Here is a 138,811-nt window from a genome sequence, read left to right as displayed (position 1 = left end):
AAAGTTAGGGGGATTGCTGGAGCCCCAACCCCTGCCTCAAGGCCTCTTTGGCATCCTGCTGAGTGTCGAGAACCAGAACTGGGGTCCTACCATCATTTGGGAATAATAATGTTGATAGGGACCCCTTTTCTTTGGTGCAGTTTCTTCTGAACCTCAGGCTAAGTGAGGCTCCATTCTCTTAGCTATTGTGCCCTCTCCCATCATGTGGGGATCTCCAGTTGGACCCACGGCTGGTAGCTCCCAGTGGTCTATGACTCCCCCTGCCCCCAGCTCCTGGGGTTGCTGTCTCACCTTATGTCCATACTCACCCCTCTCAGGCTGGGGCTGTGGGGCTCTAAGCAGCCCTGCCACCCGTTGTGGCGACACAGAGGCCAGGGTCTAAGTGAGTGGCTGTGGGACTTCTCCAGGATGAGCAGACAGGTAAGGAAGCCTGCCCTCCGCCCCCCACATCCTTGCTTGCTAACGAGGCCAGGTGGTCAGGCTCCTCTGTCCTCTGACTGAAGCCAGAGTCCCCAGGGCCTGGAGAAAGAGTCAGAAGGCTCAGGCTGTGTCAGGCCCTCAGCTTGTAGAAAATGCTATACAGTCCTAGGCATTTGCCCAGGAGCTTCACACATCACCATATCATGTGTACATACATGCACGCATGCACACACATGCACACACATGCACACACACACACACACACACACACACCAGCCTTACCAGGAGCTACTAGCCCCTTTCCCCAAGGAAAAATCCCAGTCTGGATCACGTTGAGAAGAAAGCTTTCCCATTTTTAACTCCCTGGAGATCTACTAGGGCCTGGAAAATTCCTCTCTGCCTTGGGGGAGTTTCACATACACTCTGCATGCATTTGAATCTGTGTTTTACATAGAAGCCAGAGTCCAAACCCAAGCCAAACCGTGGAAGATAGCTGCTAAATTTACGCAGGCTCCTCCACCCCTCAGACAGGCCTCCTAACAGACGCCCTCTTCCTGTGTGCTTCGGGGTGAGGGGAGCTGAGCCCTCACAGCCAAAGGAGAAGCTTCTGGGGAACTGAGGCGGATGGAGGCCCACAGAGGTGGTGGCCCCAGGAGCTGTGGGCCAGGAGGGTTCCGTCCTACTGTAACTTTTTACATTCTTAACAAACAAAAAGCACAATTCCACACACACTGTCTGGAAAGCATAGCCAGACAGACTGCTTCGGGTCCTTCTGAGTCCAGAAGAGACACAGGGGCTTCTGGGTTGCAGGGCTGCAGCTGGAGGCTGCAGTCTCTGTGGGCTGGGGTGGGGGAAGGGTTGCCAAAACCATTCCTGAGCCAGGGCACACTCCTTGGCACGGACTCGGGGCCTGGACTTGTGCCCCCTTCCTAGGAGCAGCCCTGGCACCTTCAGGCGCCTTCTTAAGTGCTGAGAAGTGATGAGATTTCTGTACTCACAGGGCCTGAGACCCTCCTCTCCTTTCCTTCAGCCTCTTCCTCCTCTCTCCTCTCCCCAGGGAAGTTCCCCCTTGCTTTACAAATCATTTTCTATGCTACTGTGTTCTCTCAGGAGGGGGGTTAGAGCATGTGGGGCAAGCCTGCAGGGTTTCTTAAACAATACATTTATTTTTCTGAGCAGTACTCCAAGAGAGGAGTTGAAGGGTGTTGAAATTAACGATGAATAAAATGCAGCCTGCCACCCCTTTAAGCTGTTTGCTGTCTGTCTGTCAGAGCCTCCTGTCTCCCCACATCCCTGATCACACCTCCTCTCAGGGGGCCCCAGGAGACCTGAGCTCCTTGAATTGGGCCTCAGCAGCAGCTCCCTGGGGAAGTTACTCAGCAAAACAACAGTGACATCCATCTGAGCTGGTAGGCACCAATGTACCTTGCAGGCAGCTTGGCTGAATTGGGGCTGGGCCAGTTTCTAATAGCTGGGCCTGAGAGAGAAGATGAACACAGAGGAAACTGGCCCCATGGTGGCAGCGGTTTCCAATCCTGGTCCTGCACTAGAGTCTCCTGAGGCAACTTGAGAAAATACTGATGCCCCGCCCATCCCCCACCGGCCCCCCACCAGCCAACCTCCTTCCCCAATGTCCAGCCCCTGTGGAGATTCTGATTTCAGTGGTCCTAGGAGGAGCTCAGCCAGACATTGGAATTTTGTGGGCGGTGCCCAGGTACTCCCAATGGGTAGCCAGTGTCTTGAACCCACACTCTAAACACAGAGCACTCTCGTCATGGTGTGGAAAGCAGGTTCACTTAGAAGTTAGTTCCGCATCTGGCAGTCACCCTGCTGGCTCAGATCCTCAGTTTTCTCATCTCTGAAGTGGGATAATGATATCATGGACACCTCATCTCTCCCCTCACCCCAGGAGTCTTATGAAAAGTAAATGAGAGGCTGACAGCAGAAAAGTGTCAGATTTCCACAAATGCCAAGGGTCACCCTGAGAGGAACCAGGCAGCCCTGAAGCTTCTGCAGTGCCAACCGGGGAAGAAGGTTCCATCCAAATGATTGCTTCTGCCGGTGGGGCCATGATAATACTGCAAACTCCACAGCCCGTCCCCGGGTCACCCATCTCCCTTGGGGTGCCCTCCCTCCAGCTGAGAAGTAGTTTATGGGTCCCTCAAGTATGGCCCCGGCCACCTCAATCCACAGAATCACCCTCTCACCCCCAGCCCCAGAGGTTTCATAGGACTGTAGTGACAGGCAGCATCTTATTTTCTGTTCTCTTTTGTTTTAATGCTGGTCAAAGCTGTTAAATTGATTTCCTGATGAATCACACCCAGCAGTTTGAAAAATGCCAGCCTGCAGTGGAATGAAAGTGTCCTCTTACCCTGCTTCCAGCTAAGGCCTATTTGCCAGCTGTGGCATCGGAGGGGCCCGACTTCTGGTGCCCCTCAACCCTCTTCTCTCTGTGGGCCCTGGGCCCCAGCTGTGTGATCCGCTCAGGCGGGGCAGTCACCTGCACAAAGGGCTCCTTACCTTCTTTTCAAATGGGAGGTCTATGAGTCCTCTGCCAGTTTAGATACACTGCCAGCCAAGCCGATGGGCTGCCGACCCTCTCCCTTCTATGGTCAGTTCCCCTTCTGTTTTTCTGAAGGAGAAGATAAGAAAAAAGAACTTACATTTACCAAGCCAGGCCCTCAGACAAGAGTTTGCATATTGATCTCACTGTCTCTTACCTACCCTAGGAATTTGGTGCTTTCCCCCATTTTGTCCTGGGTCAGAGGGGTAAGTAACCTGTCCAATTTAGGGCCAGCCACCCCCCTCTTGTTAGGGATGGTCCCAGAATTTTTTTTTTTAAAGATTTCATTTATTTATTTGAGAGAGAGAGAAAGAGCAAGCATATGAACATAAGTAGGGGGAAGGGGTAGAGGGAGAGGGAGAAGCAGGCTCCCAGCTAAGCAGGGAGCCTGATGTGGAGCTCCATCCCAGGACCCCGGGATTGTGACCTGAGCCAAAGGCAGGCATGTAACTGACTGAGCTACCCAGGCATCCCGGGAGCTAGAGAGACATGGGTGAGAAAGACAGCATAGCCCTCACCATCCCTGAGCTCCAGGCTCATGAGATGGGACACCACAATAGGCAGGACAGATGCCTCCGATCCATGGGAAAGCCTGGACTGTGGGGGGACCCAGGGGAGGCAGCCAAGGCCGCCACCCACCCTCAGGGATGGCCCTCAGAGGTAGGCTGTCCAAACTGAGCGTGCTGATGAGGAGAAGGAAGTGTCCCAGGCAGGAGCAGTGGCAAGTGAAAAGACCAGAGAGGGGAAGTATAGTGGAGTGCTCTACTGGCTGAAAGAACTGGAGTCTAGGCCATCCCTCGACAGAAGAATGGATAAAGAAGATGTGGTATATAGATAAGGGAATACTATTCAGCCATCAAAAAACTGAAATCTTGCCATTTGCAACAACGCAGATGGAACTAGAGGGTATTATGCTGAGCAACATAAGTCAATCAGAGAGAGACAATTATCATATGATCTCACTCATATGTGGGATTTAAGAAACAAAACAGAGGATCATAGGGGAAGAGAAGGAAAATAAAACAAGATAGAATCAGAGAGGGAGACAAACCATAAGAGACTCTTACTCTTAGGAAACAAACTGAGGGTTGCTGGAGGGGAGGGGGCTGAGGGGATGGGGTAACTGGGTGCTGGACATTAAGGAGGGAGGGCACGTGACATCGTGAGCACTGGGTGTGATATAAGACTGATGAGTCATAGACCTCTACCTCTGAAACCAATAATATACTATATGCTAATTAATTGAATTTAAATCTAAAAAATAAATAAGTAAAGAAAGAACTGAAGTCTGGCAAAGCAAATTATATCCATGGCCTCTTGCTGCTCCATTTGGAGGGAAATGTTCACAGAAGGGATGTTGATGGAATCACTAAAGAAAGGCTTAACCAGAGGCCATGAGGGCTCCCTTCTGCCCTGTGACTGCTGCTCTTGCTGGCAGCCAGCAGGCTTCTCTCCCTCCCTGGGCTCCTTCTCTCTGTCAGGCCTGGGAGGGCCAGGCCTTTGGGCTCTGTCACTCTGGGGCTCAGGAGGAGAGAGGGTAGGGAAGAAATGAAAGAGTCCACGGGGCTGCCTTCAAGAACCAAGCTCCACAAACACCTGCCAAGTGCCTAACCCAACATGGACCATTTGTACCCCATCTTTCTCCCTGGACTGCACTGAGCAGGACCGGCCATCTGGACACAGGATGGAAGGAAGCGTGCCTGCGGTGGGCTGGCCAGCTTCCTGCTGAAAGCTGCAGCTTCTGCACACATTCCCAAGCCTGTGGGAACCTCTGTGAGCTCCAGGCCTTTGTCTTTCTGTGTCCCTGCTTCCTCCAGGACCTGTCAAGGACCATGCTGGATCCCGTCTGGTGCAGCACCCACCAGCCACACCCAGCTATTTACATTCAAATGAATTTAAGTTACCAATTAATTACCAATTCAGCTCTTTGGTTGCAGAAACCACATTTTAAGTGTTGAACACTCACATGTGACTAACGGCTACTACTACCGTATTGGACAGCACAGATAAAACCTATGTTGCTACAGCAATGCCCATTCCATAAGCTCTGGGGTCAGAGAGCTCCAACTCCAGGGCAGCCACGGGGCTGGGGGGTGGGGGTGGGTATTTATCAAATCACCCAATGAACACGGGAGTTTATAGACCTCTTCTACCCAACCCCCAACCTCTCTGTTCCTCCCCCATCAGATGGTTCCAGATCAGGTTCTGACAGTCCTTCTCCTCTTAATCAGGTCCCAGTTCTGCTGGCTTTCACTGAGGAGGCACAAACCACAGTAGTCCGTCATACCCACAGTTAGGGTAATACAGCCTGCAGAGGAGGGATTAGGGGTTGTTGATAAAGGCCCATCAAAGTACCTGTGGAGCCTTTGCCTTCATCAGTCTAGGACGCTCTCCTGTTCCCTTTGTCTAGGAACAATATCCCTGTCCTGTCCTATTGAAAAACTACCCCATCTCCCTGTGGTCTAGCAAACCTGTCAATCCCAGGATGCCTCCTGTGTTAGTTAGGAATGTGTTAAGCTGCAAGTAACAGAAAATCCAATAGAGAGGAGCTTAAAGAAGCAGAAAAAGGGGATGGTTTGATTCAAATAACCAGAGTCTGGTGGCAGATGCTGCCATAAGACAGGGAGGCCAGCTCTTCCTCTCTTCCCACTTGCCATGTGTAGCGTGTTGTCTCTGGTTCTCATGCTGGTCACCTCGGTGGCGAGGTGGGAGACCTCCCAGTCTTCCATCTGTGTTACCAGCAGCAGGCAGTAGGAAGGGAGCCTTCCTGGGAAGTGGCTTTCCCAGGCCTCCCTGGGGCCATTCTGCTGACGTCTCATTGACCAGAACAGTGTCACACAATCACCATCCCCTGCAATAGTTCCTCTAAAGGAGGATGCAGGGAGTGAGACCACCTCTGTACAGGACCTGGCACCCTCCCTCTAGGCCAGATCACCCATGGTTCCACAGCCTCAGACATGGTTACTGGTCTAAGGGAGGGCACATGGCCAGGCCAGGGGAGCACCTCCTTGGCATTCCAAGGATCGGGGTGATTGAGTGTCCCTTTCCCTTTGTAGGTTACGAGCTAAGCCCAGTGCACCAATCAGGGCCAAGTTAACACAATAGAATCCAGTTCAGCTGGTTTAAGCAGATGCGATTTATGACAGGGATGAACTCTGACCTGGCCACCAAGGTCACTGACACTGATAGCCTGGCTGAGTTTTCGGGGCACTGGTGCAGTAGCCCCCGGGGAGACTCACCTGGACCCATAATCCTGAGATGGGCATCTCCAGCACCCAGTAGGCCCCTTCCAGTCCCGCATGCTTAGACAACTGACAGATCAGTCAGCATCACTACGAGACTTGGCTTTCCTGCTCTGGGACACAGAATTTGCAGTCTTTCGATTTTAAAAGATGTTACCCATTTCTCCTCCTTAAACCTCATCTGAACAGCCTTCCCAGACCCTGTCCCGGATCGTTTCCTGCTTGGCTGTACCGTGTTGTCACTCTTTTTCTGGTCTAATGGCCTTTACTCCTTTTAACCTGGGCTATCAAATGGCCTGTGTGTCACAAGGAAAGCCGAAAAGACTGGGTGATGCTCTCAGGACTGACTCTTGGGAAAGACATACCGAGACAGCCAGGTCTCTGAGAGGGTTGCTCTCTCTCCTACAATCAGGAAGCAGCCATTTGTGTAAAGGCCACCCTGGTAAAGAAGTCACTCCAGAAAAATCAGACATACCCCCTTGTCAGCAGCCGACAGCAGGGGCACAGGCTCTCCCTTCCATCTGCTTTTCACATCTTTTTTTTTTTTTTTTAAGATTTTATTTATTTATTTGACAGAGAGAGATCACAAGTAGACGGAGAGGCAGGCAGAGAGAGAGGGAGAGGGAAGCAGGCTCCCTGCTGAGCAGAGAGCCCGATTCGGGACTCAATCCCAGGACCCTGAGATCATGACCTGAGCCGAAGGCAGCGGCTTAACCTACTGAGCCACCCAGGCGCCCTGCTTTTCACATCTTGTTCAGGTGCATCTAACATGCAGAATCAAAATCTCAGCCAGATCGGTAGCTGCAAGAGAGTCTGGGGAATGTAGTTTTCAGCCTCCTAGTCTCTGCGGTACAGGACAGCCCTCTAAAAAAGAGTGTGGAATGGATGCTGAGTGCCTGTCCACCACATCCTGCCTGCAAGGGCTTTGGGGCAGGGACTATCCTCCCTCCTGGGCCACAGGGAGCCTCAGCATGCAAGAAGGGAGTAGGAAACCACTCTGCAAAGGGAAGTGGAGGCAGGCCCGCCTTAGCCCAGCGGTGCCCTCTGAGCCTGGCGCCTGCATTTCCTTCCCCAAATCCTCAGCTTTCTTCCCACCAGTACGAGCCAGTAATTTCCCCCTTGGTCTATGAACTGAGTTAGGTCACCCTGCAACAGAAAAATGTGAACTAACATTGTCCTTACCCAGGATAACTCCTTCCCTGCTCTTGGAAGGCTGGAATGTCTTTTGTAGCAATAGCAACTTTCATGGGAAAATACAGTCTTGGAATGCAGACATCCAGGGAGAGAGAGTACAATGACATATTCTCACTAAAGTGTAAATGACTGTCAGTGGAGTCTCTTCCAAGACCAGGTTCTGATGGAGCAGAAGGAAGCGGAAGCCTAGGCTCCCAGCATATGGAGATGGGAACCCTACTAATCAGTTAAAGGTCACAGAAAAGGCCATTCTAGGGCATCACTGATTCACCTTGCTGACTTCGGGCTTCAGAGGACTGAAGCTGAATGTAAGCCCTAACACTCCTTCCTTTAAAAGACAAATTCCTGGAGCACCTGGGTGGCTCAGTTGGTTAAGCCCGGTCTAATGGGCTTTACTTTGTATTTAACCTGACTTTTGATTTTGGCTCAGATCATGATCTCAGGGCCGTGAAATGAGCCCTGTGTCAGGCTCCGCACTGGGCATGAAGCCTGCTTGAGATTCTCTGTCTCTCCTTTTCCCTCTGCCCCTTCCCCTCCTATCTCTCTCTCTCAAAAAAAAAAAAAAAAAACAAAAAAAAACCCCACAAATTTCCAGCCATCTCCTGTTACATTTCTAACGAATACTGTCTCCAGTGTTGACTTAGTATTTAAGGAACAGGGTCTCTGTCAGTCCAGCTTCTGATACTATTAACCAAAGACCCCAAAATTCACAAGAATCTCTCAATCTTTCTCCTTCTTCCATGTTCCAACTTCCCTAGATTCTCTTCTGAGCATCCAGAGCTTGGGGCAAGAGGGCAGGAGGGAGGTTTCTACCAGCTAGAGAGTCTCTCTGTTTCAGAAACTGAGAACATCCGCCCCTCCACAGCCCAGTTATCCTCACCTCACCCTCCCCAGGAGGGGATTTCCCTTTCCACTGGTTAAAAATCAAAATAATAGGGGCGCCTGGGTGGCTCAGTGGGTTAAGCCGCTGCCTTCGGCTCAGGTCATGATCTCAGGGTCCTGGGATTGAGTCCCGCATCAGGTTCTCTGCTCAGCAGGGAACCTGCTTCCCTCTCTCTCTCTCTCTCTCTCTCTGCCTGCCTCTCCATCTACTTGTGATCTCTCTCTGTCAAATAAATAAATAAATAAAATCTTTAAAACAAAATCAAAATAATAAAAGTGGGGGAAAATTATGATTATGGCTATTTTATTCATCCTAAACAAGTTATCGAGAATAATGCAAAAGCCCTGGGGGCGGGCTCGAGCTTTCTGGCCAGGAGACGTCTTAGGGCACAGCCTTCTCTTGGACGTTGCAGTTCCTCACCCCTTCTCTGAAGGTATCAAGCCCCTCGCGGCCTGCAGTCTTCCCGCAGTGAGCACCCTAGTCCTCTGTGGGGCCCAAGTGTGGACTCCAGGCTGGGCTCACGCCCCGCTGCTCCACCACCAATGCCACTGGGAAGCTTTGCTCCTGCTGCTCCAGACAGATCTGCCACCAGAGCCCAGTGCCCTCTTCAGGGCAGTGGGAATGCAAGCCAAGCACTGCTGGCTTCCCTCCAGCTCACCAGCTCACCAGGGAGACCAGGGAGACTGGGGACACAGGGAAGGAGCTGCCGCTCCCCACTCCCCCAGCTCCAGAGCCTGTGCTAGCCACCCTTCGCCAGGGTTTAGCCTGCCCTCCTGTGTTACAGTTGAGGAGCCTGGGGAGGGGAAGGGAATTGATCTGCTCTCCTGGTTGTATTTGGGAAAAGCCTAGAACAGAAGCAGATCTGCCTCTGAGGTGAGATTTCCAGGCATTTCCTCCCTCTTTCACTTAAAGAAAAATAACTAACACTCCCTACCAGCTCCTGGTGCTGAATGCCCGTGAAACCACCTCCTATAGGGCCTTTGAAATAAACATGGGACTCAGGTCCTGGCACGTTTTGTTGAGGTCCTCAAGACTACCCTTAGGTTCGATGAAGGACTCATAGAACTCAGAAAAGCTATGCTACCCACAGTTGAGGCTGATCACAGAGGAAGGGTAGAGATTGAGATCAGCAAAGGAGAAAAGCACAGACTGCTGACTCCCGGAGAAACCAGCTGCAAGCACCCAGTGGTCCTCTCCTGGTAGGATCCTGGGGTTGTGCCAGAAAGAGGCTAGTGGCCACAGTGGCAAAAACAGTGGAAGCCACAGACACCCTCCCAGCAAAACAAACCCAGACCCCAGCCCCAAAGACCCTCTTTCCTGCAACAGGGATCTGAGGGGCTGACATGTTCTTTTTTGGTGTCCATTACAGTGGTCCTGCTCTGGCCATCTGTGGTGGCCTTTATGGCCCTGTGGAAGCCTCACTATGCCTTGTCCCTTCTCCTCCCTGATGCCACACAGTGAGATGCGGGGGGGGGGGGGGGGAATGACACACTTCTCTCCCGCAGCCACAGCTGACAACCCCTCACTTTGTCACTTTCACACACATCTTGTTTTCCACTTTTTGGAGAGTTAGGATTTCTCTCCCAACCAACGTTACAGTTTCTAAGAGTGTCTCCAAAGGGGCCTGGCTGTCTCTTCTTCTTCTAGTTCTCTTGCTCGAGGAGCCAGGGATAACGAGGGTCAAAGGGCACTCATAGGGCACCACACAGACAGCTTCCCAAAAGTGCATCTCCCCACAGAGCTAAAAGGTCCAGCACGAGTGCCTTCAGCCTCTGCCACCTCATGGGGACTTCCTCCTCTACCTCATCAACTCCCTGGTGGAGGAGAGGGGGCAACTTCTTCATCTATTTTGGGGTTGTGTCCCAGGAACCAAGCACCCACTCCAAAGGACACAAGGACTCCTGAGGTCTCTGTACAGATATGCGCCAATATAGCCTGGGCCTGCCAGAGTGTTCAGGCGGGCAAATAGGTCCCCCACAGAGATGCAAATAAAGTGGGGTTATAATCACTCCAAAAGACAATATATGTGAAAAAATAATGTCTACCACTGAAGGCCATATGACTAGAAATGAGAATTAGTATTCTCTGACAAACTTTATTCTCCTTCAGATGACTTGAAGTGTAAATAACCAGGAAGAATGAGTAGGCTGCACTGGTACCTCAAGGGTAGGGAGAGGGGTTTGTGGGGAGTTTACAAAAGCTGGGTAGCTTTACAGTTTGTCAGAAACTCAGAAGCCCCCTGCCAAAGAGGACAGAGCAATTGTGGCAGCTTGTCGTCGGGGTGGGCCTGCTAACAGAAGCCCTTCCCCCACCCCACGAAACAGCATCTGTGAGGGACAGGCCCACCAGGGCTGGTTGGGATAGACTCTGGAACCAGGATGCTCCTGCACAACAGACAGCCATCATGCGGGCAAGTTACATAAAGGATTTGATCTCCAGAACCAAATCCATAGTCTGGGCTCCCAAACCCTGCTGCCCGATGACTCCCAGCCCTGTCTCCTTGGATGGTGACATCAGCTTGAGGCCAGGCCTGACAAACGCTGTTCCAGGCAGCCCCCAGCTGGCAGAACTCGGCCTCCGCTCTCCCCTCCTCTTAGGGCTGCCATTCAGGTAACTCTCGCTCTTAGCCTTTACCCTCTTCAGTAGGCACTGAGAAGGGTACAGTTGTTTGCGGCGGGGAAAGGGCTGGGTGACATGGGAGGGGAGAAGGCCACCCCTGGTGGCACACAGCACCTTTTTTTCCCCCCAAAGATTTTATTTATTTATTTGACAGAGATCACAAGTAGGCACAGAGGCAGGCAGAGAGAAGCAGGCTCCTCGCGGAGCAGAGAGCCCGATGTGGGGCTCGATCCCAGGACCCCGGGATCATGACCGAGCCAAAGGCAGAGGCTTTAACCCAGTGAGCCACCCAGGCGCCCCACCATTTTTTTTTTTTTTTTTTAAGATTTGTATTTATTGATTTGAGAGGGAGAGTGTGTGTACGTGAACAGGAGGGACAGGGGAGAGAATGTGAAGCTGACTCCATGACAGAGCCCGAAGTAGGACTGGAACCCATGACCACAAAATACTGACCTGAAGTGAAACCAAGAATCAACACTTAGCTGACTGAGCCCCCAGGCTCCCCCTCCCCAGCACACAGCATTCTAGGACAGGTATGCTGAGGGCATGGCCACACCTCTCCTGACTCCTCTGGAACCACCGAGGGCAGCCAGTCTTCCTGGGCTGATACTTCAGTCACCCAGGCCTTGGGGAGGCCGGATCCTCCCTCACTCCCATAGCACACCCTCATTCATGCCCAAACCGGCTCCACCAATCTGCATCCACAGATTTTTGGGGTCAGTGGGTAAATCACTGGGTTTACGACTGGATAAACCACATCGTAAAAGCCAACTCTTGGTGCCCAGTTGGTGCTGGGTTGACTTTTAGAGTGTGGTGGGTTTTCTATTCAGACCAGTCTAGACGAGGGCCCTATTAAGCGAATTCCCTAGCCCTTGGGGCATTAAACACCTTGAAATGAGAAAACAAACCCACCTGACTGCACTGGTGTAGTGATTACCGAAATGGTTATAAAGTGCCAAACATAGTGCATAGCAAGGACATTCAATGAATATCATCTCCCCTTCTCACCTCCCCTCCTGAATCAGCAAGTTCTACTCTTCTCTTCTCGTGCTAACCTGCCTATCAGGGACCATCCATCCAACCAGCTGTCCATCCATCATGTGCTTACATTATTCATTGAGCACCTTCCATGCATACAAACCACAGCAAATTGTCCACAGAAGTAGATATAGGGACATACCATCTAGAAGCAAAAATTAAACACTAAGACCAGACACAAATAACTTGGCAGAAAGTAAAGAGTGTCGTAAAGGAGGTACAGAGAAAGTGCTGGGAGATGGAACATTCCCAGGCCTCTCTTCAAGCTCCAATAGAAAGCAATTGCCAGGATTACATACGATTTAATAAAACATTTCTTTCTCTAATGGAGACCACCAGGATAGTGGTTTTCCCCTTCCTTTTATAGAAGGAAGAAGCCTCAAATTCTAATTATCCTAACCTGAGCAATGGCTTTGTCCCGCTTTTCATTTTACTCTTTTCAGCTCTTAGTTGGTCCACTGAGGACAATGTACAGAGACCAGATTCCTTCCAAGACTTTAATTGGACTCTCCATGAGGGATTGTGAAACCAGCAAAATGAGCTAAATGAGAAAATGATGGATATGTTGAAGACAACTGCCTGGGGCCAGACTGTCCCTGGACAGCGGCACTCAGGTGAGCCGGTGAAAGGAGGCTCAGTGGCCTCAGCACGAACCTCCACCTCTTACACACCTCTACTCAGCACGTGGGTCTGGCCCATACTTCAGTCAACCAAAGGAGGAATTAGAGAGACAGTATCTTGCTATAAAAGTGTCTGATAAACAGCATGGAGATGCATCTCTCAACATGAAGGAGGAAAATCTGATAAATTTTGTTGCCATATTGAGAAAGGACTCACCAACATGAGAAAGGAACACTGAAATCTCTGCAGACCACGCAGACCACGATTCACCCCCACAGGAGGAATTTAACTGCAAGATTCCTACGAAGACGTCGTGGAGCTAATGCGGCCCCCGATCCTGCCCCCACCATCCCAGTGAGTTTGGGCAAGGTCCTCCAGTCCTCTGAGTCTCCGTGTCCTGGTCGGTGCATGGTGAGTGCTCTCTCGGTGAGCACTTCATGGGGGTAGGGATGAGGGGGAGCAGGAGGCATGCAGGGCAGCCGTCCCTCCATCATTCAACTCAGTGACCTAGGGCAAGTGACTTCCCTTTTCCCAGCCTCCATTTTGGTGTCCCCACAGATGGCAGGTCTGTGTGTGGATTAAATGAGATTATGTGTGCAGAACGTATGGTGCAGACTGGGTGCTCCATGGCTTTCGTTCCCTTCTCCTAAACTTCTGCTGTCCATGTTCAGCTCCCCTTGGCCCAGGACAGGGTCTCCCTGAGGCCCCAAGCTACTCCTTGACTAATGAAGGCTTAGTAGCTCTTGGCCTCTAGAAAGAGATTTTCCAAAACGCTTCCTCATTTCACTCTAGCCACAAATTCATGCTCCCATTCAGCATTCCTTTACAAGACTTTAGATTCATTTTTCCAGCGCTGGCCTTTGTGAGTTCAGGGATTTTAGCTCTTTGTGCCTCAACACAAAGACATCTTTTTCTTCCAAGAGGCCACTGCTGCTCATACAGGGTCTTTGTGGGAATGAGAAGGAGGTGGCCCTTGGAGCAGACAAAGCCTGGCCCAGAGCACACAGGGGACACGGTGGAGCCGGGCTGGCATACAGCCAACTCGGCCACCAGCTGTCGGCCCTCATGAAAGGCTCAGAGCACAGCACAGCCCTCCTCCTGTCCTCTCCATTTCCCCCTCTTTTCACCCCTTCTCCTCCCCCTGCCCCACCCACCCAGAGCAGCAGCTGACTCTTTCAGAAGGCTTTGAAGTCACAGACACTGCTCACCCTTCCCCTGTTGTATCTCTTCGAATGTTCACCTCCTGCGAGGCAGTACGTGGACATGCTGTTCTCAGCCCTTTACCCCTTCTTCACTCCTTTGGGTCATGATGCTCCCCATTTCCTCTAGGGAACCTGTCCTCCCCAACGCAGGGGAAGGGGTGAAGCTGGACAGCAGGAGGCAGCCCCAGCAAAGCAGAGGGCAGGAAGTAGCTGGGCTGGGGTGCAATGGGAAGATCCAGTTGCTTGTGGTCAGGAGGACTGGCCTCAGCATTCGAAGCGGTGAGAGTGCTCGGTCCTTCAGCTGCCTGGGCTAGTAGGGAGCATCTGGGGCTGGAAAGGCAGAGATCTGGAACCTCTAGCAAAGGAACCAGAGGCGGTAGGGGCTACATGTGGACGGGAAGCAACTCAGCTTCAGGCCAAGGAGGTTGGGACTTGTTTTCTTTGGCCCTTGGGCTGCTAGGGCCCAGGTGGGATATACAAGAGAATGTCTTAAAGCTAATCAGAAGCTAAGCCCCCAGAGCTCCCAGGGGGCAGTGTAGGAGCCGGTCTCTGAGCTACCACCTGGGACCTCTCTGGCTGACCACAGTCCCTCACAGGAGTCACCATGGGACTAGCTCCAGGGGGCCATGTGCTGCCTCTGTAAGGCTCACCAGTGCTCCCAGCCCCGAGGATGGAACTGCTCACTAGCCCGAGACTCAGAGGGCTGGCTGCCTTCGAAACCACAAGGCCAGCAGAGGACAAACAGGAGACCACTTTATGTAAGAAGGAACCAAGAGACAGGAATGGATTAATTTCAAGCAGTCTGAAGGATAATATCATTAAGCAAGCCACAAATACCTGAAAAAAGCCAGAAGAAAGCAGAAATGGCCTCAAAAAACCAAAAACAAAACAAAGAAACCCCTATGAGGTGACCCCGGGCCTCTGTCAGCGAGATTCTGGGAAGGCAGGAATTCGGCCATTGACTGTGTAATTGTCTGTGTAAGTCCCGAACTGGCCATTCTTCCCCTGGAATGTGTTCTCCGGTGAGGTGTCCTTGAAGCACGATTCCTTCCCCGAGGGGAGGACGGTATTTACAGCGCTGCCCTTTAGAAATATGACACAACTCCTAGAAAAAAGAAACTGTTCTTTCTTCCAGCTCATTTATTTTCTGGCTCCTCAGTTCTCAACACTAAGGGAAAAAAAAAAAAAAAAGAAACAAAACTGGTGGGAAGTGGGGGAGAGAAAAGGATCCTCTTAATAAGTATTACAGTCTTTGGAAGTCTATAAACAAGGTATAAGAACAATAATTACCATTTAGACCTGGTGCTCAAAAAATCACTTCAGGTCCATTATTTCCAGCTAAGCTAATCAATCCTAAGAGGAGGGGAGGAGAGGAACAATTTCCGAATACATAAGAATTTATTATCCATTTCTGTTTTCTTAATGATGCTGTGTGATGAGGCTTTGCCTTGAAATCAGTGTCCGACTGAGCTCTGTGGTCTGAAGAGGTGCCTGAGTGTTGGGAGGCCCACCCACCATCCAGACAGCTCTGCCACCAACCAGCCATGAGACTCAAGGCCCGTCTCCACATCTCTGCATTTTGGCTTCAGCACTCTCCCAGTCTGTTCTGTGGAAGGTCATTTTGTTCTAGCCATGCCCACATCTGAGGGCTTCACACCCTTCATGACAGCCGAGAGGGAGAGGTATACATGGGGCACCCTGGAGTCCATGCTCAAAGGGGCTGATATGCTGGGTTCCCCTGGAGCTTACACTCTCCACACAGGTATGTCCTGAGAACCTACTATGCCTACTATGCTCAGGACTGTGGGCAAAACTGACAAGTTCCTGAATTTGGAGCTTAGTTGGATTCAGTGGAAACAGGATTACAGAACAGAGTATAATCTGAAGAAGTTATTACACAGGAAGGAGAACAGAACCTTTGGTTAAAGGACACTTTGAGAGGAAATAAATATTAAAGAAAAGGAGGGGCAGTTTAGAAGATGGTGCAAGAAGAGGAAATAGCATTATCCCAAAGCATTTACCAAGCACCAAATTAAAAATCCCCTGCCATTCCTAAAACACACTTTTCAAAACGAGTTTTGCTCAAGTGCCCCAATGAGGAAGGGCAAACAGCTAAAGACGGTGTTCCCCACCTCCCTCAGCACAGGCATGTGACTTGATTCTGGCCAAGAAGATGCAAGTGGAAGCAATGTGTACCACTTCTCCATTTCCTTAAAGTTAGCAAGAACATCCTCCTAAGCACCTCCTTCCTGCTGTTTGAAGTGTGGGTGCATTGGCTGGAGCCCTGGTGGTCGTATTGCGCCATGAGGGCCTTGAGAAGAGATGTCACACACAGTACAGAAACGAGCTCAAAGAATCCAGGGTCCCTGATGTTCATGGAACCACAGTACAGTACTGAGATTTTCTACCTCCAGATTTTTTACATGAAAGAAAAAGAGGGTTTTCAGAAATGAAATTGTATTATGAGATTCATAATGAAAACGGCAGTCCCCCCTCTCAGTGCTGCTGTCCTGCTCACTGTCCAGAGGGGGCTGCTTTCAGCTCTTAGAATCCTCTGGCATTTGTCTCCATGCTTTTTGTAACATGCTCATACTGCTATTTCTTTATTTTGCAATTTGAGACATTACCTTACAGAAAGAATGTCAGATTTCCTCTCTTACACCCTTCCTTATCCCAAATATATGTATTTTTAAAAATTATTTTTCTTAAATTACTTGTTGGTGTTTTAATTATTATGATTAACTTAATAAAATAAAACAGAGCGGAAATTAGTGAAATGGAAATGGACAAATGATAGGAAAAATCAAGGAAACCAAAAGCTGATTCTTTCAAAAGTTAAATAAAATTGACATAATGAGCACTGAGTAATGCATAGAATTGCTGAATCACTCTATTGTACACCTGAAACTAACAGGACACTGTTAGACTGGAAGTTAAAAACTTAATAAATTAGTATGACTAAATGAGCAAGATTCATAGTTGAAACAGGCAATATATATTTACTTTTTTTTTAAAACGAAATTTTGATATTCCCAGAGTTAATAATCCCACCCACCTTTCTTCCCAATCACTTTTTCTTTGTAGCTATTATTCATTGAACCCCAAACTCCTCCACTACATGCAGACCCAGGAGGCTAGCTTTTTAGGGATTCCTGTCCTCCACCTGGTCGCTGTCTGAATTTGCTGAATTTGAAGTTTACTTAAGTCAGAGCGAATTCCGAAGGTCACAGCCTGCTCTATGTCCTCACCCTCACTCTCCCCAAAACCTGGACTTAAACTCATGGAGATTGGAAGTGCTGCTTTGATCCAACCACCTAGCCTTTCCTTTGTCAGGTAACCAGAGGTCCTTCCCCATTCTACATCCTTGGAATTCACTAGGTCTTTTTTTCTCCATGTCCCATTCTAGGGAAGGAACCACCAAAAGAGTTTCAGGGAAAAGCATTATTAATGAGTATTTCTACACCTCGACATACTTGGGTGCTAAGATCACAGCTGATAATAGAAAATAAAGCAGCCAAGTGTGCTGTTCCTGATGAGAGAATTACCAGCTGGATCAGAAGCCTGGTACTTGAAGAGGGAGCAAGGAGGACGGGACCCCATGGGGGTAGCAACTGGGGTACCGGCGTAGACTACAACAGAGGCTTGAGCCCCTTTTCAGCAAGTGTGCAACATCCATTTCATATAATCAGAAACTATTAGACCACTCCAATGGACACACACTGGCGGTCCTTGGACAAAATTAAAAGCAAAGACATATTCTCTTGGTCAGCAGCATGTCTAAACTTTTGAATGCCTTTAGGTTGGCATTAGCCTTCACCCCACTACCCTCTGTACCCCGTACCTGCCTGGCCCTGGGGATGTGGCATTGGAGAACTCTAATAATCCAGTCCCTTTAAATTACAGAAGATGGGGGGAGAGCTATCTGAGGAGGGCCAGCTTCAAGTCACGCTGCTAAGCGGCGAAGCAAGGACGAAGCAACTGCAACAGCCGCCCGGATATGCCACTTGGCCGCTCTCACTCAGCCGCGTGTCCTGGCCTGTGCAGGCTGAGTCATCAGTTTACTCACTAGGAACGGATTAAGAGCAGACTGGCTGAGAGTCGCTCGGGCTATTCCCCAGAGGCTGGATCAAACATTCCCAGCTCAAGAAAGGACACCTATAACCTGCAAGTCAAGTGATCAGAACGTCTGAGTGCACCGGCTTCACTGTCCTGCTAGCAAGGCCACTGACTTCTTATTTTATTCCCCCATTTTGCAGGCTTCTGGCCAACTCTCTCATTTCCGCCTAACCTTTTGTCCAGAGTACTGTGCAATCACTTGATTAGATGGCAGCATTTGGTGATGGGTAAGCATCTGAAAGAATGTAGGAGCTTCTTAGCTGCCCAGTGTCCCCAGGCTAATAAGCCCTAGATGGCGGCCGATGGGCAGCCGGGCCTTCGCAGATGGAGCCCTCTTGCTGTGTCCCCAGCTGCCACGAGAAGCCTTCCACAGGAGTGCCGGCTTCCACCCCAGATTTAGAAATGCCTCACATCTGCAGCACACCTCCCTCGATTTTCCTTAACTCCTGTTCCTTTGCCTACACCACTCATTTTGACACTAAATAATATTTAGAAAGATTAAATTTATCACCAGTGTGCCTTTCAGATCCCTAACTATATTTTAAGTATCTAAATGGAAAGGGAAAAAAAAAGCACAGATTTTGGAACACGCTCCTGCAGCGCAAATCCTCGCTCTGCCACTTCCTGGCTGTGTGACCCGGCCGAGTCCCTGAACCTCCGAAGCCAGGTGTCCTTGTCTGTGGAGCACAGACGGAAGTGCCTACCTCTATGAGCTTTTGGTAGAACCAGCACAGGACCCTGTCCTTTCAGATACCCACCAAGTATTTAATGTTGCCAAATTCTTCCTCCAGGTTAAAATACTCAGGATTCATTGTGGAAAGTCATTTTCATGATGTGGCTGAGCCACACAATGTTTAATAATAAAATATCACATTAAAATTGGTACTAAATAGGAAGTCCTGATCATTATGTGAAGAAAATAAAAATACATCTTGCTGGATGGACAACGCATACTGAAATTTCAGATTGGTGGCTGAACTGAAAATAGTTACACTGTCCTAGATTTAACTACGCTTAATTTGGCTTTAAGCTATTTCCATTCAAGATTATTTGTAAAATTAAACTGACTGCTAGTTATAAGTGTCACCAAGATTCTAGGAAATAAACACAATAGTAATAATGGGATGATATAGGTTGACTGCTATGGTTAAACGTACTGGTTGGTTCCAAACACCAAGGGATTCATAGCTATTGTTCTTTTGTTAGAGCTAATGAATTGTCCACTGACAGAATTTTCCTCTCCTCCTCAATTTAACTGTTTAAGGGAGTTTATAATTTCTTTTTACCTCTTTGAAGTGAATCGAAGGCAACAGCAGTGTGGTCTTCTGTTCACCAAGTCTAGAAATAAGATCAGGATGGTCCAGTGACAGCAGCCCAACATCCCATATTGTTCGAGCCATTGCTGAACTTCCCACAGAGCTGGATGAAAGATGTGTGTGGGCACTTCTGTTGGACAAACCACAAGCCAAAGCAAAAATATGCTAACATACATTGAATTTGGACCATGTTCTGAATGTTGTCTGACACCATGAAACATTGCTTCCAGGGAAGCAGGGAAGCTGCTGTGTCAAAGGCAAGGCAAGGTCTCCCCATTTCCCTCTGCAGAGGGAGGAAGGCATTGCTACCAGCGATGAGACGTTTCCTATAAGGGACTACTTTCTCTGTGACGGTGAGCACAGCCGCACAGCGTCCACCAACAGCTGAAGGACACATGGATAAATCCGATGCAGAATTAAGAGAAAGCTGCAGCTCTATCAAGGGAAGTAGAGTGGGGAGAGTATCAGGCAGAAAACTATTACTTTAATTTAGGCTCCACTTCCAGTTTTAGCCTCAAACTGTGTGCATCACTCTGGGCATTTTCACATTGGCCACACCCAATACCTTCCCCACCCCCCACCCAAAGACACTGAACCGGGGAAGGCAGTGTTAGACTTCCTTACAAAATCCCTTTTACTCATTTGTTCCTCTTCAGAAGCTGATTAACAGTGTTTAATTTATTTCAGACCAGGAACCAGTTTTTCTTCTGACTGTTCGGCGTACCATTTTGATCAACAGAATGTAACTAACAAGCTTAAAGAGCCACTCAATACTGAATCAGCAGCTCATACCATATGCTGTGGGTAAAAACATACTTCCCAAAAAAGCTAAATGCAGAAAGACCAAGGATAGAAGATACATTTAATACTTAAGAAGTCTAACAGGATGTGCTTAGTATGTGGAACACTGAGATTTTAAGGGGAAAAAGTTATTCTTTAAATATATCTATCCTAAAACATCTTTCTTCTGTTCTGTTACAATTTTTATACTCAAAACAGTATTTTAAGGGAAGAAATAAAATTAATTACAAAAACAACTGCATCTTGGATGGATCCTTAGTGCTAACTTTTAAAAAAATGCAAAAACCATGTATTTTCTCAGAAACGTGGTTATGTGGCCCACAGACTTCATGGTAACAGTATGGTTAAGTTCTAAATCTTGGAAAGTATCTATTTGACTTTACTCTGGTAATATCCAAGTTCATGTCTAAGGGAAGAAAACCCAAACCACATTATAATTAAAATTTTTAAATGCAACGGTCTTTTGCTTTATATTCACCATTCCAAAAGGAAGGAGACTCATTGAAGGCCCGGTTGCTTCATTAGCATATTCATGTAATAAGCCTAGCTTAGGTCTGAAATATCTTGAAGGGCTCCATTATGTGTTTTTCATTTTCAAAAACATCTTACAACTAAACACTAAATCTCTCTGAGAGAAATGAAAGCCGCCTGATTCATCAGAGCTTGATAGATTACGTTTTCTTAGCATCAACACCCCCTCCCCGTTTCTTGTAGGGCTAACAACTAAAACTGTGGGCTGATTTCCGTTTTATGCAGGCTTTTGTGTAGCAATCTAAAAACACTCTTCCCCGGCTAAGTAGGGGATGAAATATTTCACTGGAATTTTAAAATTGCTTTTTGAATGATATGACAGTCTTCCACTTGGAAGTGACTAAATGATTTTGTCACCAATAAAAATTTCCATATTTAATTTTTTTCTAAGTTTACATTCTTCCCAAGCTTTTGGTATCCAGAAAAGAAATGATATAGAATTCAGCCTAAACTGTTGATAATGAAAAAGAGCACAGTAAATTATTCATTTTTATTAAAGGGCCCATTGGGTCTTAAATTTTCATTTGCTCTCCTAACAAACATAATGGCAGTTTAACAGTAACTATAAAATAGCACCTGCACAACTACCACCCTGGTAGGAAGACAGAATGCTGTAGCACTCTGGAACTCTCCTTAGGGGCCGCCTCCCCCTCAGCACCCCAGTCTCCAGAGACAACCACTCTGGTGACTTCCATATTCCATGTTCTTTAGTCTCATCCCCTATGAATGCACCACCAAACAGTATTTACCTACTATTCAACTACGAATGAGTGGGGAGAAAACTATTATTCCTCTCTCTCATTCCTTTTGCTTATTGTTGTTAAGATTCCATCCAGGATGTTTTGTATAGCTGTAGTTCATTTCCATAGCTGGGTTGTTTCCAGCTAGGGTCTATCACAAACATTCTTGCATGCTCATCGTAGTACAACACATCCAAGCATTTCTAGAGCACAGACCTAGGAGAAACTGCTTGGTCCTATGCGTGTTTTCACCATACTAGATATTCCCACCAGCAGTGTTGTCATGTCACATCCTCACCAACAGTTGGCACTGTCGCACTTTAAATGACTGTCCGTCTGGAGGGGAGGGTGGGGTAACCTAGCCTAGTTTTCATTTTCATTTTTCTAAATGGTGATCAAAGACCTTTTCATGTGTATGGACCATTTAGATTTCTCTTGGATAAAGTCCCTAACTTTTTTTGAACCAAGTTTTATGGAGATATAATTCATACAATGCACCCACTTCAAGTGTACAACTCAATGGCTTCTGGTATACTCAGGGTGCAACCATCACCAGTTTTAGAACATTTTCATTTCAAAAAGAAACTTCAGCTATCATATCACCACCCTAGCCACCCATTTTCTGCACACCAGCCATGTGGAACTGCTAAACTACTCTTCTTATATTCCGGACTCTCATATTAACGGAATCATATAATACATAAACTCTTATACCTGGCTTCATCACTCATGTCCATCCACGCTCATCCAAGTTGTAGCATGTAGTAGTCTTTCATTTCTTTTGTGGCAAAATAATATTCAACTGTATAGGTATCCCGCATTTTGTATGTTCCTTAATTCATCCACTGGCCTTGGCCAATTGGGGTGCTTCCACTTTTTGGTTATTATGAATAATCCTATGAATTTTTGTGCGCAAGTTTTTATGTGGATAAATCTCTCTTGGATATATACCTAAGGGATGGAAATGCTGAGTCATATGGTAACTCTGAGAAAATGCCAGGCTATTTTCCAAACTGACTATACCAACTACATTTCTCAGTGTATGCGCACTTAAATTCCTCCACATCCTCATCAGTACTTGTTATCCAACTTTTGATTTTAGGTGTTCTAATGGGTGTGAAGTGGTAGCTCACTGTGGTTTTCATTTGCATCTCCTGATGGTATCCCGTATCCTTTCATGTGCTTACTGGCCATGTGTACATCTTCCTTGGAAAAGGATCTCTTCAGATCCTCTTTTAAATGAATTGTCTTTTTGTTACTGAAATGTATTTACTAAGACTCTTAAAGATGACTTTCTTTGTAACTGTATAGTAGTTCTTTATATATCCTGGTAATAAATCCTTTGATATCTTATGTATTACCAATATATTCTCCCATCACAGATCTAGTCTTTTCACTTTGTGGTGCCTTTTAATGAAAAGAAACACTTAGTTTCAATATAGCTGAGTGGATGGTGCTGTGACCCAGCACATCCTTTCCAAAGCCAAGGCTATCATTAAAATATATTTCCCTGTATTATTTTCTTTAGAACTACAGAACTAAACATTAAAAGCTTTGCAGTTTCGCTTATACATTTAGGTCAAAAATTCACTGGAGTTCATTTTTATATATGGAGCAGGGCTCCAATTTCATTTTGTTCTCATCTGGATACCTCATCATCCCATCACTATTTAATGGAAAGATGGTCCTCCCCACCCATATTCAGCAGGGTTAGCCACTCTTAACCATTCCAACTCTTTCCTGTAAAATAAGAGAAGTAGACTAAATCATCATTCCCAATCTGAAAGGTTTTATTAGAATGCAGAGTTCTAAGTGTTCCCACAGAGAGATGTGGGAGAATGGCACACAGGGTGGAGGATCACACACACTCCAGGTTTATAATAAATTCCTTGGCTAATGTGTATCCAGTCAACCTGGCTCCTGTAGAGACCAATGGAAATTATTTCCACGGTTCCTTCTAGCTTTAGGAAGCTTTAGTTTTGCAAAGTCTTTGGGTGTAACTTGCTTTTTCCATACCATTTTGCAAGAAACATGTATACAAGTTCTATTACAAAGAAATACAACGCATTTCAAATTCCACAAACTACATGACTTTATTTATAAAATTCAACACACTGCCTACTGCCCATGTCCATTTAAGTATCCCTCAGCTACAGCTCTCATTCTTCAAAAATAAAGATCCTTGACAATGTACTCAAAGTATTACTAAATATTTTATTAAGTTGATATCCCATGGGTATCAAATTGCCAGCACTATGAAAACAGGGTTAGTATAAAACAATACAAAAGTGTTCTAGACAACAGCTTATCAGTATTCTCTTTACTCCTTTGTGGGATTTTCTCATGTAGTAACTTTGATTCGTGAAATGATTTCATTTACAAAACTATTATTCTTTGCTATTACCTCAGCTTTCAGCTGTTTTAACTTCATTGTGATGTTTTCTTCCGACATTTCAGTAAAAGGCACTTGCTTCACCTTGGATAAAAACTCCTGAATAATTTTTTCACCTTGCTGAAAGATATATGAATGCTCCATTAGTCTTTAAAATGTCTTTTTTAAAAAGTCAGAATAAATCGTGATGAATTGTTTCATTAAATTTCAACCTGTAACACACCACCCAATAGTCAAAGAACATTCTTTAAATTATGTGAACTATCCAATATATAGAAAGCCCTTATTTGACTGTATTTCTCCAAAGCAAGTCATTAAAGGATATTTATAAATACATTTTCAGCTGCTAATGAAAAGGGGCTCAATATTTTAGTAGTCCCCCAATCCCTCACCTTTCATTATTGATATATAAACTTAATCTTCTGGGAAAAAAAGAATTCAAGGTTTATAAATACTATAAGGCATAAACAGTCACTGAAAATTCAGTACTCAAATATGGACAGAATTTTTAAATTACTATTTTACTGGCCAATCACTGGCATTCTAAAGAGCATGGCCATTACCTGCCATGTGACCATGGGGAAATTCCTTAACCCACATTCCTCATTCATAACAAGGGGATGATAGTATTATCAACATCACAGGGCTACTGGGAAAACGGGAGAGTGCTTGGAAGTGCATAGGACAGTGCCTGGCAAAGGGTAAGTACTATGTAAATGTTTATCATCATGTATGAAGCAGAACTAAAAGCCTGCTTTTCATACCGGGAGCTAGTTGCTAGTAAGTACCTTAAGGGTTGACAGGTAGATATCCAAATGGTAAGGTAAAGAAGATATATTTCTCTATTAAATAACAAGTGCACTCTTTTTCAAATAAAGACAGAATCCAGATTGAACATCGAGTTATACATCTCCTTTAAAGTTTTTTTCAAAAAACTTCAGAATTTATTTAGTATTTTTTTTGTACAATGTAATTAATGTTATCAAAAGTAGATGGTTTCTGCTCTATTTAGAAATTAGGGATTACATAAAAGAGCCTACCTAACCCAGACCACCAATAGCTGTGGTGCTGATAATAAGAGCACTCTATAGCAACCTCCCTAACTTAAACTAGTAACAAGATATAACACATTCCTCCTGCTTATCTAGGGACAAAAGACAAAACTATACCTTTTAGCTTAAAAATCATACATGATCATCTATAATGATCAAGAATTATCTATCCTTCAAGTAAAAAACTCACTGGTAAAAGCTAAAATCATGACAAGAAGTAAATGCTGCTGGGACCCAGCAGTGAATTAATTTTATTTTCATTATTGCAGAGAATTACCCTCTACTTTAAAAAAAATATGTTGAGCATAAGCTGTACCTTTCTGTACATCTAAATTTCACTCATCACTCAGAGAAGACCTAACTTAAGATATACTTTTCCCATGAGAAGTGAAACAGCCTGCCCAAAAAGAGCTGTCCAGAGTAAACATGTCATATACTGCATGACTCTCCTTGACAAGTTCAGTAATATCTTCCCAACCAGATTCTAGACAAATGGAAGGCAGGAACTGTTTCTTTCTTATTCCCTTAACTAAGCAATTAACTGAGTAAATATACCACTAACCGACTTGACCTATTTGTTTATAAAGTAATCAAAAAAGTGCCTGGACACCTGTAACTCCTTTGAATTACTTTAAACCTAGACTAACATTCCTGTCCTCCTACTTTTTTTTTTTTTCTTTAAAAATTTTATTTATTTGACAGAGAGAGATCACAAGTGGGCAGAGAGGCAGGCAGAGGCAGAGAGAGAGGAGGAAGCAGGCTCCCCGCAGAGCAGAGAGCCCGATGTGGGACTCGATCCCAGGACCCTGAGATCGTGACCCGAGCCGAAGGCAGAGGCTTAAGCACTGAGCCACCCAGGTGCCCCCTCCTCCTACGTTTTAAATGTGACTTTACTGTCCTACTGACTTGCTCTCTTTTGGTCAGAAATCAAAATGATACAGATGAAGTCTTTGCCATGCAAAGAAATCAAAGTGAAAGGCAACAATGAATGATCAAGTAAGTATTAGCATCATATGGGACCTGATGGATCTAACACAGGGTTAAATAATTACAAACACAATATTACAAACCTCTCTTTCCAGATAGCACCTCTTTGCAGTTGGTTCCATATCATCGTATCCTTGTGATTCTCCAATATTCTGAAACTCCTCTAGTTCCAGAGCTTTCTGTCTAGCACACTCTATTACATGCCTAGGGAAATTTGCAAGCTCTGCAACGTGAATCCCAAAACTTTGATCACAGACACCTACAAGAAATTTGGGGGTTGTGAGGAGCAGGCAGAAAGAGAAAACAACTGATGTAAATAGAACTTATCCATCTCACTTTGTCATTTGGAAACTTAATTTGTATTTCAAATACATTAGCCAAATGTTTCAGAGTAACTTAGATGAAGGAATTTTAATTAAGCCTTTAGTGGAAAGTAATGCACACAGTGTTTTATCTTATCCTTGACAAATGCAGTGGGAAAAATAAAAATATCCCCAAAAAAAGCTTGATAGTGATTCCTCAGAGGTCTGGACAAATATCAGAATCTGAAGAAAAATTAACTCAATTATCCCTCTGACGTTTTCCCATTTCATAAGGGAGGAATTAAATAAAGTATGAAGAAAAAAACAAGATAAATGTGTGTCACTAATAAAGAGCATTTAACTCAAAATATACGGCTTATTACTGAACGGTCCATTCTCTAGATCTGCCTACATCATTTTCTAGATAGACTTCAGGAAACTGGCTTGCTAAATAAATTTACAATACTGGTCTTAGAAAAGTTACTTACCATTCTTACGTAACCTTTTTTTAAAATATTTTATTTATGACAGAGAGAGCAAGAAGAAACACAAGCACAGAGGAACTGGAGAGGGAGAAGCAGGCTCCCCGCTGAGCAGGGAGCCCAATATGGGGCTCAATCCCAGGACCCTGGGATCATGACCTGAGCCGAAGGCAGATGCTTAACAACTGAGCCACCCAGGCACCCCCCATTCTTACATAATCTTATTCTGATTCTGAACTACTGCAAACACATGACAATGTAATTTTGGACCCAAATTATTAGTAAATTTTATAGACTAGGTAGCTTATCTTCATCCCTGTTTGCAGAAAATAAACGGAATTATAACATTCCTTCCAGATGTTTAATGCAAGTGATGCTCACAGAGTTATCATGGAGCTTCCACTTTTGCCTCAACTATGTATCAACTGTAAAAATTTTTTTGGCCTAGTTATATAGCCCATGCATTCTGGGGCTGGATACTCCATACAACTAAGAGAAACAAACAAAAACAAAACAGAAGCAAACGTCTGATAAACACCCATAGTGATGCATAGACATATCACTATCTTCTCCTCAGGTTATCTGGTCTTTCAAAACTCTGAACCCAGGGGAGCCTGGCTGGCTCAGCGGGTGAAGAGTCTGACTTGCTCAAGTCATGATCCCAGGGTCCTGGATCGAGCCCCTCATTGGGCTCCCTGCTCATTGAGGAGTCTGCTTCTCCCTCTCCCTGCTGCTTGTGCTCTCACTCCCTCTGTGCCAAATTAAAAATAAAATTTTGAACCCACTTCTTAGGGGACCTGGGTGGCTCAGTTGGTTAAGCATCCAACCCTTGGTTTTGGCTCAGGTCATGATGGGGCAGGTGGGGCCATGAGGTGGAGCCTCACAGCATGCTTCAGGCTCAGGGGAGAGTCTGCCTGAAGATTCTCTCCCTCTGCCCCTCCCCACCCTCTTGCATGCTCATGCTCGGTCTCTCTAATAAATAAATCAAATTCTGAACCCATTTATCATACAAAACACAAAACAAAAAGCAAAACTTCAATTTCATGCTAAATGCCAGGTCCAACTAAAAGTATCTGTATCTTATTTTATTTTTTATTATTTTATTTATTTGACAGAGAGAGAATAGGAAAGCTCAAGCAGGGTGAGCGGCCCTAAAAGTTTCTATATTTAAATCAACAATAATGTAAACAGAGTAAGTCAAAAGGATTCCCACTGAAGCATAAGAACAAAGGATCAAAGAACCAAAAATATTTTTGTACTTATATCAACCAACTGATGCAATAAAATGTGTTCTTGGAAAATCAGATAGCGATCTGAAAAAGCTATTCCAATGACTGGTGAAATGCTTAGGCAGCAAAAACTTGACAGCACATTAGTCTCATCAACTTGGTAAAATCTCATTAGCTGCCAGACCCACAAAATGACACTTTTTGGAAAGGACAGAATGCCAACAAGTCATTCCCTATGTGAGAACTACTAACAATTTCAGGATCTGTGGAAACCCTATCTTTAAATGAACCTGTTTGTGGGGCGACTGGGCAGCTCAGTGGGTTAAGGCCTCTGCCTTCGGCTCAGGTCATGATCTCAGGGTCCTGGGACTGAGCCCAGCATCGGGTTCTCACTCAGCTTGGAGCCTGCTGTCCCATCTTTGCCTGCTGCTCTGCCTACTTGGGATCTCTCTCCCTGTCAAATAAATACATAAAACCTTTAAAAAAATAAATAAATGAACCTGTTTGTGTAATACACCGTTAAAATTCCAATGAAGTAATTATAATAAATGGTTTCTTAAACAGTAACAATGCCCTAGAACTTCAAAGCTTATTATTGTTACTATCTACTTTGACAAGGAATCAGGCTGCCATGGAAGTACAAAACCTTCTGTGGTAATGTTGAAGAGTATGGGTTATTCTTTCTATAACTGTCGTTCTACTGTGAGACACAGAAATATAATGCACCTTGTCCTTGTACCCAGATTATGAATTAAGGACGCCTGGGAGTGGGTTAAGCCCCTGCCTTTGGCTCAGGTCATGATCTCAGGGTCCTGGGATCGAGGCCCTCATCGGGCTCTCTGCTCAGCGGGGAGCCTGCCCCCCCCACCCCACCGTCTGTCTTTCTGCCTACTTGTGATCTCTGTCAAATGAGTAAAATCAATCTTAGAAAAAAAATTTTTTAATTAAAAAAAAAGTAAATGTGTTCTGACAAACATGAATAATTCACTCAGAATAAGGCAATGATTCATGATGTCATGGGTGGAAGTTTCCCACTGCCACACCTGAATTTACAGTATACCAGTGGTATACACTCACCTTTCTTCACCTGATAAAGCATAGTTAAGGTTTCTTCAGTAGTTAGTGCTGTGACATGTAGATTATTAACAGTTGGTATGTGATTGGCCAAGGCAGTAAGTTCATGAAAATGTGTTGCAAACATGCAAAAAGCACCAATCTTTGTCGCAATGTACTCTGATATAGCCCACGCTAATCCAAATCCATCATATGTAGAGGTTCCTCTTCCCAATTCATCTATGATTATTAAAGAATCTTTGGTTGCAGACCTGAAACACACAAATACATGAAAATCGCCCGTGATATAATATGTGACAATGAAAAAAAAAAAACGAAATTAAGACAATACAATGGGAAAGATGTGCCACAAAACCCAGATTATCTTCATATATAAAAAATTCAATAGTCAATTAAAAGAAGAAAATGGGCATGGTCATAAACAAGTGATGGAGAAGTATTTCTTGTAAAAATTACCAATTTCACAAATAGTAATCAAAGAATTTTGAATTATCTATCATTCACTTATTGCCAATCAAACCAGCCCAGACTTTACGAATACCGCATGAAGGTGGGTCAAGGGTGTCACGTTATGGACATGCAGCTGGTGGTCATGTAAACTAGCATGCTGGCTGCAGCCCTACCAATCAGATATTAGCATTCTTCCTTTTCTCTTCTTTAAGCAAATGTAAGGAGGGGAATTTTTTTTTTCTCAATCAGAGAATGCAATAGTATTTTTTTTTTTTTAAAGTGGCTCCACACCCAGCATGGAGCCTAGCAGGGGGCTTGAACTCATGACTGTGAAGTCAAGACATGAGCTGAGATCAAGAGTTGCATGTTTATCTAACTGAGCCATCCAGGAGCCCTAAGAATTTAACAGTTCTTCATGTGCATATCATTCATTTATTTTCCTGTGAATTTCCACTGACACCTTTTGCTTATTTAAGTTATGAATATTAGCTTGCTGACCAATTACTATACTGACTCTTTGTACTGTTTCTGTAATTCCCCACAAACAAGTAATGAGCAGTAATTTACTAGGGATATGTGATATGCTTTAGAAGACACCAAGAAATGGAAGGCATAGCTTCTCTGCCTTTAAAGAAGCGCCTTAAAAATAAAATAAGGAAAAGAGATTTCAGTAACCTCTAAAATAAAAAACCAAATATATTACAGGCATGTCAGAGTTCAAAGAAATACCCATGACCTGAGGCTTAATTGACAAGGGAAGTCAGAGAAGTAGAATTTCTGTCACTAAGGCCTTTAAAGATTGGAAAGGACATGGGTAAACATTCCAGATATTGTGAACAGTTTAAGCAAGAGCATGGTAGTGGTGGCGGTTATAAGGTGAAAAACTACCAGAAACCTTAAGACAAATTAAAAATCAAAGTTTTCCTCAACTATTATGAATTACCCTTTTAGGACAATATGAAGTGTATAAAGTTCATAAGAAAACTATTAAACTGGATCTGGAACTATTAAACTGATGTTTTATAGATGAATCTGCAAATGTACTTCACAGGACAGGGACATTCATTTCCATTTTGAGGAGTCTGGGAAAATCACTCACCTGAGAATAGAAGCAGTTTCTAGCATTTCAGCCATGAATGTGGAGACTCCTTTCAACTGACTGTCGCCAGCCCCTACGCGGGCCAGGATGCAGTCCACAATGGACACTTCCGCTGACTCACACGGCACAAAACACCCAATCTGGGCCATGAGAACTACCACCCCAGTTTGGCGAATATAAGTGGATTTACCTCCCATATTGGGGCCTTTAAAATAAATTACATCAAAAAGCAAGATTATTAATTTATTTCTGCCACTAATCGCACATTTGTGACTAATCACCTGGTTGCATGGATATGGCATAGAAGCAGCAGAACCATCAACTGCCAGAGTAATGCTCTTTTTCCTTCACACAAACTTACACTGCACTCTTCACTGAGAGGACTATGAAAAATTTACCTTACCTGTAATTTGCCTAAAAGAACTACAGATTTTCCCACAGTTCATACAGTTGCCAGCACGGTAATTTTATGTCATCCAGAAAAAACAGTACACACCTAACTGATTAACTAAACACTGTAATTCATTAATAAATGAGGCTATTAGTGAATGAGTTAGTATGGTCTAATCCTTCAAATCACTTCAACTCCATACTAAAGCCCTAAGACACAACCTTACTTAACGCTGCTATGAACAACTTGAAAATCCATTTGGGGAACTAGAATATTATCACTGTTTCCCAAATACATTTGCCCAAAGAGTACCCCCTCCACTTTTGTTTTCTAGAATCTGGTTAACATCTAAAAATACTTCAGCTTGAGACATGCTGCATTAGTCTATGAGCAAACTTTTTTCAAATTTCACAGAAATACAGTCCCATGTCTTTAAAAGAATTGCTACCCCCAAGCTGAGGTCATTCCAGCAATCAGTTTTGCTTCACCTTCAATGACCTCACTATTGAAAGGTCTGGCTCAAAGGTAGGCTTTGAGGTTGAAGGGATGTTCATTTTTAAACGCATGAAACCTTTGAAACAGAAGTTTCATATAAAGATGACATTTGCTCCTTAAGGCTTCCCCCTCCTTCCAAATCTTCCCTCTAACCCAAAAGTGAACATATCACTAACTAGGATGAATAACATGTTCTTTTTCTAACATCAAGAACTAGGATTTTATCAGTTTTAAATAATTCCACTCCAACATAAAAAGATGGAATCATTACCCCCCCCAAAAGCCCATAAATTAGGTGTTCTTTTTTTTTTTTTTTTTTTTACCAGTAATGATGTGGAACATCTGTTTAGCTTTTTCAAAATGAACATCATTAGGAATAAATGCAACTTCATCTTGAACTTCAACACAAGCATGTCTGGACGCTTTCAGTGTAATTCTTCCTTGTCCTTTCTCCAAAATGACCGGACGTACATAGGGAACAGGTGCTCCATTTGACACATGAGCAAAGCTGACAACAGCATCTAGCTGAGCTAACACATCATTGAGTGTCTGCATTGGTTCTACGTATCCTGTATAAAAACAGAAAATGTGCCAAGGAATACTGAACAAAGAAAATACATATAAGCAGTTATAGAAATAAATTTAACTTCCCTATTTGGGAATTTAAAATCCATTTTCTAATTTATTACTTTTCAAAAAATTAACAGAAGTTTGCCATAACCAAACTTGAAAGGAACATCTAAAGCCTTACCACAAGGTTAAAATGTATTACTACATCTTCCTCTACTATGAATAGATTTCAAAAATAGAAAGAGTATGATGTCCTCTCTTACCAGAATTCATTAAAACAGAAAACACACAGCTGCTTATCAGAAGATACATGCAAACACCAGGTTGTAATAAAATAATGTCACTGTCAAGGCCTGTGCCTGTATAAACCTGACCATACGATTTGTTTACTTGAGCATTTTTTCCCCAATCAGTACCACATGCAAAATTTAAATGCATAATTGTCACTTAAAATACTTCCAGTGAGATTCTACTCTTCTAGAACATTAAAACTAAAAGCTATTATGTACACTAAAAAGCCCGATATGTGGCAGGCAATTCAGTCCAAATAATAAAAATGATCAAAATTTATAGAATAGAGTCTAAAATTTTAATAGCTTGGAGGGTTTAGTGAAACATCCCATATGTTATGTAGAACTATCACACAGGCATCAATGTGTCAAAAGCTTCAAAGGACATTCATGAGAATACTGCATTATTTTAGAAAAAAAAGTTAAGAGTTTAATCAAATGGCAGCAAGTAGGATTCATCTTTGATTCCCCTGCTCCCCATAAAAGTGATACAATGTTTTACAAATAAAAATTAACTTATGAATGGCTGAATGCAAGTAATTCTCTTACTGTTTCACCACTTCCAATTTATGCCTGTTTTATCTAACAGGTATTCTTTAAAAAAAAAAAAAAAAAAAAAGGAAAAGAATGGTTCACACCACCCTTTCATGTAGGAACAAGAATCTGCAAGAATTACTTAAACACTGGGGTGCCTGGGTGGCTCAGTGGGTTAAAGCCTCTGCCTTCAGCTCAGGTCATGATCCCAGAGTCCTGGGATGGAGCCCCACGTCCGGCTCTCTGCTCAGCCGGGAGCCTGCTTCCTCCTCTCTCTCTGTCTGCCTCTCTGCCTACTTGTGATCTCTATCTGTCAAATGAATAAATAAAATCTAAAAAAAAAAAAAAAAAAATTACTTAAACATTAATGGAGTACTTACTGTAACTACTTTAAAAAAGGAAAACTGAAACCTCTTAAGGTATTTCATATCACCTGGCTCTTAACAGCATCACCTATTCTGATTTAATAGCAAGATAAAGAACCACAGAAATGACCCATTATATTTTTAAATACAGATAATGTGTATATTAGACCAAGAAAAGGTTTCATTTAAATTCAAGGTAACTCTAGGGGCACCTGGGTGGCTCAGTCGGTTATGTTATGCTCAGGTCATCGGGCTCAGGTCATGATCCTGGGGTCCTGGGATAGAGCCCCACACTGGGCTCCCTGTTCAGTGGGGAGTCTGCTCCCTCTCTCTCTGCCCCTCTCCCCTGCTCGTGCTCTATTATTCTTGCTCCAAATAAACAAATAAAACTAAAACAAATAAATAAACGAATAAATTCAAGGTAACTCTAAATACAAAACACCCTCCATTTAAATGTTTGAAGCTAGCACCTTTTTTAACCTAGAAGGTGCTTGATGAATCTGAGTTGATACTATTTCTTTTTGAGGAAGATTCCCAGTTTGAATATATAGTATTTACAGGGTCCTTAAAAATGCATCTAGGCATTTTCAACTATAGTTGTTTGATACCACCAAAAAAAACCCAGAATATTTACAAAACTCATTCACCTCAACACCAATACATAAAGTGTATTAAAACCCTTCTGGGGTGCCTGAGTGGCTCAGCCGAGCATCAGTTGAGCGTCTGCCTTTGGCTTGGGTCAAGATCTCAGGGTCCTGGGATGGAGCCCCCCATCAGGCTCCCTGCTCAGTGGGGAGTCTGCTTCTCCCTCTCCCTATCCCACCCACATTCTCACAAATAAATAAAATTAAAAAACAAAACAAAACACCAACCTTTAAGTTTTGTGTTTATTTTACTATAAAATTCATAATAGTAAAATAATTAATTCACAGAATTATACAAGCACATAGTTTTTAAATGCATGAATACCTTGGAAATGAGGACATCCTCTTACTTACTCACAATACACACCCCAAGAAATAGGATACCAATATCATGTTATGTCTTATCAAACTTCACCAATTTGTCCTGAGTGTCCCTGATAGCTCTTCCCCACCCCCAACTCCTAGACCTGGATCCATTCAGGACCATCTGCTGATCCGCTCGTTGTGTCTCCTTAAGTCTCCTATAATCTAGAACAGATCGTGGCCATTCCATTTTTGCTACCATGACACAGACATTTTTAAAGAGTACAAGCCTTAAAAAGAATGTCCCACAATCTAAATTTATCTCCCTTTCCCTTCTTGTTAACAATCAGGTTAAACATTTTTGTCAAGAATACCACATGGACAATACTGTGCTCTTCCCTCTACATCACATCAAGATGCACATAAAAGTCATTTGTTCAATTACTGATTATGCCAACTTTGATCACTTGGTTGAAGTAGTTCGTTGGTGTATTTTTGGAAGGCACAATAAAAGTTATAGTCAATATACATGTGATGACAGGCAAAACCTTCCAGTTTAACACATCAGCCCCACCTTGTGCTAAACATACATTCATTCTGTGTCAAGGGCAACACCACAGTATTAAGCGATGCAATCTTCTCAAACAGTGTCCTCCAGAAGGAAGTCTGAAAATCTACAAAATGGCATATAGAACTCGAAAAGGCTTGCTTCATGTATCATTTCCTGTTTGTTTTTTAGCGATATTTATTTCTAAAACTTAGAACATGAGCCCAAAAATAATCTAAAATTATTAGTGCCTTCAGTCCTTGGTGTTTCTTTTCCTTGTTACAACTACAATAAATTTTGTGCTTTTATACGGGTCTGTTTCTCAGGGTATTCCCACTCCTTAGCCTGCACTAGCTTATCTTTCTATGTAAGAGTTATTTCCAGTTACTCTTCCCACCACAATACCGCACACATTATTTTATAGGTAGCCTAACATAATAAACAGTGTGTTAACATCTTTTTTTAAAAAAATCACTCTTGAAACATACCGGTATCTTTTCTATTACTAAAAACCAGGTTATATTATTGGTTCTGTTAAATTTACCTGAAGAAATATTGACAATTTCTTTAACAATGGCATCCTGGGCTTCCTCATACTCAGTTTTATTTTTGGTATACTCTTCATTGAGAGAAGTCAGTTTACTGCAAGTCAAGATAATCACGTTATTAAAAATATCAAAACATCTACTGAAGTAATATGTTCTACATAAAATATATCCAGAGCATCTATCCTATAAAGCACCAAAACAATAATTAAAATGAAAATGTGAGTAGAAAATGGGCAACTCATTAGGGGCAGATGTGGATGGAATTCAGTGTATTAACATTTATGCTGTTTGAAAGAGCCTATTGGCACAATTCTTGCTGTAACATTTATGCCCGAGTATTGATCTGACCTTTTCTAAAATATTTAAATGGAATTAAGTCTTCATCCTCATTTCAGATAAAGGCCATCTACCCACCCCCCTTTTTAAAAGATTTTATTTGTTTGTAAGAAAGACAGAGACAGAGAACAAGCAGAGGGAACGGCAGGCAGAGGGAGAAGCAGGCTCCCTGCTGAGCAGGGAGTCCAATGGAGGGCCCAATCCCAGGACCCTGGGATCATGACCCAAGCCAAAGGCAGATACTTAACCCACTGAGCCACCCAGGGATCCCCATCCCCCCTTTCCAAATTTATACACACACCACACAGTTTCTCTCGTTACTGTAGTATATAGCTGCTTTTGATACTGAAGGTTGTCGAAGTAAGAAAATATTTTGAAAACCAAATCTTACTGAGTAAAGAAAAAAATGAAAACTATAGGTTGAAATAAAAAATGAGGAAGGGGGCACCTGGGTGGCTCAGTGGGTTGGGCCTCTACCTTTGGCTTGGGTCATGATCTCAGGGTCCTGGGATCGAGTTGAGGCCCGCATCGGGCTTCTCTGCTCAGTGGGGAGCTTGCTTCCCCCCTCTCTCTGCCTGCCTCTCTACCTACTTGTGATCTCTCTCTGTCAAATAAATAAATAAAATCTTTAAAAAAAAATGAGGAAGGACAAGAATAAAGTAAAGGAAAAATATTCATGGATGCCAAAGGAAGGGAATGAAATAAAAAATAAAAAGACAAGATGGGGGCACAGAGAAGAGACGCATTCTCTATATGGAGGAAGGCACTGACCAAAGCAACAACTGTAAAGTTAATGGATTGGCTGATGGCATAACACATATATTACAGCTCAGGAACAGTGCATGGGCAAGCAGCAGCAGTAGCGACGACTACTAGCAAACAGGCAAACAGAAGGAATTAAAGGAAGTCAAGCAAGAGGCAAAGACATTGTAAAAATGAGACCACAGTGTGAAGAAAGAGCAAACAAGAGATGAAAGTGGATGGGGAGGGGACCAGACCCTGCAGGTTACAATAAAGACTGCAGACTTTTCTGGATGACAGACACCACCAGTTTTAAAGAAGGAAAATTATATGATCAAAGAATCAGATACACAGCAAGGATTCAATTTGCAGACAAAAATGAATAAATGAATCTTCTTCAACTTTTAGATTAAATGCGGTCATTCAGCTCAATCTCATTTACTTATAACTAACCCATGGTGATTCAAAGATGGTTATAATACCCTAAAAGTTCTGTCTCAGCTAAGCCATTACTGAATATAGTTTGGACCAGGGATATAGTTTGCTAGAAAGACAACTACTACTAAGTTGGGCAATAGGAGATCTAGCTATGAGTATCAAATGTTACTAGTCATCTAATCCTGGGGAATGGGGAGTTTCAGCCTCTTCATCTAAATAACGAGAAATAGGGACGCCTGGGTGGCTCAGTTGGTTAAGCAGCTGCCTTCGGCTCAGGTCATGATCCCAGTGTCCTGGGATCGAGTCCCACATCGGGCTCCTTGCTCGTCAGGGAGCCTGCTTCTCCCTCTGCCTCTGCCTGCCATTCTGTCTGCCTGTGCTCGCTCTCTCTCTGACAAATAAATAAATAAAATCTTTAAAAAAAAAAAAAAATAAAATAAATAACGAGAAATAAACCTATTTATATCAGAATTGTTACGAAAAACAAACCAAACATTGTTTTCATTCCTGGGGTGTCTGAACACCTAGAAATTAAAGACTGCACATAATAAACAAAATACTTGCTGAATAAATGGATAAAAGGGGATCATATACACAAAACTACCGGTAAAGTACTGGGTATATTCAGGATGGGTGGATGTAAGGCCTCCCATAAATTCTAATAGAGTACAGAAGGAAAAAGATTAATGTCCCCACCCCACATCATAGAACATTATTTCAAAATAATTCTTCTTTCACCTATAAATAATTTAAGAAACTTTCTAACATCAGTAAAGAAAAAGAAAAACTTGTAAAATCTTTTTCAACATAAAACAGGATTTTGAAAAAGCAATAATCTAGTAAGTGGCCTCACTAAAGCTGGTAGGCATCTCCCTATCCTAATTTATATATCCAACTGATATACCAGAATTTTTAAAATTGATAAATGGTATCAAAACCTTCTTAGAAAAAGCAAATGTGAAAATAAATATAAACCAGAGATATGATGGGGAACTAATGTTAATAGATATGGAAGTGTAATATAAACTAACACAATCTCATATTGACAAAACAATGGTGAGACAGATATGTGAAAGAACAATCTTTTTAAAAAAATTTTTAAAGGATTTTATTTATATTTGATAGAGAGAGAGCACACACAAGCAGGGGGAGTGGCAGGCAGAGGGAGAAGCAGGCTCCCCACTAAACAAAGAGCTCGATGCAGGACTTGATCCCAGCACCCTGGGATCATGACCTGAGCCGAATGCAGACACTTAACCAACTGGGCCACCCAGGTGCCCAAGAACAATCTTTCTTTTTAATTTTTTTAAAAATATATTTGAGAGAGTGAGTGGGGAGGGGAAGAGGAGGGGAGAGAGAGAGAATATCAAGCAGACTCCCTGCTGAGTGGGAATCGTGACTGGGGGGCTTGATCTCATGACCCTGGGATCATGATCTAAGCCAAAATCAAGAGGCAGATACTCACCCCCTGAGTCACTCAGGCACCCCGTGAAAGAACAGTTTTTTGTTTTTTTAAGATTTTCCTTATTTGAGAGACAGTAAGTAGGAAAAGCACAAGCTGGAGAAGGGGCAGAGAGAGAGGCAGAAGCAGACTCCCTGCTGAGCAGAGAGCCTGACTCAATCCCAGGATCCCGTGATCATGAAATGAATGGAAGGCAGCTGCTTAACCGATTGAGCCACCCACGTGCCCCATGAAAGAACAATCTTTTTTTTTTTTTAAGATTTTATTTATTTATTTGACAGACAGAGATCACAGGCAGGCAGAGAGGCAGGCAGAGAGAGGAAGGGAAGCAGGCTCCCTGCTGAGCAGAGAGCCTGATGTGGGGCTCGATCCCAGGACCCTGGGATCATGACCTGAGCTGAAGGCAGAGGCTTTAACCCGCTGAGCCACCCAGGCACCCATGAAAGAACAATCTTAAAAACAGACTGAAAGGGGGCACCTGGATGGCTCAGTCTGTTAAGCATCTGCCTTCAGGTCAGGTCATGATCCCAGGATCCTGGGATCAAGGTCCCGTGTCAGGGTCCCTGCTTGGTGGGGAGCCTGCTTCTTCCTCTCCACACTCACCCCGCTGTTTGTGCTCTCAAATGAATAAAATCTATAAAGATAAAACAAACAAACAAACAAAAAAAGACCCAAACTGTCCCTTCAGTCAATGACGAAAAGAGGAGTTATTTATAACAAGGTGTGTTGGAACACGTGATAAGGTTCTGGGGCGCCTGGGTGGCTCAGTGGGTTAAGCCTCTGCCTTTGGCTCAGGTCATGGTCTCAGGGTCCTGGGATCGAGCCCCGCATCGGGCTCTCTGCTCGGCAGGGAGCCTGCTTCCTCCCTCTCTCTCTGCCTGCTTCTCTGCCTACTTGTGATCTTTGTCTGTCAAATGAATGAATAAAATCTTAAAAAAAAAAAAAAAAAAAAAAAAAAAGAAAAGGTTCTTAGAAGAAAATAAAGCTTCATTCTCACCTGATACCTCCTATCAATAAGTAAGGTAAAACTTCTTTAACATAAAACATTCATGTCTCATCAAAGAATAATTTAGTTCCATGGACCTACTGAAGGCTTAACAAAATAATGTAGGCATACAAACCTGTTGGTAAATTTAACACCATTCTTCTGAATGTCCACCGTACTGAAGTTTTTATTGTTACGAAGGACTTTTTCTTCCTTACATGTTACGCGAAAGTAATAACCAAACTGTGCATTGGAATCCAGTTTAATCTGTTTGCCAGGATCCAAACCTTCATGATATGGAAATAAAGACAAAGCATGTCATGGATGCCTACAGCCATCTTTCAATGTAAATGTTTAAAATAATTAACTCTTACTACAAGACAGCACAGTGGAAATTACTATGATGACCTAACCGGGAACTATTCAAACTTTACTTCACTTAAAAAACTATAAATAAATGAAGGCTATCTATAAAATCCTTGAACTCTGTATTAATGGTAGCTTCTGACGTGCAAGTGCTTTCTGGATACAGCCATCCCAAGGCTACAGAGCACCACAGTAGGCTATGTCCAGAGGGTTCACACCATACGGCCCCTGACCCTGAGAAGCTCTGCACCCCGGTTCTTTACTTCACTGAAGCATTTCTCTGGAACTAACACAGAGTAGGATTAAAATAAACACACTTTCCAAACAAAAACTTACGTCTCTCACAATGAAACTCTATAAAACAAGGACACACAGTTTCTGTTAAATGTAGGAAATTTCACAAAATGAGCAATGATCGATCACCTGGATTATATTTACCTAAGATTTTTGAGTTTTTCTAAGTCTGTCCCCACCCTCTCATTCATCAATGTGATCTTTAGAGTACAAATCAGAAGAGAGAGACCATATTTACAAATTTAATTGCTAAAGCATGGCTATCAAATATTAGTAGTAGCCAACAACTAAAGACAGACTTCACTGGGCTAGGGAGGGAAGAGATCATAGAAAGAACGTGAAAGGGCTATGAAATGAGAAGAGTAAAGAAAGGCAAAGATTTTTTTTTTTTTTAAAGATTTTATTTATTTATTTGACAGAGAGAGATCACAAGTAGATGGAGAGGCAGGCAGAGAGAGAGAGAGAGAGAGGGAAGCAGGCTCCCCGCCAAGCAGAGAGCCCGATGCGGGACTCGATCCCAGGACCCTGAGATCATGACCTGAGCCGAAGGCAGTGGCTTAACCCACTGAGCCACCCAGGTGCCCTGAAAGGCAAAGATTCTTTACCTGGTTAGTCCATATATGGATTCTTCATGGTAACTATCTGCAAAATTTTTTGTATATGTAGGTATGGACATATTTCTGGGAAGAGGATTCATCAGATTCTCCAGAAATTTATTAAGAATTATTGCCTGAGGGTTCTACTAATATGCTAAGCTATATTTTTATTCATTCAACATACACATGAGAGATGTTCAAACAAAAAGGTTCATAAATTCAGAACAAATTAGTGTGAATAATATGAGACTAATTGGGGAATTAATAATCTAGTATGGGGGACTTGGGCTGCTCAGTTGGTTAAGCAACAGACTCTGGATTTTGGCTCAAGTCATGATCTCAGGGTCCTGAGATCAAGCCCCAAGCTAGGCTCTACACTGGGTGAGAAGGAGCCTGCTTAAGATTTTCTCTCTCCTGGGGCACCTGGGTGGCTCAGTGGGTTAAGGCCTCTGCCTTCGGCTCGGGTCGTGGTCCCGGGGTCCTGGGATCGAGCCCCACATCGGGCTCTTTGCTCGGCAGGGAGCCTGCTTCCCCCTCTCTCTGCCTACTTGTGATCTCTCTCTCTCTGTTAAATAAATAAATAAAATATTAAAAAAAAAATTTTTCGGTCGCCTGGGTGGCTCAGTGGGTTAAGCCGCTGCCTTCGGCTCAGGTCATGATCTCAGGGTCCTGGGATCGAGTACCGCATCGGGCTCTCTGCTCAGCAGGGAGCCTGCTTCCCTCTCTCTCTCTCTCTCTCTCTCTCTCTGCCCGCCTCTCTGTCTACTTGTGGTCTCTCTCTGTCAAATAAATAAATAAAATCTTAAAAAAAAAAATAAAAAAATTTTTTTTCTCTCTCCTTCTCCCTCTTTCCCTCCCCGAAGTTCCACATGTGTTCTCTCTCTCAAAACAAAACAAAAATCAGTATGGAAGGCAGACATTTAAAAAAAGCTGATGTTACTGACATGCCTGCGAATACCAAAGCCAAATCAATGAACTAGTAGAATGCCGCTGACAGAAGAGGTGATGTTTAATACAGATCCTATTTCAAGGAAATGATGCAAGGGCCTCTTGGTTGATTTGTCTGGCAGGAATGTGGGATTATCCTGGGGTTGGAAAGTTAGTGAGAGACAAATCTGGAAGAGGGTGAGGCTCCAAATGCAAAGCATCCTATATCTCAACTTGGAAGTATCTATAATTTTATTCTGTTGAAGAAAGGCCTGGCACTTTAAGCAAGAAGTGGCATGATCCACTATGTCTTCTAGGCAAGTAATTCTGGCACAAGTGGGAACACTATATAGACAAAAGAATTATTCAAACCACCAATGAGGCCTTCTTACCTAGATCTCTCGCCGCACTTACTAATGTTGACTGCATCTTCTTTTCTAAGTCATCCATTATTTCTCTTAATTCACTCAGATTGGGATCAAATGAAGGTTTCACAAGGAATTCATGGTTTTCCACCTACAGACAGAACAAAGAATAGCTAAATTTTACAAATGATGGGTAAAGATGGAAATAACATTGTGTTTTCTTTTTTTTTTTTAAGATTTTATTTATTTATTTGACAGACAGAGTTCACAAGTAGGCAGAGAGGCAGGCAGAGAGAGAGAGAGGGAAACAGGCTCCCTGCTGAGCAGAGAGCCCGACGCGGGACTCGATCCCAGGACCCTGAGATCATGACCTGAGCCAAAGGCAGCGGCTTAACCCACTGAGCCACCCAGGCACCCTAACATTGTGTTTTCTTTTCCTTCATTTAAATTTCACTTGTATTTTGAGTTAAACTTATGTTTTAACTTACTCTGCCATTAAGGAGTTCCCATTTATTAGATGTAAAATTCTGTCTATAAGGAGCTTAGAGCTCTAGATACCCAAAAATTACTTAGATGAAAAAGATGCAGAGCTTATGTCACTAGTAGTATTCAATATTTTTATTTACACTTCCCCCTAAACAATGTTTAATATGTTCTTCCTGAACATTACTGAAGAATGTTCAATGTTCATAGCCTATAAAAGAATGTGTAGTTTTTACCTAAACCAAGGATCCATCTTAGGAACCTCAAAATTAAAAATAAGTAAATAAATAATAAAAAAGCTACAGAATTTCATTTATTCAAACTGAAAGTTGATCAAAATCTTTCAGGGTGGTGGTGGGGGGCGCCTGGGTAGTTCAGTCATTTGAGTGTCTGACTCCTGATTTCAGCTCAGGTCACGATCGCAGGATCCTGGGATCAAGCCTGGCATCATGCTCTGTGCTCACAATGAAGTCTGCTTGGGACTCTCTCCCCCTCCGTCTGCCCCTCCTCCTGCTCTCTGGCTTCTTCTAAAATAAATAAAATCTTAAAAAATAATCTCTCTTAAAGGCTTTATTTCCCTAAATTCTTACTAAGAGTCATCAAAAAAATCATAATGAAAGATTTCATTTACAATGGCAAATGTACACACAAAATATTTAGAAACAAAGTCTTACTTTTTTTTTTTTTTAAGATTTCTTTATTTGAGAGAGAGAGACACACACACAGAGCTTGAGCAGGGGAGAGGAGGCAGAGGAAGAGGGAGAGGGAGAGGCAGACTCCCTGCTCAGCGGGGATCCTAATGCGGGGATCCAGAACCCTGGGTTCATGGGTTCAATCAGGTCATGATTCCAGAACCCTGGGATCATGACCTGAGCCGAAAGCAGAAGCTTAACTGACTGAGCCATCCAGATGCCCCTAGAAACAAAGTCTTAACTATTTAGGACTTTGTTTTTTAAAGATAGATTATTTATTCATTTGACAGAGAGAGAGAGAGAGAGAGAGATAGCGCATGTGCAAGTGCACAGGCAGGCAGAGTAGCAGACAGAGGGAGAGGGAGAAGCAGGCTCCCTGCTGAACAAGGAATCTGGTGTGGAACTCGATCCCAGGACCCCAGGATCATGACCTGAGCCGAAGGCAGACACTTAATCGACTGAGTCATCCAGGTACCCCAACTACTTAGGACTTTTATTAAAAATAACTGCTTATTGCAATATTGAAAACAACTGGTAAGTAAAAAGGTAAACTATGAAAAGAGAAAACCAAACCAAATATTAACATCTACTCATTCCTAAGAGATGGTCCAATAGGAATCCCCTTTTTGAAATAGAACAATTAAAACTTAGACAAAATTAGGAAAGAATACCTTTTAAAAAAGAATGAGGCATATCCTTACAGACACTAAGAACTATTAAAAAGAATTACGGGGGAAAAAACAAATAAAAATTTAAAAAAAAAAAAAAAAAAAAAAGAATTAGGGGAGGGAAGCCCGAATGTCCCAAAGCAAGCAACTCTTATCTCAGGGATTAAGTTAAAGCCCCACGTTGGGTGTGGAGCCCATTTGAAAACAGAACAAAATAAAACAAACAAACAAACAAAAACCTACTAAAAATAATTATGTAGAAAAGCACAATATAGGAGAGTCAGTTTTCTAATACAGGGAGATTTTTAAAAAACTTTATAAATGGGATTAATAAGATCTCTTGCCAATTACTCCCCACTTATTCAGAGCACACCTTCTTCACATACCAAACACAAGAATAAAGAATTAAAATTACAAAAAGTTAGCAAGAAAAAAAAAAGAATAAAACATTTATCAAATAACTTTCTAAATTTAAACCGACAAGAGATTTCATCATACTGAAATACAAATTTTTGAATAAACCTAATTGAAAAAAATACAAAAAGATCTGTAAAAATAGCTATACAAAATGTAAAAATGGAAAGATCAACTTTTTCTTTATAAAGGAACTTGGTTTGCAAGTATCTGAAAAATATCAAGGTTGTTAAATAGACCAATATAAAAACACACAATTCACAGAAGAGAAAGTAAGTAGTAAACTAACCCACAGGAAAATGTTAAAGCTCAACAATAAAAGATATGAATATTTAAGTAACTTAAGATACTGTGCTACAGCAATTTTTTTTTTTTAAAGGAAAAGAAATCCTACCACCAGATACTAATGAGGCTACAGTGAAATTAGTATGCTCATTCACTTCTGGTGAGAATCTAAGTTGTCATAACCTTAAAAAAAAAGGCGGTATGAGACAAGATTCAGAGATATTTGTTATACTCTTTGACACAGCAATTCTACTCCCAGGAATTCAACCTCAGGAATAATGCAACAGATGCAAAACAACAGAGGGATGAGTAAGATCTCTGCAGATTTATCTGTTACAGCAAAACCCATAAATGATAAACATTTGCACAATGATACATCATTAATATTACACATTTGATTCAAACAGATAGTGAAGATGATGTAGAAAAAACAACTAAGACTTACAATAATTTCAAGGAAAAATAATGCTACACTGGTGGGCTAACACTGCTGAAGAATTTGCCTCTTCCAGTGAACTTAAGAGGCAGAGCCATGTCAAGCTCCTAGCCTTGCCCCATCTTCCAGAAGTCTTCTGGTGAACCAACAAAACCCTGAGAATACTCACTAATAATCTAAATCTGGAGAAGAAAGCAGAACTGGTATCCTTCCATTTTCCATTCTCAGGAGGGGGAATGACCTCTAGTTGTCTGTCCAACAACATCACCCACCTATCACCAGAAACACACACACACTCATTACATCAGACTACACACCGGAGATGAAGAAAAAGAAATCCAGGCCTGGAACTCCAAAATGGGATAATGAAATTAAGAAACAAGGTAAAAGAACAAAAAAAGGAAATTAGGTCATTTAAATAAGAATAAACACAATACACCAAAGAAGAGAAAAGATACAGCTGGATCAAATTACCTGTAGTACAAATACTAAATATTATAAGCAGTTTTTTCAAATAAATGCACAGTTGAGTTAAAAAAAAACTAGTGGTCAGAGCCCCTGCAAAGTAAAGGGTTGCCAGCATAAAGCCAGGTTACAAGGACCATTTTTAATAGCCATCTGTAGGGGGCACATGGATGGTTCAGTAGGTTAAGCATCTGACTCCTGGTTTTGGGTCCAGGTCAAGATTGCTATCTGGGCCCCATGCTGTGGGGCTCCATGCTCAGCAGGGAGTCTACTTCTCTCCCTCCCTCTGCCCTTTCCTGCCCCGTGCTTGTATCCATTCTCTCAAATAAGTAAATAAATAAATAAACCTTTTAAAAAAATAATCCTCTATCAGGCTGAGCCCCTAAGAAAGGGAAGAAAAAGATGAAATTTCCTCCCTGACAAAAAGTTGGCTTTCACTGGGGTTGGGATTTCAAATGTCTATTTTTGTTGGCAGTGGAAAAGCCTGCTGATTGTTGCTATTTCTACTATCCTCTCCTTCTACAGATCGATCTGACCACTTCTCACAGGATACGTAACTACTAAGAACAAAGACTCCATCTCCAGCTTCCCTTGCAGCTTGTGTGGGGACAGGACTAAATTCTGGCCAAGAGAACAATGAGCAGAAATGCTGTGTACCATTTCTATAAAGTGCCCTCCTCTTTCCCTTTTGTCTTCTCCTGCTTGCTGCAATAAAGACAAGGTAGCAAGCTGATGTGTACCTTGTCAGGCAATACCCTAAGGGTTCTGTTCTGGAGCAAAAGAGGAGGAGGCAGATGACAGAGACAGCAGGGCTATCCTGACAGCCTCCGCCGCTTTGCTCACACTGTCCTGACAGAAAAGTAAGCCCATATTCTTGCTTATGCCACCATTATTTTATTTGGGGCTTCTTTTTTAGCAGCTAAATCTCTGCCCCAACAAATCAAAAAAGCTCCAGGCTGAGAAATTAAAAGTGTTCCTGGCTTATGAGGTGCTGAGGTGGCTCAGTCAGCTCAGGTCATGATCTCGAACCCTGCATCTGGCTTCATGCTCATCTCTCTCCCTCTGCCGCTCCCCCTGTCCACATACTCTCTTGCTTTTTCTCTCTACATAAATACACAAAATTTTAAAAAAACAAACAAACAAAAAACAACAAAAACAAAAGCGTTCCTGGCTTACATTGCAGGATATATGGCAAGGGCAAATTTTATCTGAGGGAGGGGGAGGACGTAAGATTTGCACAGACAGAACCGAGATAGATGCAAATTCATAATCTAAATATACATAACAGACAAGGAAAGGAGCCACCAACAATAACAGTCCAAAAAAAAAAAAAAGACTCAGCAGAAACAAGGGGTTGATTTAAACCAAGAAATTTTAGATATGGAATATTAAGTATATTAAAATATTTGAAGTAATAGAGAATGGAACACATGAGCAAAGAACAAAATGCTACTTAAAAATAAAAAGACTAGACAGAGTTAGAAATGAACAAAATAACTTTTATAAATAAAAAATACAGTCATTGAAAAAAAACCCTAAGGACTGGTTAAACATATCAGCACTGAAGAGACACTCAGTGAATTGGAACATCTCAAGTAATCACAAAGAGAGCAGCACAGACGCATGGCAGAAAAAGAATGTGAAAGTCTAACATATGTCCGATCACAATTCTAGAAGAGAATGAAGAACACAACATTTAAAGATAATGATTGATAATTTTCCACAACAGATAAAAGACACGAATTCTCTGATTAAGAAAACATAGCAAATCCAAATAGAAAAAAGAAGTCCACTTCTGGACTCAAGAGCAATAAAAGGAATCAATATCTGGAACCAAGACTTCCCAACAATAATAATTCAAGCCAAAAGACAGCACAATACAATCTTACAGGTACTAAGAAAAATAACTATCTGGAATCAAGAGCATATCTTGATTCCAGATAGTTAAAATCTCCTTCAAGAGCATATAGACCTTTTCAAACAAACAAAACCTAACTAAACAGACTGCCAATAAAAGAACTCCTGAAGAATATTCAGGAAGAAGAAACGAATAGAGAAGAAATTGGTAAGCATATGGGCAAATCTAAACTTAACACTGACTATATAGAATGGAAATCTAAAGGGGTAAAAAACACAGAACTAAAATACCAGCCCATAATGAAGAAATGTAATCTGATCTCAGATATCCTAAGATCCTATTATTTTGGGAGCTAAGTGAGAAGACACTGACAGACTTGATTTTGATAAGACATGTATACACATTTTGTAAAAATTTGCGAATAATTTCCAAACCAGTGGAGGTATGACAGGATGGGGAGAATAGGAAAGGGAAAATGGAATTTTAAAAATCCAATCAATATGTAAGAAAGACAGAATGAGTAAGGGGAACCAGAAAGAATAGGAATCACATAGTAATATTATAGAAATAAATCCAAATTGTCACTTAAAAAAAGATTATCAAAATTTAAAATAAATAAAATCCAGCTATAAGCTGTTACTATAAAGACTCACAAAGGATGGAAAAATACACACCATGTAAAAAACTAAAAAGGAGTCTGGGATAGCCCTCTTACTATCAGACCAAAAAAACAAACAAAAACAAAACACAACAACAACTACGGCAAAAAGCATCACTAAGGACACTGTCTCTAAAGAATGATGAAGCCTCAGTTCACCACAAAGAAAAATACAGCTGTGTGTTGAGAAACGTATAAAGCAATAATGGACTGAACCATAGAAAGAAATCCAAACTTCTCTCAATAACTCAGTAGATCAACAATTAGGAAGCATACAGACAATGTGAACAGAACTAAAGCTTTATCTAATCTAATGGACACAAAGAAAATTCTGCAACCAAAATTAGGGAGCACGTTTGATCCTCAAGTACACGGAGAACATTTATGAAACTGGGATATACCAAGCTTAGAAATTAAATACACACACACACACACACACATATTTCTAAACAAATGGTAACAGCAGGGGCGCCTGGGTGGCTCAGTGGGTTAAAGCCTCTGCCTTCGGCTCAGGTCATGATCTCAGAGTCCTGGGATCGAGCCTCACATCGGGCTCTCTGCTCAGCAGGGAGCCTGCTTCCTCCTCTCTCTCTGCCTGCCTCTCTGTCTACTTGTAATCTCTGTCAAATAAATAAAATCTTAAAAAAAACAAAAAACAAAAAACAAAAACAAATGGTAACAGGAATAAAATTCTGACAAGTGAGTAAGAGATTGTACCTTTAAAAACTTACAAGATACATTCAGCTAAAGCAACACAGAAAGAAAAGTATAATCTTAAATGCTTACTGAAAAAGAAAAGGCTGGAAAAATAGTGAGCACTCAATTGAAGAGGTAAAAAAAAAAACAAAAATAGGTAGATAAATATACATAAGAACTGAAATTGATGAAATAAAAAGCAAAGATACAAAAGAGGATTTAAAAAGTCACAAACTGAGTATCTAAAAAAATACAAACTATGGAAAGGAGGCACAAATTATATTAAAAATAAGCAGGAACGGGTGCCTGGGTGGCTCAGTGGGTTAACCCTCTGCCTTAGGCTCAGGTCATGATCTCAGGGTCCTGGGATCGAGCCCCAGAGCCCCACATTGGAGCCTGCTTCCCCCACCTCTGCCTACTTGTAATGGATCTCTCTCTCTCTCTCTCTCAAATAAATAAATAAATAAATAAATAAATAAATAAATAAATAAATAAATCTTAAAGGGGGGGGCAGGGAATATATCAGCAAATACAGCAGTGTTTTTTAAAAATAATAAACATTACTATGAACAACATGAGGCAAGTGGAAAATGTGAAGTACGAGTTTCTCAGAACAAGGGTCTAGTATCCAAAATATATACAGAACTCTTAGAACTCATCAACAAAGACAACCCAACTGTAAAATGAGCAAAGAATCTGGATAGAAATTTCTCCAAAGACAGATGAATAAATGGCCATCAAACATAGGAAAACATGCCCAACATCATTAGCCACCAGGGTAATGTAAATCAAAACCATAATGAAATACCACTTCACATCCACCAGACTGGCTATCAAGACAATGCCCAAAAAACAAATATGGTGGCTCATCAGCTGGTTAAGCAGCCGACTCTTGACTTCCGCTCAGGTCATCATCTCTGGGTCCTAGGATCGAGCCCTTTGTTGGGTTCTGCGCTCAGGATTTCTCTCCCCCTCCCTCTGCCTGCAAGTCCCCACAAGTGCCACCTCTCTCACTTTCTCTCTAAAATAAATAAATCTTGGGACGCCTGGGTGGCTCAGTTGGTTAAGCAGCTGCCTTCAGCTCAGGTCATGATCCCAGCGTCCTGGGATCGAGTCCCACATCGGGCTCCTTGCTCATCAGGGAGCCTGTTTCTCCCTCTGCCTCTGCCTGCCATTCTGTCTGCCTGTGCTTGCTCTCTCTCCCTCTCTCTCTCTGACAAATAAATAAATAAAATCTTTAAAAAAAAATAAAAATAAAATAAAATAAATCTTAAAAAAAAAAGAATAATTATTAGTAACAATGTGAAGAAACTGGAAACCTCCTATATTGCTTGTGGGAATGTTAAATGGTGCAGACACTTAGAAAAACAATCTGGTAATTCCTCAAAAAGTTAAACATAAAATTACCATATGACACAGCAATTCTATTCCTAAATAAATACCTAAAAGAAATGGAAACAGGTACTCAAATACTTGTATATCACTGTTCATAAAAGCCCCAATCATAATAGCCAAGAGTCAGAAACAACCTAAAGGTCCACCAACAAACAAAAGCCGAAACAGACCCATAAATACAGAACTGGTAACTGCCAGAAGGCAGGGGGATGGGAGGACGGGCAAGACCAGCAGGGGGAGTGGGAGGTACCGGCTTTCCATTATGGAATGAATAAGTTGCAGGGATGAAACATGCAGCTCAGGGAATATAGTCAATGGTACCGTAGGAGCATTGTGCATTGAGCACATAGCATTACATGTTGACTTCTCCACGTCGTACACTGAAACTAATATTAACATAGTATGCCAACTACACTTCAATCAAAAAACAAAAAATAAATAAAAAATAGGAAACAAGGACAACTATAAGCAAAAATGTCAACATGTATTTAGAGATAATTCTAGGTGGGAGAATATGAATACTTCCTTTTTTGATATTTCTTTTTCATTTCCAAGAACAAAAACACTGAAGCATTTATATACTACAGTACCTTTACAGCTTACATACACTCACACGATGATATAGTTGTATTAAGATCATGCAACTGTGGCTTTTTAAAAACTATTTCAATTTTTGGTACCAGTATTGTCAGTAAAGATTTATCTAACATTACTTCTTTTCCAGTAATAGAGGAAATGTCAGTTAATAAGTGTATATGAAAACTAATATTAAAAGGTAAAGTGCTCAAATATGGTATAGAAAGATTTTTAAAAATTTAATGTATCTCACTGAATCACCCAATCTAACTGAAACTATTTTTTGGTGAAAATTCATAGCCTTTTTGAACCTTGTCCTGGGGCAGCACAGATCTACATTTCTATTTACTTCAGAAATAGAAAATTTTTCCATAAGATTTATGGAAAGCAGACACAAAAGCACCTGTAGCATTACATACAAAGCTAAGCCTAGGAAAAAAGGCAAATTAACCCAACCATGCATGTAAATTACTGCTCCCTTCATCACTTAAGCTCCTAAGTGCACAGCTGGAAAACATGAGTAAAGCTTTCAGAAATCATACATGAAATGATTGCTATCCTCTGAGGTCTGTTCAAAGTAGTTCTGAGTCATATAATTTAAATGTGTAAATTCATTAAAAATATCTACAATGACAGTGAAGGGTTGAATTCACTTTATAACCCAAGGTAAGTTTAAAGGTTTATAACAGAATAAAGAAGATACTGTATTAGGCTGATTCCCTAGAGAATCTAGAGCAGGTTATAACTAGGAATTAGAGTTATTTAAGATAACCTCACACAATAAAACATGAAAACCTTTCGTTACAGGACAGTATCTTAGTAGACATGGCTGATTGTCTACACCACAGTTATTCCCCTTCTTCCCCCTTTCCAGTAGTGCTCTCTCATTTGTCTATCTCCAACAGAGGGATACCAACCACCCACTAGTTGTCTTAGGCCCACATCATTCTATATCCCTGGCCACAATCACGGCTTAAATGGCCCCATCAAGGCAACTTGCAGGACTCTTGCTTGGATGTTGCATGAATTGCTACTGATAGGCAGCCAACCTAGGACCAAAGAGGAACCAGGAAGAGTTAAGCTGAAATTCAAATTACAAAGATAGAAAAGATCGAGAAATTAGGTCCTCTGGATGGTGTCACTGAGCTGCTGGATTAAGCAACTCTAAATTAAAGCTAACCCTATTTCTAGACTTCTAATTTCATATACCAGGGTATACTGAAGTTCAAGTTATGTGCAAAATAAACAGTCCTAACTGATACTGAGTTTGACCTCAAACAGTCTAGTGGGGGTGGGGTGGGATCCACAACTCATATCTTATTGACACAGTAGTTAATGTTGATGAGGGGTCCAGAATATGTCATAGTGGCATAAAAATTACTCCAAGATGAAAGCATCCGAGAAAAGACTTTGTTTTTGAACTCTCTTATCTCCCTAAACGCAGAAACTCCCCCAAAGAACTGTTGTTGTAAATCCCCTCAGGGAGTTTCACAACCAAGGAAGTCAAAATTATCATAAATCACTCCTAAAAGTCATTTGTTTTCCCCTAAGTGCTCTTTTTCCTCCTCTCCTATTCCCCAAGCAACAGTATATAAGCCCCAAATTCTAACAGCCTCTTGAATCACATTTTTCTGTGAACTCAAAAATCTGTCCTCTTGCTAATCTATCAGTTTAATTAGCAGAGCTCCAAACAATGAACAGAAGAGGACAGAAAAAAAGTTTTTCTTCCCCTACAAAGAACTTAATGTTTTACTTTCAGATTAAGAAATCAAGGTTTGGGGCACCTGGGTGGCTCAGTGGGTTAAAGCCTCTGCCTTCGGCTCAGGGTCCTGGGATCGAGCCCCCCGCACTGGGCTCTCTGCTCTGCAGGGAGCCTGCTTCCCTCTCTCTCTCTGCCTACCTGCCTGCCTCTCTGCCTACTTGTGATCTGTCTGTCAAATAAATAAATAAAATCTTAAAAAAAAAAAAGAAAGAAAGAAAGAAAGAAATCAAGGTTTGTTAAAATTTTAAGTGACAGCAATGAAATTAGGACAAATAACCTCTTCTTTTCCAGTCTATATCCATATAATTGCACTGCCTGCCTTCCTGAAATCCACTCTTCCCAGACACAAAATCTTACAACACTCTAATTCTATAGCGTTGAGAATTAACACTACTATTTTACGGTCACAGTATAGTTTAGTTTAACAGATATGTGTCAAGTATTTCAGATCAAAGTAAAAAATCTTAACCCACAACAAGGAAAGTTAGTATAATGGAGCTGGAGGAAGCAGACCAGACTGCCAACATTGTTCATCTGAAGAGGGAAGAATGGTCAAACTTTTGCCTCTATACTTCTTCGTATCATTTTGTTTCACTTGTACCAATAGTAGGTGTTAACCTTTACAAGCAGAAAAGCTTCAAATAAAGAAAACACTTTAAGATTCAATTCTGGCATTTTGGTACATCATCATTTTGGCTTATCTGCTGCCAGTATGTATCCCAAGGGCTGGATGTATGCAGTCAAAATACTGCAGGACGGGAGGGAAGGGAGGCCAGAAGGTGGGGAAGGAGTAAATCAAAATGCATAATATGAAGCGAAAGTATCCAACCTTTTATCATCCTGCTACTTTTTGTAATTCTCATAGTAGCGGCTAATATCTTAGGTATAATGCAAACAATCTGCTTACTGCAGAGGACAGCTTTTCATGTCCCAGAGCAGGAGAGGGAGAAGACAGGTCCTATTAGGAGGGTCTCCGCATCTATTGGGCAGGCTATGAATGTGATGACCCAGATAAAAAGGCAGATGCATGGGGTCTTCAACAGAAGATCTGTACATTTACATAGGGGCTATAAATTTTTTTTTTTTTTTTAAGATTCTATTTATCCATTTGACAGACAAAGATCGCCAAGTAGGCAGAGAGGCAGGCAGAGAGAAAGAGGAGGAAGCAGGCTCCCTGCCGAGCAGAGAGCCCGATGTGGGACTCGATCCCAGGACGGGGCTATAAATTTTAAGAAACTCTTCAACATTCTCAATTTATACACACCAACCTCTGGCCAGATAATGCCCAGTGACTGCCCAAGACCGCAGCACTTGCAGCAGCCTGCAAATTGGTAAAAAGAAATCACAAGCTCATTCTCACTTTGAAAAATGATTGCATTTCTAATTTATTAGGAGTAATTTATTTTATAAATTCTCAAAGTGTGGTTGCCAGACAAGCAGCAGCATCTGGGTACATGTGAGAAATGCAAATTCTCTAGCCTCACCCCAGACTGAACGATTCTCACTCTAGGAATGGAGCTCAGCAATCTGTTTTAGGAAGCCCACCAGGTGGTTCTGATACATGTTTATATTTGAGACCCACAATATTAAAGCATGGCAACTTTTAGAAGAATAAAGTTGGCCACAAAAGGCAAAATCAACTGCAGCATTTCAGGAAAGTTAAGCTGTGGAGACAATGGAACGCTCTGATTCTTGCCTTCCCACCTCCCTATTTTAGACAGTTTTTATTAACCACCAAGAACTATACCTTTACATGCTTTCACTTAAAGAATGTTTACAGAAGCATCTGGGTAGCTCAGTCAGTTAAGCATCTGCCTCCTGGTTTCAGCTCAGGGTCCTCAGTGAGGAGTGTGCTTGTCCCTTCCCCCCAAATAAATAAATAAAAACTTGAAAAAATAAAGACCATTTATAAATATCCAACTCTGCCCCATCACAGGTAACATCACATCCTCAGCTCCTGATGGCAGTGGTGGTTCCAGTATCACATGTCTGCGAGCATCATTTCTGCCCCCCACTTATCTGAAAGTTGTATACCTAAAATCATTCCATTAATAGGAACATGACAGAGGTAACAATAGCTAAAATGCAAGTTTTCCCAAATGAGAGTTGAACAATGCAAGTTTTTTGGCTGCTTGGAGCTATCACTGACAAAACAGTACCAGGAGAGTAAAGGATCCATACTTACATATACACATGCATGGACTTCTAAATCCAAAGAGCACACAATAAATGAGGCTTAACTGTTTTAACCCTGGGGTAACGATCCAGTGAAACCAAAATAAATCGACGTACCATAGGGCAAACTAACTCAAATCCAGTTATTAAGAATGCAAAGAATCTAACAATTAGCAAACCAAACTATTACCTTAATACAAATAATGTGAGAGCCCATATTCTCTGCATGATCATTTCTGACAGAAAATTTAGTGTAGAAAATTTTAAAGATATTATTTTTAAAGTCACAAAATTGAAAAACATTACATTTAATGGTCCCATATTAAATTTGTTCTATAAACAAACCTTTGACAGTAAAATTTACCATTCCATAAACTTCACTTTCAAATTAACTTTCATACAAGGATATTTTTAGCTATTTCAGAAACTATTCCCATTTTGTATTTATATATAAAATTACTGCTTAACATTGTTAAAAACCTGAGGCTATAGATCGCTTCTTACACCCTAAATGCTCTTCTCACCTAACAAGAAATTTGGAACTAAACAGTATTTAGAGAATGGTTAACTTTTTAGTTATATCAGCAACTTTAAGGAAATACACACATATTCTAACCTCTTCCCCCAAAGACTTTCCTACATGAAAAATAAACAAAGGAGAAGTTGCATTCTCATGTGTTCCACATTTACCTTTATCTTCGTCTCTTTTCCAGTGACTACAATTTTCCTTCTCTTTTGAAATTAAAACAGAACTCAGCTTGCATATGTGGAATCTTTTACTTGTGAGATTTCCTTTAACCAGGGCAGTCATTTCCTATTAATCTTTATTCATCCACTAAAACTGTTATTTTTAAAAAAGCAACAAACTCGTCCCATCACTTAATCTTACGACCATGGTCTCAAAGGTGCCTCACAAAAATACCAAAATCAAATACTAAAGAAAAAAAAAAACTGAAAAGTTTTCTGACACTCTTTTCAAAAATACTTTGCTACTTGAATTCAAGAGTAGATTACATACCTGATCCATATCTAAAGTTGTTTCTATCATTTCCTGAAATTTGGAGAAATCAGAACGAAGATCAATAAGAGGAGTGACAAAAATGGCCAACAATAAACTCTGGTGTTTTCCTAAAAGAGAGCAAAAAATAGTAAATAAAATTCATCTCAGATAACAAACAGCATTTGATCCAAAAAAAAGTGCAGCCGGTCTCCAAAGTTACTATTTACTCCTGTATTTTAATTGAAACGCGTTTAATGTTTATTTTATAGGAAGGGAGATCGTCTGGCACGCAATGCTTCCTAATAAAACAATGCCTCCCCTGCCTGTCTGTAATCTCCTTCATAAGGAGCACTAGAGCTGCAGAAACATGAAATTAATTACAACTAAATGAACTGTATTTCTCTGCAGATTTAATAACCCAAAGTCAAAGTCATTAAAATAAAATGCCTCTAACTTACCCTATCCCTAATTTCCACTAATAATACAGTGTTGGAATTAACAGAGGTTAAATCAAGCCAAGTATTTACACTGGCACTTTACTTGAAGTTATTTAAGAGCACATGCTGCGGAATTATATGAAAACGAGTAAGTGAAGCAACAGAGTCTATAGTGTGAAAGGCATGAGGTACAGACCTGGGTGCCAACCCCAACTCTGCTACTACTGGCTCTGTGATCTGGAGCACGTTACTCTGAGCCCCTTTCCCTTGTCAACAGGAGTAAAGACAACAGCGACCCAGAAGAGGAATAAATGAGATAACTCTACATTAACGCTTAATATAATATGCTTGACAATTAACAGGAGCTCAACTATGGTTACCATGTATTGTTACTGGTTACATTGCAAGGATTTTTTTTTTCTGACCTCCAATAAATTCTTTTACAAGAATTCTGCAAGTGATCTCTAGCCTACTGCATTTTGCTCCAAAGCAAGAGTTTCTTATCTTTTCTAGAAGTAGCAATAGCTCTTGATTGAGAAAACGATGAAAAGCTACTATGAAGTCAGCAATATTACTGCAAGAATTCATCTTTTATTAATCACAACAGCATCTACACATATTTAGAAAATAGTACATATGTGTGAAACGTTATTTAGACAGTCTCTAAACAACACTTTGCCCACATAGTGTCTGTTGTGCTTCAACGGCTGGTTCTTTATTCTGAATTAACTAGCTCATACATTATTGGTAAATAGGAGAATGATGGAAGCAAGGTGAGGAGGTGGCTCTGGTTCACAAATAATTTTTTCCTAGCCCACTAATGTTTTTAAGTGATCAAGGGCAAGCTTTCAGAGTAAACTTAGCCATATACGAAGACCTCGGAGTAATTGGCCCAATGGCCAGTGTACTTACCACTATGCTAAGATACCAAGAAAAGCAGAGTATAGATGAAAAGAACAAAACATCTGCTGGTGTTTAAAAGAATTTTTTTTTTTTTAAACTAAATTCTGTACCCTGGTTCAGATGTTTAACTTTCATGAAACTGACCTTTTTTAGAAGCAAACAGCCTAACAAGGCATCTCAAAGGAGGAACAAGAACTCAAGACTTTAAGGCTGCATGCAAAGACTCACCTGATGCTCATGCTAGGTACAAAGCAATGGAAATGTATGCAGGCTACTGTTCTATTAAAATGTGCTAATGCTTTTGCTAGTAATCATTTCAAAATTTTCATGTATTTTGAGGTCTACCTAAACTCTCCTTTTTTTTTCTGTAAGTTCTGTTATGTTTTCCAGCATACAACATTGAAGAAAGTTAAGTTTGCTAAGAATAAACACGTGGTATTATTACAGAAATACCTGTACAACCTTCAAAACCTGTCATCCTCAGAGTTAATAGGCCCCTTCTGAGTTCACCTACTCCTTATCCTGCAAACCCTCACTAAAATCTAGAGTTCCTTCCCCTACCTATCATTTGTACTGAGCCCCAGCTGCCAATATCCAATTGGGTTTTTCCCCCCAAATGGTTATGGTTTTTTAAATTAAAAATAATAGAGATGTAATTCACATACCAAACAACTCTCCATTTTAAAGTGTACAATCCAATGGTTTTTAATTTATTGACAGATTTGTGAAACAACCACCACAATCAATTTTCAAACACTCACTGCTCCTGAAGAGAAAGGGAACCCTGGACCCATCAGCAGTAACTTACCATTACCCTCCAACCTTCTGCCACTCCTCCAAGTCCAGGCAACCTATAACCCACTCTCTGTATTATAGATTTGCCTATTCGCATATTCCACGTAAACGGATCTTTTACTTAGCATAATGTTTTCAAGGTTCATCCTTGTGGCACCATGCATCAGTACTCCATTCCCTTTTATTGATGAATATATTGCATTATACAGATACAGCACATTTTATTTATCCATTCATCAAGTGAGGGACACCAACTGGTTTTTTATAAACTCCATTTTTTCCCTAGTTATCACAGCCTAGAAAGCCCTACACAGTCTTTACTAGTGTCTTCACACAAGGACTACAGACCCTTAAATTCAAAGTACTACATAAACATAGAAAAGAAACAAATTCTACCTTCATTTTCTCTAACCTCTAACCAGAATGTGACATCTCCTTCCATTATTAATGTGTGCAATAAACTACAGTGGTATTCCCAGTACCTACGTCTATGTCATCGAACAAAATCCCAGATATATTTTCATATCATATTACAGTTTTGGAGATGATTTTAAGTATCATTTAAACTCATTATTAGTTTGAAACTTAAGACCTTAGTAGAACTTTACTCAGAATCATGTTATTTAATGCATTAATAAAGAGGATGTATTTATCAAGTTTATTTTATATTTTGGTAAGTGTGTTTCAATATACTGGGCTGCCTCTACGAGTCTGTATTATTTTATGCATTTAAAAACACTATTCTGAAGAGGGGTTCATAGGATTTTTAGGGTCCACAGCACACAGAAAGTTAAAAACCTCAAACAGGCCTTACCTCTCTGGTCTCTATTCCTAACATGGCCCTTATTCTCTATCTCTGTGCTTGATCACTCTAGCCTTCCCTTGCTCCTTCAACAAGTCAAGCCTTAAGCACTTGCACTAGCTGGTTCCACTAGCTTCCCCCCAGATCTTAAACAGCTGGCTCCTTATCATCATTCAAGCTGTGGAACTCAGACAGTGATTCCAGAAAGACCATCCCTGACCAACAGTTCGAGTGTCTCCCTGGCCCCAGCCAAGTCACTCTATCATATCAATATATGTACTTATCACTTACATATACTGTACTTATCACTACTTGAAAGTCTTGTTCACCGATGTTTATTGTCTGTCTCCCCCTATCCTTCCAGTATTGCTGACCCTCCATAAAAACAGGGACATTATCTGTCACATCTACTGTTGTACCTCCTAGAACAATGCCCGGAACAAACGAACTAGCTGTTGAATGAATGACTTATTGAAGGAGGCAATCACGGGACTGGTGAAGCAATCACTGGTCATTAGTTTTGATACACATAACGCTCACGTAGCAAGCATACCAAACATGACACAAGGAAATAACTGTTAGCTGCTTAGGTGCATCAAAATATGAAATGTCCAAGTAATCAAATAATTAAAATTTCTGTAGGAATGCCATTCACTGCCAAGCACTAAAAGATATATAACTTCTCGGGGCGCCTGGGTGGCTCAGTGGGTTAAGCCTCTGCTTTCAGCTCGGGTCATGATCCCAGAGTCCTGGGATCGAGCCCCGCATCGGGCTCTCTGCTCAGCAGGGAGCCTGCTTCCTCCTCTCTCTCTCTGCCTGCCTCTCTGCCTACTTGTGATCTCTCGCTCTGTCAAATAAATAAATCTTTAAAAAAAAAAAAAAGATATATAACTTCTCGAAATTGCTGACAGCATACACAAAAATAAACTTGAAATGGATTAAAGACCTAACTGTGAAACATGAAACCATAAAACTCCTAGAAGAAAACATAGGCAGTAATTTTTGACATTGGCTGTAGCAACTTTTTTCTAGCCATGTCTCCTAAGGCAAGGGAAACAAAAGAGAAAGTCAACTGGGACTATACCAAAATAAAAAGCTTTGAAGTGAAGGAAACCATCAACAAAACAAAATGATGGGTGCCTGGGTGGCTCAGGTTGGTGAAGTGACTGCCTTCGGCTGAGGTCATGATCCTGGAGTCCCAATCAAGTCCCATTATCGGCACCCTGCTCAGCAGGGAGTCTGCTTCTCCCTCTGACCCTCCACCCCCCATATTCTTTCATTCTCCCCCCCACACACAAAAAAGAGGGGGGGCAACCTACTCAAGGATGAAGATATTTGCAAGTAATGTTACCATTAAGAGGTTAATATCTAAAATATATAATAAGAACCTCTACAACTCAAGACCAAAAAAACAAAAACTCCAATTAAAAATGGGTAGAACAGGGACGCCTGGGTGGCTCAGTTGGTTAAGCAGCTGCCTTCGGCTCAGGTCATGATCCCAGCGTCCTGGGATCGAGTCCCGCATCGGGCTCCTTGCTTGGCAGGGAGCCTGCTTCTCCCTCTGCCTCTGCCTGCCATTCTGTCTGCCTGCACTCGCTCTCTCTCCCTCTCTCTCTGACAAATAAATAAAATCTTAAAAAAAAAAAATGGGTAGAGCATTTGTGACGATGTGGATGGAACTAGAGGGTATTAGCTTAGCGAAATAAGTCAATCGGAGAAAGACAACTATCATATGATCTCCCTGAAATGAGGAAGTGGAGATGCAATGTGGGGGGGTTTGGGGGAGATGCAATTGGGGGGAAAAGAATAAATGAAACAAGACGGGATTGGGAAGGAGACAAACCATAAGAGACTCTCAATCTCACAAAACAAACTGAGGGTTGCCGGGAGGAGGGGGGTCGGGAGAGGGTGGTGGGGTTATGGACATTGGGGACGGTATGTGCTATGGTGAGTGCTGTGAAGTATGTAAACCTGGTGATTCACAGACCTGTACCCCTGGGGATAATAATACATTGTATGTTAATTAAAAAAAAAAAGGGCAGAGCGTCAAAAGAAATGAAATCTTGCCATTTGCAACAACGCGGATGCAACTAGAGGGTATTATACTGACCGAAATATGTCATCAGAGAAAGACAATTATCATATGATCTCTCTGATATAAGGAATTTGAGAGGCAGTGCGGGGCGTCGTGGGGGGTAGGGAAGGAAAAAATGAAACAAGATGGGATTGGGAGGGAGACAAACCATTAAGAGACTCTTAATCTCACAAAACAAACTGAGGGTTGCTGGGGGGTGGGGAAGTAGGGAGAGGGTGGTTGGGTTATGGACATTGGGGAGGGTATGTGCTATGGTGAGTGCTATGAAATGTGTAAGCCTGATGATTCACAGACCTGTACTCCTGGGGCAAATAATACATTTTATGTTAATAAAAGTAATTTTTAAAAAATGGGCAGAGGACCTAAATAGACACTTTTACAAAGAAGACATAGAAATGGCCAACCAGACACATGAAAAAATGCTCAGTATCATTAATCATCAGGGAAATGCAAATCAAAACCACAGTGAAATATCACCTTACACCCAAAAAATGGCTAGAATAAATAACACAAGAAATAATGAATGTTAGTGAGGATATGGAGGAAAAGGTACCTTTACACTCTGTTGGTGGGAATGTAAACTGGTGCAGCCACTGTGGAAAACAGTATGGAGGCTCCTCAAAAAATTAAAAACAGAAATACTACATGATCCAGTAATTCCACTACTGGGTATTTTTTTACCCAAAGAAAACAAAAATACTAATTTGAAAAAGATACACGTACCTTTCCATTTACTACATTATTTACAATAACCAAGATATGGAAGCAACCTAAGTGTCCACTGACAGATGAATGAGTAAAGAAGAGGTGGTATATACACATACACATACACACTGATTATATCATTCAGTCATTGATCCTGCTATTTGTGACAACATGGATGGATTGAGAGGGTATTATGCTAACTGAAGTAAGTCAGACTGAGAAAAACAAGTATCATATGATTTCACTCATATATGGAATCTAAAAAACAAAAGAATAAACAAGCAAAAAGCAGAAAAAGACCCATAAATACTGAGAACAAGCTGATGGTTGCCAGAGGGGTGGAAAGTGGGGAGATGGGTAAAGGGGAGCAGGAGATACAGGTGTCCAGTTACAGAATGCGTAAGTCACAGGGATGAAACATACAGTATAGGGAATCTAGTCAATGGTACTGTCATAGGGTTCAGGGTGAAAGACTGTGGCTCTACTGTGAGCACAGCCTAACAGCAAACAGAGTTGCTGAGTTACTATACTGTATCCTTAAAACTAATGTATCATTGTGTGTCAACTATACTGATATTAAAAAAAAATTTAACTTAAAAAAAAAAAAACCACTCTGTGACTGCTAATTAAGTTAGATGAGCAAGTAACACTAAAATCAAAACAAACTCTAGTCTAGTTCTGGAGAGCAGATAGAAGTGCCTCCTTAGCCATGCCCCACTGACACTAACCTCAGAGTCGAGGCCTGGCACTAGTCACAAGTCTGCTACATCAGAATGTTCAAATAGTCCATGACTACGAAAATCAACCTGAAGTCTAAATTAATTACACAGTTGGCATTAACATTTTATTCTATTAAGTATTTTGGTAAATGGTAATAAAAAGACATCAGTTTCAATTAACAAAGATTTAAACATATATTCTATGCCTACATTTCCTTGACTAATTTTACATAAATTCTTTGTATTATTAATTTCAATCTTGAAGATTGACTAAGCACTATTAAACTTCACCTGACCCCTTTAATGTATTTATGATATGTATTTAAAAGTCCAGGTCAGGGGCACCTGGGTGGCTCAGTCAGTGAGGCATCTACCTTCGGCTCTGGTCATGGTCCCTGAGTCCTGGGACTGAGCCCCATATCAGGCTCCCTGCTCAGCGGGGAGTCTCCTTCTCCTTCTCCCTCTCCCCTTCCCCCTGCTCATGCTCACTCTCTCTCAAATAAATAAATAAAATCTTTTAAAAAATTAAAAAAAAAAAGTCCAGGTAAGTGGAAAAGATGAGGGTAAGATACTCCTAATGAAAGTTTAAGTGTTCACACAAATATGAGGCTGGAGCCAACAAATTCCCAAATTAAACGAAGAAGCAAGAGAAGCAGAAGTGCAGGTGAATCATGGTAAAATGGCTAAGTAATTAAACCACTCTGAATGATGACCCTGGGCACAAGGCCATCTCTGCTCTTCTTTCCCTGATGTCAGCCACTCTGCAGTATGGGCCTCTCGTGCTTCCTCATGGCCCCCGCCACTTCCTTCACTCATCCTCTCTTGTCTGTTTCTCCAGCCACGTCATCCCTTTTGTTAAGCACAGCCAGTTGTCTCAGTTCCCCCACTTGCAAGTAGTACTTTCTCTGACACCACCCCTCATTTTCCTTTATTACTACTGTCATTTTGACAAAATAGTACTTTTCTTTCCTACAATGATTTTTTCTTTGGATTCCACTGATATTTGAGTATCATTTTACATTTGTGCTAGCAGTCCCTGTGAGATAATAGAAAATATACTCATCATGCAGGCACAGAACTCCTATAAACCCTTGTAATTTCCTAAGTATTAAGAACACTAGGGCGCCTGGGTGGCTCAGTGGGTTAAGCCGCTGCCTTCGGCTCAGGTCATGATCTCAGGGTCCTGGGATCGAGTCCCGAATCGGGCTCTCTGCTCAGCAGGGAGCCTGCTTCCCTCTCTCTCTCTCTCTGCCTGCCTCTCTGTCTACTTGTGATCTCTGTCAAATAAATAAATAAAATCTTAAAAAAAAAACACTAGGAGCATCTCTTATTCAAAAAGGGTGATTTCTAAGGGCTCCTGCCTGGCTATCAGTAAAGCAAGCAACTCTTGATCATGGGGCTATGAATTTGGGCCCAACATTGGGGCAGAGTTTACCTAAAATAAAAGGGGTGACTTCTAGAACTTTTGCTCTACCCCTTCATTCTCCAGGGACAGGAGAGGGACTAGAAATGGAGGTAACAATTGAGCATGCCTGAGGAAGCCCCATAAAATATCAGCAACAGGGAGTTCAGAGAGGTTCGAAGTTGAGCAAACACAACCCAAACCAAGGACAGTATCTTCTGCCCCTCCCAGACCTGGTCCTATGTATCTCTTCATCTGGCTGTTCATCTGTATCCTTTAATGAAACTGGTGAATTTGTTTCCCTGACTTCTGTGAGCTGCTCTAACAAATTAATCAAATCCAAGGAGTGGGTATCAGAGGAACCTTTGATCTATAGCCAGTTGGGTCAAAAGAACAGGTGACAACCCCAGCTTGTAACAGGTAACTTGTGGAACTATGCCCTTAACCTGTGGGACGTGGTGCGATCTCCAGGTAGATAACGTCAGAGCTAAGTTACATTGCAGAATACCCAGCTGGTGTCTCAAAACATTGGTATGGAGGGAAAAGTTCCACACACCTAGAGATTGAAGCACAGGGCTCTGTGTGACAACAAAGGAGAGACACAGGAGAAAGACTCACAGGAGGAAAAGACAGGAATAAACTGAGTTTTCCTTTACTGTCCCAATTTCATAAGATTATTTTTACTTTCTCTCACCCATCACTTATAGCAATTTTCTAATTCTTTTTCTTTTGGTATATATTCTTGGACCAATAGACTGCATCTTGGACTGTATCTCTGTCCTTCCATCCAAATGATCTTACACCCAGCTCCCACTAAACATTTCCAACAAGATATACTAACCACTAAAACATACTAACTAACCACCACAATAAAAAGCAAATAGTGCTTGTGAGCGTATAAGATTTTCTCATTAATCTTATGACTGGAGGGGCGCCTGGGTGGCTCAGTCAGGTAAGTATCTGACTTCGGCTCAGGTCATGATCCCAGGATCCTGGGATGGAGCCCCACGTCGGGCTCCCTGCTCAGCAGGGAGTCTGCTTCTTCCTCTTGCGCTGCCTGCTGCTCCCCCTCCTTGTGCTCTTATATCAAATGAATGGATAAAATCTCAAAAAACAAACAAACAAAACAACCCTGTGACTAGAACTGTAAATGAGCATAACCTTCTTGTTAAAGAAATTTGTCAGTAAATAATTACTTGCTGTTAAAATTCAGACCAGACCCCTCTGGTCCTACAGGTCAGAGGAAGCAATTACTGTGTTCTGAACTGAAAGGGAAGAAATGACACAATCAGATGGGAAACATTACTATGGGTTCACTGAGTAGGATGCACAAACCATAGGAAAGGAGCAAATATGAGTTTTTTAAGAAGTAATTAAACAGAAACATGATTAATTGGATATGGGAAGAGAAAAAGTTATGCGCCTCAGTGTGATGGCTGTTAGAATAAAACTTATCAATAAAATAATCTCGATATTTAGAGTTGTTTTAAGCACTATCAGAGATTTCCCTAAATGCACAACACCATTATTTTAGGTTTTGCCTCAACGTTTTAATTTTAAAAGCTACAAGGAATAATAGAAACCAAGTATACTTTTCAAAAAACTATTTCTTAGAGGAGAAAGATGATTCAGAGTAGAGTTTCTAGCACTCGATGTAAGTCGGCTTTCTAGACTGTTGCTGCCCCCTGCTGTCTCTGAACTTACTTTTATTTTTTTCAGGAATAATGTTAAAATAACTTTAAACCTAGACTTAAATGAAAGCCAAAAACAAAGCAGGAGAACATACTCAACTTCTAGCAATATATAATATACTAAAAAGGAGTGCACATGGGGATGGGCTTGGGCAGAGGGACACAATTTCAAATAGGCTCCACACACAGCACTTCATAGATGGCTTGGAGTTTGATCTCATGACCCTGAGATCATGACCTGAGCCAAAAACCAAGAGTTGCACACTTAACCCACTGAGCCACCCAGATGCCCATAGAAAGAATTTTCTTATATTATGATTCTACTTTTTTTAAGATTTTTATTTATTTATTTGACAGAGATCACACGCAGGCAGAGAAGCAGGCAGAGAAGCAGGCAGAGAGAGGAGGAAGCAGGCTCCCTGCCGAGCAGAGAGCCCGATGCGGGGCTCGATCCCAGGATCCTGAGATCATGACCTGAGCTGAAGGCAGAGGCTTTAACCCACTGAGTCACCCAGGTGCCCTATGATTCTACTTTTAAGGACAATGCATGGGCACCTGGGTGGCTCAGTGGGTTAAGCATCTGCTTTCCGCTCAGGTCATGATCTCAGGGTCCTGGGACTGAGCCCCGCATCAGGCTCCCTGCCCAGCGGGGAGTCTACTTCTCCTTCTCCCTCTGCCCCTCCCTGTTGCTTGTGCCTTCTCTCTCTCTCTCTTAAATAAGTAATAAATAAAAAGTCTTTAAGGACAGTGCATTTGGTTTATTTTCCCCAGAAGTTAGCCTCAGTTTTGGCTTTCTCCATGAAATCAATCAGTAGGCTAAAGAGCTACTCGGAACTCAGCAAAATGCCATGCCTGCCTTTTTTTTTTTTTTTTTTTTTGCACCCAACATGTGGCTCAAACTCCCAACCCCGAAATCAATAGTCGTATGCTCCACTGACTGTGCCAGCCAGGAGGCTCCATTCTGTTGTTTTTAAGAAAAATTCGGATTAGTTAGGTTCCTAATGACTAGGGCACACCTGGCATCTCCAATGTTTCTTTTCTTTCTTTTTTTTTTTTTTTAGATTTTTATTTATTTCACAGAGATAAGGTAAGCAAGAGAGAGAGAGAAAGCACAGCAAGGGAGGGGCAGAAGCAGACTCCCCACTGAGCAGGGAGCCCTACAAGGGGCTTCATCCCAGAATCATGGGATCTTGACCTAAGCCGAAGGCAGACACTTAACTGACTGAGCCGCCCAGGTGCCCCATCCAAAGTTTCTTATAGAATGAAAAGAGGGGTGCCTGGGTGGCTTAGCTGGTTAAGCATCTGCCTTCAGCTCAGGTCATGATCCCAGGGTCCTGGGATTGAGTCCCATAGGAGGCTCCTTGCTCAGTACCGAGCCTGTTTCTCCCTCTCCCTGCCACTCCGCTACTTGTACTCTCTCTCATAAAGAGACAAATAAAATCATTTAAAAAAGAGAGAGAGGGGCGCCTGGGTGGCTCAGTGGGTTAAGCCGCTGCCTTCGGCTCGGGTCGTGATCTCAGGGTCCTGGGATCGAGCCCCGCGTTGGGCTCTCTGCTCAGTGGGGAGCCTGCTTCCTCCTCTCTCTCTGCCTGCCTCTCTGTCTACTTGTGATCTCTGTCTGTCAAACAAATAAATAAAATCTTTAAAAAAAAAAAAAAAGAGAGAGAGAGAGAGAGAGAAAAGAACATAGCTCTTAGCACCACAACACCTGGAACAGTCTTCCTTTTCTAATATTCTCTAGGCTGGGTGACTTCAAGTATCATAAAGCAAACATCATTTGCCAAACTGATAATGTGAAGCTTTTGATTTAGATAAATGTTATGTTCTCTTACAGGTATATATAACTTAAGTGTAACCCCCCCAAAGTAGGAAATCATTGACCCATTGCAAAACTCTGGAGTACACTGAGCCACCCACACATATGCAGGAGGAGGACAGCCAAGCTACTCTTAAGCTCAATTCCTAGCTTCTGTGCTTATTTCAGGGAATGAGAAAGATTCCCCAAAGAATGTGCACAGCAGTATTTTTTATCCTTTCTCTTGTGGGGAGGGGAGTTTTACAAATGTTTTTGAATATCTGATGAAAGCTACAGACCTCTTCCCAGAAAAAATACAAATATGCAAAATCTTGTATAAACTGTCAAGAAGCTTCTTAGAACGCATGCAAAAGTCCCAGCATTGGGGCGCCTGGGTGGCTCAGTGTGGTGCATATATACAATGGATTATTCAGCCATTAAAAAAAAAAAAAAGGAAATCCTGCCATTTGTACAACATGGTGGACCCTGAGGGCATTACGCTAAGTGAAATAAATCAGGCAGAGAAAGTCACTTATCATCTCACTTATATATGGAATCTAATAATATTAATCTCACAGAAATACACAAGAATGGTGTTTCCCAGCAGCTGGGGGTGGGGAAATGGGAGACGGTCTTCAAAAGGTACAAACTTCTGGGGTGCCTGGGTGGCTCAGTGGGTTAAAGCCTCTGCCTTCAGCTCAGGTCATGATCTCGGGGTCCTGGGATCGAGCCCCACATCAGGCTCTCTGCTCAGCGGGGAGCCTGCTTCCCTCTCTCTCTCTCTCTCTCTCTCTCTCTGCCTGCCTCTCTGCCTACTTGTGATCTCTCTCTCTCTGTCAAATAAATAAAATCTTAAAAAAAAAAAAAAAAGGTACAAACTTCCAGTTATAAGATTTAAGTTCTGGGGATATAATAACATACAGCATGGTGACTTATAGTTAAAAAATACTGCATTATATAATATTTGAAATCTCTAAGAGATTAGATCTTAAAAGCTCTCAACACAAGGGGCACCTGGGTAGCTTAGTCAGTTAAACATCTGCCTTTGGCTCAGGTCATGATCCCAGGGTCCTGGGACTGAGCACCACATTGGGCTCCCTGATCTGCAGAGAGCCTGCTTCTCCCACTCTCTGCCTGCCACTCCCCCTGCTTGTGCTCTGTCAAATGAACAAAAATCTTTAAAAAAAAAAGTTCAACACCGAGACAAAAAACTATGTGAGGTCACAGATGTTAACTGAGCTAATTGTAATTATTTCACAATACATACATATTTCAAATCATGTTGCACACCTAAACTTACACTATGTTGTATGTTAGTTATAGCTCAATAAACCTGGAAAGAAAAAAACAGTCAAACTCAGCAGTGAAGGCTGATAAGATAATGACTAGACCGTGCTTGCTGGATTCAGCAGCAATAAGTAACTTAGCAAATTGCTAAGGCAAGGCAAGCTGAGCAAATGGAAGATGGAAATGTAGGCTTTCAGAAACTTGGGTGGGAACAGAAAGTGAAAAAGAGGACACAGGAACAAAGATTTTTTTTTTCCCATAGAAAGGAAGAGATGTAGGAGAGAAGAGGTTCAAAACAGCTGATATATGAGGATAAGGGTGAATTAATTGTTTAAAAAGCCTATCTCCATGGAAATCGGATTATTATTTTTTTTTTAAGATTTTATTTATTTATTTGACAGAGAGATCACAAGTAGGCAGAGAGGCAGGCAGAGAGAGAGGAGGAAGCAGGCTCCCCACCGAGCAGAGAGCCCGATGCGGGGCGGGGCTCGATCCCAGAACTCTGAGATCATGACCCGAGCCGAAGGCAGCGGCTCAACCCACTGAGCCACCCAGGCGCCCCTGGAAATCGGATTATTATAGCCTTGCTACCGGTCAGTCCCCTTGCGCTCCCAGTTGACCCTGCTGGAATGGAGCCAGAGCACATGGAATCAGAAAAGCACCAGAGTAAAAGATCTTCTTTTATTGGATGAGGAAACTGAAGCACAGGGAGGGTAAATGGCAACCTAAGCCACACTAAAGAAATGTGGGCATAGGGTAAGACCCATTTTCTTTAATTCCACTTTGGTGGAACAAAATGCAAGGGCTTTTAAGTGTCATCAGTCTAAAGAGGAGCCTTGGCTACTAGAATGGGAATACTCTTTATACACTGGTACTGAAGGTAAGTGCTTAAGGTATCTTTTCATGCTTTGCTAGATAATTAAGTGAAAAGGCTACCATAAAATTAAATCTATGCTTATTTATATCCTGTGATCATAGAGTCGAGTTTTTTAAGTCTGTCTGCAGAAAAAGCTTTCTCATAATACTGGAAGGTTTAACAGTTCTAAGGGATGGTGATTTTTAACTCTGAAACTTAAAATGCTTTATGTATTAGACATATAATTTCATATAACTTTCTGCAACAAATAATTTAGTACTTACGTTCACAAAATTAAAAACAACGCTTGTAAAAGAAAGCTGATTTTATCCACCAATACCATACTGATTGACTACTATGTGACTTTTCATACTTTACTCCGGTAAGTTAACTTTGATGTCAACTGTTCGATCACCAAAACCCTGTCTTAGGGCACCTGGGTGGCTAGGCTGGTTAAGCAGCTGCCTTCAGCTTGGGCTGTGATCTCAAAGTCCTAGGCTGGAGCCCCACATGACCTCCTTGCTCAGCAGAGACCCTGCTTCTTCCTCTCCTCCCCTATGCTCTCTATTGCTCTCTCCCTCTCTCTCAAATAAAATCTTAAAAAAAGGAAAGACAATAGGAGCTAGTGACCCCGGACCTCCCTGGCCGCCTGCTGTGAGACTTTGGCTGTGATGCATTATACTTCCTTTGGTGTTGCTGCTAGACTGTACCTTTCTCCTTTGATAAACTATAGATTTAAAAGCAATGTCGTTTTGGGTCCTGCGAGTCTTTAGCAATTGAACCCTGTTCAACTGCCACTGCTAACGCAATAAATCTAGTTACCCCCTATATTCACTACTAAAAAGCAAAAATGCAATGTTGTCTCATGATTCCGACTTCTGCAACATAGCTATAGGTCAATACAAACCCAACTTTAGAAGGACAGCACATTTGCTAAGTATATTGAGAGTGAAGGAAAATAAAAACAAAATCATTGTTACCTTCATATTTTTCCAGAGCCCGAATAACGTTAGGGAGTTGATTTATACCCTGATACAGTCGGTAACAATCTTGTAAGTTTGCTGCTTGTCTCTGAAATTTCTTGGCAAGTCGGTTAAGATCTGGGAATCGACGAAGTAAATCTTCTTGTAAACTCTGCCTCAATTCTGCATCTTCTACAAAAGCCTCCACTAAATTCAGTCTGAAATAAATTGCACTGGAATTAATCTTAAATATTTCAGTGTAATATTAACATCTGTCTACTAGGTGCATAAGAATCAACAAAATGAACTAAAAAATTCCACGCAGGAAGCCTGAATCTATCCTGAGATGTACGCTTCTTAGAGAGGATGAAAAGCTCCACATACTGTGATGAAAGCAGTTTCTGATTAGTTAATAACCAAACTAACATTAAATAATATCAGAAAATACTAATACATACCCAGTTTCATTTGCCTTTCATCAAATTGCCTTTTCTTAAACCGAAGAATTTTATTATTGAGACACTGTTGTTACTGACACATTAGTGCACATGTAAACAATGATCTTCAATAAAACAATTACAATTCAAGAATGTTGCCAAATATAATACTTATTTTATCAGAAGGTCTTATAAATTTTCAGAATGCATTCTAAAATTACCTTATGACAGTACAAAGCCAAAAATTTCTAATTAAAAAACTGAAATAAGTTTATTGCTTCCCTAAAGTCAATATATAAAATCTTGGCCTGTTCCAAGACCTATAAAGCATGCAGCTCATACTGTCTTTTTGCATTTAATTGGAATCCACAGCTTTCCATTTTCTTCCTTGTAACTCACAGCAAGATATGTTTTGGGGTGGGGAGAATGCGGGGGAAAAAAAATGTTTTTACATCATGACAGCACATGCATATAGATATTGTAGGAGGTATAATACAACACCTCAAAACTTGCCACTTTAGAGCTGAGGTGACAACAATTAAGAAGCAAAAAGAAAAAGCCCTCTGCCTTTTCCCTATTTGCCCAAAAGCAGGATATAAACTTACAGATGTCCTCTCCCTTCTCTCTTTACCAGAAAGGACAAAAGTTAACCACAACTCTGGACCCTTATCAGCCTGGAAATGGGACCAGAGTTATCTACACAACAAATTTTAGCCTTTATCTACCATTAGCTCCGCATAATTTGCAGCCCTAGGAACTCAAAATCCTTGTCCTTTGTCTTGTCTCTGAAAATCTATTAATCCTTTGCTAAGATGCTATATATGCCCAAATTCTTCTCATCAACCCTGGAGTTACTCATCTCTGAGTGCTCCCATGTATAAGCATAAACTTCAGTTTGTTTTTCTCTTACTAATCTGTCTTTTGTCAGTCTCTAATTCACAGGGCCCCAGCCAGAGAACCTGAGGGTAGTAGGAAAAAAGAGATTTTCCTTCCCCACAATATATAACTAAAATAGGCTTCACAAACAATACTTATTACTCTTACTGTAAGTAATGTACTGTTATTTTTCTTTTTTTTTTTTTAAAGATTTTATTTATTTATTTGACAGACAGAGATCACAAGTAAGCAGAGAGGCAGGCGGGGGGGGCGGGGGAAGCAGGCTCCCTGCTGAGCAGAGAGCCCGACGCGAGGCTCGATCCCAGGGCCCTGGGATCATGACCAGAGCCGAAGGAAGAGGCTTTAACCCACTGAGCCACCCAGGCGCCCCTGTACTGTTATTTTTCTCGCATATTTAACTTATCAAAAAAATGCTAGTTTTCACCCACTAGACTAATTTCATAACCTACTACTGGGTCACAACTTGCAGTGTGAAAAGCTACACTGTATATGTTATGGCAGTAACACACACACACACACAAACACATAACCGAAAAGTAAATTTTAGTAATCAAAGGTAGGGTGGGGGCGCCTGGCTGTCTCAATTGGTAGAGCATTCAACTCTTGATCTTGGGGTCATGAGTTCGAGCCACACGTTGGATGTGGAACCTACTTTAAAAAAAAAAAAAGGGCAAGGAAAATCACCATGAGCATAGCAAATGGTATTAGGTTCAGAAGGCTATGTATGAACCATTTCCTTATATCTGTAAACTAGAAGAGCAGTAAATTAACCCTCAAATCACACAAGGAAAGGAATCAGCTTTCTAAGTTTCTTAACTTATTACTGACCTCTCCATCAGCATTTACAACTCCTCCATCATCAAAATGTTAACCCACCATATTATATGAGGGGAAAACTATGCTGCCCCCCACCGAGTAATCACATAGACAAGATTTCTGAACCTCAAAAAATACTGACATTTAGGCTAAACAATTCCAAGCTCTTTAACAGTTTCTCTGAATTCTACATGACACCCTGGTGACAACCCAAAATGTCTCCAGGCACTGCCACATGTCCCCTTACCCCAGGTTGAGAACCAAAGCTTCAAGAAACTTCAATAAAAATCCACTTTTTAAAAGATGAAAAGAGAAAAGTAACTAAAATTCTATAGAAATGTCAAGATTAAAAAAAAAAAAAAAAAGAAATGTCAAGATAATTTCTAGGCAACTGGCAGCAGATATAAGCACCGTGGCAAATGTCAAATTAGAGGGGAGAAATCTGCTACCAAGCTGGTATTATAATGTGTACCAGCTCCTGGGGCTACAAAGAAACATCCAGAACACTTCAGGCACTTACTACTCCAGAAAAAACTCCCATGCCTTGTACTCTAGGTTTAAACAACAAAACAGAACTTGAGCAGATAGATGCAGTCAAGTCCCATAACCCAATAAAGCAAATTTGAGGGTTCCTACCTAAGCCTCTGGCTCTAACTGGGCATCTCTAAGTCTGATTCAAGATCACCAGCATGGAAGTCACTTGGGGGTGGATAGTACAATATTCCTGGAGGTGAAATTTCTACAAGCTCCTCAGGCACCCACAGTTTGATAAAGTCTGAGTCCTAACAATCACAAGAAATCCTTGAGTTCTCATGATGAAGTGGGGAAGGTGACACAATGGGTTGAGGAAAGGATGAAAGAAACCTGATGGTTGGCTGACCAACCCCCGATCTTTCTTTTTTTTTCCTTCTTTTCCTACAACTTCCATATCCTTAAGCCACTCTCAGGTAAATGTAAGAATCCACAGAGAGGGTATTTCTGATTAAGAATCTTCCAGGGGGGTGGTGGGGTTATGGACATTGGGGAGAGTGTGTGCTATGGTGAGTGCTGTGAAATGTGTAGACCTGGCGATTCACAGACCTGTACCCCTGGGGAAAAAATACATTATGTTTATTAAAAAAAAAAAATTTTTAAATGAGGGGGGGGAAAAAAAAAAAAAAAAAAAAAAAGAATCTTCCAGGGGTCCCTGGGTGGCTCAGTTGGTTAAGTATATAACCCTTGGTTTCAGTCCAGGTCATGATCTCAGCGTCGTAGGACTGAGTCCCTCATGGGGCTCCACACTCAGCAGGGAGTCTGCTTGAGATTCTCTCTCTCCCTCTGCCCCTCCCTAACCCCCACTTGTGCTTGTGCTAATAAATAAATCTTTAAAAAAAAAAAAAAAAAAGGAATCTTTGCATGTTTCTTCCCTATTTCAACTATTTTATCACTGTTTCCTCTCAAACTGACCAGGGAATAGGTCCTAAGTCATCAACACCATCTTTCAGCCCTGTAATCCACCAAAATGACCAACACAAAGGGAGAGGGGCACACACTATATTCTCTAGGCCTTTGGATAACATGTGGTCCTTTGGACACAGACAGGAACATCTACAAGCAAGATGATGATGACACTGTATAGACATCAGGGGAATGGCGCTGTTCGAAAAGTTAACACCCCACAAACATTACCATGGCAAAACTCGAAGAGTCTATAGTGTTATTCAGTATGCTGTTAGCATTGTTGCAAACAAGTTAAGGGCAAGATTCTTGCCAAGAGAATTAGCATATGTACTGGGTATATTAAGCACTCGGTTTCCCAAACCTGTGAAGGAGAATGATGAGAGAAAAAGGAAGCCGAGAGAGAGGTACCAGGGTCCAACTGACGCACCAGCCTGCTCCATGCAGAGAAGCACACTTTTTTTTTTTTAAAGATTTTATTTATTTATTTGACAGAGAGAGATCACAAGTAGACAGAGAGGCAGGCAGAGAGAGAGAGAGAGAGAGAGAGAGAGAGAGAGAGAGAGGGAAGCAGGCTCCCCGCTGAGCAGAGAGCCCGATGCGGGACTCGATCCCAGGACCCTGAGATCATGACCTGAGCCGAAGGCAGCGGCTTAACCCACTGAGCCACCCAGGCGCCCCGAGAAGCACACTTTTTAAGCACAAACAGAAAAGAGCCCAAGCTGATGGAACCCATTCCCTACGAATTCATGGCATGATAGACATATTAAAAAAAAAAAAAAAAAAAGACCTCTGGAATATAAAACTGTTTCTCTTACTTCAGTAGAAGTGTGATGTCCCCTTCCCCAAAGAAATACTTAAAGCAAACCCTGTGTTCTTAAAAAATAATCAATACCATTCAAGAGCATACAGTTCCAGTAGAACTGTTAGAAATAAGACAGCAAGGGAATAAAACAGCTTCTAAAACATACAGTATAAGGCAATCTACACAGCCCCTCAATCTTTGGTCCAGGTATCATTAAAAGCTCAATTTTTAAAAAAAGCTCAATAAATTGCTAGTTTCACAAGACTGTTCAGTATGCCATTTCAGAAATAATTACAGTGTCAGTTTATGTACTGGCTAATAAGTTTTTAAAAAGGACTACTCTGCTGTTTCTATGATAATGCCACTCTTAAATCAGAATCTGAGAAGCTCCAAAGTTACTGCTGGCATAACACAATATACCTGTCAATCCTACTCAATAAAATTACTCAGCTGTACACAATTTAACCCATTGGTTTGCAAACTGACTAGAATAAAAAAATTTTAAGGGTCAATTCATCCCTAAAATTCAAACAGAATAAATCATGAAAGTTCTGGTATTCTAAAAAACCCACATTCTGGTCCTTTCTTAGAGGGATGCCTGGGTGGCTTGGTCAGGTAAGCGTCTGACTCTTGCTTTCAGTTCAGGTCTGATTTCATAGGTTGTGGGGCTCTGTGCTCAGTGTGGGGTCTGCTTGACAGATTCTCTCCCTTTGCCCCTCCCCTGACCCATGACTCTCTCTAATAATTAAAAAAAAATTTTTTTTTTCAAAACTAGCATTTCTGATCTCTTACTGTAAGAACAGCTGACTAGAATTACACAACAGCATATTTATATGGCTGAGAACAAATGTGGTCCTTAAAGACTACAATCATAAATTTCTGAGTCTCTTACCTGTTCTTGCATGTCTGATGTGTATTCTGCTAGGCCTGAGAAGATTAAAAGAAAAAGAGCATAGCAAGATATAAAGAGAGGAACATGCTTTTAAGAATTATTCAATCTAGTGGAGAAGGATATGCTCCATCTTACAGTTCAGGCTGATTAACAAGTGAGATACAAAATGTAATGAAATGCGATATGGATAAGAAATCAAGGATTCCTATGGGAGCGAGAAAACTTCACTTTGGGGCATTTTATTGGCCTATATTTTGAACAGTTGGGATTTAGAGAGATAGGACTTGGGGGGACTACTTGGGATAGGAGGCCACAGCAGAGACTTGAAGGGAGAAAAGTAAAACAGGATACACTGGAAAACTGAAGCAGAGAAATAACAGGAAAAAACTATGTCCAAAGGTAAAATGAAGGGGCGCCTGGGTGGCTCAGTTGGTTAAGCAGCTGCCTTCGGGCTAGGTCATGATCCCAGGGTCCTGGGATCAAGCCCTGCTTTGGGTTCCCTGCTCAGCCAGAAGCCTGCTTCTCCCTCTCCCACTCCCACTCCCCCTGCTTGTGTTCCCTCTCTTGCTGTGTCTCTGTCAAAAAAAAAATAAAATCTTAAAAAAAAAAAGGCTAGAGTGCTCTCTACTTAAAAAAAAAAAAGGTAAAATGAAAAGGTTGGCTTTGGAAAGGAAAAAGCACTGTTTCTTCTTCTGACAAAGAGCCAGGGAGTAAGACTGAAAATACAGATACATTTTGAGATTATAAGGATTAAGAAGGAAATGATCTGCTTAGAGGCAGGAGTAAGCTGAAGGTTTTCCAGAAAAGTGAAAAATTTTGGATTCGGCACTGTAATTTGTCACGTAAAAAAAAAATAAGAGGAGACACACTCTGGGCCTGGGGCAGAGTAGGGGACCACAGGTGGAACCGATGCCACCTTGCAGCACCTGGAGGACACAAGGAAGAATCCATCATCGGAGTCCTGTGCACAGACTCACAAGGACTTAATCTAGGCTCCCATGGTTCCCTCTCAGGAGCATGCTGGGGTGATTCTAGCCTGACAAGCAGCTAAGCTAACCTCAGATAATGGGAAAAGTCTGATCCAGAAACATGACAGCATCATAAAGGCAGTACACAAATTGTTCTTCTGACATCTGGTATCAGTTCTCCAGCAGCCCCGTCACAGGGGCTCCATCCTACTGATGTTAATTATCTTATAGGACTATTACAGTTCCAGTAGTTAGGCCATTTCTTTAGTGTGCACTGAGCACTTTCCTATTAATTCTAGAATAGCTGCTTTTTAACCCTCAATGAACTGACTTATCAAAACATTAGTAAGAAAGAATCATGTTTTAAATTTTTTTTTTTATTAAAGATTTTTATTTATTTGACAGACAGATCACAAGTAGGCAGAGAGGCAGGCAGAGAGAGAGGAGGAGGAGGAGGAGGAGGAGGAGGAGGAGGAGGCAGGCTCCCTGCTGAGCAGAGAGCCCGACTCAAGGCTCGATCCCAGGACCCTGGGACGATGACCCGAGCCGAAGGCAGAGGCTTTAACCCATTGAGCCACCCAGCCCCCCCCCCTTTTTTTTTTTAAAGTAAGCTCTACCCCTGACACGGGGCTTGAACTCATGACCCTGAGATCAAAAGTTGCACACTCTACTGACTAAGCCAGCCAGGTGCCCCCTGACAATTTGTTTTTTTTTAGATGACTCCAGGAAAGTGACCCATCTTGCTCTCTTGGAAGCAATGAAGCAAAGGGTGGACTGAGTTCTTATTATAATTTCTAAGCTGATTGTTTGCTGAAGTACAAAAAAAACCAAAAACAAAAAAAAAAACCCAAAAAAAAAAAAAAAAACCCCACCATAGATACTCACTCCTAAAAGGTAATAACTTACCATTCTCACTGAAAACAAAAGTATTTAAGCCACTAGCTAAAAATAAAAAGTATTTGTAGTCTCAGTGCAAACAGGTTTTAGTGAATGGAAACATGAGCATGACAACAGATAAAGCCATTCCGTGGATATTACTTAAATAAAAGCCAAAATAATATGTTCCATTTCTGATATTAAAGTCCAATTTGGGAGAGAGAGGCAGGCTTGGACCAGCCCACCGAGCTGCAGCTGCCCTTCGTGCTTCTCCTCGCCGACACCATGCTGCAGTTCCTGCTTGGATTTACTCTTGGCAATGTGACTAGAATGTATCTGCTCAGAACTATGACATACCAAACCTGGCTTAAAAACTAGAAGAAACTAAAAAGGACTTGGATGCCAAGAAGAAACCCCCTCGCTCATGTGGTGGACTCCAGCACTGCCTTCTGGATATACTGATTCTGCTGTTCTTGAGGGCTTCCTTACCATCTGAACCAAAAGTTTTTGTTTTAAATTCCAGCCTCAACAATTTTCCTGTTATATCCCGCATTGCCTGAGAGCACAGATGGGGCCACAAGTTAAGAACCACCCTTTTCTGGGGGCACCCAGGTGGCTCAGTGGGTTAAACCTCTGCCTTTGGCTCAGGTCATGATCTCAGGGTCCTGGGATTGAGCCCCGCATCAGGCTCTCTGCCCAGCAGGGAGCTTGCTTGTATTTCTCTCTGCCTGCCTCTCTGCCTACTTGTGATCTCTCTCTCTCTGTGTCAAATAAATAAATCTTAAAAAAAAAAACAAAAAACAAACAAAAAAAACCCCACCCTTTTCCAACTTCCCCACCTCATCCCTTACACCTTCCAGCCACTTGAGACAGCCTAAGACTGGAATTATAGTGCTAGATTAGTAAATGTGACCTTTAATTAGTAGTCTCTCCTTTATTCTTTGGAATTTCTACTCTTTTCTAAAGAAAATTCAAGTTTTGTATAGCTGATCAGACATAAATAATGCTGATTTCACAGTTTAGCAATTATAATGGGTGTTTAAACATTTGGTACTAAACTATGTTGTTTTAAAGTCATTAAAGCTCAGAAGCCAGTTACTCCTGAACTATCCATTTATTTTATACTATTGTCAGGCAGCTCCGTAATTATTAATTTAATCAGTAAACCAATTTATCACTCATTAACTAAGAAACTATATTCTGAGAACCCTGTCAGGAACTATGGAGTTTAAAAATATGTAAAATAATGGCCTTTATCTTCCATAGAATTCATAATCTAGTATGAATGTTTTTCCTTAATAGTGTCTTCAATTTGGCTCTTTTCCCTCAAAAGAATCCTACTTAACAGGGCGCCTGGGTGGCTCAGTGGGTTAAAGCCTCTGCCTTCGGCTCAGGTCATTATCGAGCCCTGCATTGGGCTCTCTGCTCAGCAGGGAACCTGCTTCCTCCTCTCTCTCTCTCTGCCTCTCTGCCTACTTGTGAACCCTCTATCAAATAAATAAATAAATAAATAAACCTTAAAAAAAAAATCCTACTTATCTTAGGGGATTACAGGTGCATCTGACATTACATGACAGATATATGACAAGTTGTAAAAGAAATTTTATGCCTCTTCACATTAAAAATGTATTTACATTAAAAAAAAAAGAGTCCAATTTGGATCAAATTAAGTATCACTGACAGAAGTAATAAATACAGTGCAGCAATTAAGCACATGGGCTCTGTAGTCAGGCCAGCCTGCCTTTAAATCCAGTCTCCACCACATTACAGCAGATGAATCTGAGATGCTTGCAAAATGCCAGGCACAAAGTAGATACCAGTCTTATCACCCTCCACCTTCTAATAGCTTGACAATAATCTAAGAGTAATCCCATTTTCATCATTATTCCTAAAGTTATTAACTGAGCTACTGTCCTTTATAAATGTATATACCACACTCAAAGATCTAGTCGCATCTACCTCTGCTCTAATGAAAACAGAAGAAAGAGAAATTTTTGCTCTACTTAACAGAATTCACCCACAGCAACATAATTTAAAATTAACTCTTGGGTGCCTGGTGTGCAACTCTTGATCTCAGGGTCATGAGTTCAAACCCAATGTTGGCATTAGAGTTTACTTAAAAAATAAAAGTAAATTAACTCTTCACTTACAGATTCCCACTATTTACTCTTCCGGAAATCACCCCTAGATAATGACAGTAAGAAACAAAAAACTTGATTTCACTGTTACCCTGAAAAAGATCAATCCTAAATGCTCGAAGAGGGAGACAGGAGATTTGCCCTGATGCCCCTGGAAAGTGTAAACCTGAGGTAGCAGAGCAGGCAGAGTGAAGAAAGGGAGATAAAACAAGAAGACTATCCAAACAAGCACCTGAATGAGGAGTATAACTTTATCTATCTACTCTGTGGAATTTTAGCATTTAGTCTTGAAAACCAAGGGCTTTCCTACTTGCTGGCAAACAAAAAAATTCTCACCAAGATAAAGAAGAGAAAGTATGTCTTCTCATCTCACAGGTAGAGAACACCAGATCATATTGATTCACAAAGCTCTCCTCACAAGTGTTATTTCTAATTAATAAATCTTTTTAGACTACCAGATTTTGGAAGTTACTGCAATGTCTGCGGGGAAAAAACCCTTTATTTACCCCCTAAAAAAACTCTTAATTTTGCTATCTTACTGTCTAAGTAATTTGTTATTCTCATCCCAGGTATCAGAAGAGTCTAATTACATACGTGCTCTAGTTGTTAAGCCAGAAGGGGACCACTGACACTTGCTCTGTTCCCACAAGACCAAAGTCAAAAATATAACCAATGACTTAGAGCTTGAGTGTTAAATTACCTAGTTTTTCTTTAAAAAAAAAAAAGACTGGCTGCTCCCAGGGCAATGGTGGCAATTCACAAAGGGTACAATAAGAAATGTGTCACTGGGGCGTCTGGGTGGCTCAGTTGGTTGAGCATGACTTGTGACTTGGGCTCTGGTTATGACCCAGTGTCCTAGGATCAAGACCCATGTTGGGTCTTGATCCTAGGATCAAGCTCGGATCAAGCCTAGGATCAAGCTCGGCAGGGGGTCTGCTAGTCTCTTTCCCTTTGCTCCTCCCCCAACTCGAGCTTGCTTGCTCTCTTTCTAATAATTAAAATATTTAAGGAAAAAGAAATGTGTCCCTGGAGCTTTACATCAGAGAGGCTCTGAGGAAGAGGTCCCAGGGAACTGGAGGATAAGAATAGGAGAATTATCACTATAAATCCCTCTGCTCTGTTTGAATTTTGACACATCTAAATGTTATTACTTATTCACAGGTAATTAAAATTAAAAATTGTAAACCACCTTGGTGACTTGCAAATATCTAATCCTTCCTATTTATCTTAAATTACTAAATCCAACTCTTCTTACCCAACAAACCTGACTTCAGAAAGTCATCTTAGCATCTCTAATTCTGCATTTTCAATAAAATACCAGCACTCCCACAAATCACTAACCTCCTGAGTTATTTTTATTGTAAGCCTCTTTAGAATGCACAGGATTAACAAAATGAGCTTAGCAGTTATGTGCAGGGTGTCTTAAAACACCGACCAACTACTTTATGTCTGCCTGGAAACAACCCAAATACTGAAGAGATCATTGTGCTTTCGTGTATCATCAGTATTCAGTAGGTATTCAATAAATTCTTGAATGATTTGACATGATAGCCATAAAAATAAATCTTTTACCAATTCTGGCAACGCAATTTAATTTACCAAATGGAAAACATTAGGTACAAAATAAGACCATTAGAAAGAGCCCAGGGATGCCTGGGTGGCTCAGTTAAGCTTCTGCCTTTGGCTCAGGTCATGATCCCAGGGTACTGGGATCAAGCCTTTGCTCAGTGGGAAGCCTGCTTCTCCCTCTGCCTGCTGCTTCCCTGCTTGTGTGCTCTCTGACAAATAAAAGAAAAAAAAAATAGCCTAATTATTGAGAAAGGTAAAATAAAGTACATCTCGTCAATAAAATATAATGTAATTAAAAATTTAAAACACTGAATATGAAGATAAAACAGCAATGGTAAAAAATGTTTATGATAATATAAGCAGAAGTGGGGAAAAATTGGGGCGCAAAACTATATTAGGATTTATGATTTTTTTAAAAAAAGATTTATGTATTCATTTTAGAGAGAGAGAGAACATGTGCACACAAGTTTGGGGAAAGGCAGAGGGAGAGAATCCTCAAGCAGATTCCCCACTGAGCCGGAAACCCAATGCCAGAACCCGAAGAGGGACTCAATCCTACGGTGTATGAGATTATGACCCGACCTTTAACTGACTGAGCCACCTAGGCACCCTTACAACTATGACCTTAAAAAAAGGACTAATGTAAGAGTCCACCATATAAAATGATACCATTTATATAAAGTTCATGGAGCACCTGGGCAGCTCAGTTGGCTAAATACCCAACTCTTGGTTTCAAGCTCAGATCATATTTCAGGGTCTTGAGATGGAACCCAGCAGCCAGTTCTATGCTTACAGCAGCTTGCTTCGGATGCTCTTTCCCTTCTCCCTCTGCCCCTCCCCCACCCACATGCACTCTCTCTCTTAAAATCTTAAAAATAAATAAATAAATAAATAAAATAAAATAAAAATAAAGTTCAAAAACAGGCAAAACTAATCCATAATGTTTGAAGGACATTAATCGCTTCTGAAATGAGGAGGGATAGTAACTAGCAGGAGAATCCAGGAGAGTTACTAGGGATGCTAGTCATGTTGTTTCTTGATCTGTTGTTACACCAAAGTGTTGCTCACTTTGTGAAAATCCACTGAGCTGCACACTTAGGATTTGTGCTCTTATGGACATTATACTTCACTGAAAAATCTTAAAACTCCTATCTAAAACAAAAGATAAAAATAAATATACCCAAATACTAATCATATTCAGGTGGCAGGATTATAAAACTTTTTCTTTCGTTTCCTGAATTTTAGAGATTTTCGGAAATACATGCTTAGACACTCTTAAAACCTTTCTAAAATAATTGAGTAAGTGCTTCCTATGTACTAGATCTTCTTCAAAGTACTTAATGTATTTATATTAAATCATCTAGTCTTCATAACAACCCTATTAAGAGGTTATTATTGTCATTTTAAAAGAAGAAACTACAACACTGAGGTTAAGTAACTTACTCAAGATGACACAGCTAATAACTGGGAGAGCCATAATTTGAACCAAGATACCCAGGTTCCCAAGTTCATGGTTTGAAACACTATCCATCCATCTTCATAATAAAACCTTACTTTTTTTATAGTGGAAAAAAAAACCAGTAATTAATAAACTAATTTATTCTATCAATCTGAGTCATTACTACTGTACTACTACGTAGGTAGCTCTCTGTGCAGTCGGATGCTAAAATATAGGAGCAAATTTGCATATTAGAGTAAGTGGCATAATCCTGGAGTAATTAGAAGTTACTTAAAGCTTATAGGAGTATACATGAGAAATATACCTCTCTTCTATTCTGTTCTTATCCAGGAGAGGCTGCTTAATCCACTGGTTGACCAGTCTTTGTCCCTGAGGGGTTTTGCATTTATTCAGCAGTGCAGCCAGAGACTGAGAGCCAGTAGTATCTTCAACAGAACCCTAGCAAACAAAAAACAAAGCAGGAAGAATGGCATGCTCATTAGTAAAAACCTTACTGTGCCATGAAAAATAATTAAAGAATTTTAGAAATAAGAACACGAATATTCTTCAAATACTAAATGAGAAATTTGCACAAAGGTTCCTCTTCCTCAGCTGGATCACTGTCAGGCTGGATGTCAGTCTATACTGCAGCACCTGAGTATTTTGAATCCACATAGTCAAAGCAGTAGCTTCTTAGATGCCATCCTTTGTTTAACCTAGCACTTCCCATTTCCATTCTTTTATGACCTCCAAAGTGTGGTGACCTCACTTTAAATACTGTCCCATTTTGGGACGCCTGGGTGGCGCATCAGTTAAATGTCTACCTTCAGCTCAGGTCATGATCTCAGGGTCCTGGGACCGAGTCCTGCATCAGGCTCCCTGATCAGCGGGGAATCTGCTAGAAATTCTGTGTGTCTCTCCCTCTGCCCTGCTTGTGCTCATGCTCGTGCGCTCTCTCTCTCTCATGTAAATAAATAAAAATCTTAAAAAACAAAATTCCCATTTTGTCATTCTAACCCATCTCTGGGGAACTGGGACTAATGGCCAGAAAAAGCCCATTGAAAGTCTTGGATAAAGCAAACCAGTGATCACTTGAACATGGCACGTGAGAGGCCCCCAGTTGGGTGGAAGCCTAGCCTATGTCTCACAGTACTTTAAAATGTATTTATGTGTGTATAAATGCATGATACATATTCACATGTTTTGCCATGGCCATATGTTGACAGCCAACATAACTGGCACACAGGGTCCATTAGCGGAAATGAAACAGTCTTTTTGGTGGCTATTAAAGCAAAGTGTGTATAAAGAAATAAACATTTTTTCAAAAAAAAAAAAAAAAAAAGAAATAAACATTTTTTCTAAAAAACAAAAAACCGTCTTCCTAAAATCAAATTTTCAACCATTAATCTGTATTTTCTGTAGTGTATTTTCCATAAACCAAAACCACTTTATAATACTACAGTTCTAGACATAAAACTTCTTAAACTGTAATTTTTAAAAAACTGCTATTAATAAAACTAGTCATAAACCCAGGACAAATACTACTTATACAGGTGGCAACTAGCAATTTTAAAAACTGCCTATCTATTCTAAATATAATATTTTAAAATATTTAAGTTCCTTAACAGTATTCTTCAGTATATAACAAAGGAAACATAACCATCAAAAAAAATTTTTTTTAACATTTTGTTTATTTACCTGACAGACAGAGATCACAAGTAGGCAGAGAGGCAGGCTGAGAGAGAGGGGGAGAAGCAGGCTCCCTGCTGAGCAGAGACCTCAATGCGGGGCTCAATCCCAGGACCCTGAGATCACGACCCGAAGCGAAGGCAGAGGCTTAACCCACTGAGCCACCCAGGCGCCCCTACCATTCAATATTTTTTTAATCCATGTGTTTTGTTTGCTTGTTTGTTTTACCTGGAAAAGGTTAAGGGCTCTGACTGCTGCAATATCCAACTTCATGTACTGGCTGAAGTCAAACATAGTCAGTTCAAACTGTCCGAAGTTCGAATCATCGGATAGGAGATCTAAAAACTTGATTACTGCAGACAATGATGAAGCTGCAACCTAAGATGAAGAATTTAAAATAAAAGATTCTATCACTAGAATCCTAGAGATTTAAAAAAAAGAAGGCAAAATGGAAATAAATTCTAAACATGATCATTTTCCTTGGTGTTCCTTCCCAATCTAAATCAAGAAAATGATAAGAGTTTAAATAAATTTCGCTTAAGATTAGAAAACGACTTTTAGAAAGTGAAAATTCACTTTAACAGTAGCACTATTTACAACACCCGAAAGTAGAAATGACCAAATGTTTACCAAGTTTGGTATGTTCACCCCTATGGTATACTGCACAAAAAAAGCATATAAGCACCAACAATCCAGGGACACATGACAATATGGATAAATCTCACAAACATAATACTAAACAAAAGAAAACCAGCATAAAAGGCTACAAACTACATGATTCCATTAATATAGACTATTAAAAACAGGCCAAACAAATCTGTGCTGTCAGAGTTGAGAACCAGGGTTACCCTTGGTGGGGTAATGACTAGAAGGAAGCATAAAAAAGGTCCTTGAGGTACTGGTACTATCTTGTCTCATGGATACTGATTATTTGGGTATTTGCAATTTATGGTAATTCAGTTATACACTTATGATATATGCATTTTCCTACACATGTATTTAATAGGAAGTTTCAGGGTACCTGGGTGGTTCAATCAGTTTAAGTGTCTGACTCTTAATTTTGGCTCAGATCATGATCTCAGGGTCCTGAGATTGGGCTCAGTGGGGTTCTACATGGGGTCTGCTTGAGATTCTGCCTTTCTATCTGCCCCTCCCCCCCATCAGAACACCCCTTCTCTAAATAAATGAAATCTTTTGAAAGTAAATAAATAAGTTTAAATAAACTGTTATTACTGTAACAAAGAAGTTTCAGGACATTAAACTGATAGCCCAAAGACAAATCCTACATATTAAAGTATACTTAAGGGCACCTATGTGGCTCAGTCAGTTAAGCATCTGCCATCAACTCAGGTCATGATCTCAGGGTCCTGGGATGGAGCCCCGCATTGCACCCCACATCACATCACACAGCACACTGCATCTCACTGGGCTCCCAGCTCAGTGGGGATTCTGTTTCTCCCTTGCCCTCTGCCCCTCCCCCATTTGTTCTCTCTCTGTGCCAAATAAATAAATAAAATCTTTAAAAATAATGAAATGGGGCGCCTGGGTGGCTCAGTGGGTTGGGCCTCTGCCTTTGGCTCAAGTCATGATCTCAGGGTCCTGGGATCGAGTTCCACATCGGGCTCTCTGCTCAGCGGGGAGCCTGCTTCCCGCCCCATCTCTCTCTCTGCCTGTCTCTCTGCCTACTTGTGATCTCTGTCAAATAAATAAATAAAATCTTTTGAAAAAATTTTAAAAAATAATGAAGTAAAATATACTTGGTATTAGATTGTGAATTGTAATTTATTTTCCCTAATCGAAAACAGTCATCTATGTGTCCTTACCAAACTCTAGCAAATGCCTAAGACTGTCAGAATTTCCTGCAATGTCACCACACAGATAAAAACACTTTTTAATAACCCTAAGAGTTTCTTCATATTTTCAAGAAGTAAGTTTCTAATACCAGTATTACTACTCATACATACTGGCTTCTGATTGTGTCACACACACAAACATTCAAATAATTACTGAGTTTATAAGAATCAAACTATCACACAACAGTAAATCACCACAAAATCCCGTATCATTAATAGTTCAAGTTCATTCTAGTTCTAAGTCTACTTTCAGAATTCTAAGTCATAAAGCTTGTTCTTTTATTTATTCTTTTTTTAAAAGATTTTATTTATTTGACAGAGAGAAAGATCACAAGTAGGCAGAGAGGCAGGCAGAGAGAGAGGGGGAAGCAGGCTCCCTGCTGAGCAGAGAGCCTGATGTAGGGCTCAATCCCAGGACCCTGAGATCATGACCTGAGCCGAAGGCAGAGGCTTAACCCACTGAGCCACCCAGGTCTCAAGTTTGTTCTTTTTTAAGCATACAATGGAATTTTTCATTTTACTTATCAGGGATCCACCAAATATCATGTAAGAGCTTCTAAAATATTTTTAAATACATAAGAATACATCTCAAACCATACCCACCCCAAATTTATGAACAAAGAAACACTTCAACCACTGAAAATCCTGTAAGAAATTACATTATTTCCATATTCATTTTTACCACTAAACATACATAACTAGTGTCATTCTTTTAGCCTGTTTAAATGTAATATTTAGGGATGCCTGGGTGGCTCAGTTGGTTAAGCTGCTGCCTTCAGCTCAGGTCATGATCCCAGGGTCCTGGGATCGAGTCCCATGTCGGGCTCCTTACTCAGCAGGGAGTCTGCTTCTCTCTCTCTGCCTCTGCCTGCTGCTCTGCCCACTTGTGTTCTCTCTCTCTCTCTCTCTCTGACAAATAAATAAATAAAATCTTTTTAAAAAATAAATAAAAATAAATGTAATATTTATTATGCGCTACATGCTATATTTACTTTCACCCTTATTACTTCCAGATCTTCACAACAATCCTTTAAGATTATTTATTTAACAAACAATGAAACTGCCTCTCAAACAGGTGAAGTAATTATAATTAATTAAAGAACCCAGAACTTGTACATTATAATGCTGCGATAGGTCTTTTTTCCCCCCTACAACCACTATACTATCTCGTCCATGTAAGAGACAGGATCAGGCTCTTTCCTGTGAAATCAATAAAATTCTTTCTTGTCCCCAAAGACATATGTGTATAAATATAATGTGATTATATTTAAGATTGTTTTAATTTTTCTAGTCATTTCCTTAAGTTTTTCACAAGCTTCCTCACAGTAAAAATAAACTTAGTATCAATGATCCATAGTTTAGACTTTGAGAGAAATGAAACAAGTAGCCTTCTAAAGTCATGATTATAATTTACACAATTTATATGTAAGAGTAAATTTGTATTTTAATCCACATACCTGATTCTCCATTTCTGGCAAGACAGCACTATTCACCTGCTCTCCCTTTTTGCCTTTCAACAACCGGTTGAGGTCCTGATAGATATCTTTTGTCAAAAAGTCAGCTCTTTTTCTTTCTGTGATCAGAATTCCTCCTCTCTGAATAACCTATTTTACAAGAAATAATTTAAATTACTTCAAGAAAAGGATTTTTTTAAAGAGATTTTATTTATTTATTTGACAGACAGAGATCACAAGTAGGCAGAGAGGCAGGCAAGAGAGAAGAGGAAGCAGGCTCCCTGCTGAGCAGAGAGCCCAATGCAGGGCTCGATCCCAGGACCCTGGGATCATGACCTGAGCCGAAGGCAGAGGCTTTAACCCACTGAGCCACCCAGGCACCCCAAGAAAAGAATTTTTTTTAAAAATGAGAAAAAACTATATACCACAAGTACAGTAACAACAGCTTAACCAATTATTAGCCCACATTAAATTTTTATATAATGTGCAAGATATTGGTAATTTATAAACATGTATTTTTAAAATCTATAAACTAAGTTTCCATGACAATTTAAAATTATTTTCACATAAAGCTTTCAAAAAATAGTCCCAACAGTAAAAACTCTTAACAAAATAAACACCTGTGGAAAGTTGCTTAAATACTAATCTATGCTAACAATGCCCATCATAGTTTTACTCTTTCCCAAGCAGTTCCTATGGCATTTGAGGCCCACAAAAAGAAAAAAGAACTCTTAGGAGACACGACATCCTTTAAATACCTAAATAAAGCATACACTTACCCAAACAATACAATCAGAATTTTTTAAAAAGACTCAGTAAAAGAGACTAAAAGTAGGGGCGCCTGGGTGGCTCAGTGGGTTAAAGTCTCTGCTTTCAGCTCAGATCATGATCCCAGGGTCCTGGGATTGAGCCCCACACTGGGCTCTCTGCTCAGCAGAGAGCCTGTTTCCTCCTCTCTCTGACTGCCTCTCTGCCTACTTGAAATCTCTGTCAAATAAATAAATAAAATCTTAAAAAAAAAAGACTAAAATTTCCACTTGAACTATCAAAAAATAACCCTGAAGCTTTACATCTTACTTATTTGATAAACCCATGCTACATACAGTAATAAACTTTTTTTTTTTTTTAAATGGACCTAAATCACCTTCCCCACCCCTCAACTGTGAAAGCATTCCTTTTCATCAGTTGTGATCCCTTTAAGATGACATTCTGTTACTCTTTTAGGAAGGAAAGGAGGAGGGGGAAAATGATCTGAAGTAGAACAAGTCTTCAACAAGAAACAGCCTGTTGTAGTGTCCTCAAAGATACAAAGTTTCTGTGAAAGATAAACATCAAGATTATCCTGAAAATACCTTACTGTACTTAGATAAAAAAAGTTGAGTTCTGAATTATTTTTTTCTTTAAATAAAGGTGTCTGTTATGTTAATGAGTCTTTCCTAGGCTTAGATCTCCTCCATCACTAACTTGATTCCCTTACCTGCCTCAGTTTTCCCATGTCTCCAGCAGTCTCTCCTCCTGGCAGGACACATTCCTTTGGTCCAATCTGAATCAGAAGAGCCTCCAAATTGGAGAACTGATCATTATCAGGGAACTCACAAAGTCCTAGCTTCCTCTGTATGGAGTCAACATACCCAACTCCGACCTGTCTTTGGCCATCAACTGTAGACATTTTAATACCCACAACACCAATGGAAGCTGACATATCATTGTTACCAAAGAGAATGTCTTCGAACTGCGAAAGATTGCCTGGAGAAGCCTGAACAAAAATAAAGAAAAATTTTCAAAACTGTTGAATGTACTTAAAATTTTACTAGCAAACAAGCATTACCCAACCTTGACCCATTTCATTAACAAAATGTTCTCTTAAAAAAACTGTTTATAGGGTGCCTGGGTGGCTCAGTGGGTTAAGCCTCTGCCTTCGGCTCAGGTCATGATCTCAGGGTCCTGGGATCGAGTCCCGCATCGGGCTCTCTGCTAGGCAGGGAGCCTGCTTCCTCCTCTCTCTCTCTCTGCCTGCCTCTCTGCCTACTTGTGATCTCTCTCTGTCAAATGAATAAATAAATTCTTTAAAAAAAAAAAAAAAACTGTTTATAACAATATATTCTAATTATTATTATCTCATTTTCTATAAAGTATCCTCCCTATTTTTTCCAATTATTTTCAGGACATTTGATCATATCTAAAAATAAATTTATCAGTCTGTTAAGTATCCTACTTGGTTTCAGCTCAGGTCATGACCTCAGGGTCCTAGGATGGAGCCCTGCATTAGGCTCCATGCTCAGTGTGGAGTCTACTTGAGACTGTCTCTCCCTCTGCCCCTCCTACTCACAGTGTCTCTCTCTCAAATAAATAGAATCTTAAAAAAAAATAATAAAAATTATAAAAATCTTTAAAAAGTGTATAAATGAGGTATTTGGGATCTGTGTTAATAGTTAATAGTTAATCTGTGTGATACTACTTTAAAAACAATAAAATCAAATCTTTGTTTAATGCTGGTATTCAATTTTACATAAAATCTATTTTCTTATTTAGGTTTCAGGGATATTGACAAAGCTTCAAGTATTCATACTCCTAATAAGGATTTACTGAATTTTTAAACTGCTATTAAACCATGATTTTAAAAACCACATGCTAAAGAATATTTCTCAAAGCATTTTATCACAACCTGATTAAAATATTAAAACACACAAGCGAAGTCCCTCACATCTTTATTTTTTCTACTCTTAAAAATAATAACCAAATTAAAGAGGAAGATAATTACCTTAAATGCCAAATACCAATCATTCTCCTTTGAGGCCTTACTTCCAGCTCTATTCTTATAAACTTCAACTCTGTACTGTCGAACTAGAAGAAGATCTTTTACAAAAGACTCAAAATTCATTTTACTAAGCACAACACTCTCCAAGGTCTTTGTTCCTAAAGAAAAATATTAAAAATACATATTACACATTTGAGGACTTAAAGTGGTTAAGTGTTCAGGTACCTAACACAATGGCTCCCCCCCACCCCCGCAAAGCTACATTCTTCTCTCAGTAATTCATTCTTTCAATAAACTGTTTATCAAGTACTTACTACTCATTCCAGTTGAAGGGTATAAAAAGATGAATAGATGTAGCACCCAACCTTTTTCTGTGGAACCTATGCATCAAAATAAAAAATTAAAAAGACACAAAGATAGGAGCACCTGGGTGGCTCAGTCAGTTAAGTGTCTGCCTTCAACTCAGGTCCTGTTCTGGGATTGTGGGATTGTAGGGCTCCCTACTCAGCAGGGAACATACTTTTCTCCCTTTCCTCCCCACTCATGTTCTCTCTTGCTGTTTCTCTCAAATAAATAAATAAATAAAATCTTAAAAAAGAAAAAGAAGAGGAGGAGGTGGAGGAGGAGGAAGAAAATAATACAAAGACAGGGGCGTTTGGGTGGCTCAGTTGGTTAAGTGTCTGCCTTCACCTTGGGTCATGATCCCAGGGTTCTGGGATTGAGCCTCATATCAAAGATAAAAAAGAGTAGGGGCGCCTAGGTGGCTCAGTGGGTTAAGCCTCTGCCTTCAGCTCAGGTCATGATCCTAGGGTCCTGGGTCGAGCCCCGAATCAGGCTCTCTGCTCAGCGGGGAGCCTGCTTCCCCCTCTCTCTCTGCCTGCTGCTCTGCCCTACTTGTGATCTCTGTCTGTCAAATAAATAAATAAAATCTTAAAAAAAAAAAAGATAAAAAAGAGTAAATGCATATCCAGCTAAACTTACTTGTCCTTTCTTATAATTAGTTTCTCAGAATTTTGAATAAAAATCTTATAACTATACAGTATTTGTATGTAATTAAACTTTTCCCGAAAGGCCCATAAAAATATGTCATTATTCACTGCAAAATGTTCTAGATAACGCAGGTTAAAATTCAAAGGTTCAAAGAAGTACTGCAAAAAGAAGACTTCCCTTTCACCAATGATCCCCTACATATCCAATTCACCAGCCAAGTGCTATCAGTTTATAAAATATATTCCCAAACACAAGCTATACACATACAAGCATTACTTTGTTCCTCTCTTACATCAATAAGGACATACTACAAACACTGTTCTGTATCTTGGCTTTTTTCTTTTTTAACATCTGAATATACTTTGGAGGTTGTTCCATCATTACAATCAGCTTCTTTCTGTTTACAGCTGCAAACATTCCAATGACTCTGAGGATGTTCTATAATTTAATTAGTCTCTTACTGATGGACATACAGGTTGTTTCCAGTCTCTACTATTACAACAACGCTGCACAATCTTGTACATGCTTCACTCTCCAAACAGGTGAGCACATCTGTAAGACAAAGCCCCCAACTGGATTTTATCAAAGAATATGAGTGATTTTGATAAATACTGCCAGAACATTCTCCTTGGTTGGCTGTGCTAATTAGCACCATCATCCATAAAGTATGAGTGCATCTATTTCCCCTCTCCAATCAACATAGAGTTTTCAAACTTTTTGGTCTTTATTTTAGATCAATGGTTTTCAACTGGGAACAATCTTGCTTCTCTAGCAGATGTTTGGAGGCATGTGGGTTCTTACAACACTGGGTTTCATTCAGTAGAGGTAATATCGACTATTCACTTAATGGTAATACTTGTTAGGGCATCTGGGTGGCTCAACTGTTAAGTGTCTGCCTTCGGCTCAGGTCAAGATCCCAGAGGGTCCTGGGATTGAGCCCCTGCTTTGGGCTCCCTGCTTGGTGGGAGGCCTGCTTCTCCCTCTCCCACTCCCTCTGCTTCTGTTCCCTCTCTGTGTCAAATAAATAAAATCTTTAAAAAAAAAAAAAAAAAAAAAGCTAATACTTGTAGATTATTCTGACAATTCTGGATCTTTTTTTTTTTTTTTTTAAAGATTTTATTTATTTATTTGTCAGAGAGAGAGAGGGAGATAGAGCAAGCACAGGCAGACAGAATGGCAGGCAGAGGCAGAGGGAGAAGCAGGCTCCCTGATGAGCAAGGAGCCCGATGTGGGACTCGATCCCAGGACGCTGGGATCATGACCTGAGCCGAAGGCAGCTGCTTAACCAACTGAGCCACCCAGGCGTCCCAGACAATTCTGGATCTTATTAAAAGTTTAACCTAGGGGCGCCTGGGTGGCTCAGTGGGTCAGAGGCTTTACTCTGCCTTCGGCTCAGGTCATGATGCCAGGGTCCTGGTATTAAGCCCCACATCGGGCTCTCTGCTCAGCAGGGAGCATGCTTCCTCCTCTCTCTGCCTGCCTCTCTGCCTACTTGTAATCTCTGTCTGTCAAATAAATAAATAAAATCTTAAAAAAAAAAAAAGTTTAACCTAAATTTAATAATAGATCATGCCAAGTACAAATATCAAATACAAACAAGCATAAGATTAATTAAATGACATAAGGCAACTGTTTTGTACAGCTAAGCACAGGTGATACTTCCAATATCCCTTTCATTAGTTACAAGTACTAGCAAGAATTCCCACTGTGTGACATGGTGAAAAAGGGCTCAAATCTTGCCTCTCTTAAGGTTCTTCCCTAGAACATTCTGTACCTCACCCAGGACTGGCAAACAATTATCTACAGCAACCAGGCAGGTATCAAACGAGCAAAGGAAGAGCAACAGACCTGACATGGCAGGTGGCTTCAAAAGAGATCATATGGAGTGGTCGAAACAGTGACAAAAGAAGGAAAAGCACACTGGGGTACAGGGTTATGTCAGAGAGAGCAGCCACTCAGCTTCAAACACACTGCTGAACCATGGGGATATTTATACCCAGAGTTTTCAACTGCACAGAATTTTCAAAAGCAGCTCAAAATATGAATTTTTTTCCTGAAATCTCCCTATCTTTAAAATATAGTCAATCAGGGCGCCTGGGTGGCTCAGTGGTTAAAGCCTCTGCCTTCGGCTCAGGTCATGATCTCAGGGTCCTGGGATTGAGTCCCGCATCCGGCTCTCTGCTCAGCAGGGAGCCTGTCTCCTCCTCCTGTCTCTCTCTGCCTGCCTCTCTGCCTTGTGATCTGTCTGTCAAATAAATTAAAAAAAAAAAAAAAATCTTTAAAAAAAATATATATATAGTCAATCAGTTCAAACTTGGAGCAAAACCCTATTTAGGATACCAATTTCAACTCAGTAAGTTTAGCAGTCACATTTTCTTACAGACTTGAATAGACTGCTATTTCTTTAGGTTGCATTTAGACAGCAAGTTGCATGAGAATTATGTTTACTCTAGAATCCCATTCAACAAGGTCTGTACTCACATTCTCAGAGGCATGTGCAAGACTGAAGGCCTCCAGCCTGCAACAGGTTCGTATCTCCTAACTAACACTCACTCAGGATTAGAACCTGAGTGGAATGGTCAGCCCTATCTAAATTATTTCCTGGTTTTGCCTAAAACTCTTCCCATTTTGCCCGAGACTCTCCCAGTTTTAATACTGAAAGTTTGGTGTTCCAGAAGCCCCCTCAGTCCCAAGCAAATGAGAATGATTGGTCAGCCTACCAACCCATCTAGTTAAATTCCCTGTGAGTAACATTATTCAAAAGATGAGACATCATAAAAATAAAAACAAGGGGGGAGCACCTGGGTGGCTCAGCGGGTTAGGCCTCTGCCTTTGGCTCGGGTCATGGTCTAAGGGTCCTGGGATCGAGCCCCGCATCGGGCTCTCTGCTCAGCAGGGAGCCTGCTTCCTCCTCTCTCTCTGCCTGCCTCTCTGCCTGCTTGTAATCTCTCTCTGTCAACTAAATAAATAAAATCTCTAAAAAATAAATAAATAAATAAATAAAAATAAATAAAAACAAGGGGAAAAAAAAACTTCAAGAAAAGCAGCACAGGCACCTGGGTGGCTCAGTCAGTTAAGCGTCCAACTCTTGGTTTCCGCTGAGGTCATGATCTCATGGTCTTGAGATCAAGCCCCACGTTTGGTTCTGCATGGAGTCCACTCTAGAGATTCTCTCCCTCTGCCTCTCCTCCTGCTAGTACAGACTCGCTCTCTAAAATAAATAACTCTTTAAAAAAAATATAGCACCAAACTAGAGTTAATATAAAATCAGAGAATTTCTCCCAAAGGTTCTGATAAACACCACTGTGAATTTTACCAGCAACTTCCAGTAAATACAACAGTGAGTTTCAAAAACAGTTTTTCATATTATCCTTTAAATTAAAAGGCAAAATGTAAAATCCAACTCAACAAAAACAATTCTGAGAGGGGGAAAAAACAAGATTAGTCTGGCAAAATTGTGAAACAGCTCTTAAATCAAACCAGGATATGCCAGCAGAACTGTCTGCCCAGCACAGGATTTTTAAAGTACTTGATATTGAATGCCATTACAGGATGAACAAGCACTCTCAGATCCACAAGCCCCACCCCTCCCTATTACACCCAACTACTTTGCACATCAATGTTATCTACCTGGGTCCAGAGCAAACTGGTCAAAACTTTCTACCGCCACTTTTTAAAAAAAGATTTTATTTATTTATTTATTTGAGAGAGAGAGAGAGAGAGAGAGAAAGAATATGAAAGGAGAGAGGTCAGCGGGAGAAGCAGACTCCCCACAGCACAGGGAGCCTATGTGGGACTCGATCCTGAAAGTCCAAGATCATGACCTGAGCCAAAGGCAGTCGCTCAACCAACTGAGCCACCCAGGAGTCCCTCTACCCACAACACTTTGAACAGAAACACAGAGTCACAACAGTGGTGATTTCTTAAGAGTGGGTGGAGTGAAGAGATAAATGAGATGATTCCTCTCCCCCATGGCCTCCTCTACCTCTATTGCTAATAAGACAGTCAGGTCACCCAACTGCCAAGGTTATCCTGTGAAGTTACTATTTCTCTCAAAGGAGTTTTTGTGACACACTGGGTGGTGGTGCATTTTAAGTCTTATTTACTGATGAGCACCGAAAGTGCTACTCTAGGTTCCTGGTGAAGAGACTGGCATTATATGCTTTATCTAACCTGCTGGGAAGTAAAACTGACGTGGTGTGAAATAAGAGAACAGGAACAGAAAGGTACCCAGCCTCCACCTAGGGTACAGCAGAAGGAAGAGCCTCAGGTTCATATAAGATTCTTCAAGAATAATTTGGAGCCCCCAGCCTCATTGAGATGACAATTACCATGTGTCTGCTACATGTGGGCATCATGCTAGGGGCTAGAGTTCAGAGGAAGACACTGGTTAAAATACAGGTTCTGCTAAGAGCTTTCAGTCTATTGGGATACACAGGCAATAGGTAGAATAAATGCTATGTCTAGGGTAAGAAGGCCCAAGAGCAGCGAATACCTAAGAGGAGTAGGGCAGCTAACCAGGCAGTCTTAACAGGGAAATCAAGAAAGGCTCCCAACAGGAGATGCTTTCTAAGCTGAATTCTGACCAAAAAAAAAAAAAAAAAAAAAAAGAGGCAAAACCCAAGTAATTTTCTTTTTCAGTGACTCAGATTTCTTATCCATAAATTGGAGCTCGGTACTAACCCATCTCACAGGGCTTTTTTTAAATAATACTGTGATCATTAAATGTTGAAGAATAAAAGTAGTTTAAAAGACGTGAGTAAGTCTACCTGCCAGTAGAATGAACCAGAGAAGAGGAAACAGAAAGCCAACTCTGAAAGAGGGGATTGGGATCCAGACCACAGCAAAAGGCTCATCTCTTCACTGGCACAATAGGGAGGAAAAAATGGGTACAGATGAAATTAAAAAGTACAGGTTCAAGAAATAACCCAAATGTCTGTGAACTGGCAAATGGGTAAAAACAAGATAAGATATATCCATACAATAGAGTATTTTTTGGCAATAAAAAGAAATGAAGTACTGATAGCAGAGATGAACCCTGAAAATATTAAGTGAAAGAAGTCAGTCATGAAAGACCACATATTTTATGATTCCATTTTTTAAAAGATTTTATTTCTTTATTTGAGAGAGAGAGATACAGCAAGCAAGCATGAGCAAGGGAAGGGGCAGAGGGAGAAGCACACTTTCCGCTGAGCAGGAAGCCAGAAGCAGGACCTGGTCCCAAGACCCTGAGATCATGACCTGAGCCTGAGGCAGATGCTTAACAAACTGAGCCACCCAGGTGCTCTTAGGATTCCATTTTTATGCAATGTCCAGGGTAAGTGAAATCTAGAGAGATGAGAGGTTAGTGGTTGCCCAGCATTGGGAGAATTGGGGGAAGGGGGTGTGTTACTGCTAATGGGTGCAGGGTTTCTTTTGGGGACAGAAAAAAATGTTTTATTTATTTATTTATTTATTTATTTTTTAAGATTTTATTTATTTATTTGACAGACAGAGATCACAAGTAGGCAGAGAAGCAGGCAGAGAGAGAGGAGGAAGCAGGCTCCCAGCTGAGCAGAGAGCCTGATGCAGGGCTCGATCCCAGGACCTTGAGATCATGACCTGAGCCGAAGGCAGAGGCTTTAACCCACTGAGCCACCCAGGCGCCCCCAGAAAAAAAATGTTTTAAAAATTTACTGTGGGGGCACCTGGCTGGTTCAGTTGATAGAACATCCATCTGACTCTTGATCTCAGGGTCTTGAGGTCAAGCCCACGTTGGGTGTAGAGATTACTTTAAAAACAAATATATAAATAAATAAGATGTACTGTGGTGGGGCACCTGGGTGGCTCAGTCAGTTGAGCATCCAACTCTTAGCTCAGGTCTTGATCTCAGGGTGCTGAGTTCAAGCCCCATGTTGGGCTCCACACTGGGCATGGAGCCTACTTTAAAAAAAAAAAAAAAGATGTATTGCCATGATGGTTGCTTAACTTTGTGAATATACTAAAATCCACTGAATTATAAAACAGAACACTGAAATGTTTACACGTGTCAATCAAAAGTAAATGTGTGAATCATACTGTATGTGAATAGTATCTCAACAAACCTGTTATATTAAAAAAAGTATCCTTTTGGGGCGCCTGGGTGGCTCAGTGGATTAAAGCCTCTGCCTTCCGCTCAGGTCATGATCCCAGAACCCTGGAATCCAGCCCCACATCGGGCTCTCTGCTCAGGAGGGAGCCTGCTTCCTCCTCTCCCTCTGCCTGCCTCTCTGCCTACTCGTGATCTCTGTCAAATTAATAAATAAAATCTTAAAAAGAAAAAAAAAAGGACCCTTCTGAGGGCAGGAAATTGAGAGAGTTCTAACAATTTGTCTTCTACTGAGACAAGTTTGACTGCTAAAGAATGTGGGAAAAGGTCGGAGGCTCTGAGATTTGCCTCAAGTGCAAGTGCACATGACCCTCATCAGGTTATTTACAGTTCATCAGGCCTTACAATCCAGGCATAATTTACCAATCTGGGGTCATTTCTCAATAAGCAATGCTGCCTAGAAATATAACTAATCTTAATTTGATCAAGGTTACCAGTTGGAATAGAGAAGCACAGAAAAAGGTTTTGTTAACCCTTTACCTAAATGGTCTAATATTGAAATGAAGGAAAATTCCTTCCAAGAAACAAGTATTGGTAGCCTCACACCAACATACATTATTTAAAAAGATGCTCTGTTACACTGCATCTTGTACAGTGAAAACTGCAAGACACCCACTTTGGGGATCTCCGAGACATTTTTGAGAACCTCCCTCTTTCACTTATTTCAGCCAATTTCTAGTAACAAATGATCTATCTTTTTCTAACTGTTATTATCCAGGGCGCCTGGGTGGCTCAGATGGTTAAGCGTCTGCCTTCAGCTCAAGTCATGATCTCCTGGTCCTGGGATCCAGCCCCAAGTCCGGCTCCCAGCTCAGCAGGGGAGTCTGCTTCTCCCTCTCCACTTGCTTGTGCTCTCTCTCTCAAATGAACAAATAAAATCTATAATTAATTATTTAATTTAAAAAATTTCACTGTTACTATCCCACCGGAACATACAGTAGGACAATCTTTTACCTAAAATGCGTGTTTGGCATAAATGTTTAACCTAAGAACTAGATCCTTAAGAATAACTCACATTTACTTGCTAATCTCTGAAAAGTTAAATTCACCTTTAACACCATTCTCAATATGAACAGGAAGTGACAATCTAGATTATTCTTAGGAATGCACCCAGTAAACGCCTACATTTTAACTTTCAAGAGCAATGAAAGGAAATTTTTTTTTTAAAAGTCTATACTCCACTATAGAAGATTCTGGATATTCATACTAAACTTCCTTCCCAGTAAATGTGTGTAAAGCTTAGCATCCATTATTCGTTTCATAATCTAAATTAGAAAAATAAAAACATTAGACTCATTAACGGGTGCTTAAAAAAATCAGTGATTCAATTTACAGAACCTTACAAGTATGTTTAGAACTTTTTACATCATTTTAAGTGCTTAAATTATTCTAAGCTGCATAATACAAAAATAGGAGAGCTACATTCACTAGTCTTGAGTAACTTTAAAACTGGAAAGTGACTTAGACCATTATAACTATGAAGCCATCCATCCCTCACTATCTCTGGCTGGTCTTCATTGATCCTAACACCTCTCCTCTTGCCCCTTCTAACCAAGTCCCCATCTTACAGCCAAACATCCAACACACCTCTCCACCTTTACTTAAGTCATCCAACCTCTGGGCCTACAGCATAAAATTTCAACTCAGCACAAAAAAGCCTTCCATCCTCTGACCCCACCCACCTGGGCCACCCTCCTCCCGGTTTTCTGCTCCGGGGACACCCATCTGCCTTTTTTCAGACCCTCTCCCCAGCGAAAGCCTAGTCCTTCAAGACACAAGAGAAATTTATTCTCATCCAATGCTGCTTCTGTGGTCTCCAATCGTTGCCATTCCTGCTTCTATGCCTTTTCAACAACTTGCTATGGAGCACACACTTCCACAATTCTTCACCTTCAATAACTGATTATTTCTGCCTTGCTCTCCACTAGAGTGAGCTCTATGAAGGCAGAGATCCTGTCTTTCCCAGTGTCCATAACCCCCTCTGACACAGCAACACTCAATAAATTTTTGCCTGATGAATGAAACATTAACATCCCATCTGCATGTGGCAAAGGCAGGACTAGAACCCACGACTCCTCACTACACCCTCCCTCTCACTCCGTTATGATGGAAAGAATATTCCATCATAACGGTGCCGGGGAGTAAAACAATCAACATAAAACATCTAGAACTTCTAGCTCACATAGTGTGAGAAGTCTGCAGCCTTACAGGGAGAGATAATGCGAGAGACATGGGGCCGGATTACGGAGGGCCCGCATAGCCGAGCTGAGGCCAAGACAAACGTGACTAGTCCAAAGTCACAGATGTTAAGTGGAGGCGCCGCGACGCGAATCCAAGAAATGTGGCTCCAAGTCCGAGGTCCTGACAACTTGACACTGCTGCCTATCAATAGCAACCCGTTCCAGATCCAGGCACTGAACCAGAGTTAAGTGGAGGGTGGGCAAAACCACACCGATGACATGAAATGTTCTCCCAAACCCCCTTCTATTTTAAATCTCACTCCTGGACCGCAGTTTGCGCGGAGATCTACAGGGCCAAGGCGGGGCCGCGGGCAGACACCCATGCGTGTCTGTGCAATTAAATTAATGCTGTGCAATTAATAACAAAAACCAATGTATTAAAACGCCGGGCAGAGCGGTCGCTCCTTCCGTGTCTCCTGTTAGTTCAGGTCTGCGGCCGCTGTAGAGGAACCGACTCAAGGGCGGAGGCGGGGCAGGGGCGGATGGCGCCCCACTTGTCCAGGCAGCAGCCAGAGGAAGCGCCCTCCCTGGGAGGCACCGACGTCCCCGCCCCCATAACTCCTTGCCCTAGAGTCCGCTCGCTGCCCACCGCCCGAGGGGAGCCCGCGCAGTCCGCGCCCTCACCTGCCGGCCCTATGTATTTGACTACCCCCTGGGTCTTGAACACTTCTCGGGCGGCCAGCAGCGCGTCCTCGTGGTGCGCCGTGTAGAAGTCGCCCCGGTCGAAGAGGCGCACCGTGGTGGTCGGCTTCTCCGGCATCGCCTGGAAGAAGCGCACGAAGCCGACCTCGGACGCGCTCTCCAGCTGCAGCGTCTCCTTCGGCTGCACCGCCATTTCAGAACCTCTCCGCCGACTGCCGAAAGGAACTGCGCGACCCCGCACCCCCTAAGCTGTTTCCCGCCTCCCTTCCCTCCCTCCTGTGCGGCGTCCGGCCTTTGCTGAGACGCCCAATCAGCACCCACCGCTGCTTTTTGGTGGGTGGGAGTCCGCCGCGGTAGCCAATCATAAGCGGACGCGGCCCAGCTTCCCGCGCACGCTGACGACTCTTGTCTACTGCGCATGCGTAAACCTAGGTCGCGCGCCGACCCTGGCAGACAGCCATTCTGAAAAGATTTCAGGTCCAGGTTCTTCTTTCTGCTGTGCTCGCGTGGGATCTGGGTGGATGACTAGTTAGGGAAGGCGGCCAGGTGGGCCGTTCTGGCGGTTTTGAGTTTGTTATGTACCCAGAAGCATGAGAGTGAAAGCAGAAAGAAACTCGAGAACAAGGAAAAACTAGCTTTTCTCCCCATCCTACATTTTTTAAAAAACTTCACCTCCTATCTGAGCGCTGACTAATGTACTGAATCGTTGAATCACTATATTGTACTCCCGTGAGTAACAACACTGTACGTTCATGCAACGTGTCAGGTTTGGGGGGTAGGAAAAGAATAAATGAAACAAGATGGGATCGGGAGGGAGACAAACCATAAGAGACTCTTAATCTCCCAGAACAAACTGAGGGTTGCTGGGGGGAGGGGGGTTGGGAGAGGGGGGGTGGAGTTATGGACATTGGGAGGGGTGTGTGCTGTGGTGAGTGCTGTGAAGTGTTTAAACCTGGCGATTCACAGACCTGTACCCCTGGGGCTAAAAATACATTATATGTTTATTTTAAAAATTAAAAATTAAAAAAAAAACTGCACCCCTCTCTCCCTTTTCCTTGTTAAGCAAACTGACCAACATCAAAATTACAGGTTTTTTCCATTACCTCCTTATTGTTCTGTACTAGCCACATTCTTGTTTCCTCCACTCCTTAAATGACTGATTTATTAAAAAACATGTGGCCTTCTATGTGCCACCCTCTTCTAGAATTTGAGGCTCACTAGTAATGTTCAGTTTACACTAAAATAAATGAATTCAGATGATACAGTAAGTAAATTAACAGTAGTAAACTGTTAGAAGATAACTGTATTGGTGAAAAACAAAGGGTGAATTTTTTTTTATTATTATTTTTTTAATATTGAGCAAAGACCTGCAGGTCAGGATGTGTCCTGCAGTTACCTGCCTTAGGAATGTATTGCACGCTCCTGTTTGGCTCACACTTACCCTGTGGAAGCAGCCCCAACCCTGACTCAGCTGCAGAATTACTGGGGAGTGGGAGTGGGAGGGCTTTCCAAAGGTATTCTTGGGCCCCATGCACATATAAAAGCTTGGAATTTCTGAAGGTGGGGTATTGGGATCTTTTTAAAAACTTCTCCGGGGCATCTGAGTGGCTCAGTGGATTGGGCCTCTGCCTTCAGCTCAGGTCATGATCTCAGGGTCATGGGATCGAGCCCCGCATCTGGCTCTCTGCTCCACAGGAATCCTACTTCTCCCTCTCTCTCTGCCTGCCTCTCTGCCTACCTGTGATGTATCTCTCTGTCAAATAAATAAAATAAAGAAAAGAATTAGTGGTCAATGTATAATCCAGAGGCGCTTAGCTGTTAAAATACCCAGACAAAACCTTAGGAATAAATAAATACATACATACATACATACATACCTACCTACCTCTCCGGGTAGGCCTGACAATCAGCTCAGTTCTGAAACCACTGGCGTGCAAGTTAAAATCCAAATACCTTGGGAAACAGGAAGTTTGGATCATCTGACTGCAGACTACTTTCCAACAGACTTACATCCCCCACAGCTTGCAGTACTCCCTGCCTCACTGCAGCTCTGGGATCTGGGCCAGTAAATTCCCCTTCCCCAGTGCCTGGCTGTCTCAGTCCATAGAGCACAAGACTACTTATCTCAGGGTCCTGGGTTCAAGCCCAACGCTGGGCTGAGAGCTTACTGAAAAATAATAATTATAATTAAAATAAATTCCCCTTCCCTTTCGACACTTGTGGCTCCAACACAAAATTGTCCCTCTTCTGGAATGGCCCTTTCCTGCTCTTTGTGTAGCAAATTACTAGTATTCATTCTTTCTTCAGGCGGAAATGTCTCCTCAGTCAAACCTGCCCAGTTTCTGCAGATATACTTAGTTGCATTATCTTCTGGAGTACCACCTTCTTCATATTCATATTACAACAAAATTCGCTGCATTGTTTTAGAAATACCTGTTCACTTCTTTGAGCACTTAGAGAAGCCACCAATGGGTGTTTATGTTTGTAGTTAATGATAATGGTTACTGTTCATCAGCATTCATTGACTGTCAAGTGTTTTCCTTATTTTTACATGTGTTTACTGTTTTAATCTTTGAAACTCTAGGTATTACGTCCTATTGTTATACTTATTCTACAAATGAAGAAATGGAAACATAGAGATATAAAGTCACTTGCCCAAGATTACAGAGTTAGCAGTAAGTGATAGAGCTAGAGTTCTGTTTTGCTCCAGATTCTGTATGCTTACCCATCTGTGTGATGTAGTTTTTTTGAATGTTGGTATGATGGTGGGGCCCAGAGCCGACAGCCAAGAAAGAATTCCTGAGACATCTTTGGTGCAAAAAGATTTTATTAAAACACAAGGACAGGACCTATGGGCAGAAAGAGCTGCTACTCTCTGCCTGCTGCCTCCTGCTGCCCTGGGATTGTGAGGGACAACTGACTATATACCTTGGGGCTGAAGGGAGTAAAGATAAAGGAAGTTCTAAAAGGATTTTCATATGCTAAAGATTCAGGGTCCTGGAGGAATGTTATAATCTATCTCAAGTATTTGTCAATGGACTGCAGGTAATAAGGACATTTAATTTTATCTACATTTCCTTCTGCCTTTGTTTCCCACATCATGTAGGCCACAAGGCCTGGCACCTATTGGGTGTGCAGGAAATGTTTGTAAACGAATGGGCGTGGATCACAATAACTGCTTCCATATGATAACTTGGCTTTGAGTGTCACCTCATCTCTCCCCCCTTTCCCAGTTCGTGTCCTAAATAGTTCAGAGGGAAGCAGCATGGTAATAAAAAGATCTATCTCCAGGGTTGATGTGAGGATTAATGGAGGTAATAGCTTTGAAAATATTTTGCAATCTTGGAGCAACTGGGTAGCTCAGTTGGTTAAGTGTCTGCCTTTGGCTCAGGTCATGATCCCAGGGTGCTGGGATCAAGTCCCACGTCAGGTTCCCTGCTAAATGAGGAACCTGCTTCTCCCTCTGCCTGTCACTCCCCCTGTTGGTGTGTGCTCTCTCTCTCTCTCTCTGGCAAATAAGTAAATAAAGTCTTAAAAAAAAAATCATCCACCATCATCAAGTTGGATTTATTCCTGGGATGCAAGGGTGGTCAATATTCACAAATCACTCAACATGATACATCACAACAATAAAAGAAAGGATAAGAACCATGTGATCATTTGAGTAGGTATATAAAAAACATCTGGCAAAGTACAACATCCATTCATGATACAAACCCTCAACAAAGTAGGTTTAGAGGGAACATACCTCAACACAAGAAAGGCCACATATGAAAAAACCACAGTTAACATCATACTCAATGGTGAAAAACTAAGAGCTTTTCCCCTCAGGTCAGGAACAAGATAAGGATGTCTACTCTCACCACTTTTATTCACTCACTAGAAGTCCCAGTCATAGCAACTGGACAAGAAAAAGGAATAAAAGGCATCCAAATTGGTAAGGAAGAAATAAAACTTTATTATTTGCAGATGGCATAATACTACGTATAGAAAACTATAAAGACTCCACCAAAAATAACTACTGGGGGGGAGCCTCGGTGGGTCAGTGGGTTAAGCCTCTGCCTTCAGCTCAGGTCATGATCTCAGGGTCCTGGGATTGAGCCCCACATCAGGCTCTCTGCTCGGTGGGAAGCCTGCTTCCCCCCACTCTCTCTCTGCCTGCCTCTCTGCCTACTTGTGATCTCTCTGTCAAATAAATAAATAAAATCCTCAAAAAAAAAAAAAAACTACTAGGACTGATAAATTAATTCAGTAAGATTGCAGGGTACAAAATCAATGTACATAAATCCATTGTGTTTCTGTATACTAATAATAAAGCAGCAGAGAAATTAAGAAATCAATCCCATTTATAATTATACCAAAAATAATAAAATACTTAGGAATAAACCTAACCAAAGAGGTGAAAGACCTGTACTTTAAAGATTTTATTTTTAATTTCATTTATTTATTTGAGAGACAGAAAGAGAGCACAGAGGAAGAAGGAGAGGGAGAAACAGACTCCCCACTGAGCAGAATGTGATTGTCACCTGAGACAAAGGCAGACACCTAATGTCTGAGCCACCCAGGCACACTGCTTATAGTTTTTAAAGTACAGGTCTTGGGGCGCCTGGGTAGCTTAGTTAGTTAAGCATCTGCCTTCAGTTCAGGTCATGATCTCAGGGTGCTGGAATTGAGCCCCACATTGGGCTCCCTGTTTGGCGGGAAGCCTGCTTCTCCCTTTCATACTCCCCTTGCCTATGTTCCTTCTCTCGCAGTCTCTCTCTCTCTCTCTCTGTCAAATGAATAAATAAAATTAAGAAAAAAAAAAAAACCTATCAAGCAATGGGGGAACCTGGGTGGCTCAGTAGGTTAAGTGTCTGTCTGACTCTTAGTTTCGGCTCAGGTTATGATCTCAGGGTCATGAGATTGAGCTCCTCCTCAAACTCCACTCAGTGCAGAATCTGCTTGAGATTCTCTCTCCCTTTCCCCGTCTTGCTCATCCTCGCTCTCCCTCTCTCTCCCTTTTCTTCTAATAAGTAAGTAAATAAAATCTTACTTTAAAAAAGCTATCAAACTATGATACTATATGTGGAAAACCCAAGACTCCACTCCAAAACTGCTAGAACTTGTACAGGAATTCAGTAAAGGGTCAGGATATAAAATCAATTCACAGAAATCAGTTGCATTTCTCTACACCAACAACAAGACAGAAGAAAGAGAAATTAAGGAGTTAATCCCATTTACAATTGCACTCAAAACTATAAGATACCTAGGAATAAACCTAACCAAAGAGGCTAAGAATCTATACTCAGAAAACTATAAAGTACTCATGAAAGAAATTGGGGAAGACACAAAGAAATGGAAAAATGTTCTAACATTTAGACATTGGGGAGGGTATGTGCTATGGTGAGTGCTGTGAAGTGTGTAAACCTGGCGATTCACAGACCTGTACCCCTGGGGATAAAAATACATGTTTATTTAAAAATATATTAAAATATATATTTAAAATATATTTAAATATTTAAAATATTTAAAATATATTAAAAATATATGTTTATATATATGTTTATTTAAAAAATAAATAAATTTATTTTAAAAAAAGCTATCAAACATTGATGAAAGAAATTCAAGGTAACACAAACAAATGGAAGGATATTCCATGTTCATGGACTGGAAGAACAAATATTGTTAAAATGTCCATACTACCCAAAGCAATCTACAGATTTAATGTAATCCCTATCAAAACACTAACAGCATTTTTCACAGGACTTCAATAAGCAATCCTAAAATTTGTAGAGCCACAAAAGACCCTGAATAGCCAAAGCAATCTTGAAAAAGATAAACAAAGCTGGAGGTGTTAACAATTCCAGATTTCAAGTTATACTACAAAGCTATAGTAATCAAAACAGTATGGTATTAGCACAAAAACACACACAGATCCATGGAACAGAATACAAAGTCCAGAAATAAACCCACGATTATGTGGTCAATCTTTGACAAAGGAGGCAAGAACATCCAATGAGAAAAAGAGTCTCTTCAACAAATGGTGCTGGGAAAACTGGACAGCTGTATACAAAAGAATGAAACTGGACCAATTTCTTACACCACACACACAAAAAAAACTCAAGATGGATTAAGGACCTAAATATGAGACCTGAAACCATAAAAACCCTAGAAGAGAGCACAGGAAGTAATTTCTCCGACATTAGCTGTAATAACATTTTTCTAAATAGGTCTCCTCCAGCAAGGTAAACAAAAGCAAAAATAAACTATTGGGACTATACCTCCAAACAAAAAGCTTCCACACAGCAAAGGAAACTATCAATGAAACTAAAAGCCTACTGAATAGGAGAATATATTTGTAAATGATATCCAATAAGGGGTTAGTATCCAAAAATATATAAAGTACTTATATAACTCAACACCAGAAAACCAAACAATCCAATTTAAAAATGGGCAGAAAACATGAAGACATTTCTCCAAAGAAGACATACAGATGGCCAACAGACGTAGAAAATGATCCTCAATATCACTCATCATCAGAGAAATGCAAATCAAAACAATCAGATATCATCTCACACCTGTCAGAATGGCTTAAAAAATTAAAAAACGCACAAGAAATGGGGCACCCAGCTAGCTCTGTCAGAAGAGCATGCAGCTCGTGATCTCAGTTGTGAGTTTGAGCCCCACATTTGGTGCAAAGATTACATGAAAACAAAGAGTACATTTATTGTGATGAGCAGAGTAATGTACAGAATTCTAGTACACCTGAAACTAATACAACACTGTATGTGAGCTACACTGGAATTAAAATAAAATTTTAAAAAAATTAAAAGTTTGGTAAAAAAAGAAAAAGGAATGGTAGCTTGTTAGGGAGGTCAGTGGGAATTTTTAAAGGAGTTTGGGGGGATGTTTTAGGATGATGGAAAAGAGTTGTGAAATTATGTTCTATCTATCGGAAGTGTATTTGTGGAGGACAAACTTTCCTCTTCCCTCTTAGGTCCAGTTTCTGGGAGTATGTGAATTAATCTGACACAAGGCAGATCAACAGGAGGCAGTTTTTAATACTATACCCACAGGAGCAGAAAATTTTAATAAAGCTAAATCCTGAGAACATCAGTATTTCAGAGTCAGGGGAGACTAACACCAGTTATGCCAAAGAAAATCTGTAAATAACATACCGGGGTAGGAAATGGGAGAGTCATCATGGTGATTAGCTGTGGAGAGATCACATGATTAAACACTGGGGAAAAAGGGCCATTGGCAATTGGTAGGTCAGTGTTGTCTTTACAAGCATAGCTTCAGAAGAGAGGACAGAAATGCAAGGGCATGGATTGAAGAACGTGTTATTATCGATTTATTGCCTCTTAAGTGCACATCCACTTTTTTCGCCTGCTCTGTAAAGATGCACCTGAAGCTTTGTCAGTAGAGGGCGCAGCACAGATGGAACAAGAGGAAAGGGGTTAGCTCCCCTTGCAACACCTAGTATTTCCCCAGGGCACAGCACCCAGGGCTTCTCCAGCACTCGCTTTTCTGTGGGCAATAGCAACCAGCAGCAGCCAGCAGCTTCCCCCAGTGCTCCCACTCCTAAATTATAAAAGGCACCTTTATGGAGGGTCTTTGCTGTCTACACCTCCTTAGGAATAGCTTTTTCCCAGCACCGGAGAGCAGGGGTCAACAAGCATTTTCCTTCAAGGACCAGAATGAATATTTTAGGTTGTGCCAGCCATTGGGTCAGACACTACTTTTTCTACAGTACAAAGCAGCCACACACAGTAAATGAACATATCTGTGGTCCAACAGAACTTTATTAATAGACTGACATTTTTATTGCACGTAATGTTCACATACATGAGAACATTCTTTTCAAACATTTAAAAATGCGAAAACCATTCTTACCTCCCCCACTATGAAAACACAGGTGGTGGGCCAGGCTGCAGGCTCAAGTTCAAGGTCTCCTGTCCTGGAGGGCAGGTTTTCAGTGAGCACCTCCAGTGCAGCCTCACAACAGCAACTTCTTGCTCTTGAGGGAGCCACCATGCCCTCTCCCATGTGGTCTGGATCCCAGTCCACGGAGTAGGGCTTAGGAGAAAGTAGAGCACTTTGGGTGCTCTCTCATCCCTGGGGGTAATGGCTGCTCCTTATTATCTACTACTCCCATTCTCTTTTCATGTTCTCGTTACTTCTTACTAGCTGTATCCATTTCTATCGCTGCATAACACATTACCACAAACTTAGCATCTGAAGACCATGAACCTTTACAACCTCAGTTTCCATGGGTCAGGGGTCTAGGCATCATATTAGAGGATCTTTTCCTCAGGTTCTCAAGATTCCAGTGATGTTGGCCAGGGCTATGATCTCACCTGGAGCTGGGGTCTTCTTCCAAGTCACTCTGTGCTGGCAAAATTCAGTTCCTGAGGTTGTAGGACCAAGGACCTCCCCTCAGCCTGCTGTTTCCTGATAGGCGACCCTCTCCACAACATGGCAGTCTGCTTTAAGGATAAAGGGAGAACACATCTAGTTTCTACTTGTCTCCTACCTTTGGGCACTTTCATAATCTCCCTTTTAAATCAGTCAAGTTATTACGGATCTTAATCACATCTACACCTAAAATCTCCTGGCCATTGCCAGAAAATGTAACTTAATCTTGGGAGTGGGAGTTCATCATATTCACAGATCCTACCCACACTCTAGGGGAGGGGATTATAGAGAGGATACACATCAGAGATAAGAACTCTTGGGGCCCATCCTAGAATTCTGCCTACTACAGAAGGGATAAAAATCTTTGTTCAATCTAGCTTTTACATTTTCTTTAATGTTGTTCTTTTCATAGTGTTTTAAAACATTTCCTACTGAAAGCAAAATACTTCAGGATACTTTAACTTCATATAAAATGTGTTTGTGGGGCGCCTGGGTGGCTCAGTGGGTTAAGCCGCTGCCCTCGGCTTAGGTCATGATCTCAGGGTCCTGGGATCGAGTCCCGCATTGGGCTCTCTGCTCAGCAGGGAGCCTGCTTCCCTCTCTTTCTCTCTCTCTCTGCCTGCCTCTCCGTCTACTTGTGATCTCTCTCTGTCAAATAAATAAATAAAAATCTTAAAAAAAAAATAAAAAAAAAATTTATAAAAAAAAAAATAAAATGTGTTTGTACTACAATTACTCATTACATAAGATGTTAAACGACTGGTACTTTAATTCAACCAAGTACATCATTCATGGTTCACAACATTCTCCATCAATTCTGCCCCAAGGCATAAGTGTTTGCCAAAGTGATTTGTTTAAAACAGAAACTTAGATTCATTCAGAATAAAACTGTTTGATTTTCCTGTTAGAACTTAGGTATTTTAGGTTATACATTTTATATTGAATTCACATAATTATAGGTACTCATACATAACTCTTGTAATTTGTAGTTAGCATTTAGAGCATTTCTCAACCTGTTACCTTATGTATATACTGTGAAATTTGATTCAATGACTCAAAAGTTAGGAAATTCAGTTTTAAAATGTTTTATTTCACAGTTTATAAAAAAAAGTATATGTACAAGACTCAAAGTAAATAGAAAGGCAGCTTTCAATCACAAATGGATGAGACAGTAGTCATTCAAACTCTACTGTGGAAGCATATTTAAGGCATACACCTCAATGTTAGGCATAAATAATTTTAACTATGCAGTCCAATTCTGGGTTTTATAACACATCTGCAAATATAAGACCCTGTGGTCAAATTTTAAGATTGGTAAAGTCAATCTGAAACTGCTTATATACGGAGTACAGGCTTTACTATTACAAATAGAAGATGTTAACTAACAAAATAGCAGTCCTCAAAGATCTTTGTCCCATGCTTATACACCAGCAATCTGCTAATTTCCCTTCTTGTAGTTACTCTTCAAATTGTAGTCATTATGCATTGAGTTCCCTATGCATCTCACCCATCTCCTTTATCTGAAATAGAAGAGAAAAAAATTTTAGGTAATTTTCCAACCTTTTGTTCATCCTGAAAAGTTATTAAAAAAGAGGAAAGCAAGATGGATTATTCAGTTTATGAGCCTTATTTGGAAAAAGTAAAAAATGTACTATAAGGAAGCACACACTGAATGCATGACCCAAAGAATTTGGAGGTACGATGGCCAAAGTGACGGGGAAGTAGCAGGTGAGCTAGATATGTAAGAATGGATATGGGCTTTATTAAACGTATGCCATTTTTACATCCAGTAAGAATCAATGTATTTTCTATGATCAATCTTTTAATTTTATAGATGAGGACACTGAGTTCAGAATTAGGTGACTTGTACCAGACCACATAGTTAGTTAAATAGGCAAAGCTGAGACAAGATGATGGAAACTACCACTGCTGGCAAACATTCTACCATGTGGCATGCATGGGACCAATACTTTATACCGACTACTTTGTTTAATCCTTCAACAGGTCTGTAGTATCAACCCCAGTTTATAGATAAGGAAACATGGAGGCTTAAAAGAAGTTAAATAACTTGCCTGCCCAGCTAACAAGTGGTCAGACCCACATCTGTATCACCATACTATAATACACTGTCATTCCACCTTTCTGTTATGCTTTCAGATCAGGGAGTCTGTCCCCTAGACCTGTGGTCACTAAACCAGGTAAGCCAGATGATCAACTATGATATGGGAAAAAAAGTTACAACTTTCTAGTTCTACTGGATTGTTTTTAGTATTCTTTTACATTTCTGTGTTTCTTGGTAAGATATTAGTAAAAAGTACATATACAAGTATAAATAAATGCATATATATGTAAAATGGTGGGTATACTGAAAATGTTATTGACAGGGTTCATGAACAAGTGTGTTTCACATCCAATTCCAAGTGACTGACATACTAACGATCTGACAGTCTGTTTCCACACTAATGTACATGACTAGTTAGCATGCAACTGCTCCAGTAGGACATAAACCAAGGTCTTTTTTACTGATTATTTCACTGGCATAGAGAGAGTAAATCAGGTCATCAGTCACAAGGAGCTTCTCCAACATGAATCCATAGAATATGCCTCAAAGAGTCCACTAAAAGCGGACACTTCAGCGAACAAAAATGTAGGCTTCCTATGCACTCCTCTTTGAGGCAAAACTCAGTACTAGCTGGTCTGCTGTGGAACTCATGCAAGAGAATGTTAAGTATGGGGTGCCTGGGTGGCTCAGATGGTTAAGGGTCTGCCTTCAGTGCAGGTCATGATCTCAGGCTCCTGAGCCCCACATCCTGTCTCCCCTCAGCGGGGAGTCTGCTTGCCCCTCTGCCCCTCTCTCCACTTATGCTTGCTCTCTCAATAAATAAAATCTTTAAAAAAAGGGGGGGGGGTGTAAATAATGAAGCATTGAAAGACAGTCCCTAACCCTAAAGACTATATTATAAAGGGGCACCAGCATAACTGAGTCCTATCAGTGTCTAGAAAGGTACGGTGAGTATCAGGAATAGGAAATTTTAAAAGGGGCTCTTTATATAAAGTTATCCATTTACCTCAGCCTTCTCATACTTTGCCATTCTGTTCTTTCTGGAAATAACCTGAATGGAAGAAAAATGATTACTATTTAAGGACTGCTATCCAAAGAAAAAGTTGATCTAAATTGACACATAAATGCTTTTCATGGATACAATTCATATTTGAATAAATTTAACTTAAAAAATCTATCCACAGACATTATTTCTTAAATAAATTTCCCTATGAAACTAAAAGAAAAAAAAAGCCTACACTTATCATGAGGTGCACTATGTATAGAATTGCTGTATCATTACGTTGTACACCTGAAATACACTGAATATTGTATTTAAAAAAAAAAAAAAATCAAAAAAACTTTCAAGACCTCCTTCCCCACAAACCAAAATCTTTTGGAACAACAAAAAGCCTAGCACAACCAGTGAAACAAACCAAAAAACTGCACTGAGAAAACCATGAATAATCTTTAATAAAATCTAACAGCGTGGTAAGCAACTTTACATTTTCTGTTCCATCCTTATACAAATATACACAAAAATATATGTGCATGAGTTCTGGGGAAGGGGAGGCAGTCTAAAAAAATGGGATCACACAATATCATTTCTCTCTTTGCACAGCCTGTATAATCATTGGAACTTTTCCAGATCAAAAGCTATAGATTATACTCATTTTTTAATTAACTTTACTCCATACCATGGATATTCCACAATCTACTTATCAGTTCTCCTACAAATGTACATATAAGTCGTTTCCAGATTGATCCTTACTAGCAACACTATAATACATAGCCCTGACCATGCTTCCTATGAACCTGTGCTTTTGTTTCTGCAGGACAATTTGATTTCTATGATTCTCTCATGTGTTTATTTCCCATCTGGATTTCTTCTGTAAATCCTCTATCCAGGCCTTTTACTATTCTTTATTTAAACTCATTATATGTTATGCTTAACAACCTTTTTCATTTTACGCATCATGAAGATTTTCCCCCAGCCGATCATTGACATTTTTCACTTTCCAGTATCTTTGCCATACAAAATGTTTAATTTCAATTCAGTCAAATATGTATCTTTTTGTTCATGGATTCCAGATTTCTCCCCTTACTTGCTTCCCTTTATTTACCCCAAGATTGTACACCCGTTTCCTAAATTAATTTTAAGAGTTGTTTCTAATTTTTTAACACTTTGGACTATCATCCACCTGGAATTTGGGTTTGAAAATGGGTGTACTGCTCCATGATGTGCCTTTTACACAGGTGGGCAACATGGCCTGCCATGGCGGGGTGAAATAGGAATGCACACTTTTTTTCCTTCCAGATGGAGGGCCAAGTGTAATTCCACTGAACCGAAAATCCCTCATATCTATTTCTAAATTCTGCTACGCTGTTAAGATTTGTAATGCTGGAGCACCCTTACATTTCTAGAGTAAACCCTGCTGTTCAGGTGGTGCTTCTATTGAAGCACTGCTAAATTCGATTTGTGAAATCTTGTTTAGAATCACTCTTCATATTTACCACTTCCAATCCTTTCCATGGTAACGTCAACTGGGTTCTGTTGTTGCATTTCACTGAATGGTTTGGGAGTTCAGGGATTTTGCACTGATGCTAGTAGGACTGACTCGTGGGCTGTTTGAGCGAGAGAACTGATGGACATTTGCTGCCCGACAGCCACATAACTGACCTGTGAGGGGCTCGGCTACAAGCTTTTCTCAGATTGGTATCCTTTCTTGCTTCAGAAAGTGACTGTTTTATAAAAAAGGACCAGATGCAAGAGGTTCGTTCATTATACGGAATCATAAAAAATGAAGCTTTTGTTTCATGAACATGTTCCAGAACACGGGTGTAGCTCTCTCAAGCTGTCACCTTTTCGTGAAAGAATATGCCCTTAAGAGAAAGTTGACTTGTTCTATACTCACCAGCACAACGATTCCAGCAATAACTGCTAAGGTCACGACCACAATGACAGCAATAATACCAGCTTGTAGACCCTGCATTGAAAATTCGGGTGGTTTTTCATCAACATAGTAAATTGCAGTTCGACCGGGATCCAAATCCAATTGTTCCCCATTTATTCTCAGGTCCATTCTGTTGGAATGGAACAAGGATTCATCTTTAACCTATATTGAGAAGGAGAGAAACAATTTAAAATATTTAAGAAAACCCACCATGGGGACACCTGGGTGGTTCAGTCATTAGGTGTCTGCCTTTGGCTCAGGTCATGATCCTTGGGTCCTGGGATTGAGTTCCACATCTGGCTCCCTGCTCAGCAGGAGCCTGCTTCTCCCTGCCTCTTCCCTTGCTTGTGCTCTCCGACAAATAAATAAAATCTTAAAAAAAAGAAAGAAAGAAAGAAAGAAAAGAAAACCCACCACGGCCACACAGAATTACTTGTCAATTCTACACCAGAAGAACTGCTACCAAGGATTTTTGTAGTTTCAGTGGGAACATCCTCATGCTCTCAGACTTAAAAAAAACTTTATTGCGGGAAAATTTCCAACATATATGAAAGTAGAAAGAATAGTATAATGAAGTCCCATTATCCCTATCATTCCGGATTCAACAATATAAACATTTGGCCAACCTTCTTCAACCCATTCTTCCTTCCATCCTTCCTCCCTCCCTCTCCCCCAGGCCAGTTTATTTTAAAGCAAATACCAGGTTTCATCAGAAAATGGCTCAATAGACTATATTAAGGTTTATTTTTTATAATAATAAAGTAGAAACAAATTACTTATCTTTCTAAAAAGATTTTATTTATTTATTTGACAAAGAGCGAGCACAAGTAGGCAGAGCTGCAGGCAGAGAGAAAGGGAGAAGTAGGCTCTCTGCTGAGCAGGGAGCACAGTGCAGGGCTTGATCCCAGGACCTTGGGATAATGACCTGAGCTGAAGGCAGCCACTTAGTCGACTGAGCCACCCAGGTGTCTGAAACAAATTATTATTATTATTATTATTTTTTAAAGATTTTACTTATTTACTTGACAGAGAGAGAGAGCACAAGTAAGCAGAGAGGCAGGCAGAGAGAGAGGGGGAAGCAGGCTCCCCACTGAGCAGAGAGCCCGATGCAGGGCTCAATCCCAGGACTCTGAGATCATGATCCAAGCTGAAGGAAGAGGCTTAACCCACTGAGCCACCCAGGCACCCCCAGAAACAAATTATTTTAATCACACTAGTTCCACATCATTTCTTACTTTAACTTCTTGTGCATGGACACTATAATGGGATATAGACACAAACTAAGTAACTATCAAGGATGCAATAGGTCAGAATTATGAGAGAAAATATTCTAGGTAAAAGAATTTGGAAAAAAGGCATAAATATCCAACAAACAGGTCAGAAAGGTGTGTGAGAAAGATGAATGGGTCGGATAAGGACAAAGTTAATTGCAGCATAAGAACCACGAGGACAAAGTTAATTGCAGCACAAGAACCACTCGGAGAACAGAGGGGTGGTTGCTGTGTAAGTGGAGAAAAGATGATGAAAGATCTTAAATCCATTGAGACATGACAGACAACATTACATTTCTAAACACAGGAATAAAACTAAGAAGATTATACTCACATCTTTTTCAAAATAGTAAGCCACATCAGCTATGTCCACATCACTCTGAGTTTTCTGAGATGAATTTTGCATCAGATCAATAGTGATAAGATCATTTTCATACTGGGGGAGAAATGAAAAATGCAAATCATTACCAATACAACCAAAATCATGTAAAAATATGTTTCAAAAATCTGAATATTCAGTTTTTTATTTTCTGTAATCCACACGTGTCAGTGTTCCTTTCCATTAGGAGGTAACTGTAATTCACAAATTTTTAGGAGATTTTAAAATCTACCCAAGGGAAGACAGCAATAGAAATAAAGGTAAAGATGATGCGTATTTTGTTTTCAGAAGAGTATTTTCTTCCCTTGGAAAAAACTTAAAACAAGATATTAAAGTATCTTATTTGAGGACACCTGAGTGGGAGCTTGATTCTCCCTCTTTTCTGCTTGCCACGCCCCTTGCTTATGGCTCCCTGTCAAATAAATAATTAAACCTTAAAAAAAATTTTTTTAAATAAATGAAGTACCTCATTCGAAAAAAAATTTTTTTTTTTTTTAATTTGAGGGTGGCTGGCTGGGTCAGTTGATAGAGCATGCAATTCTTGATCTCAGGGTCATGAGTTCAAGCCTCACACTGGTCAAAGAGCTTACTTTAAAACAAAACAAAACAAAACAAAAAATAAAGTATCTCATGTGGTTAGAACTACTTTAAAAATAAAATGCTAGGGGCTCCTGGGTGGCTCAGTTGGTTAAGCATCTGCCTTTGGTTTAGGTCATGATCTCATAGTCTTGGGACGACAGAGCCCCACATTGGGCTCCCTGCTCAATGGGGAATCTGCTTCTCCCTCTGTGCTCACTGCACACACACTTTCTCAAATAAATAAATAAAATCTTTAAAAAAATAAAATGCTTAAGATATGCAATCGAAAATGCAATATGCATGTACCATGTTCTGCTTTTAAGGAGCAGAAAAGTATAGTCCCTCCTATCCTTAAAAATGACATCAATTTTCTGTCTTGAAAAAGTTCCATCACACTGGGGCACCTGGGTGGCTCAGTGGGTTAAAGCCTCTGCTTTCTGCTCAGGTCATGATCCCAGGGTCCTGGGATGGAGCCCTACATCGGGGGGGGTCTCTGCTCAGCAAGGAGCCTGCTTCCACCCCCCCCCACCGGCTATTTGTGATCTCTGTCAAATAAATAAAATGTTTAAAAAAAAAAAAGTCCCACCACATTATTCAAGTATTTTTCAACCAGAGATACTACATTTTCCTTAAGGATAAAACAGGTTTTCAAAGATTATGGAAGGAAAACAAGAAATTTGAATTACTAAGTGTCCTGGGTTTAAACGGTTATTCAAATGCAGCTTAACCAATATCAAAAGTCATACCCAAAGAACTCTATCTCACTAAGTTTCAGCTAAAGCTCATTTACTAAAAACAAACATCTTACCAGAATATTTGTGATATATTTTGGATCCAGCTGATAACGACCTGTGATTGTCTCCTTAAGTGCACTGTAAATAATTAAAAAACTGTTATTAAAAAATGCATACTACATAACATTAAGAAGCACTATTTTTTTTAAGAGGCACTACTTCTTTTTTTTTTTAAGATTTTATTTATTTATTTGACAGAGATCACAAGTAGGCAGAGAGGCAGGCAGAGAGAGACAGAGGGAAGCAGGCTCCCTGCTGAGCAGAGAGCCCGATGTGGGGCTCGATCCCAGGACCCTTAGATCATGACCTGAGCCGAAGGCAGAGGCTTTAACCCATTGAGCCACCCAGGCGCCCCAAGAAGCACTACTTTTTAACTAAGCAGGTAGTTCAAGCTCTAGAACTGTCATTAATCAAACTCGTTTTAAAAGTGTTATGCCAGGGGCGCTTGGGTGGCTCAGTGGGTTAAGCCTCTGCCTTCAGCTTGGGTCATGATCTCGGGGTCCTGGGATCGAGCCCCATATCGGGCTCTCTGCTCAGCAGGGACCCTGCTTCCTCCTCTCTCTCTGCCTGCCTCTCTGCATACTTATGATCTCTGTCAAATAAATAAATAAATAAAAATACTAAAAAAAAAATGTTATGCCATTTTGCAACTAACAGTGATGCTAAAACTGCTGAGTTATAGTTTGATTAGAAACAGGATATTTAAACAGGATCCTAGTTCTGCTCACAGATTATAATTATTAATTACAAAGAGGTGAGGCATCTCAGTGGCTCGGTTAAACGTCTGCCCTCAGCCCATGTCATGATCCCAGGGTCCTGGGATTAACCCCCGTGTCAGGTTCCCTGTTCTGCAGGGTGTCTGCTTCTCCCTGTGCCCCTCTCCCTGCTTGTGGACACTCTTTCAAATAAATAAAATCTTTTTTAAAAATTAAAAAAAAAATTATTACAAAGAAGTAACCAGTAATTCTACATTACAAACCTGATAGATACCTTCTTAACCACAGTTAACATCACTAATAAAGAAACAAGAAGGGGCGCCTGGGTGGCTCAGTGGGTTAAAGCCTCTGCCTTCGGCTCAGGTCATGATCCCAGGGTCCTGGGATTGAGCCCCACATCGGGCTCTCTGCTCAGCAGGGAGCCTGCTTCCTCCTTTCTCTCTCTTTGCCTGCCTCTCTGCCTACTTGTGATCTCTGTCTGTCAAATAAATAAATAAAATCTTAAAAAAAAAAAAAAAAAGAAACAAGAAGACATCATGTGCTTCCTGATGTGAAGTACTAAGAAGGAAACACAATCACTTACGAAGTTTTTCTGTCAAAAATGCTTAGCCTGGATTTAATTATGAGGAAACATCAGGTAAATCCAAATCTGAGGGACAGCCTATGAAATAATCTGCCTATACTCTTCAACAATATCAACATCATGAAGAGGTGAAGGACTAAGAAAGGCCAAGACCGTGTTCCATATTAAAAGAGACTAAAGCATCACAACAACTAAATCCAATACATGATCTTAGATTGGGTTCTGGATGAAACGGGAAAAAAATTACCATAAAGATCAATGTTGGGAAAAATGATACAATATGGTATAACATTAAATCTCCTGAATCTGGTAACTGTAGAGTGGTTATATAACAGAGTGCCTTCTGGGGAGCCTGGCTGGCTGAGTTGGTAGAGCATGCGACTCTTATCTTGGGGTTGTGAGTTCAAGTCCCACATTGGGCTTAGAGATTACAAGAAAGAGAAAGAAAGAAAAGAAAAAAGAGTGTCTTTTATTCCTAGGGAAAGATACACTGAAGCATTTAGCTATAAAGGGGCAAGTCTACAACTTGTTCTCATATGATTCTGGGAAAAAATATCTACACATGTTTAGGGAGATATACAAAATACACATCAACATAAAAAGAAAATGGGTCAAAATGTTCATTGGTGACTCTGAGTGGAGATTACCACAGGAATCTGTACTATTCTTGCAACTCTATTTCAAAATAAGGTTAAAACATTATAGTATACTATTATTTTTTCATAAACACAAAGAGGTATTAAGACTTGTTTTAGTTTCTCTAATGGCTTAGAATGAAAACCTGAATACCACCTGTGCAAATGTAATGCACCTAACAGTACGTACGTTCTCAAACTTTCTGTATCATAAGGTGTTTCTCTTGTTTTGTGCTTCAGTTCAATGATGATCCAGCTGCAAGATAAAAATACAGTATTTTATGACTATAACAACTCAGTCTTTTATAGTATTTTCCTAATAAGCTAACAGCAAAATTCCCAAGTGGAACTCCAGTACAATCAACAAAAAAGGATTCATGCAACAGGTTTGCCCTTCATTTCTTCCTTGGCACCCACACATTGTTCATAAAGCACTCATCCAGGAGAAAACACCCTTTTGAACACGTCAACCTCTGGCTTTGGGCCACCATATTCAAGGTCATGTAAAGTCAAGGCTTAGCTGGTCATGCTAGGCCACATTCATGGGAAGAGACAAAAAGGCACTGAGAGAAAGAGAAAAGTGACCATGAGACTCCAGAAGACCAGAGAGTGGTCTGGTGTGGATGACTTTCCTAGGTGTGGATGACTTTCCAGCTCTAGCCACTTTTAATAAAGCCTCTTTTGTTTAAGCTAGCTTGAGTGTGTTTCTGTTCCTTTTTAATGTATAAAATAAATTTTATCATTTTAATTTTTATTTAAATTCTAGTTCATTAACACACAGTGCAACACTGGTTTTAGGGGTAACCATATCTCATTTTAAAACACAATAAATGAGTAAATATATAAACAACTTAAGTTTTTCACATACACTTAACACTAACTGAACTTTCAAATCTGACGAGTGTTAAGGAAAAATAGAAGAAGAAAACCATGTTTAGTATACTACCACAAGGAAAATTTTTTAAATAAGAAAAACATATTGCTAGTGAAGGGTCTATAACAAACTGGTGACATCAGTTCTGTGGAGGTAAACTGGGTAGTTGGGGGAGGGGTTGAGATAAAATGGAAACTGCACTGTATACATACCCTTTCCTCTCTTTTGAATTCTAAACCACCAAGTCATATTACATATTCAAAAATAAATTTACTTAAATCTGAAAAGTATGAAAACAAGAATATGAGAGCCCGACTCACTAGGTCCGCACTCGTTCCGAGCAGGATATTTCCTCGTCATTATCCTTATCTGTTCTTCGGACCCCTGCAGTGTTCACACACCAGCACGTGGTGGTGCCATTGCACTGCTTGGCTTTAAAGAGCCCCTTCTCATCACAGTCAGGATCATAGAGCCCATCATTATTCTGGAAAGCCCCCTCAGGTTTCACTCTTCTCCCAGACTTTGAGCTGGTCATTTCCGCCTTCATCACCAAACATTTGGTTGCCACTGTAAAGAAACCTTAATGTCACACTGAAAAGGAACTGCAGTTTTATGCTTAAGGAAAAAAAATTTAATTTGGGGCGCCTGGGTGGCTCAGTCATTAAGCGTATACCTTGAGCCCGGCATTCAGCTCCTTGCTCAGTGGGAGGCCTGCCTCTCCCTCTCCCACTCCCCATGCTCGCTTGTATTCCCTCTTTCTGTCAAATAAATAAAATCTTAAAAAAATTTAACTCCAAACTCCCAGAGCCAAAGATTATTGCAGACTTAACACATTCCCATGTTCACTTTCTAAATTTTAAGATGCTTCAGCTATGAGATGATTTTGACAAAATAATATGATTCAAATTTGAGCCCAAAAAATGCTTCCCAACTTGAGATACATCAATTTAAAAAGGCTAGGTCAAAATACAACTTAAAAGCAATGAGGATATTCTACTCACGTTTTGAGCAAATGACGGAATTTTGTGCGCCAAGCGAAGTACACTCGCACTGACCATGTGTGTTCAAAGAGCAGTTTGTGGTCAGTTTATAGTTTTCACAGACACATGCTAGATAAATTAAAAAAAAAACAAAATCCCTTTTTACAATGTGAATCTGACTATGAACTCTGGTGTCTCAGCTAAATTACATTCTAACAATAATGCCTAAGTTACAGAGCCACAAAGTCTTAAAATGTTTTATTTTTCAGCTGTAATTTGAGGGCTGATACTGTGGTGAATGGTTTGTATATATATATTCTACAGACACATAGTCTAATTTGCATGCATTCCCATTTTGATTTTTTTAAGCCAAGAATATAGCCCTCCAAAAATCAGATTCAGCTCTGTCTCCATGATGACACTCCCAGTCTCAGATCCTTCCCTCCCCAGGTACTGCTAGACAAACCCTTGCCTGTTAGCTACTGACTCTTCCTGAAAATCAACAATTAAAATTCTGAGATCTGGAATAACTCACATTTCCTCCCTCCTCTCAGCCCATTTCCTTAAAAAGAGATGCTTGTGTTTGAGCTTAATGGTAACATGGCCAACACTTGGACAATTTTGTGTCTTGGAAAAATTATACTTTCACATGAACTTGGGGGCACTTTTGTTTGTGGCCTTCCTAACCAAATTAAATCCTAGTACCCAACTTAGAAAGTGATATTACACAGCTCATCCTGGATAGTATTGCCAGTTTAATAGTTGTATCTTTGGGCACCTGGGTGGCTCAGTTGGTTAAGCAACTGCTTTCTGCTGGGGTCATGGTACCAGAATCCTGGGATCAAGAGTCCCACCCACATCAGGCTCCCAGCTCAGGGGAAGTCTACTTCTCCCTCTCCCTCTGCCCCTTCAATCTCTCTCTCTCTCTCAAATAAATAAAATCTTAAAAAAAAAAAATGGTTTTATCTTTGACTACCTCAAAAGTTCGTTTTAACTTCAAAATGGCAAGTCCCTCTAATTCATTCTAATTGTTAGCTAAGAGAACACAATCACTAACAACAAAAACCACTGTGACAAACCAAAGAATTTTTATACTGCTTCATATGTCAAGTTGGCTTTAGTTATTCCCTGTTTAAGTTATAATTAATATGAACCACCTATATAGTCCGTCCAGCACTAAACTCAGTATTGGGATCACAAAAGGAGACAGTGGCTGTCCTCAGGGAGTTAAAGCCTTATGCAGCACTCTACTCTAGAGAGGCTCAAAAGCACCTTTTCATGTCCAAGGGATGTGAAATTTAAAACAGACCAATCAGGTATAGATTTTTCTGAACCTACAGCAACTACCATCACTTTAAAGCAATTTAAGATTAAGTACTTAGACTTGGACTGGAGGTAGAAAAACAGGAGTTGATTACACCCATTATTTTGAAAGTGTAATGAATTAGACCCATGCTCTGTTGGTGAAGGTTTCCTTTCCAGAAAGCTCTGGCCAATTGCCACTCTATCTCTGGCCACCATCTCACAAAAAAATCAAGAGATGGCAGACAAGATGTTTATTCCAAACTAAGAAAACCGTGATCAAACCACATGTCCATTATGGGGATAGGAGCGCGGCGACCTTCCATACCAGAGATTGTCCCGTCACCACTTACACTGTGGCTTCCAAGACTAAAAGAAACGGAAAACTCTGGATGTTATGTGGGACTAAAAACACATACACACACACAAGATATAGAACTGTGTTTCCGTCTAGGGCAATGTTTACAGCAATGTCTAAAAGAAAAACATACTGGAATAAATAATGGGATTCTCTTCAAGTGCTGGGATTGAGGGTTTGTTTTGGTTTTGGCTTTTATTCTTTACACATACCGGTATTTCTGGGTTCCCTACAGTAAACTTGGCATTACCTACACCATGCTTAAAAAAGGGGAAACACCCCCACTCACACAACAGGTTGTGAAGGCCCAGGACTAGCCTCCGCGCGCAGGTGCGTAGCGGTCCCAGCGGCCTCCCTGCAGCCACTTATCCCGCCTCGAGACCCACATCCGGGGCCAGCCACAGGTGCCGAGGGGCGGGGCGGGCCAGCGGGGGGTCGCCGCCAACTCCCCCTCCCGGTGCGTGCTAGTTTCCGCCCGCTAGGACCCCAAGCATGCGCCCAGGCCGGAGGAGGTAGGCGAGCACAGACGGCGCCATAAAGTCCCTGGACTTGGCCACTCGGTTCCCTGCCTGCCCCGCGCCCCTACTCCGGGCCATCTTCTTGGAGAGCGGTGCAATGCGGCGAAATGAGGCGGCTCCCTCGCGGCCGTGCGAGCGGGCGCCTTCCCGCCGCCTTCTGCGCGCAGAGGGGCCTGGGCTGGGGCAGCCCCGCGCGGTCCGTTCCAGACTGGCAGGCGTGGCCGGCCGCCCCTTAACCACCATCTCGGTCTCGGATGCCGAGGAGCGTCCCCGCCCGGCCCAAGCCCAGAACTCTGTTCCTTACCTTGCTGAGCCACGGCCACCACCACGGTGGCCGCCGCGAACAGAAGCCCGAACGCGAGGACCTGGGGGCGCGCCATACTGCGCGCGCGTCGTCGAGAGGGGCGCGAGGCGGGCTGGGGGCTCGCCGGAAGGAGCGCGGAGGGAGCGGGGCGCCGGGAGCCCCAGGGACGCGCGGGACCGCGTCGGAAGGACGGCGGCGAGGTGCCGCGGCGCGGACGGTGCGAGCTCGCCGAGGGACTGCGCACTCTGCAGACGCGGCGGGGCGGAGCAAACCTGCCCTACCTGGCGGGCCCGGCCCCAGGCTGCTCACCTCCGCCCGCAGGTCCCCGCGATGAGTCACCGCCTGGGGGCGGGCGGGCGGGAGCAAGCGCCCCTCCCCCACACCCGGCGCGGCCGTTGGGGCGCCACCCCTCCCCAGGTGTTAGCGAGCGGCGCCTAGCCCCGCGCGGCCGGCAGGTGCTTCCTCCTGCGGCAGCCCTTGGGGGCTGGAAGGGCGGTGGGCTGCGACTGTGACGGTTGGCAAGGACCGTTGATGGCCACGGAGAAAAACTGAGTCTTCCTTTTACCAGAGGAAGCACGACGTTGCACCTTGAAGAAATGGGGCCCCAAGGAAAGAGAGGTCTGGGAAGAGGAAGGTGGAAGCTGAAATGGGAGGAATACAAAGGGAAGCGGGAATACCGTCCGAACCACAATAAAAAAAAAAAAAGTCGACCTTTGAGCTTCACCTGGCGGCCATACTCCTTTGAAACTAGAAAAGAGCACTCTCCCTGGCTTCCGGCGGGGGTGGGGGGGATGACAAATTCATGTTCATTATAATCCTCATTCTTTTACCGTTTTTATAAGCACTTTTAGCACTTGAAGATGTAAGAAAAGATGTTCCCATAGAGCCAAAAGATGAGAACTGAGAGGATTCCGGCTTCGATTAATATTGCAGAACAATGTTGATGAATCTTTTTGAAGTAGATATGAAGGACAGTCATTTGTTTCAGTGCAAATGAATTCAAATTACGACATGCTATTATTAAGGTCTTAAAATAATCGTAATGCCTTGAGGTTTTCTAAGTATTGTTTTTAATGTTATTTTGACTATCTGTAATAGGATAACCTGTTTTAAAAGGCTTTTTTTTCAGTTTTAGAGTTCAAAAGAGGAAAGATTTGAAAAAGCAATTTTAAGATTCAACTAAATTCGATTAATATTTACAAGTGTATATCAAGTAAAAAAATTACGAGGAATAATTATTGAGCAATAATGTAAGTTGTAGTCCTGTTGCCAGTTGATTAATGTAAATAGTCCCATTACAGTGAGTACCTGTAAAATTTGAATTTTACGTGGACATTAAATAAGCTGTTTACTTAATGGTTAACTTTGTAAGAAAATCCTGTCAGTCTTCTAAACCTGTAAATCTGAGTTACTAGACCTGATTTTGGAACTTTGCAATCTGTTCAGCAATTTCAGGGAAAAGAATAGTAGTATCAAATCAGGAACAAGTTATCAACCCGCTTTTTTGCATTTTGGATATTTTCAGGAAGTTACACACTGCCAGCCCCCAAACCATATATGCTTTTCCCAAGAATAATCTGATTTTTGTGGCTTTATTTGCAAAATGTTCCATTGCGTTGTCTAACTCTGACCTAATCAAGAAGAAACTTGTTGGGCACCTGGGTGGCTCAGTTGTTAAGCGACTGCCTTCGGCTCAGGTGGTGATCCCAGGGTCCTGGGATCCAGGTCCACATCAGGCTCCCTGCTCAGTGGGAAGCCTGCTTCTCCCTCTCCTGCTCCCCCTGCTTGATTCCCTCTCTCTCTGTGTCTCTGTAAAGTAAATAAAATCTTAAAAAAAAAAAAAAAAAAAGAAGAAACTTGTCTTTTAACTTGACGGATGTTTATTAAATTGTTCATCACAAAGTGAATTGAGTAAATATGATTACTAAATAAATGACAAGATGCCACACTAATCTCTGACTCAACTGTAGCTGAGTATATGACCAAGATAGTTTGTTTTTATAGCTCTTTAACACCTCTGCAGTTTGTCACTCACTGATCAAAATTACTCTAATTTTATGCTTTGATTGTGAATCTTATAGGGTACCAGGGCCACATTGAAGAACATGTCTTAATATTTTTTTTTTAAAGATTTTATTTATTTATTTGACAGACAGAGATCACAAGTTGGCAGAGAGGCAGGCAGAGAGAGAGGAGGAAGCAGGCTCCCCGCTGAGCAGAGAGCCCGATGTGGGCCTCGATCCCAGGACCCTGAGATCATGACCTGAGCCGAAGGCAGAGGATTTAACCCACTGAGCCACCCAGGCGCCCCTGTCTTAATATTTTTTAAAACTTTCATACCCAAGTATACTCCTAAAACTATTCTCAGATTTTACAGATGTTACTTTCAAATGTTGACAGTAACCAGTTTGCTGTATAATATTTGACTAAGAAATAGGACAAGATAGCCCCATTTTGAGCTCCTTGGTCAGTGGGGAGTCTGCTTCTCCCTGTCCCTTTGCCCCTACCCCTGCTTGTGCTAGCGCTGGCTCACTCCCTCCCCCTCTCTCAGATAAATAAAATCTTTGTGGGGACCGGTGTGGCTTAGTTAGATAAACGGCTGCCTTTGGTTTAGGTCCTGGGATTGAGCCCTGATGAGCAGGGAGCCTACTTCCCTCTCTTCCTCTGCCTGCCACTCCCCTTGCTTGTGCTCTCTGTCTCTCTGTCAAATGAATAAATAAAATCTTCTAAAAAAAATCTTTAAAAAAAAGACAGGATTAAAAATTAAACTTTTCTGACCAAACACCTGCCATCAAATAAGAACCAAATTAAAAAACCAATATCAAAACCAAAGAATGGATGGAAATGGAAAGAAACTAATTAATAAAAATATAATTGGTAGTACAGGTGTACCTGGGTGGCTCAGTTGGTTAAGCATTTTTTTTTTTTTAAGATATTATTTGACAGAACAAGTAGGGGAGCAGCAGGCAAAGGCAGAGGAGGAAGCAGGCTTCTGCTGAACAGGGAGTCCAGTGTGGGACTCAATCCCAGGACCTTGGCATCATAACCTCAGCTGAAGGCAGAGGCTTAACCCACCGAGCCACTGAGGCACCCAACATTGCTCTTGTTATCAGCCCAGGTCTTCATTTCAGGGTCATGAGGGTCAACGCCTGTTGAGCTCACTTAAAAAAATAAAAAATAGAAAAAATAAATGGGATGCCTAGGTGGCTCAGTCAGTTGAACGTCTACCTTTGGCTCAGGTCATGATCTCAGGGTCCTGGGATTCAACCCTGCATCAGGTTCCCTACTCAGTGCAGAGCCTGCTTTTCTCTCTCCCTCTGCTGCTCCCCCTGTTTGTGCTTTCTCTCTCTGACAAAAAAAAAAATCTTTACAAAAAATTACGTGTGTGTGTGTGTGTGTGTGTGTATCACAAAATATTGATTGAATAGGGATTTTGGTTTTGACTTTTTCTTGACTATGTAAGGGATACTTTTTTTTCTTTTAAGTAGACTCCACACCCATGGAGAAAACTGGGAGCTCAAAACTGGGCTTAAACTCACAACCCTGAGATCAAGACCGAAGCTGATATCAAGAGTCTGACATTTAGCAGAAGGCAGAAGCTTAACCCAGCTGAACCACCCAGGCACTCCAGTAAGTTATAAGTAAAACAGAATCAGCATTGAAGAATCCTGTTGCTTAAAAAACAATTAGAAAATTTAAGAAAAATTACCTAGTTACTGACCTACTACTTAATTTTCTCTAAGAAAATTACCAAGTTGGGGCGTCTGGATGGCTCAGTGGGTTAAGCCTCTGCCTTCAGCTCAGGTAATGATCTCAGGGTCCTGGGATTGAGCCCTGCATTGGGCTCTCTGCTCAGCAAGGAGCCTGCTTCCCCCTTCTCTCTCTCTGCCTGCCTCTCTGCCTACTTGTGCTCTATCTCTCTCTGTCAAAAAAAAAAAACAAAAACAAACAAAAAAAACTTAAAAAAAATTAAAAAAAGAAAATTATCTAGTTAATATCCTATAGTAGCTTCTTCACATAGATTTTAGAGTGTGTGTGTGCATGTGTGCACGCGTGTGTGTATATGGATAATATGTGAATTTAATGAAACCTTAAATTGGATAATTATTATTCTTGCAGATGGCTAAATGAAAGTATAATGTGTAAACATTTACTACAAAGGATTGCTAGTTTTTAGAATTTTTGTATTTTGGGGAACCTGGGTGGCTCAGTCCGTTAAGTGTCAGACTCTTGAATTCAGCTCAGGTCATGCATGAACTTAGGGTTGTGAGATGCAGCCCGGCCCTTGGCTTGCACTGGTTATGGAGACTGCTTAAGATTCTCTCTCTCTGGGGTGCCTGGGTGGCTCAGTCATTAAGCATCTGCCTTCAGCTAAGGTCATGATTCCAGGATCCTGGGATTGAGCCCCGCATATTAGTAGAAAGGGGCACCTGGCTGGCTTGCTTGGTAAAGTATGCAACTCCTGATCTAGGGATTGTAAATTTGAGCCCCAAGTTGGGTATAGAGACTACTTAAAAATTAAAATATTTTAAAAAAGAAAAAAAGAATGAAGAATGAAAGTTCTTGACCACTCCCTGCTCATGCTCTCTCTCTCTCTCACTTTCTTAAATAAATAAAAAAAAATTTAAAGTTTTTTGTAGAATCCACAGAGATGTCTTTCTTTTATCCCTGTTATGATAATTTGTCTCTTCCTTCTTTAAAATGACCAGTCTAGCTAGAGATTCATAAGTTGTATTGCTTTTTACAAAAAGCCAAATTTTGTTTTATTGATGTTGCTTTATTGTTTGTCTGTTTTCTATTTCATTGGTTTTCTCATTTTTATAATTTCCTTTTTCCCACTAATTTTGGAGTTAATTTGCTCTCCTTCTTCTAACTTCCTAATGTAAAAGCTTAGATCAGTGATTTTGGACTTTTCTTCTCTTATAACATAAGCCTTTAAACCTATAATATCCTTCTAAGCACAGCTTTAGCTGCATCCACACATTTTGTTCTGTTATAATTATCATTCAATTAAAAATATTTTCTAGTTTTCCTTATGGTTTTTTTATTGGCCTATAGATTATTAAGCAGTGTATTGTTTAATTTCCAAATATTTAAAGATTTTCTAGATATTTTTCTGTTACTGATTTCTGATTTAATTTTATTGGGGTCAGAGAATAAACTCTGGAAGATTTCAATCCTAAATTTATCAAGACTTGTTTCAAAACCCAGCCTTTCTTGGTGAATGTTCTGTGTGCTCTTGAAAAGAATTTTGGTAGGTGGAGTGTTCAAGTTGGTTGATGGTGTTTTTCAGGTCTTGTCTATTCCTTCTGATTTTATGTCCACCTCTCTCAAATATCGAGAGAAGAGTATTGAAATAGCCAAACCAAAGATAAATCATACCCATTTCAGTTATCGAGAGAAGAACATTGAAATAGCCAAGCCTAGATCATACCATGTATGCTTTCCTATACTTGTTTTATCACATACCTATCCATCTATCTGCCCATCTGTCATTAATCTGATGCATTTCCAAGCTAATTGAAGACTTTGTACACATTTTTCTCTAATTGCTGCTATATGTGTACCGTTAATTGAAGGTCAGTGTTTGCTTAGAGCTTGTTCTTTCTTTTTTTTCAGTAAAACAATAAGAAGAAAAAAATGTGTTTGACACATACATACACTTGTGGTACAGACTCTTATCAAGATAAATATAACTGGGACGCCTGGGTTGCTCAGTGGTTAGGCATCCACCTTTGGCTCAGGTCATGATCCCAGGGTCCTGGGATTGAGTCCTGGATTGGGCTCCCTGATCAGGGGGAAGCCTACTTGTCTCTCTCTTGCACTCCCACTGGTAGTGTTCCCTCTCCCGAAGTGTCTCTCTCTATTGGATGAATAGATAAAATCTTTTTTTTTTTTAAGATTTTATTTATTTATTTGACAGATGGATCAAAAATTGGCAGAGAGGCAGGCAGAGAGAGAGTGAAAGCAGGCTCCTTGCTGAGCAGAGAGCCCGATGAGGCTCTATCCCAGGACCCTGGGATCATGACCTGAGCCAAAGGCAGAGGTTTCAATCCACTGGGCCACCCAGGCACCCCTGGATAAAATCTTAAAAAAAAAAAAAAAGATATATTTATTTGAGAGAGACACAATGAGCAGGAAGAGAGGGGTAGAGGGAGAGAGAGAGAGAGAGAGGATCTTAAGCAGACTCTTGCACTGAGTGTGGAGCCTGACTCGGGCTCGATCCCACAACCCTGCGATCATGACGTGAGCCAAAACCAAGAGTCAAACTCTTAACCCACTGAGCCACCCAGGTTCCCCAGGCATGTGGCTCTTAATATCAGCTCAGGTCTTGATCTCAGGGTTGTGAGTTCAAGCCCCACAATCCCACCCTGGGTGAGGACCCTACTTTAAAAAAAAAAAAAGATAAATCTAACCATCATTACCCAAAAGTCCTATTTTCCTTTCCTAGTCAATCCCCGCTCCCTGCAGATGTAATTCCAATTTTGATCTGTTTTCCAGTATTCATAGTTTACCTACTAAGGTGCTCAAGGGCAGCTTCGTGGACATGCAACCTAGATAGTCACACAGGACCCCATGCTTAGAAGGGTAACATACTTGGTATAATGCAAGCTGTAACAACCTTGAAATTTTCAATATTCTAACAAGGAGTCCACATTTTCATTTTGTACTGAGCCCTGGAATGTATGTGGTTGGGCCCATCAGAGTTGTCATATAAATGGAATCAAACCATCTGTCATTCTTTGTGTAAAGCTTCTTTTACTCATCATAAAAATTTTTGAAATTCATCATATTGCATTTGTTGGCAATTTGTTCTCTTTTATAGCTGAGAAGTATTGAACTGTATGAACATGCCACAATTTGTTTAATCCATCCTGTTATGGGTAGACAGGTGGGATGTTTCCAGTTTGGGGCTATTATAAATAAAGTTGCTATACACCTTATTGTTACAAGTCTTTTATGGACACAGAATGCCTTAGACTAGGTGTCTTAACAGGGGGCACTATATTGGACTTTTGGATAGGATATTCTTCAAAGTATTTCAAGGAGATTAGCCTCTACCCACTTAATCTACTCAGTCATTTAGACAACTCATAAAAGGCCTCCATATATTTCCAGTCCTTTGGGCAAGGCAGTTACCACTTCTAATTAAGAACTATAGCTTTAGGGACACCTGGGTGGCTCAGTTGGTTAAGCCACTGCCTTTGGCTTGGGTCGTGATCCCAGGGTCTTGGGATCAAGTCCCACATAGGGCTCCTTGATCAGCAGGGCGCCTGCTTCTCTCTCCGCCTCTGCCAGCTGCTCTGCCTGCTGCTCTGCCTGCTTGTGCTCCCTCACTCACTCTCTCTCTCTCTCTGACAAATAAATAAATAAGTCTTAAAGAAAAAAAGAACTATAGCCTTAAATTATAGCATATCTTGATTTCAGTAACATGTTTTATCTAATTCAGTGTTGCTGTAAGATAGAAAAAGTAGACCATGTTAATGCAGTGGATATCTTCTATCTGGTGTTGGGCAGATCCTAGGAACTTTCATCTATCTTTCCTGCACTAACCTGCATTGCTTAACTTACTGGAGGAAAGAAACTGCCCGGAAATGTTGAGTCACTTTAATATTTTTAGACCAATTAGACTTCTTTAACATAAATACTTATTTTTATCAAGAGGATTCCAATAAAATACTCTAAAGCCACAAAATAACAACAACAACAACAAAAGAAAAAGTGGACTACACAAATTCTGCTGGAAGAACAGAATGAGGTCAATGGGACTAGAGTTTTGTGATTGAGAGGGGAAGGACCTAAGGGCAGGAGTCAGCTCAGGCAAAGCCTTAAGGAATGGTAAGGATTTTTTTTCTATTGTAGGGAGAGAAGCAGGGGACAGACATGAGTTATATTGTGGAAAGATCACTTCTGAATGTTTTATAGAGAATGCACTATAAGTGTGCAGAGCATAAGAAGGAAGATGAATTTAGAAGCTATTGAAGTAGTCTCGGTGAGAAATCATGTTAACCTGGAGTGTTGGTACCAAGAGTAGTGGTAGTGAAGATGGAGAAAAGTTCCAGTACATAAGAGATACATTTTTGGAGTTAGAGCAGATAGGACTTACTAATTCCAATGCGGGACATGAGGATAAGTGAGGAATCAAAGATCACTCCTAGGTTCTTAGCTTCAGCAGCTGAGAAGGATAATGGGGCCATTTATTGGCAATGGGAAGACAGGTGAAAGGGACTTGGGGGAAAATGTCCAAGTGGTCCATTAATCATCCAAGCAGAGATGTCAAGTAGGGTGTGGCATATGGAAGTCTAAATTCATGCAGAGTCATCAGTATAAAGATAGTATTTTAAAGCTAAGTGAGTATATGAAGAAACTAAGGAGAGAGTGTAGATAGAAAAAAGAGGAGTTCAGGAAGTAACCCTAAGATATCTCATCATTTAGAATTTGAGCTGAAGGGGAGGACCCAGAAAAGAACATTGAGGAACAGTGGCCAGTGAAGTAGGAGGAATAAGCTAGGAGAAGGAGTGTCACAGAAGCCAAGAGAAAAGGGTTTTCAAAATACAGTTAATGGTCAACTGTGCTAAATGCTGCTGAGAAATCAGTAAGATGACATAGAATGGTCCACTGGATTTTGGTAATTTTGGTAGAATCACAGTGAGCATGGAGAGAAGTTGACAGGAAATAGCAATTGAGGAGAGAACATGTACAGATAAGTCTTGCAAAATGTTTTCCAAGGGGACAAGGAAAATGGGGTAGCACAATGGGAGGCAGAAACAGGGAAGGGACTACTTACTCTGAGACAGCATGGCATGTGTACACAGTGGTGGGAGCAACCCAGGAAGGGAGGGGTCACTGATGCAGGAGAAAAGAGGAAGGGGCATTCTTGAGAAGGGGACAATGGAAAGAGAATGGGACCTGGAGAGGAAGGAATAGCCCTGGAGAAGAGCAGGGGCAGCTCAGCTCTTCTTCCAGAAGGACGGAGGCAGATGCATACCAGCTAATATGGTCGTGAGAGAAGGAAAGTTCACTCCCACACTTGTATTTAATCGTGGATATATGAGGCAAGGTCACCAGCTGAAAGAAGGGTATGAAGATGAGATGTAAGAGTTATTAGTTTATGTTTTTATTTTGACATAATTTTAGATTTATGGAAGAGTTGAAGAGGTGCAGAGTCCACAGTGCCTTGTACTCATTTTCACCTAGTGTTAACACCTTATAGGCCCGTAAGAACTAAACAAAGGTAAAATATTACTAGCTAAGCTATAGACTATTCAGGATTTCCCAGTTTTTCCACTAATAATCTTTTACTGTTCAGGATCTAAGATCCCATATTGCATTTAATCATCATACGTTGTTAGTCTCCTTCAGTCTGTGACCATTTCTCGGTCTTTCCCTTTCTCTCACGACCTTGACACTACTAGTGGAAGTAAGGACGAGAAGAGACAGAAGTATCTGTCAGACAAGGGTGAAGAACGGGGCCAATGGAGCTCATAAGGGAGGAGCTGAAAGGACAAGGGGTAACAGCAGGGGATTTGAAGGAGCTGGATGTTTAGAAGGACGAAAGTAAAGAAATAGTTTGGAAAAGTCAAGCAGAACATCTAGGACACCTCCTGGCCCTGAAGTGCCTAGGAGTTGAGGGGAAAAGTAAAAGAAGCTTCCAGCTGTGGGGGGTGGGGGGGCCAGGTTCACTCACCGCCTGGAGGCAGAAGGGATGTTCAAGGAAGAGAGGCTACCAGGGTGTCGGATGGTGACAGAGCAGGAGTCAGTGAGAGTGCAGTGGGAGAGTGTGGGGAGGGCAGAGAGGGACTGGATAAGATCCGGTGAGGGGCTCAGGGGTCCTGCAGTGAATGGCCAATGTGACGCTGGGTGGCCTAGAAGTTTGTTCTTCTGGCAGTCATGAAGGCAAACGGGATATAAGGCATGGTCTGATTAGCCTGACAGGCTCTTGGAAGGAGATGGGAAATCCGCCTGAGGTGCAGATTTTGAATATTAGTGCAAAGGTCGAGGATGACCGCCCTGTCCTGCAGAGTATCCTGGTGGGTGGTGGCAATCTTTGGAGGGAGGGGTGGAGGTGCTCTCTCTGGGAGGACACGGTGAAGTGGGGGCTGTGGGGTGTCCAGTCTTAGCTTACTAACCACCTGAAGATTTAGTCATGGTTATTAATAAGTATCAAGCCTTTACCTTGTGGTTGACTTAACCATTCAACACCAACAGTGTTCTTAGAGCTGGCTGGTTCCAGAAATGGTATTGTGTCCCAGACAGAAGGAACTAGGGTGTGGCAAACAGAGATGGACCTTTACCCTTGCCTTATCAGGATCAGAGAGGGGTGGGGTTTTTATGATGGGTCATATACAGGGTATGCCACAGCCGTGACGAACCTGAGAGCTTATTTCAGAGAGTGTTCAAGTTTAATGACATCTCCGAAGCAGCCAGGTGTACATAACATGATTCTGAGGAAGTTCCCTCTCCCGGTAACTGGACAGGATCAAACAGGACTGTCACCTGGGTTCTCATATTGCTGGTTCAGAAGGAACATGTTGGCAGCTTGCAAGGCATGAGAAAGAAATAACAAAGGAAAAATACACACTTACGTGGCCTTCCTTTCTGGAATTATATGTCCCCATAAGGCTTCCTGAGATGTCCCTAGAAAATCAAGGTGTGTGATAAGAATGGGCAAAGTATCATCAACTTAATTTCACTGGCACTCCCACTCAGCGACTTATCAAGTGTCATGGCCCAGATGAAACTCCTATAAACACATCACTGTGTACAATACTGACTCAGAAGGTATCCAGTTTGATAATGTTCCTGAGAGATCTAGGCTACCCAGCCCTAGTGCTAAGGACCAGCAGTCATTGAGGACTGACTGCATTAGAGGGAGAATGATGGCCATGAATTGGTAGAAGAATGTGAAAGAAGAAGGAAATAAATGAATGTGGGTAGAGGATGGAGGAAGGAGGACATGTCCCATCTTTGTTGGTTCCCTGTTTGTTGCGGGGTGGGGGGGAGGAACTTCCAAAAGTCTGTAGAGAAGTTTATGAACCAATGATATCATTACCACATTTCCACTTCCATGCAAGATTTATTAGGTCAAAAAGATAGCTAGGGGGCACCTGGGTGGCTCAACTGATTAAGTATCTGCTTTCAGCTCAGGTCATAATCCCAGCGTCCTGGGATACAGCCCTCATCTGGCTCTCTGTTCAGTGGGATCCTGCTTCTCCCTCTTCCTGCCACTCCCCCTGCTTATACTCTCTCTCTCTATCAAATAAATAAATACAATCTTAAAAAAAACAAAACAAAACAAAACAAAACAAAAACCCGGGCGCCTGGGTGGCTCAGTGGGTTAAAGCCTCTGCCTTTGGCTCAGGTCATGATCCCAGGGTCCTCGGATCGAGTCCTGCATCGGGCTCTCTGCTCAGCCGGGAGTCTGCTTCCCTTCTTTTCTCTCTGCCTGTCTCTCTGCCTACCTGTGATCTCTGTCTGTCAAATAAATAAATAAAATCTTAAAAAAAAAAGAAAGAAAGAAAAAACCCAGGAAAAAACTCAGAAAAAAAAAATAGCACATCGTTCTAAATGCTACAAATACCTCACAGAGTATCTCAGACCAGTAAAGGGTTAGTAAGCCATCTAGACATGGAGGACATCACACTTTGCTTGTTTCCTTGGGTACAAAAGGTTTTGAAGGAGAAAGCCGTGGGCCCACTGAATGACAATGGCTAAGCAGTGGAATTATAGGAGTATAGGGAACACAGGCATAGCTTGGCTTGTACATCACCCAGGCTGGCTCATTCCTATAGAAATCATCTCTTGAAAAGCACAGGTAAATTCATCTGATGAATGTTATTGGGCATAACATGGAAGGCAAAAATGTGAATGCTGGCCTGTAAGTAAGGCTTAAGGGGATCCAAAATTGCCTAAGGAGAATCATATTTCAGAACCAACTGGCAAACAAAAACAAAAATAATAAAAAAAAACAGCTGGCAGGGAGGGGAGATTAAATGATTCCGTTTTAACCAACAATCAAACTGGGAGGCTCCGCACTAGTTCTGCGGGGATTCAGGTTCAACAAGACAGGGATCTCAGGATTCACTGTCCTCACGCATTTCCCTGAGGAGTTTCTAGCTTCAGGAGTGAGACTCACAGAGAGCTCAGTGCACAGAATTAATAGAATCAGGATTGGTCTGGCTGCTCTCCAGTTGTAAACTATTATAAACGTCGATGAAACAGATTGCTTTCTTTTTTGTCGCTTATTTTTTAGATTCTTCAAGAGTTTTCAGAGCCTTATTTGGCTACTGATCAGGGATCTTCCTCACCAGCCTGTTCATTCAGCTGACTATGTAAGAAAGGAAGAGAAGGGAAATGAATATTTGTCAAGTGCTCCCAGTGTGCTTTTTTCACTTTATCTTATTTAATCTTCACAGAGACTGTAGCTCTTATTTCCATTTTACAAATGAGAGGGCTGGTTAAACACAGTGAGGTAATGCCCTGGATGGGTTGAATGATGGGCTGGTGAATGGCGGTGCTTAAGTCCTGACCCTGCACTGTACAACTCCCAGCTTTCCCCACACCACACAGCTTCCATGCTAGCAGCCCTCAGGGGTATGTCTTAGCAGTCAAAACTTAGAGAAATATTTATGCGTGTATCAGATAAGCTTTGGTACTTAATTTCTGACTGATTCCCAAAGAAGCTTGTAGTTAGGTGCTCCCCTTTACAGGGGCCTTCATTCTTTGAAATGAGATATCATACTTTCTAGCCAAAGGGCTATAAAGTATTTGTACTTTGCTTACTTCTTGCAAAAACGCCCCGAAGAATGAAAGCGATAAACCAGCCAAGCCCTGTTAACCATAGAAACCTTCCCTCTCTGCTTCCTAATGGGGTTGGTAGAGGGGAGAGGACCTGGCCTGGTACCCATGACCACCCCCTCCCTCGCTTTGGGATGCTGCAGACTTCTGACTTTAGCAAACAACTCACAGAAAAAATAACCTGGGTTTATAAACATGGGAGCGCTGGAGCATAGATATGTCGTGTGTGGGTGTAGTTATGTTTGTGTCCAGATTGCCCAGAATTCAGAAGCTGTATTGGTTGTGCATCAAGAGCCATACTACATCAACCCAACTTCCCATCATTTTTTTTTTCAAGATTGTATTTATTTATTTGAGACAGAGAGAGAGAGAGCAGAGAGAGCACAAGCAGGGGGAGGGACAGAGGGAGAGGGAGAAGCAGATTCTCCACTGAGCTGGGAGCCCGATGCGGGCTCAATCCCAGGACCCTGAGATCATGACCTGAGCCAAAGGCAGATGCCTAACTGACTGAGCCACTCAGGGTGCCCCCATCATTTCTTAAAAAGATTTATTTACTTTCAAGAGGCAGAGGGAGAGAGAGAGAAACCCAACCATACTCTATTCTGAGCACAGAGCCCAATGTGGGGCTCCAGCTCCCAACCCTGAGATCAGGACCTGAGCTGAAACCAAGAATCAGAGGCTCCACAGACTGTGCCACCCAGACACCCCACCTCCCATCATTTTTGAGGACAATTCCAGATGGAAGCTTGAGTTAATAAAACCCTCTGATTCCCCTTGAAATTCTTTCTCTTCTGTTACCCCACGTTGGTTCTCGTTGAGAACTCTTTACTACAGATCAGTTCTGTTTGTACGGAGACCTCTAACCCAGTTAGGTATTCCCTGCCCCACCCAACAGAGACCAGGCCCAGTGGACTCCTGCTCTATGCTCCCTCATCTGTCATTGCCGCCCTTGGGCTGCTCCACCTAATTCACACCCCAAAATGGGAGCCGAGGTTCTCCAGCCCTTTCCCCAGACTCAATCCTAGGCCTAAGTTCCCTGCTAGGAAACTGTAAAGACAAGGTCCTAGAGATGGAAACCTCCCGGGTTAGATATTTACATTTTAATACAGTTCTCTTGGAGACAGTGTTTTATCCAAAAGAGCTGAGGGAACGTGGGATTCTTAGGCAGGGAAGGTGGGATTCTTAGGCACAGAAGCTGGTTTTGAGGGAGGTGTTGAGGCAACAGGTTTCTTTGCTACCTGTCAGATCACCCTGCTGAAGCACAGGGCTGGCTGGGGATTAATTTGTGACGTGTTGATTTAATACATATTCAGGAAGCACCTGAAAGTTACTAAATTTAATGTATGCAACATAATTCTAAGTATTTTTGGTATCCAGGAAATAAAAGACATAGACTCTGTTCTCAAGAACCTCCAGTCCAGTTGGAAGAGATCAGGAACATATGTGAAGTTAAAAATTAACAGCGATGGGGGTGCCTGGGTGGCTCAGTTGATTAAGTGGCTGCCTCTGGCTCAGGTCATGATCCCAGGGTCCTGGGATGGAACCCCGCATTGGGCTCTCTGCTCAGCAGGTAGCCTGCTTCTCCCTCTCCCTCTACCTGCCTCTCTGCCTACTTGTGCTCTCTGTCAAATAAATAAATAAAATCGTAAATGCCTACTTGTGCTCTCTGTCAAATAAATAAATAAAACTGTAAAAAAACAAACAAAACATGAGCCTTCTCTTTAAAAAAAAAATTAACAGCTATGTATTAACAACAGACAATAAAACTAGGATATAGCACTGAGCTTTCCAGAAGAAAGATAAGTCGTGGTGCCCAAATCCATCCTGAGACTGGGGTCTGGGGAGTCCATAAACTAACCAGAAGAATCTCTCAGGGGATGTTAATTACTTTTCTTTAGGCTCCAAATTTAGGTCTGGATATTAATCTCCTGAACACCAAGGAAAATTTAACCCATTTATTTGAAAATTTGAACCCATTTATGTCAGACTAGCAAGAAAGCATTTACCCTTTGGCTAAAAATTAAGCATGTTATTATTATATTTTAATTTCTCATGCAAGTCCAATTTTAACAAATGGTAACAATTTGGACCTTAAGTGACATGTCAGTAATTTGTGAAATCATATCTAGCATATATGCATTAACTCATCAAATGCTGCTGTCAGCCCTAAAGTGTATGTCTTAGTCATGAAAATGAAGAGAAATGTTTGTGGATCAGATGAACTCTGACACTTAATAACTTCCATTTGATTCTAAAAGGAGCCTGTAACTGGGTGCTCATCTTTCCAGGGGACCTTCATTCTTTGAAATGAGTATTAGCTTTATTGACTTATTGCCTCCATTTTATAAATACATGGAGGGTAGTAAGGTAGTTCTCTGAAAGTAGAGGCAGTAAGTGCAGAGATACCGCTTCCCCCAAAGCTAGCGCTACCCAAAATCCATGTCTGGTTGGTAGAAACACCATTTTCTTTCTTTTTTTTAACTTTAAGATTTTGTTTGTTTGTTTGTTTGTTTTTTGAGAGAAAGAGAGGGAGAGAGATGAGTGAGTGAGTAAGAGAGTGTGAGCAGGGGAAGAGGCAGAGGGAGAAGCAGGCTCCCAGCTGAGCAGGGAACCCACTGCAGGGCTCAATCCCAGGACCCCGGAATCATGATCAGAACTAGAGGCAGATGTTTAACCACCTGAGCCACCCAGGTGCCCCAAAATCTTAATGGTTTTTAAAATCAATCTTTATGAGCAGCTATGTGACAACACTTTGTCATGTTTATAGACAAGTGTTTTTCCCAGTTTGTTGTTTGACTTGTATTTTTATTTTTGGATTTAGAGAAGATTTCCATTCTCATATAGTCCCAACTATCAGGCTTTTTAAGGTTTTTCTCCTCCATGACTGTTATGCTTAGGAACAGATTTCCCATCTAGAAAGCACATAACTATTTGATAATTTTTTCTCCTAGTCCTTAAAAATATTATTTTTGCAGTAATTCTTTAATTCATATGAACTTAATCTTGGAGCATGGCATGAGGTAAGGATTTATTTTATTTTATTTTATTTTTTTTAAAGATTTTATTTATTTATTTGAGAGAGAGACAGTGAGAGAGAGCATGAGCGAGGAGAAGGTCAGAGAGAGAAGCAGACTCCCCGCGGGGCTGGGAGCCCGACGCGGGACTCGATCCCGGGACTCCAGGATCATGACCTGAGCTGAAGGCAGTCGTCCAACCAACTGAGCCACCCAGGTGTCCCATTATTTTATTTTATTTTTTAAAGATTTTATTTATGTGTCAGAGAGAGAGAGAGAGAGCACAAGTAGGGGAAGCGGCCCGCGGAGGGTGAAGCAGGATCCCCACTGAGCAAGCGATGTGGAACTTCATCCCAGGACCCTGGGATCACAACCCGAGCCAAAGGCAACTGCTTAACCAATTGAGCCACCTAGGTGTCCCATGAGGTTAGGATTTAAATTAATACATTAAAAAATTACCCATTTCCCCAATATCACTATGGAGAAAGGACATTGGGAACAGAGGGGACAGTTTACATAGAGGTTGAAAGTTGTGAAGCTGTGTGACAAGTTTGGGAAGCTGAAAGTAGTGGCATAGATCTAGACAACGGTGCATCCAGGAAATGGTGGGGATGGGGCTGAAGGCAAAGGCCAGATGACTGGGGAGTTTGGACTTTATCTAAGTGATGAGTAATCCAGGGAGCCATGTGGTCAGAGATGGGGAGAAATTCCTCTGGTAGCGAT

At 41.4% G+C, this 138,811-nt stretch overlaps 2 protein-coding genes and 1 pseudogene across 2 annotated transcripts; 1 reads left to right on the top strand and 2 right to left on the bottom strand.

The window, feature by feature from the left end:
• Nucleotides 1–23,360: 23,360 nt before the first annotated feature.
• LOC111148098 (mutS homolog 2) lies at nt 23,361–99,826 on the bottom strand. The gene is made up of 16 exons (XM_022504500.1): nt 99,571–99,826; nt 89,593–89,747; nt 88,309–88,587; nt 86,835–86,981; nt 83,753–83,902; nt 82,161–82,294; nt 69,581–69,780; nt 55,132–55,241; nt 41,578–41,701; nt 39,139–39,289; nt 35,037–35,134; nt 31,563–31,808; nt 30,354–30,558; nt 28,808–29,055; nt 25,801–25,976; nt 23,361–23,798 (listed from the first exon to the last, which is right to left on the bottom strand). The coding sequence occupies exons 1-16, from the start codon at nt 99,779–99,781 to the stop codon at nt 23,628–23,630; spliced, it is 2,805 nt and encodes a 934-aa protein (XP_022360208.1). The 5' UTR covers nt 99,782–99,826; the 3' UTR covers nt 23,361–23,627.
• LOC111148099 lies at nt 76,976–77,152 on the top strand (annotated as a pseudogene).
• A 9,231-nt stretch (nt 99,827–109,057) lies between the features above and the next one.
• On the bottom strand, nt 109,058–122,599 carry LOC111148056 (epithelial cell adhesion molecule). The gene is made up of 9 exons (XM_022504430.1): nt 122,277–122,599; nt 119,816–119,923; nt 119,135–119,381; nt 118,131–118,196; nt 116,021–116,084; nt 114,589–114,690; nt 112,945–113,145; nt 111,057–111,101; nt 109,058–109,508 (listed from the first exon to the last, which is right to left on the bottom strand). The coding sequence occupies exons 1-9, from the start codon at nt 122,350–122,352 to the stop codon at nt 109,467–109,469; spliced, it is 951 nt and encodes a 316-aa protein (XP_022360138.1). The 5' UTR covers nt 122,353–122,599; the 3' UTR covers nt 109,058–109,466.
• Nucleotides 122,600–138,811: the final 16,212 nt, after the last annotated feature.

Source organism: Enhydra lutris, unplaced genomic scaffold (genome assembly GCF_002288905.1).
Source record: "Enhydra lutris kenyoni isolate GAN:26980312 unplaced genomic scaffold, ASM228890v2 scaffoldscaffold18, whole genome shotgun sequence".
Classification (NCBI taxonomy): Eukaryota; Metazoa; Chordata; class Mammalia; order Carnivora; family Mustelidae; genus Enhydra; species Enhydra lutris.
Note: the sequence above shows the minus strand (reverse complement) of the source record. Positions and strands in the feature narration are given on the sequence as shown.

Excerpts from the sequence above, each read along its gene's own strand:
- LOC111148056 (XM_022504430.1), bottom strand. The coding sequence starts at position 122,352 with ATGGCGCGCCCCCAGGTCCTCGCGTTCGGGCTTCTGTTCGCGGCGGCC. Across the intron at positions 114,691-116,020 it reads AATATATCACAAATATTCTG|TATGAAAATGATCTTATCAC; the intron begins GTAAGATGTTTG and ends TTTCTCCCCCAG. Across the intron at positions 113,146-114,588 it reads CTTACTATTTTGAAAAAGAT|GTTAAAGATGAATCCTTGTT; the intron begins GTGAGTATAATC and ends TTCTCAATATAG.
- LOC111148098 (XM_022504500.1), bottom strand. The coding sequence starts at position 99,781 with ATGGCGGTGCAGCCGAAGGAGACGCTGCAGCTGGAGAGCGCGTCCGAG. Across the intron at positions 83,903-86,834 it reads TGCCAGAAATGGAGAATCAG|GTTGCAGCTTCATCATTGTC; the intron begins GTATGTGGATTA and ends TCTTCATCTTAG. Across the intron at positions 35,135-39,138 it reads GGTGTTAAATTTACCAACAG|TAAACTGACTTCTCTCAATG; the intron begins GTTTGTATGCCT and ends CTTGACTTGCAG.